This window comes from Clytia hemisphaerica, unplaced genomic scaffold (genome assembly GCF_902728285.1).
Source record: "Clytia hemisphaerica strain Z4C2 unplaced genomic scaffold, Clytia hemisphaerica genome assembly, whole genome shotgun sequence".
Classification (NCBI taxonomy): Eukaryota; Metazoa; Cnidaria; class Hydrozoa; order Leptothecata; family Clytiidae; genus Clytia; species Clytia hemisphaerica.
Window position 1 is genome coordinate 1,311,833 of NW_027103587.1, and position 113,147 is coordinate 1,424,979.

At 35.6% G+C, this 113,147-nt stretch overlaps 5 protein-coding genes across 5 annotated transcripts; 2 read left to right on the forward strand and 3 right to left on the reverse strand.

Moving 5' to 3' along the window:
• Window positions 1-17,988: 17,988 nt before the first annotated feature.
• Window positions 17,989-19,749, reverse strand: LOC136801477 (uncharacterized). The gene is made up of 2 exons (XM_067058121.1): window positions 19,574-19,749; window positions 17,989-18,685 (listed from the first exon to the last, which is right to left on the reverse strand). Exons 1-2 carry the CDS (start codon window positions 19,747-19,749, stop codon window positions 17,989-17,991), a joined length of 873 nt encoding a protein of 290 aa, XP_066914222.1.
• A 241-nt stretch (window positions 19,750-19,990) lies between these two features.
• LOC136801478 (uncharacterized) lies at window positions 19,991-21,614 on the reverse strand. Its single transcript, XM_067058124.1, has 2 exons — window positions 21,528-21,614; window positions 19,991-20,902 (listed from the first exon to the last, which is right to left on the reverse strand). The coding sequence occupies exons 1-2, from the start codon at window positions 21,612-21,614 to the stop codon at window positions 19,991-19,993; spliced, it is 999 nt and encodes a 332-aa protein (XP_066914225.1).
• A 2,503-nt stretch (window positions 21,615-24,117) lies between these two features.
• LOC136801394 (uncharacterized) lies at window positions 24,118-26,620 on the forward strand. The gene is made up of 3 exons (XM_067058033.1): window positions 24,118-24,427; window positions 24,684-24,834; window positions 25,893-26,620. Exons 1-3 carry the CDS (start codon window positions 24,278-24,280, stop codon window positions 26,402-26,404), a joined length of 813 nt encoding a protein of 270 aa, XP_066914134.1. The 5' UTR covers window positions 24,118-24,277; the 3' UTR covers window positions 26,405-26,620.
• A 3,091-nt stretch (window positions 26,621-29,711) lies between these two features.
• LOC136801446 (spatacsin-like) lies at window positions 29,712-90,307 on the reverse strand. The gene is made up of 45 exons (XM_067058086.1): window positions 89,973-90,307; window positions 84,829-85,013; window positions 83,901-84,146; window positions 83,622-83,672; window positions 82,856-83,400; window positions 81,486-81,636; window positions 81,110-81,298; window positions 80,095-80,417; window positions 79,264-79,329; window positions 78,751-78,864; window positions 78,291-78,362; window positions 77,720-77,841; window positions 76,583-76,631; window positions 75,040-75,157; window positions 74,241-74,661; window positions 73,935-74,023; window positions 69,381-69,547; window positions 68,999-69,151; window positions 68,356-68,425; window positions 67,760-67,916; window positions 67,463-67,680; window positions 66,750-66,855; window positions 65,668-65,827; window positions 60,844-61,029; window positions 60,185-60,419; window positions 59,251-59,408; window positions 58,825-58,912; window positions 56,057-56,083; window positions 54,806-54,921; window positions 53,515-53,803; window positions 52,677-52,891; window positions 51,842-51,979; window positions 45,791-45,964; window positions 40,283-40,498; window positions 39,831-39,947; window positions 38,737-39,036; window positions 37,601-37,738; window positions 37,089-37,146; window positions 35,805-35,981; window positions 35,314-35,570; window positions 34,152-34,323; window positions 33,012-33,088; window positions 32,065-32,214; window positions 30,888-31,045; window positions 29,712-30,165 (listed from the first exon to the last, which is right to left on the reverse strand). The coding sequence occupies exons 1-45, from the start codon at window positions 90,161-90,163 to the stop codon at window positions 29,994-29,996; spliced, it is 7,581 nt and encodes a 2,526-aa protein (XP_066914187.1). The 5' UTR covers window positions 90,164-90,307; the 3' UTR covers window positions 29,712-29,993.
• A 7,234-nt stretch (window positions 90,308-97,541) lies between these two features.
• On the forward strand, window positions 97,542-100,802 carry LOC136801448 (uncharacterized). Its single transcript, XM_067058087.1, has 3 exons — window positions 97,542-97,834; window positions 98,420-98,706; window positions 99,685-100,802. Exons 1-3 carry the CDS (start codon window positions 97,728-97,730, stop codon window positions 100,638-100,640), a joined length of 1,350 nt encoding a protein of 449 aa, XP_066914188.1. The 5' UTR covers window positions 97,542-97,727; the 3' UTR covers window positions 100,641-100,802.
• The last annotated feature ends 12,345 nt before the right edge of the window (window positions 100,803-113,147 follow it).

Here is a 113,147-nt window from a genome sequence, read left to right on the forward strand (position 1 = left end):
TTTCGAAAATTTTCCAACCCCCCCGGACCTTATTAGGACCCCCCCCCGTTTATTAATCTCTAAGAATATTTTCAGCTGTCAAAGTGAAGGCCCATTATTTTGCTCTAAATAGCCTGATTATAGCCTATTTTTACCTTATTTTTAGGTTTCAAAAGTACAATTTCCAACCCCCCCCCTGGCAATTAGGTCCCCCCCGTTTATTAAAATCTAGAAAATTTTCCAACCCCCCTGTTTTATTCAAACCCCCCCCCCACCCCCCCCCCATTTATTTGGAACCTAAGAGTACCTTTTGTTGTATAAATAAAACCCATCTGACAATTCAATAAAGATGAAACTTTTCTCTTGCACATTATTATTAGGAACAATAGTACATTATTTAATTATAATTCAGAGCTCTAGCATTAAAACAATGTGACACAATGAATAATTATCATAAGTGTGAATTAATTTTTTCTCATCATTGTTTTGATGCTGGAGTTTTTAATTATTCAACACATGACTAGCAAAACATAATATTCAATCATGATTTGCGAAATTTTATCCCTATACAGTATGCCAATCTATAGTTTAAATTTGCCTTGCAAAAATATAAAAATCAATCTAAGCTAAATTCTGATGTCCAAAAAATAATGAAATTAGGAGTTTTAAAAATAAAAATATTTCAGAACTTTTAGAACAATTTTTTTAGATCATAATATGGTTGTTTTTAAAGTAAAAAAAAATGAAGAAAAGTAGGGAATTTCTCCATATTTTAAGTAATTTTGTATGCAGTCTGATTTTCTGAAATATATAGAGCAGGAAAATTTTTCTGAAATCTGCAAATTTTTTTTCTGAAATCTGCAGATTTTTTTCCCAAAATTGTGGAAATTTTCTCCAAAATCCAAGATGCTTGACATCAATTTCATTTCAACAAAATGCGTTGAGTCTCACACTCAATGGGTGAGAGAGTGTTGGCACCTATGACTCTGAATTTACCAATATACTAAAGTCCCAGACTTATGTTATACCATGAGATCGGGTAACTTGCATCGGTGGAGGGATACTTGCATAGCCATCCAAATGCCTGACCAATCAAAGCAGCAAAATTTCAAAACCAATTTAACAGTGCAAGTGAACAATACAGCTCTGCTCGCAGCTCTACTCTACCATTTTAGAATCTTATATTTGTTACGCAAGTATTTTTGGTGAGTTACTCTCCACCAGAACTTCGGGTAAATAAAACAGCATGATTGGATAATAAAAAATCATGGGAACTCAGATGTTTCTCAATGGCTGCTGGTGTAATCTCAAATTCAATAATGATATATTAAACATAATTATGCATGACATCACTTATGACTAGCAGATTTACATTTCACAACCCACAAATTTTGAAAATCAGGTTTTCTTTTGATTTAACTTTGTTTTTTAATGACCAGCCAGGTCATTTGTTTGAGGGCTATGCATGTTAGCCTCCACTGATGCAAATTACCTGATCTCACGGTATGTTTTGTTAAAGGTAATATATATTTAACCACTTCATTTTAAAAGGATAAACAAACAGAATATAAAAATACCTTGATGGTAGTACAAAAACTATTGTCTAACGCTCAAGTTAAGTTTTTAATTTTGACGCCACTTTGAAATTTTTTACAAGATTCAATTTAAAGAAAAAAGTTGAAAATTTTCACAATCTTCAAAATATTATCCAAAATGAATCTAGCTTAAAATTTCAAAGTATCCATTTTTAGAGTGTATTCTTGAAGGAAACTGCCAGCCAGTCAGCAGCCAAAACAACCGCGTGTTATGGGTGGTTTCAAATTATGACCTTTGAACACTGTGACCTCCTACCCAAAATAGCACATGTAATGATAAACAAAGTCAAAATGCCGCAAATGCGCTAGAAATTGCTCGCAAAAAATTGGCAATAATAAAATTTTTGAGAAGGAAACGTCATCGACAGAAAAAGTCGTAAAAGTTTACCGACTCACCGACTCAATTCTACTCAATTTTCCAGAGTCGGTCGGCGACGTGAAACGAAAATATTTGCGATTGCCGCCCAAAGGAATTACCTATAGCTACCATTTTGCAACCATGGTGATCGCAATTTTGCGGAAATGGGAACCCTCATATCGAATAAAGCATCTTCATTCATTTTTTTTTCTTTAGTTCTGTAACAATTTTTCAGTTTCTTCTAGGTTCCCCATTGTATTAGAGTAATCTACTTTCTTTTTCTAAGGGGTTATCCTGCTGCGATGCAGCAAAAATAATATTCAATTCAATTCAATTCTCCTAAAAATTTCATTCTTCCCCATAAATGCAAAAATGATAAACAAAGAAACTTTCGTTTTCTAATTGTATTTTTAATCTGCCATGAAGTGTTATAAAATTCCTTATAGAATGACACGTTTTCCTAATAAGAGGTTTAAAAAATGATGTAGGAACAAGAAATTGTGAAAATCACTGTAATTACCGTAACTTGGTCTAATGTCGACATCCCTCCTCTAATTCAGACACCCTTTTTATCAGCTGAAAGTGATAGAAAGGTTTTAAACTGTTTTTCTTTGCTTAGTGGTCAGAGAGGAATAATCCTTTTTCAATCAGTGATTCAAGCATTTCCTGTCTCTAACTCTAAAGAAGGGTGTCGGAAATAGACGAGCGATGTCCATATGTGACTCCCCAAGCAATCTTAATAAGTACATGAAAAGCCAATCAGGCCAAATACTGCACTTTCTTTTACCGGTCCGTGACCGACTTTTTACCCGCTTAGGCTGTTCGGACCATATTAAAGGCCGATAAAAGTCCACTACAGAAAGCGGCTTATTAAAGCGGCCTTAGCGGTTTTATAAATCGGCCAAGTTACCGGTTTGCTGTTTTTGCTGGACTTTTATTCTGTTTTCATTTGCCAGCTTTATGTCTGACTGCAAAAAGTTTTTTTATTATCTGGTGTCTTTACTTTTTATTGATTGTTGAGAATGTCAAGAATATTGACGTTCAAATGTTTATCATAACATTCGAATCTCTTCAAAATGTTCGATTAAAGACAAAAAACATTCAAAATTTTAAAGAATGTTATTGTTGTGACTAGACTTTTTTTAAATCAAAACAAAAAGAAGGAAGAAGAAAAAAGTTTGAAGAGCAGTGATAGGATCTTTTTTGTTTATATCATGGTACGAACCCCCCCCCCCAGAGATTAGGGGGGACCTAATTTTTTTTTTACCATATTCTGGCTGGGGGTTGCCAAATATAATTTTTTAGGGGGTACCTATATTGCTGGGGGGACCTACAACTGCATGTGAAAGATCTGGGGGCTGGCTTTGTTTAAAATTGGGAGTAATCTTTTTCTGCTTTCAATCCACAGATTCATTGTTTTAGTCCAACTTTATTTTATCTGTTGATCCATCTTACCTTAGGTTATTCTACTGGGGGCTGAGAGGTTTTATGTCAGGGGGTACCTAATTTTTAGGGGGGGGGCTAAATTTTCTGGGGGGACCTAGAACCCCTCTGCATACCATGTATATACAGTGGGACTTTTAGAAAACCAGTTATTGTTAGCTGTAAAGTGAGATTAATTTACTATGATGAGTAAATAGACTTAGCACTTTCGTCAAAGACAAAGGAATTGGTTAGTTTTGGTTAGGGGGAAGAAGGCTGTAAACAAAGTGTATATAAAATAAAGAACTTGGTAAAACAGAAGAGGGTTAAACAGGCGGGTCAAACTAAAGTAGGGGTAACTTATAGTTTTGAAGGTCACACGAAATATCCAGAATATGAAGGAGGTCAAAGAGAGACAGGGGTGCGTTTCTGTTACAAGAGAAATCAAAATTGGAGGAGGTCATGAAGGTCAAATTGAGACAGGGGCATGTGCTTAGGGACCGTGTACAAATATTGTTCCACTTTTCAACGAATTTACACGATTTCTTTCGTTTCCCAAATGATTTTAATCATTTAAGAATCGTACCAATTTAAAGCAATGTCAGGCTGAAACGTTATGGAACGATTTTAAACGTTTTTCTTTGAACAAAAAGTGGTAAAACGATTTGAAAAGAAAGTCTTCAAGTTCAAACGATCTCCTAATCAATTAAACGAATTTGAAACTATCAAAACGAATTTGAAACTATCAAAACGAATTTGAAACTATCAAAACGAATTTCTTACCTCTAAAACGAATATCATACCTCTAAAACGAATATCTAAACTATTAAAAAAACGAATATCTAAACTAGTAAACGAATATCTAACCTATTAAACGAATATCTGAAATATTAAACGAATATCTAAACTATTAAACGATTACTAGCTAATAGTCAATGCTACGATGCGCCCGTTGCTAAAAGTATTATTCTGGAATAACATTACCGGATGTAGTACTCTATCTCATTGTTGGATACGTAAAATGCGACTTTTTTAGTCAAAGCACTCGTTATACATTTTTGGAAAGCTAAGGGGTAGGGGAATCAAAGTAGCATGGACTTTCACACCGACAATTAAGAGTCCACATAGTTTATATATATGGACCTATGCATAGTCTCTCCACTCTTGTACCTTTACTTGGCCTTGTATGGTACACGAACTGATTTTCGATGAATTTTAATCGAGCAAAAACGATTTCATTTTATTGAAACGTTTTGCCTTCGGATGGAACGTTTTTGTATTTAAAAGAACGATCTATATAAACCTAAAACGATTTTGAGAACACCAAAACGATTTTGAGAACACCAAAACGATTTTGAGTACACCAAAACGATTTTGAGAACACCAAAACGATTTTGAGAACACCAAAACGATTTTGAGAACACCAAAACGATTTAGAGAACACCAAAACGATTTTGAGTACACCAAAACGAAATCTGGATATTTAAGACGATTGTAAACAATTTTCAAGATTTAAAACGAATGAAAATGAATTCCTTTTCATAGTTTGTCAATCATCGTTTAGAAAACGATTTTTCTTCAAATTCTTGGCTACTAAATCGTTTCATACCTTTTCACTATACGATTTTTTCTCAAACGATTAAAACAATATTTGTACACGGTCCCTTAGTCAGAGAACTAGCAACTCCAGAAGAATTTTCAAATTTTACATTTTACATTTTTACCTATCCTATCTTGTAGAGCTTTGAAAAAGAAAGAAAATGAGGGGTCATAGGCCTCCAGAGGATAAGTGGTTGTAAAGATATTCAAATTTTAGTGTCAAAAATTTGACTAAAAATGTCAAAAAAAAGGTTGAGAAAATAGCTTGGAAAATTTCGAAAAATGTGACCCTCCAAACGATTTGGAGTACATTAAAAACGAGACCGGTATTGGTGCGGTCGTGCTCGTGCCGCTTTCCGACTGGTTAATTGTGCGTGTAAAAGTTTAAAAAAGCGGCCAGAAGACCGCACAGTACCGTATGGTCTGTGCGTACAAAACGCCGACTAAAGCGAACGACGGTGCGGTCCCCGCCGTTTGATTATATTTCTTTCAGTTGCCGTAAGAATTTCAGCCTCGAGTTCAAGCAAGCAAAACAACAACTTGTTCCTGGACACACAAAAAGAACTTGCGATGTTCGATCTTCGATGCTCACATGTGAATTCTTGAGTTCAATTTTGTTTATTTTGCCGAACGTTATAAAATCGGCGAACAGTCATGTAAAAAACCATTCCGTAAAATGTATGCTGTTTGTTATGATTTCTCGTTTGCCGGCAAACGTTTCGAACGGAAAAATGTCCGCACCATGACCGCACTGAATACCGCACTTATTCAAATGGTGCTCTTTAGTGACCGACACTACTATCAGGAAAAGCGTTCTATTTGGACATTTGGATGCAATTTTGTCGAAATGCGTTTCTAAAGCGTTCTTTGCGAACACTTAAGGAACGCTTTACAAGTCGATCAGATAAAAGCGTGCCTAAAGTGTTCGTAAAGAACGCTATCAGAATGCTTTAAAAAGAATATCTTCAAAAGCGTTCCTAAAGTGTTCGAAATGAACGCTTTTGGAATGCTTTAGAAAGGGGGGTTTTTAAAAGCGTTCCTAAAGTGTTCATATAGAATGCTCTCAGAATGCTTTAGAAATGAGATCTTCAAAAGCGTTCATAAAGTGTTCGAAATGAACGCTTTTGGAATGCTTTAGAAAGAAGGGTTTTTAAAAGCGTTCCTAAAGTGTTCATATAGAACGCTCTCAGTATGCTTTAGAAATGAGATCTTTGAAAGCGTTCCTAAAGTGTTCACAATGAACGCTTTCTGTATGCTTTAGAAAGGAGATCTTTATTAAAAGCAATTCTTAAGTGTCCATAAAGAATGTTTCCGAGGGGGTTTACAAATGTGCTATTAATAAAGTGTTCGTCAGGACGCGTTTTAAAGGTTTATTGCGAATGCTTTCTTTTTGAATGATTTAAAACCTTTGAGGAAATTCTCCAGAAAATTTTCACTTTATTATCCATGAGAATGTCTTCTATCGATCTCATTTCCTGGAGGGTACTGATGGGGACCTGTCATGGAGTTTGTTTAGTAGACCATTTGAATGTTTGTTGCTTGGTCAATTTTGGACCCTGTCAAGACGAAAAAGTCAAAAAAAATCCACCCGAATAGTGACAAAAATAACCAAAAGTCGACCCTTTCAAGTACGCATCTTGAGAATTAGTTAATTTTAGACCCTCTATATATCTTCAGAGCCTAAAAAGTCTCTGTCACCTCGGTCTCTGATTATCTAGCTTCCAATACTAGATGAGGTTTATCTGAAGAATCCTGCATTACTAAAAATAGACAAAAAGAACGACAAATTTCATAAAAAACAACAAATGTTGCCATCCACAACCCCGAGCGAAAGTGACTGTATCACCCCTAGCGATTCATTCCTCTTCGTTTATCACGGGAATTAACTGCATGTGGTTTAAAAGAACTACAAATTACACATGCGTGTTATACAATGCATAATTCTTTAGAGGAATAGTACTTCCATCTCTGATACCCCTCTTCTTTCCTCAACTTGCTCTGTTGCTCCCTCTGTTTCTTCCGTTTTTACAGCCTCTACCGTCTCTGTCAGTTATTATTATCAAGTTTCAAATCGGAAGACACTTTATAAGTATTTGGGATATATTTTTGAATGGTCATCTCACATTCTTTCAATGTTTCGAAATACGTTTCGTGATTTTCTGGCTACAGCCCGGCTACAGCAGAACTAATCGGATTTAATACAAACGACTTGTTTAACAAAATTAGAAGTAAACATCTTTAGTAAACAAAAAGAGAATTTCCAATGCACAATTTCACAAACCGTCTTTTTGCAAAGTTGAAATTACTCACGCATGAAAACTTTTTTTGTACGTATATGATCACCTACATACATTGTTGTTTATTTAACCCACTGCGGATGGTGGATAGTACAATAACAAAAAAATTACGCGATTCTTCGACCTCGTGAAACTTTGCACACCTCAAGTACTAAATTTCAGTCCTTCATTTTCAAAAATGCTATAAAACTGAAAGTCAGTGAAAGATAATGATGAAGCACATTTCTAGAGCGTGGGAAGTTTCCATTACGTATATAAACATTGAAATGTCTACTTTTTCTTTTGAATGTTGCAAAAAAGGAGAAAAAATGTTGCTCAGTGATGGCGGCCTATTTGATCTTTATAAATGGCACTGCATTATCTTCTCTTTCTTTGCAAAGAGCAAAACTGGGGGAGGGGTGAGCGTAATGAAGTACGCTACAAAGTGAATTTTCATAAATATTGACCTTGACATGGGCTAATGTGTCAAATTCAAATAAAAAATGATAATTAAACATCATCTGTTCTCATTATAGTCATTTCTCCCCAACATTTTGCTAAATAGAGAAACTTTCGATTTGAAACATCTCAATCTCCAAGAGGAGAGGAGTTTGAGCCAATAAAAGTAATTTTCCACTAAAAGGCCAATTACGGAGACATGTATAAAAAGGAAAAAATTATTTCTTTATTTATAAGTAGATAAGTATTGGACTCGCGGTGATGGCGATCTTAATACCTTAAGGGGATTAATTTTTGCGGGGATTATATTTCGCGAATTTCGCGAGTTTTTCCGAAATTCGCGAAAATTAATCCTCGCGAAAATTTTAAAAACCTTTGGATTCGCGAAATTCGCAAAATATAATCCTCCCGAAAAATTTAACATCATAATTTTTGCCTGAATCCTTAGGAAAATGAAAGAAATTTGGTCAAAAAGGGGCTGATTCGCGAAATTTTATCCTCGCGAAAATTTTCATTTTCTGCGCTCGCGAAAATAAGTCCCGCGAAAATTAAATTATTTCGCGAAAAAATTGTCTCGCGAAAATAAGTTCCCGCGAAAATTAATCCCCTTAAGTTATTAAAGTCAACGATTATTTATTATGAAACTCTTAGGGCCTTTTTGATTATCTTTCCAAGATTCGAACTCTCATTTTTGGACCTACCATGGAGAGGTCCTTTAAATTAACTGATGCTCGTTCGTTCGTTCGTTCGTCCATTTGTCCGTTTGTTCGTTCGTCTGTTAACAGCTTTTCTCTGGATTGGCTCATTAGTTTTTTCTGATTCTCAACTTCAATTGAGGTTTAGAAACATTAGTCAAAGTGACGAAGAAAGCGAGTTGATCTCGGAGTTGATAAACAGAGGTTCAGAGACGTTCGTTAAAGTTACGAAAAAAGCAAGTTGATAAACTGAGGTTAAGAGACGTTCGTTAAAGTTACGAAGAAAGCGAGTGGATAAACTGAGGTTTAAAGACGTTATTTAAAGTTACGAAGAAAGTGAGTGGATAAAGAGAGGTTTAGAAACGTTCGTTAAAGTTACGAAAAAAAGCGAGTTGATAAACTGAGGTTTAAAGACATTATTTAAAGTTACGAAGAAAGTGAGTGGATAAAGAGAGGTTTAGAAACGTTCGTTAAAGTTACGAAAAAAAGCGAGTTGATAAACTGAGGTTTAGAGACGTTCGTTAAAGTTACGAAGAAAGCGAGTGGATAAACTGATAGAAACGTTCATTAAAGTTACGAAGAAAGCGAGTGGATAAACTGAGATTTAGAGATGTTAAAAGTTGAATTTACGAAAAAAGCCAGTTGATAAACTAAGGTTTAAGAGACGTTCATTAAAGTTACGAAGAAAAAAATTGTTGCCGGGTGGCGACAAAAATAACTTTCACCCGGCTGGATTTTTAGGGTCGACCTTAGTAAGTAATATGATATGTTGGAAAGCATCCACTGAGAGGGCCCTTTTTAAAATATCTACATTTGTTGCTCACTAATTCGACGTTCTACTACTCGATAAATTCCATTATTTGATGGAAATCCAATACACCCCTGTGTCACAGACCCGATAGAAAAGTTGAAAAAAGGTCTGTGAGACAGGCCATTCCCCTTGAAAATTGAATTAGAGAGCATCAATTGTTTTACTTCTGCAACTTATAAGCTTGTGAAAATTGGCAATTTACAGTAAAAGCGCACCATGATGGTGATATTCTTAGCATATTCTTTAATAAGAAAAAGCGTGTATTTGTTTCAAAGTTATCTGCAAAACTTTAAAGTCATCAATCATCTATATTGAACTGATGCGTTGATATGCTATGATGATATTCCTATTATCAGTACAAGTTTTAGTTTTACTAAAGTTAAAAAAATCATATGCAGTCATGAGAAAAGGAGACAATGATATTTATAATATACGTAAAGTAAAAGCAACAAACTAAAAAGTATTTTTAATTCCTAAGATACGCTGTGTAAAACTTTGAAGTTTTCATTTTCGTGTTTTTAAGCATTAACAAATTGGTAAAATAATATTCTAAATGCTGTAGTGATGATATCTACAAACACTTAACGAACGCTTTTTTAAAGATCTCATTTCCTACGTTTTCGGAAGGCGTTCTATAGGAACACTTTATGAACACCTTTAAAAACCCCCTTTCTAGAACCATTCGGAAAACGTTCCATATGAACACTTTAGGAACGCTTTCAAAGATCTCCTTTCTAAAGCATGCAGAAAGCGTTCTATATGAACACTTTAGGAACGCTTTTAAAAACCCTTCTTTCTAAAGCATTCCAAAAGCGTTCATTTCGAACACTTTATGAACGCTTTTGAAGATCTCATTTCGAAAGCATTCTGAGAGCATTCTATATGAACACTTTAGGAACGCTTTTAAAAACCCCCCTTTCTAAAGCATTCCAAAAGCGTTCATTTCGAACACTTTAGGAACGCTTTTGAAGATATTCTTTTTAAAGCATTCTGATAGCGTTCTTTACAAACACTTTAGGCACGCTTTTATCTGATCGACTTGTAAAGCGTTCCTTAAGTGTTCGCAAAGAACGCTTTAGAAACGCATTTCGACAAAATTGCATCCAAATGTCCAAATAGAACGCTTTTCCTGATAGTAGTGCGATTGAGTGCCTTTGAATGGATTTTTAGAAAATATTTTTGGATGATTTCTGGCCGATACAAAGCTATCATCATTTTACCGCACGGTAAATCGTTTCGCCGCTTTTTTGCCGCACATTTTATCGATCTGTCCGCACCAAGACCGGTCTTATTTTTAATGTACTCCAAATTGCTTGGGGGGTCACAAATGTGTAAAAAAAGAAAAAAAAAGAAATTTTCCAGTCATGCTTCTTCAATTTTGCATATCTCTTTTTCTAGTGTAGCTAGAACCCTGAAATTTGGAGGGAGAATTCTTTGATGGTGTTAGAATATTATTATACAAAATAAAAATATTTGTAAAATATTTAGTATATTTATCAAAATAACGAAAGATATATCTAAAAAAGAAGACATTGCATGTTTTATTTTTGTTTTGAAGAAAATTCGCTTGAATTGAACAAAAGGTGGTAGGACACATGTCAAACAAAGTGGTTTTTAAGGGGCCTCTGGAAATGGAGGAACAAAAACTTATGAATAAATAAGTTTTTCTGAAAGGAGAAACCCCAAATAAAAAGAAAATCCATTTTGACAGAAATAAAAACTTTTTTTTGGGACATTCCCATGCAAAAGAAGCAAAAAAGTGAAAAAAACTACATGAAAATGAAAGAACTAAACTTAGCAAATGTGATTTTTGAATTCCTCACCCTTTTTCTGATAAACATACAAAGTTTCAGCCTTCAAATACATTTTCCTCCGTTTCCAGAAACATTTGTTCATCGATAGTTGCACATTTCTTTTCTCCCGTCGGCAAACAATTTTCAAAATGTTGCAAAACGTTCGGCATTTTACTAATTTGTCCACAGTGTTATATACCGCTGGAAAGCTAAGATCACGGGCTTTCATTTAGTAAAAACTGGAACGCTTTAGCATACATAGAAAAAAGTTCGAAGGGTTCAAAGTTCACGGAAAAATGAAACATTTGGTTTGACGTCAATGAAAGTTGCATGACTTCTGGAGTCGCTAAGAGAGGAGACGCAATAATTATAGAAGAGGTCAAACTGGGGCAGGGGTGTCTTTTTTTACGAGGAAAATACAATTAGAGGAGGTCGTATTGGGGTAGGGAGTCTTTTCGTTAAAACGAAAGAGTAAAAACAAAATAAATTGAGCACAAAATGAAGACCAGCTTCGAACTAATCGAACTAATCGAATGATTAAAGTTCGATTAAAAAAATTAATCGAACTCTAAGATTTTGAAAGATATTGTGAGTGTTCGATTAAGTTTGATCAATGGGTTTCGGTTCGATCAGTTCGATAAACCAATTTTGTTCGACAAGTTTGTGCTGCTCCGCCACTGTATATTAGCTTTTTTTCAAATCCAAATTCGGAATGTATTTAAATCGGGAAATCAGCCTAGAACAATGTTAAATTTTGTTTCCGCGCAAATTCGTCTCGATAACCTCATAACTATGGAACTTATCCTTAGAGGCAATCGAGCAAGAACAATAGAAAAAATCTTTATTTGGCTCTGTAGAAAAATTGCAAAATAGAAACTCGCTTAAATTCACAATACTGATTTTTTACCCCAAAACGAAACTTTTCTATTTTGTAAATCTTTCTTCCATTTCCCCATACGTAAAATATAGAGTACTTTCGTTTTCCCCCCAAACTTGCGAGGGAATGTTAAGACCGGGTGTTGTCCTCACAGATTTTCCTAGCGTAATTTATTTGTATGATATCATAATACTATTGTTCCCTTCTCAGATTATTACTGACGGCACTTCAATCGCTTACGGGATTGGACAATGGTTGACAATAGATCGTGACGTATACAACAATTCGATGATGCGCGACGAATGAAAGTTTATTTCGGGTGGCTTGATAACACTCGTAATTTCTTTAAGTAAATATCGCAAAAAATATTGCTGCTGTTATTTTTTCGAAAACCCGCGAAGCTTCTCATTGGTCAAGCGCTGAAATTCTATTGTCATGTCACGTGACCTAGGTAGGATTTCCTACCTAACCTCGGCACACTTTTCAGCCAAAGCACGACATCTAGCCCTTTGGGCTTTATAAATCTATGTTTATAATCTGTGATTTGAATTATTGGGGTCAGGTACTAAATTCTCTGTATTTTTCTAGCAATCGACCGATTGAAATTCGATTGTCGAATTTTGGATAACAAAATATCCCCTGGAAATTAGGGGCCAACACCCCTGGAAAGTGAAGTTTTATGAAAAAGGGCCTGGGGAAAATGACTATGATGTCAGTTTTTTGAGGAGAGAACCCCCTGGAAACCTTTAATAACCCCCTGGAAAATCTGAAAAAGGAACAAAAAGCCCTTGGAAAATCAAGGCTCAGACCCCCTGGAAAAGTTTGTCAATACCCCTGCCTGCATGATGGTTTAAAAATGGAATTAGCCCAATATTACCCAGAATTTTGACGTTCGATTGAGATACGACCCACGGCATGGCCCGAACATGTTCGGGCCTCTTGATTAATACTTTTTAAAAATGGCTCGCGCAGTTTCGGACCATGTTCGGGCCAGATTTTCGAAAACTTGCTACGATCGCGCGTGTAATTTCAGGACCCAATATTTATATTTTAAATTCCTTATTTTAGCAAACAAATTTAAAAAATCTTCATCTTTATTCAAATATATATTGTTCAAATATAAAAGTTAATCATCTATTTTTCCAATTAAGTTAGGAAAATTATTAAAAAGAATGATTTGAATCTTACATAATATGGTCTTCTTTTTATTCTTTATCCTGTTCCCTTTTCTCGTGGTCTTCTCCTATTCGAAGCAGAATTTTTCTGGATCGTTTTTTGTACTGTTTTTATACAACTTTGTGAATCAAACTGGTATTTGGAACTTTGAATTTGTCTAATGAAAATATTTAACAATGGATGATGATAAACCAGGAAAGGTAAATAAAATCCGTATCAATTGTAAATACATGGCCCGAACATGGTCCGAACAAAATGTTCGGGCCGATTCAATAATACTTTTTTGTGGCCCGAGCATAGTTAGGGTGCGCACTCGTCGGGATTTTTTGCGTGGAAAAAGTCGAAAATCAAAATTAGAACATTCCATCCATCATAACTTATCCTTAACAACTCCAAACTTGTTCATTCTTTTTTTATTAATACTCAGAATTTATCAGAGAAAACAAAGAAAAAAACCCCATCCCATTACCTACCTTCAATAAAAAGATATACCATTTATTAGACATCAAGGTGAAAAAATGGCGACTCGGAATTCGTAGCACCACCGTCTACCTTGACCACCATTTTTCAAATGGCTATCGCTAATGAGCTGGATTAGTTATAGACTCGCGGTTTTTTTTATAAAACGCGGGAAAGATCGTACTTTAGTTTGTCACGTGGTAGCCTTTTCGATAATCTACGGGCCGTCTTTAAATCGAGAAAAAGAAGAAATTTCGATTTCGATTTTTCGGCACTTTCCTGAAATTTTTATCAGGGCTACCATATATGGTTGGAAAGCTAAGGGTTTCAGCTTTTCATTGGTAAAATTTGTTTTTAGCTATCATTTCCAGCTCATTAGCGATAGGCTAAAGTTTTACAGTCATCGGGCCGATTTTCAGACCGCGCCAGCAAAACTCCTCACGCCCCGCCACACAGAAGACTAGATTTCATCCGCCATTTTTGGCGCGATTTTGGTGCTTCCGAAAATTATTTCTTGCTGGCGTGGTGTAAGGAGGCGATTCTTTGAAAAGGTGGTTTTTTTGTGGTTTGAAAATGGAATAACTTTGGAACTACTTAACCAATTTTAACAAATGACCCCTCATTTTTCTCACAAAGGTAAGGACTTTCAAATAAAATTAGTTTGGTTTTCAAAATTTGAGGGGAAAATTTTGGCCTGACCACCCTAGCATAGTCCGAACAGGCCCGAACATGTTCGGGCCATGCCGTGGGTCGTATTAAGATTCAATTGCGTTCGACAATCGAATTTCAATCGGTCGATTGCGTTCGATTTGGTTTGACTGGTTCAATCGTCGATTCTGTTCGATTGAGATCGTCTGGATAAAGATAGCTAGCTACACAAAAAGTTGGTCACAGACATTTTGAAAAGAAAAGTGAAATGTTTTTGGACTAATAAACTGAAAAAATTCGTTCATTCTCTATCTTTCGAACTCTAACAGTTCATAGTTCAAAACCTATATAGTATAATAGATTTGCCATATATTAATGTAATAGATCCAAGTACAAGTAGACCAAGCCGAGGACCAAGCGCAAGCGCCAGACCAGCAAAAAAAATGTTGTTGAAAAAGTTGCCGCCATTTTAGTATATCGCCTATGCTTTTCTTCGAAAATAAGCATAGTCGACATTCACTATAATATGATGTAATTATTGCTGATCTTCAGCCAATCAGTGTTAGTAGATTTTGCGCCAATGAAACCAGACGCATCATAAATCTCCGAGCCGATCCTGATTACTACACGCTCTCAAGATACAGGTTTTTCTTAACCTCCAAGCAAGCTTTTCGTGCTTCACAATTGAAATATTTTACGTGTTGTCTCAATGACTTTCTTTAGAGAACTGTCATAAACAAAATTAACAAAAGCACTAAATAGGCCTCGATTAGTCTCGATGACCCAAAACAATATAATACAATAAAAATATCACACTCCCACGCACGAGGGGAGGTCACGTTCGTCGATGAATTTGATTTTCACTTCTTGATTGTTCTTGTCATCACTTACTCGTGAGTGATGATACTCAAACGGAAATAGTTTATTGATAGGTCTTCGGAGAATTCCGTTACCGTATTTGTTTACAACGACGAGTTCGGCTCCGCGAACTTTACCATCTCTTCCTCGTAACAATTTACTCACTCTACCTTTCCTCCAATCATTACGTTTAACATTTTCCTCATTGATTAAAACAATATCATTCTCGTTGATCATTTCGCTTGAGTTCTTTCGGCAATTTCTTTGTGTGTTCTCTCAACTCAAGTAAGTATCTGTTTCCCGTTTTCAAAATGTTCAATTGCTTGCTTCGTGTTTTCTGACAACTCAAAACTGTACTGTTGTCGTTTGTCGTATTTGTGTTACGTCCGAGACGTTTACCGTATAATAAAGATTCGGGGTGAGTTCTTTCTGTCAATTCTCATAGATGAAGGTTAAAGGACGGTTGTTGATTGGTTCGTTCAATTTCAATCAATAACGAAAGGAATTCATCGTACTTCAGCGTTTTTTGTTCAAAGCTTTATTCAAACACGTTTTCACGGATTTCACAATCTCTCTGTAACCCATTAAACCAAGGTGCTTCTCGAGGCTAAACTTCATCGAATTTGACAATTTGTAACAAAGTTTTGTACGTTTTCTGCAGTGACGTTGAACTTTGTCGAAAAATTTTCTTCTGGGATTCTCGCGAATACTTCTTCATGCCGACTCCTCCTGTATCTTTAGCAATGTCTAAATATACATCCGACTGGCTTGACTGTATCAGTGAAATCCATACCTTGAACTTTTTCGTTTTGTCGATACTTATACACCAAATATGGACCGCAATAATCGATTCCATTTCTGGAAAGCGGCACAACTTGAGTCTAACGGGTAAATCGGAAGATTCTGGATAACGATAAGCTTTACACCATGTTTCTTGCAATCGTAATTTGTAGTAAAATACGGACGCGTTGACGCAATCTTGGAATTTGAAATTGGGATCGTAGTTCGTTCAAAGTTTCACGTTATGGCCATTAGCATTACCTTGTGTGGGCTGCTTGATCAACAAATCACAAGTGGACTGTTCGTAGGTAACCTATTGGATCTTTTGCGTCAAAGGGAATTGGAGCATTGTTCAATCTTCCTTCCATCTGTACACTCCCTCCAAGGAAAAGATTTTTCTTCATTTCGTTTGGAATACCTCTTGGCATCCAATAACCNAACGATATCATTCTCGTTGATCATTTCGCTTGAGTTCTTTCGTGCAAGTTTCTTGTGTGTTTCTCTCAACTCGAGTAAGAATTCTGTTTTTTCCAACGTTTCCAAAAGTGTTCAATTGCTTGCTTCGTGTTTTCTGACAACTCAAAACTGTCACTGTTGTCGTTTGTTGTATTTGTGTTACGTCCGAGACGTTTTACCGTATAATAAATGATTCGGGGTGAGAGGTTTCTTCTGGTCAATTCGTCATAGATGAAGGTTAAAAGGACGGTTGTTGATTGTTCGTTCAATTTCAATCAATAACGAAAGGAATTCATCGTACTTCAGCGTTTTGTTGTTCAAAGCTTTATTCAAACACGTTTTCACGGATTTCACAAGTCTCTCTGTAAACCCATTAAACCAAGGTGCTTTCTCGAGGCTAAACTTCCATCGAATTTGACAATTTGTAACAAAGTTTTGTACGTTTTCTGCAGTGAACGTTGAACCTTTGTCTGAAAAGATTTCTTCTGGGATTCCTCTGCGATTCATAAATCTCCTTAATACTTCAATGCACGACTCTCCACTGTAGTCTGTAGCAATGTCTAAATATACAGCCCGACTGGCTTGACATGTGATCAATGAAATCCATACCTTGAACTTTTCATTCGTTTTGTCGAATACATTATACACCAAATATGACCGCAATAATCGATTCCAATGTTCTGGAAAGCGGCACCAACTTGTAGTCTAGACTTTGGTAAATCGTAAGATTCTGGATAACGATAAGCTTTACCACCATGTTTCTTGCAAATCGTACATTTGTAGATAAAATGACGGACGCGTTGACGCAATCTTGGAATTTGAAATTGGGATCGTAGTTCGTTCAAAGTTTCACGTTGGCCATTATGCATTACCTTGTCGTGGGCTTGCTTGATCAACAAATCAACAAGTGGACTGTTCGTAGGTAACCATATTGGATGCTTTACGTCAAAGGGAATTGGAGCATTGTTCAATCTTCCCTTCCATCTGTACACTTCCCCTCCAAGGAAAAGATTTTTCTTCATTTCGTCTGGAATACCTCTTTGGGCATCCAATAACCATTTCTTCTTGGCTGATAGCAAATCATCAGCATTCAAAATATTCTGTTTGTTTATTTGTTTCTTATTTATTTGTTTTGTTGTTTTTATTTTTCCAACAACGTATGTTCTCCACAAATTTGAAGACATACCCAGTAACACGTAACAATTGTTCAAAAGACCGAAATCTTTGAACGTCAATAATTTCACCAAGGTTGGACTGAGCTTCAGGTATAGTTATCCACTCAGTCCCATCACTAATATTGAATGAAAGGGTATCCTTCTCCTCAGGTATATTTAGAAGATTAGGACCCTTGTTGACACCATCACTAAAAGGTTTGAGGTTTGTTCCCGTCTTCTCAGGTATAGTTAGAGGACCAGGGACCTCAGAAAATTTGTCACCGACTTTCAAACGAGGCCACTGAGATTCAGGCATAATTAGAAACTCAGGACCATAAAACCATAATTTACAACCATCTAGACGTGCTGGCTTAGACCCCCGGGACGCAATGTCCGAAGGATTTTGCTTTGTAGCAACTAATTTCAGTTCAATCGAGAGAGATTCAAAATTTCGTCTAATCTCATCAGAAATATTCTTAATATATCTGTCTTGTTTTCTCGAAGTTTCAATGTTCTTGACCCAACAGTAAGCAACACTACTGTCAGTCCATACAGTAAATTTTTCAAATTCAAAGTTCATTTCTAAGTGTCTCTTAACAAACATTCATGAGACGTGATACAATAAGTATAGCTACCAACTCCATTCTGGGTGTCGTCAACTTCTGGTCATCAGGTTCGGTTTTTGATTTCGTCTTGATTGGATTCACGTGTGACTTTGATGTGACGAGGCTTGTCTTGATATCACCATCCTTTGATACGATTCGTGTGTAGATACAGCAACCATGTGCGTCGTCAGAAGCATCTGAGAAGCCATGTAACTGAATTTCCTTGACATTTTGTTTAACACTCGAATAAGCTCTTTCGACTCTGATCTCTTGTGTATACTCAAAGTCTTTCACCAAATTTTGCCATTCACAAAGCAGATCACCGTCGATGGGCGTGTCCCAATCAATTTTACTTAGACACAATTTCTGAAAATACAATTTCAACGTTAACACGATAGGGTTAATCAGTCCTAACGGATCATAAATGGACGCCAATGCTCTCAACACATTGCGTTTCGTCGGTTTCAAACTCGATAAGCTTTTGAGTTGGAAACAAAGTTCGTCAGATTCTTTGTCCCATGTAACACCAAGGACTTTCGTTTTACCCATCACAGTAGGGTTTTCGGTTTCTCCGTATTTCGATTGGAGTTTGGATTCAAGTTCCTTCGAGTTGGATTGGAATTTTCTCAGGTTAAACGATGCTTTCGATAAATGCTCTTTCGTTTTCTCGACAAACTCTTCACGGCTAGTTCGAAACGCAGGTCACAGGTCACAGGTCAACAGGTCACAGGTCACAGGTCACAGGTCACAGGTTGACTCTAATCAATGTCATTGCAGAGGAAAATGTTTGGAAAACACAAAGAATTATCAAAAACATAATTCTCAAGCAATTTCATCCATATAAAACCATTTCAAACATCAAAATTTAACCATGTGCTTTTATCGATCTTTCGCAGTTTGCGCCGTGTATAACGCAGACCAGAAAATTTAAAACCCTATATTATACGTATAACAGGTATATTACATATTGTAATGTTTGTAATGTTATATAATAAAACTCATCGCTCTAAAACTACCTTCTCAGAGAAATCACGAGCTTCTGATTGGTGTAATTTTATATCCAGCCATATTGTTATCATCACATTCGGTATGCTAAATATTTTTGGTGTTTTTCTCTTGTAAGACATGATATTTTGTGATTCTGTCAACATTTTTGTCAAAAATTGTCATTAAGTCATTAAAATAACAATTGAATGATTAATTAGTTTCATCCTTCTAAAACCACTCTCTTAGGGACCTCACAAGCTTCTGATTGGTGCCGTTTTATATCCATTCACACCATCCACATCACATTTTGTATAATAAATATTTTTCGTGCTTTTGTCTTGTTAGGCATCATATTTTATGATTTTGTCATTATTTTTGTAAGTAAGTGTCACTAGGTTGTTATTTTATTCAATTGTCATTTTATGATATCTAAATAACATGTATTACTTTTTTGTAATTTAATGCGTTATGTATTGATGTTATGTTATGTATATGTTATGATCTTATTATCTTTTTTCCGGTCAGCACTTTGTTGACCTGTGACCTGTGACCTGTTGACCTGTGACCTGTGACCTGCGTTTCGAACTAGCCGAACTCTTCAGCTTCAGCAACAGTTCGTTTGCTTGTTGTCAAATCATCCACATGTAGCGATTTGATAAGGTTGTTCTCGAACTCTGCGTCGTTTGCTGTTCTGATATGATGTTGTAGGGTGGCATTCAAAACGAAGGGCGATGCGTTTATCCCAAACAAAACTCTGCACATCCGGTACTCAACAATTTCGTTTGCTTCAAAGTTTTTAAAATCAATTTTGTCTGAATTTTTGAACCATAAAAATCTAGTAAGGTCTCTCTGTTCGTTGTTTAGTTTAATGTGTAGAAAAGCCTTTTCAATATCACCGACAATGGCGACTTTGTCTGTTCGAAAACGTAACAAAATTTCAAAGAGATCTGTATTCAATGGAGGACCCGCCTCTAAACATTCATTTAAAGAAAATAACTCATTGTTATTTGCTTTGCTTTGCACTCGCGTCATAAACAATGCGTACCTTTGTTGTTGATTTTTCTGGTTTGATAACAGCGTGGTGCGGAATGTAATGTGTTTTTCCAACCTCTTGATCATTTGGCGCTTTTTCGATAACACCTTTTGTTAACTGTTCATTGAAAATCTTTTGATAATCTTTCAATAATTGTTGATTGTTTTCGAAGCTTCTTGATAAACATTGAAGTCTTTTTCTACACAGTTCATAATTATCTCCTAGCAACCAATTCTCCTCTTTGACTGGATATGTTGCTTCATACATTTTCTCTTTCTCGTTAAATTTTAATGAGTTCTCACACTCCTTCACAAATTCACGTTTTTCGGTATCAAAGTTTTCACATTTTATTCCAAGACTCTCCAAGTCCCAGAACTTATCAACGGTTTCAGATAATCGATCATTTTCACTAATGACGGCTTTCAAAACATGTGAGAAAAAAATTCCGGACGAAATCTTTTCTTTTAAATCAGCAGGACCACTCAAAACGTATCCCAACGACGAACTCAAAGCAATGGGCTGGCCAGACTTGCCAGTAACAGCACCTTCAGTGTGTATAAAATCCCAATAAAAGTTAGAGCCAATCAAAATATCAATATCGATGGCTTTTTCATGATTTGGATCTGCCAGTTTTAAACCTTTCAAATGTTCAAAAAGTTTTTGACATTCGACTGTGTTCTGTCTCGAAACGGGTTGACTGATTTCGGATACGTAGGCTTGCACAGGAACCTGTCCTTTCGAAGTTTTCACGTTAAATTCGACCAAGGGTAAGGTTTTGACGGTTTTGTTGTTTCCGAACGATTGGATACAAAGTTTCTTTTTTCCAATTTGCTTTAGATTCAGCTTTCGTCGACCAATGTGGGTGTAACATAACTCAACTGACTACCAGGGTCAAAGAAAATTCTACTTTCGGACGAACGATTTTTCTCGACATTTTCGATTTTGGCTTTGGCTGTTTGTAGCAAAACGGTACACGAACTGCTTGCTAAATTCGACTGAGTATCTTCTGGCGTATCTTCCTCTTTCTTGAAGGTTTTACAAATACTGCTATGATGATTTTTTCGACAATGATAACAACTGCGCATCGATCTACAACTTTTACTATCATGTCCTATTTTCAAGCACTTGAAACATCGTTTCTGTTTGATGAGAAAATCCTTTCGACTTTCTGGTTTCGATTTTGAACTTCATCCAAAATCTTGTAGTCATGGTTTTGCGCGCTGGATGGAATCTAGATTGGCCAGCACAGCGTCGATATATGATTTCGACCTGCACTTTTCACGGTAGAATGTGTTAGTAGAATGGTTAAAAGACCCCCAGGCGTGGGGCGTGATAGGTACTTTTTTCTAGCGTGATAACGTGATTTGGAAATTTTTATTCGTGATTGCGTGATCAGAAGTCAAAACGTGATCATGATTTAATTTTGAACGATTTTTGAGCTGTGTGATGCGTGATTTGGACTTTTTCAAAGGGATGCGTGACAATCCATTTTTTTGCTATGTTTTACCTGGTCGCGATTAGAGTTACTGCTGGGCAGCCTCGTTAAATCCGTGTCAGGAGGGGCAATATAATCTTCAAATTTTAGCCTTAGCATTAGGGTAGGCTAGGCCACAAGTTTCAATCTCGTACCCACGGAAAACCTTGTACCTTTAAATCAAATCAGCAATCACTAATTATATGCAAAGTTTTATCTGTATTTTTTATTAATTCCTTGTTATTTATTCACTAACCTCATTCCCTTTGCATTATCAGCTGCTAGTCGTTTCCATATCCTGATCGCGCTAGATAAGTCAATCAGTAACGTAAATAAAGCCTGGAAACACATGGGACAAGGTTGCTTATCCCCGTCTTTTTTTCAGAATTACTTTAGGCGTACACTACAAACTTTCGCGAGCAGAAACTTTTGCGAGGACGAAAAATCGCGAAATTTACGACATTTAATTTCGCGAATTTAACGGAAAAATATTTTATAACGGATAAGTGCTTCTTAGATTGGCTTGAAACATTTGTCCTTTGACTTATTATAGTCTTTTAGCAGGCTAAAAAATGCCATAAAAGTTACATTTTATTCAAAGTTTGAAGTTTTATAGATTTTCTATTATTTGAAGAATTTTTCGTGAGCATAAACTTTCGCGATTGCCCTTCCTATAATTTCTAAAGACGAAAGTTTCTGCTCGTGAAATTTTGTGCGCCTAAAGTATACACTCCCTTCTCACAGACCCGGTAGGATTTTTTCAGCCAGTGGGGATAGAATTAACGGACTGAAACTCGATAGGGGTTAATATTCCCAAAACAACAAATTATCATAGAATAAGTGAAACTTCCCTTTGGCGGGGGTCAAGTAACCATATTCCTATGAATCATTCAGAAACTCAACATCTAGTCTCCAGTTTAAATCACTTGCAACTTTCAAAAACATTGAGTTTTGAGGTAGGACCAAAATCGATATCAACCGATTTGAAACCGAAATTTACGGATTTTACGCTAATTCAATGTAGAAATGTTCCGAAAATTTAGTCCGTACTTTTTAGAAAAATTGCAACAACTTCACCAGAATCCTGTAGCGATGAAAGTAAAAGTATAAAGGTAAGAAAGTGGTGTACACATGAAGATGTTTTTTCAATTTTTTTTTAAATTCTGTACTTGACAATATAGGTTTGTCTTATGAAAATATAAGAGGGACTTAGCAAATGGCGCTTTTTTCTTTACCAGCAGCCCAAGTTAACAATCAGAGATCTATACAGGAATATGATTTATATAAGCAACCACAGACTTACATTTGGCTAACCCTAGCTTGATATTTTCCATCAACTTTTCCCGAATTCGATCTTTATTCTGATGTGATGTTTAAAATCCAAGTGAAAAAATTAAAAAAATTAACTTTAATTAAATTTCTTCTGTGCAAAGCCTGACAGTATATCTAGTAAAGACGCTATTAAAAGCAAAAATAATCTTTTCTTTAAGTTTAAAGGTGGGATTTAAGGGGTAGGTCACTTTTTTCATGGCTGGGGATATTTCAATTATTTTGTTTTGAAGTCAAAAAATTCAGTGGGGATGAATATCTGATGAATAAAATAGCACAATATTTTGCAGTGAGGATTGGTTTATTTTACTATTCTCTGTCGGGGCAAAAATTAGAGAATGATTTTCCACCGGCACGATATTTTTGTCAATTTTTCCAGTAGGTCTGTGAGAAGAGGGTGTAATTATATACGAGGTTGACTTAATTTTAAAACCCAAACAAACACTGTTCCGTGTAATGACCTTTTTCCCTCGTCGAAAAAAAAGAGAGGTCTTAATATAACAAAAACTATATGAGGGATGAGCGCAGCCAAGTTAAAAACATTAAAGGTTTTTTCAGATTCTATAACATCACTCGATTTCTTAGGAAAATGGACGGAAATACTCAAAAAATGCCAAAATAAGAACATGTTAAGAACATTTCAGGCTCAGAACTCAAAAAGTTAAGAACATCCGAAGGCTTGAAAATTTTTTGGATGTTCTTATAAAAAAACGTACATTTCATTTGAGGATTAAGTGAGTAATTAAGTGAGACCGTAGGAGGAAAATAATTTCCTGGAGATCCACTCAAAAATGTCCAGATGGCGGTATAAACACTTTTGAAAACTTGTTTAGGCTTTATTGGATTGAGACAGAAATGGCTGTGATTATTTAGAAAATATTCTTTTAAAAATCACGAAAGGAATTTAAAGTTTAATCTAAAGTACAAATCTTTTTTTATAAGAACCATAGATTTATTGAACAAAGCCTTGACAGTTCTTAACTTTTCTCAGCAGAAAAAAGGGCACGTTTAAAATTTTGGTTTCATCTTTATATCTTTTAACATCTAATTCTAGGAAATCCACCTAACGATCAGTTTGTTTGGAGAAAAAAAAATACTCAACCGCTTGCTAAAGCTAAGCTAAGAATCAAGTCTCATTTTCCTATGAAAAATGGCTCCTGTGGTTGTATTATAATGATAATTTGACTTTTTGATAATTTTTTGTCTGAGTTAGCTTAGAAAATGCTGGTTATTTCTTTTACGAGGTCATCTTCTACTTTGGAGAGTGGATATTTTTTTCAAGTGGAAAGGTTTAGAATAGTAATCTTTAAGATGAAAGTGCTAATTTTCATGCTGATTATTTTAAACCATTGCGAATCTGTACAAGGCAAATGGTATGAAGCCATAAAGAATCCAAATGTAACATCAGAAAATGAATTACCGCCAAAACCTCTCTCAGCTAGATCACCAACAGAATGTGCTTTAAAATGTCGAATCAAATGTATGGAAAACTATTTTGTGGGGAACGAAAAGCAATGTTATTGTTGAATCGAACTGAAATGCCAAATATTGATGGTGGTGTTTCATACCAAGAAATTTTGAAAGCACAATACGATGAAGATAAGGTGATATATATACATAGGCCAATTTTGTATTCAGTATGCTTCGTAATCAAGAATTATTCAGCTAGTCTATAAAGTGTCCCGTTATGAAAATATTTTGAAAGAAATGGGTGGTCCCCTGTGATATGAAAGTAGCGGAAAAAAGTAAGGTTATAGTCTTTGCTCTCTATTATACAAAAATATATTTTTCCTATAAATTATTATAATAAGCTCGCAAAAATTTGATGTGCATAGAAAGTATTTTATATCAATTTCACAGAGTTGCTATGAATGTATTTCTTGCAAAACCTTCAAAAATTGCAAAGACGTTCAAGAGAGATGTCCAAAATGTGCAGACCATTCCGATTTCTACTTGCTGGAGTTCAATGGTAATTCCCATCAAGGTTTCTGTGAAATGAAATCGGACGGGGGTAAGTACATACAATGGTAATGAGTGTGTGTCCCCCTGGCCCGTGGGAGAGGCGATAGGTGAAACGCTGAGTTTAAAAAAATGGACCCTACTTGTGACTCGATTTTTTGTAAATTTTGCCAAAATGTTGCGAAAAAAGTGACCCTGAATGGAATTTTCTCAAAATTTTCCACTTTTTTTCGGCACATTCCCGTTCTTCTTTTTGCCTAAGTACCCCCCGGGCTTTCAGAAAATAGCAAAATGTTGATCGTAAGAGTACCTTAAAGGAAGAAATTTTGGCGGGAATTTAATTTGGCGTTTGCTGAAAAATTTATCCTTAAAATGGCGTAAAAACAGCAAAAAAATGCAAAAACACCTTAAACGAGATCATATTTTCAAAAAGTTTAATTTGGCGGGAATTTAATTTGGCGGATGGCGGAAAAAAGAAATTTTGGCGGGAACTTAATTTGGCGAATTCTGGCCAAATCTGCCAAATCCGCCAAATTTTCTTTCCGCCAGAATTTCTTCCTTTAAGGTAGCATATGTGTAATAATGAACGATGTTGCCCAAGATCGAAAATTATGAAATTGTTTATCCTTTTCTACTTCTCGTAACTTCAAATGGGAAAACTAATGGTATCAACAACGTTCTGAAGGATTTTGATCATTAAATTATTCTAAAGGTAGAATATTTTTTTCTAAATTTCTCCGAAACCTAATCATCTCCCATGGAGAAAGACGTAATTTCTGAAAATACATTAAGTCTAAAAATTTCTAAAATTGAAAATATTTTTCTCTTTTGCATGTTGGTAATTTTAAATCATATAGCATTTCTGGCGGTTTTCTCAAAGAGTTAATTCTCAATCTAATTTGTGCATTGTTTTAGAAACAACGCCTGTATACGATAAAGAGGTGCAAACAGGGTTCCCAGCAGATCTACGTACATGTCTATGGCGACCTAGGAGTATCATTGTAAAAATAAGAAAAATTGATACGAAAATTTGTAAATGAATTTGCAATTTACTAATGATAATAATGGGCCAGCGTACATCTTCATTACTTTAAACTATTTAAAATTCAGGAGGATGGTTAGTTGTTGGAAACATAACAGTTGATGATGAAAACTCATTTCAATCGCTTTACAATGACCATATTCGTTCCCCGGCAACCATCAAACAGCTGCATAAGGCCTCATCCGGAAACCTTTTGCTCGCACCGGAACTATTACGGAACCTTCTTAGTGTTGGCAGATACCGTGAGATACGGGCACGTTGTTTCAAATCATGGCATCAAAGAACTCTGGATATAGTCATCTATGGGGAGGACGCAATCAACAAGTTTGCCGCCAAAACATCCATGAATGAAGGATTGATGTGCCCCCATGTTCGGTTTCTTCAGGATGATAATTCATGGATGCAATCTTTGAATTGTAATGATTACAAAATGTACAACCGACCAAATTATTGGGATCATTTCATTTTTGTCGCCTCGGAATCACATGTCCATGTACATAATTCCGAAATGGAATGTGATGATAATGATACCGACCAAGGCTTCACAAAAGAAGGGTATTGGCTTTTCTATGTACGTTGAAAAATTGAAATAACTCGTCTACCATTAACGGCACTTTGGAAATAAGAACCAAATTAATTTTAACTGCATCTGTTTTTCATATCTCCTAGGAGACATAGGGAAGAGTATCAACACACACACAAATACTTAGCAACCGAGGGGTATTGGTTTTTCTATGTATGTCGAGAAGTAAAGTAACTCGTCTACAATAAACTGCACTCAAAACTTTAACTTCTTAAAATTTTAAAATTTTAAATGATGTGTTTATCCATAGAATTTATAAAGTTTATCAGAGATCCTGTAAAACTATCCACAAATTCTCACAAAAGTTGTTGGTTCTTAATGGCACTTTGAAAAGTAACATCCATTTTTTGAGTTCAACAGCCCCTGGATGTTTGGCTTAAAACACCCCTGTCTCAGGGCCCCAGTAGAACTTTTTCCCTCAGTGGGGATGAAAATTTCTATCAAAATGCCAATGGGGATAGAAAATCTATTGTTTCCAGCTCGAAAATTCCAGTGGGGATGGTTTTGGAGTGTAATTTTTTACATTCAGTTTTCAATGGGGATAAAATCATAGAGCAATTTCGCAGTGGGGTTGAAATTGTAGGATATTTTTTCCGCCGGGGACGATTTTTTGGCCGTTTTTTTCCACCGGGGTGGGGGTGGGGGGGGGTCCACCGGGTCTGTGACACAGGGGTGTCTTAAAAAATAAAGACCCCCCTGGATATCCTGGATAACCAAATGGATAAGAGGGTTGAGGGTATCTGTGCATTTTGTCGGGTACCCTGTGGATATTCTCTCTCTCTTAAAAAAAGCCTACCCCTTTGATATCCAGATAGCATTGAACCCCCTGGGTGTCCAATACCCTCGACAGGGGGACACTAACTTTTTCTGGAAAAACCCATTGAGCATTATATAGGTTATGGCCAAAAATTTGGTTCTCTCAACCTTCTTATTATATTCTTCTACTTACATAAAGATTATGAAATGCATTAGAAAATTCTATGTCTAAAATGAATAATTTTTATCAAAAATATATTATCATAGATGTACAATTAATTATTCTGGGCTGTTGAGATTGTCATTTAGTGTTCAATCTACTGAAAGTGAATTCACAAACAAACTTAAACTTTTGAATCACAAAAACGATCCCATTCCTTTTCTAATAAAACAAGAACATTTAAGAATAATTTGAAGCTCAAAATCTCCCCAAAAAAAGCGCAGCCGATCCTAGACAAAAATCTAATGGTTGTTATAAGAAAATAGTAAATACCTATCTGTTGTTTAGAGAAGACCTTTTTACGTAAATTTTGAAATATTGAACTCAAATATCTCATTAATGGGTCAATTTCATCGTAAAGTCTCTATAATCACTAGCATGCCTCAAAAGCCCAAGTGGCTGCCAGTGACGTGAGATTGTATCATCCTCATCGTTATACAGTATATGGCCCCCAAAATGGAGACGGCCCCCAAAACGGGGGTTTTCATTAAAATGAAGATTCTGACTTGTATTAATCAGAATTAAACGATTTTTGTTTATTTTGGAAGAATGATGGTTATACTTAAAAATGAGCATGTTTTTGCTGGTTTGAGACAAATTCAAAATAACATATTTGCGTCTAAAGGAAATATTTTAACACCAAAATTAGATAAAAATTGCATATAACTCACTCTAGCTCCTTGGATATTGAAAATAAGTTATAAAAACGGGGTATAGGAAACTTTCTACACCTAATGCCGTTCAGAAAATGCAAATACATCTATGACTTTAGGGGCTGGGTAAAAAAGATATAGCATCTTGAAGGTCAACCAATATTTTGGAGCCCTAGAATCAGCATTGACAAAACCGAAAATTCTAAATATGAGAAAAAGCAAAAAAACTTGGAATTCTATTCCTATCACCCTGAGTTAATAGTTTATAACAAAAAATTAACATTATATATAAAATTTTTCGCTGAATCAGCAAAATCGGCAAATTCTGTCATTTTTTTTCAAAATATAGGAGAAAAATATTTTTAAAAGCTTAATATTTTCAGTTTCAGTTAAGCTTTTTTTCTAAAATTTTCACCAGCTTATTCCATACATGAATGGAATTATTTTCAAAAGAGATTTGTTTTCAAAAACTTGATTAAAACGTTGTTAAATCAAAATTGTCATTTTGAAAATTTCTAAATTTTCAGTTTGGACTTTGCAATATCAAAAATCTTGAAATATTTTATAAAAATCATAAATTTTACATCCATCGGGTCTTAAATTTAAGGGAAAACACAAATATGTTCATAGTTTTTCCCCCTATTACCAGTGGGCTTAATAATTTGATTTTAACTACACCTCCGTTTTGGGGGCCCCAAACCTGCATTTTGACAACCAAGTGTATAATGTAAAAATTTTATCAAATAGATTTATGCCCAAAACCCTCCAAATCATATTTCAAAACTATGGTCAAAATTTTGTATTCATATCTTAAAGATATCTCGAGAAATCGCTAAAATTTCAAACCTCCGTTTTGGGGGCCATTAGAAAAAAGCTACCTATCTTTAAGCGATTGAAAAATATTGTTGAAATTGAAAATTTTGAAAAAGAACTTCCAGGAAATAAAGTAGAGATGTTAAAGGTTTTCATGCAGCAAAGATTTTTGTAAAATCTCTTTTCCTCTAGATTTGAGAGAAATTTCAAATTTGATCGCCGTTTTGGGGGCCACATACTGTATAGAATGTTTAAATTTCTAAAAGTCATTGAAAATAGCACATCACTAAACAAACGTCATTATTATTACTTTTAACATTTGACCGAAATTCAATCCCACAAACCTTTTCATCTTGATTCGTAATGCGTGCAAGTTATTATATTTGTATTGTCAATAAATCTAATTGACTTTCAATAGCAATTAATGCAAAGGATGGTGGGATTAAAACTCGGAAAAACAGTAATTTTGATGTCTATGGCTGCGTTTAGACCAACTGCCATTTGTAATTTGGCATTTGCTCATGAGGGATTCGATTTTAATAGCTTTTCCATTGTATTTTCTGTCATGGCATTTAAGGAATCGTCTTTTTAGAGTCATTACTGAAAAGGTGATTCCCTCAAGTTCAACTTTGACAGATCAAACAATGAAAAGAATGGAATTTCTCAAAAACTGCAGTCATTAAGACTGAAACTTTTTGCCGTAGGGCTAGGCTATGGCAAATCTTGCAAATTTTACAATCTATAGAAAGAACTGAATAAAAAACGTGCAAATACTTTAAAAAATCAAAAATGTCATTTTTTCTCTTTGTTTTGGTTCCTTTGTTTGATTTGAAATGCCAGAAAAGGGGATTCCTTTGCTCAAAATGGCATTTCAAATGCCGACGAAAAGCCAACACGCTGGCATCATTAGGCATTTGACAAACCGAACAATTGCGCGGAACGATAGAATTCAAAAGAATACTGCAAGCAATTACAAATGCCAGGCTGGTCTAAACGCAGCCTATTTTTAGAATCACTGCGGCATGCTATTGATCATTAGTCTTTAATTTAGTTAAATTGGTCTTAATCATTTTTTATATCACCAGCAATATCGAACAATTGTAAAATTTGGTAAAACCTACTGCAGATGTGTTAAACTCTTGATTCAAAATGTATTATCTCGAAGATAAACTCCAGATGACCCTTCTAGTAGTTTATTTTCAACATCAGTGAAATTAAGTTCTCGTGCGATTTTCAATTTGGAACGCACATCTCGTAATCTGGTCAGTAGTTTCTTCATATTGTTCGGAGATTGGTTCGCCCGGTCTGATCTGAATCTAAAGAAAAAGAAAAGATATGAAATCTTCAGCCATATGATTTTGAGTGAAATGTTTAAGCTCTTCCAAGCAAGATAGATAGTATCTAGCACGTTTTTTGTTTTCACTAGGCACTACAATCAAGGTCATGATATTTGGGGAAAAAAGGGAAATTCCCCAGGAAGTTTTAAACTCTGAGTTTTAATACTGGACTTAACACTTAGGACCTTAGGATCTAAAGATCCAAAAGTTCAAAAATAGTCCAATAAGGCTCAGAATAGGCCCATATGTGTTTGCGTGAAAGCCATGCGGGTCACGGGTTTCGGATGGGAAATAATTGGCTTCTTTACCCATCAAAGAGCTTCATCTCTAGTAATTGTTACTGACTTACCTTAAGGGAAGAAATTTTGGCGGAAAAAAACTTTGGCGAATTTGGCGAATTGTCTGGAAATTTCGCCAAATTCGCCAAAATTTCTTTTCGCCAAATTTAAATTTATAGGTCATTCGCCAAAATAAATTCTCGCCAAATTAAATTTTCTTTCAATTTAGTCTCTATTTTTCCTAAAAACGCTTCAGCCAAAATATTGAACAAAATTGGTCGTTCGCCAAAATTATTCTCGCCAAATTTAGAATCTTTATTGCATCAAAATTGGCAAATGGGCCCATTCGCCAAAATTTCTTCTCTTAAGGTAATTGGTATAGAGTCTTACAATGACAACCTAGATGACAGGAAATAAGTTCACCTTAAAGCAACATTGCCAATAATTGTAGAATTCAATTGAAAAAAAGATTGAAATTGATCCAAATAATTGAAATTCCCTTTTATCACCACCATTCGATAGATAGGTTCGCTCCATATAGCTGGATCACGAAAGTCGTAACAATCCGCTACGACAAGTGCCTGAACGAAAAATCAAATATCGCGGTTTAGCTGGATGAATTATTTGATTATTGGGCGAAAATAAAAAATGTTGTGTTTCCGGAAACCAGCCGGGTGAAAAAAAAAATTCTGACCCGTCCACAGACTATGGGTTCATCTACATGGTTCATCATAAAAAATTCAAGTTGACAGTCCAAGCTATTAAACGTCGTTTGGTTAGATATTCCTGCCTGTAAATCAATTTTTGTTCGTTAGTAGTTGATACATTAGTATTCAGGGCTTACTTCATACTGTTTGTACATAAAAATATTTGAAGTTCTATTTCAATGATCTTAAGTTATCAAAAAGTAGCAAAAAAGATTTTTTTCCGGCCGGCTGCATGAGAGCTTTTTTCCTTCACCCGCATCCCGGAAACACTACATTTTTTTCTATTTTCGCCTATAATGCTGAAATAATAATTCATTATAGTTCGAGTTGAACCATAACAAATCTATGGCAAAGTTAGCAAGCTCGTATATAAACTCGAGGTCTCTGGTTATTAATGTGGAAATATTTTTGGGGTAAAGGCACTTTTGTATCATTGGCATAAATCCTAAAAAAATTGAAAAAGTTGTGGTAGGATAAAATTTCAAGCAATTATTTGAATCATTGAATTTCCTTGCAAGGTTAGCTTTGATAGGTGGGGGTATCTGATTGGGGGGGGGGGGGGTGCCACCCGACTTTCGACCATTGGACCCTTACCCTTAGAAAACGAAGGAATGAATGTGAATTTTACAACCCTTATCGAGACAAATTTGACCAATTTTGACCAAATTTTGATCTTTCCGGGGATAAAAAGTTGAAATTTCCTATTTCTCCGACCCTTAGTGCGACTGAGATTTGATTTTCTGATTTTCCCTACCCTTAGCGGGACTTTGGAAATCCATTTAGCGGGACTTTGGAAATCCAAAAAGGTACCCTTAAGGGCGGCACATACCTTACCCTCCATTTGCCTAGTAAGTACTCCCCACCCCAGGATCTGATTTATGCTAAAACAGTACCTCAACGAAATCTTGATGTGTATTTAAAAATTCTTGTGTTTGAAGTTTGGTTAGCCCTAAAACTTGCACACCAGAAGGGAGAAGTTGGATTTGCAGCTTTGCTAGATGAGCCAGTCTTGTACAGCTCTGCTCAAGATAAAGACATTCCTCCTGAAAACGGAAATCGATTATTTTGTTATAACTCGTGAGAACTTTCAAATCATGGTCCCCGTCATCGGGGCAGGGGCGGCCATGACCCCCTCACTTTTTTTTTGCCGAGAAAGCCTATTCTGAAAACTTTCAGTTACTTTTCAATAAATTATTTTCAAAAAGACTCGAAATGCGTCCTAAAATAGCTCCGTTACCCTACGCCAATTTACTCCAATATTTGGCCCCCTCACTTCAGTCCTCAAGCCAGCGGCCCTGCCAATATACTCTTTTTTTTATAGGCATACGGGGAAATCGGGTCGAAGCTCAATATGCTTAGCAAAATTTTATTTTCAGCCTCAGATTATGCTTAGTGATATGCTTACGAAAATTTTTTTCAAAACATAAGAAGTATTTTACTGTAGTAGAAGATGAAAATTATAATTAAGAGATGAGAAACCAGCATGAATAACAGATTTTTAATAACCTGTTTTCAAATACAAGTATTTGCGCCTATATCAGGCTCGCACTATGCAAAGCATTCAATTGTTCTTAAACAAATGAGCTATGTTTAGCATAGAAAAAAAAAACATGTAAGAACTTTGCCCTGTCCATTTTCTACCTTCCAAAAACAAATAAAATCTAACTGACGGTTTTATGTTGTGCAAAGGCAAAGTAAAAAGAGTGATGGGTGCCATATTGATCCGGGCCGCTTGAGTCGCGCCATCCCAGTCCACCCGAAAGCCTTAAGTGGACCCTAGGCCACTTGAGCACAAACATTTTCACTTTCTGATGCACAATATCATTATTATAGTACTTACTTTGGAATAATTTTCAGCAGCATATGAAAAAGTTTTTCGTATTTCTTCCAGTGTGTTAGACACCTCTTTTGATGCACCTTAAAAAAGACAATAATAACTCATGACTGAAGAATAATGGGCTCTTCCAGAAAAAGTTGTATATAGGGGTTGATGAGGATATTATTTAACGTCCAATTTTAAAGGGACATAAAAGTACTGACGAAATTTGAAAACAAACCGTATGCAGCGGGAGCGGGACAAAATCAAAACAAATATAGCTGATTTTGATTGTTTCAATTGTTTTATAAGTTTGTTTTGGGCACATGATTTTAATCATTTTCTTTAATGACACGTAGTTTGCGTACTACTTTAATGTTCCTTTAAGATCTATATAATTTGTGTAAAACTGGTTTAGTATTGAATCTTGACTCGTTCTTTCAAACTATAGCTTAAACCTCTACTACTGGATACAACTTGAACATGTTCAACATTTTTATTGAAACACACAATGCGACCCCCTGGATATTTACAAGAGTCACCACACCTATTGAGTAACCCCCTGGATATTTACAAGAGTCACCACACCTATTGAGTAACCCCCTGGATATGCAGCCTTTGTTATGCCTATATACCCCCCAGATGTTCCAAACCTTAAAACCCCATACTTTTTTTCTGGAGAAGCCTAATATACCCATCAAAGTTCCACAAACTAGAGTAACCTCGAAGTTCAAATACCTAATGGAGATGTCTTATAGAATCTCAAGAGACAAAATAATTAGGAATTTGACTATCACCACACAAATTCTGAATATTCAAAATATTTTATTAAAGTCTTTCTCAATATAATTTGCAGCACAGACAAAAAAGGCTGTAACTTTTGATAGAATTATTGAAGAAGTTAATTTTCTTCTTCTTCATTTTCTGATCTTTTTTGAGTTTTTTTCTTTATGATAAAATGCCACTCCTGTTTGTCTTTTCAACGAGTACAAAACCGCTATCTAATTGGAATTTTATTAAAAGTTATTTATAGCCTTTTTTGTCTCGGCTGCAAATTATATCGAGACAGACTTTAGTATCATTTCCACAAAAATGAAGGTTTTTTTTTTGTCAAAACAGAGGACATTTCTAACTTAGCACTCAAGTTATTACGTGAACGCTCACCTGATTTTAAATCATGTTTGATTCTTTCAATTTCTTTACGACCTTGTTTTTCTAGATGTTCGGCCGCTTCGCGATACATTCCGAAACCAACGGAGATCATGTTCAGGTTTTCTACATCTTCTGGATGATAACGTTTCATGAAGTCTAACAAAGCCATTTTCAATTGGTTCTCCTATTAAGAAGAGAAAATGACTCTTTTATAACAAGCCGGAACGATGATTGAACCTACCTGATGAATGAAGTTAGAGCAAGTAGGGAAGTATAATATTGGAAAACATTCGAGTTATAGAGAGGCAGAATAGCCTAAGAATGTCATCAAGCCACCGGAAGAATTGTTCGAGTTTATGGAAATAATCGGATAATGGAAAAGATCGTGAAAAAAGAACGATCAGTTTTATTGACAATTGAATAATGCTTGATGGTGGGAATTGCTATTATCAATAATGTCTTTGCGTGAAGAAAAAAAACACAAAGAAATATTAGGAAAAAGTTCAATGAAAATCTGCAGAAGCGGCGATTTCCGGCATAATTCCGCCCTTTTCGGCCGGAAAAATTTTTTCTCAAAAATCCGAATCGGCCAGATTTTGGGCATTGCTAAAATCAGCATCTTTGTGCAAAAAATCGGCAATTGACAATGGAATCATGCTTGATGGTAGAGAATCCACGAAAATAATTTTTCAGTTGCTATCGCTAATGGTGGCAACGAAGAGTCTAAACCATTCACTTTTCATGATTCCATTTTATAATGTTGTTTTTTTTCAATTGACAATAAAAATGATACGATCGAAGAAAAAAAATTTGAAAGGATTTTCCATTCGCATTCCTTAGCTATTCGAGAAAGTTATCCCCGTGAAAAGAAATTATTTTTTTTAAATCGCACAAGTTTTTTCCCGTAAATTTTGATCAAAAAGTTCAAAAATCTGCCAAACTAACGTTCGCGAAACTTGAAAGTTTTATTTTTACGTTTCATATCAGACACATTTTCCAGATCAGAACAGTGTCTCTCTATTGTTATATTGTGCTTTTTTCCTCTTTCTGACCAATATTGCACCACATCTGTGCCAATTCAATGTGGAAAAACTTGTAAATTAAAATTGATGAGTAAGCAAACGATATCACTCTTATTTAAAAACAAAACCTTTAAATCAGGTAATCCGCTCACCTTGACGTCACCTTTCCCTTTACGACAGAGAACTTCAAAATGGTGTTGATTGTACAGCGTTTCGATAACGTAGAACATTTCACGGAAACGACCAATCCCCGTCAACAATCTCACCATCAGACTGTATTGATTTCGTTTGGCTAGCCTCTTGGTACAATGTTGTGTGGTGCGAAGAACACCGGCTATTCCCTCCATATCACACGTAATGGTGAAACAGTAATGGGCGTACACGAGAAGTTCTACTTGGTATGAGAGCTCTAAAGAGAATAGGATGGTAAATACCAAAATGGAAATACATTTTGCATAAAAAAATCCTTATGTTGAAAATAAGTTAAAAATCCATACCGGTGGAGGGAAACCCATTGAAAAAAAACATAAATGAAACTCCTTGGAAAAGTGCAAAAAAAATCTTTGGAGTCCATAAATTGCTTCTTTGGGACCCCCCCCCCCTTCAAAGCTATATTATCTGACTTAGGAACATTTTTCCGTACTTCCAATCTTTGAGGTGGAGGTGACTTCATTAGAGATGTTGACTGCTTCCTCTAGCAGCATTGTTCCTAGCAACGAGGTATTTTCTGCAAGCTGTACCAAGGATAAAATATCTTCGTTGGTAGGGACGCGACTTTCCTCAACTGTTACTAAGGTGACAGCTTCCAAAATAAGCTCCTCTGTTTAAAAAAAGTTAGAGAATTCAATATAAAGAGTAACAATTTTACCTTAAAAGTTCTTCTTTATAAGAAAATTTTTATAAAAACACGAGGCTGAAAATTAGTCAAAACCTAAGAACGAATTAAGAATAACCATGCCTGAGCCTAAATTTACTGGTTCTTATAAAAAAAGCGTGGATTTAAAATATTTTCAAAAGCTGTTTTAAACCTTAAACGGAGACGTGTGTTTTGACGGGTATTCGGAGAAAAAGATGTTTCTAAGTTTAATAGCCAACGGGGCGCAATCACGCAAACCACTGAGTTCTGCTTTTGAAAGCATAGGAATGCCAAGCAGCCACTAATATCATAACAGATCATCTTTTCTGCGCATACTACGTTCTCATCGGAGAGAGGGATATGGCGAATGTGACGATCTGTACGCCAACCTGGGCAGATCTTCATACGGAGCAATGGCCTTTAGAGTGAATGCGTGCCATGCGCGAAGGATCAGAATCTGCTTGGAGATTAAGCAGCCACCTAACGTTCTTCGAACGTTCATCTAACGTTATATGAACTTTATGAACATTACATGCAGGGGGGGGGTCGGTAGTAAAATCTCAGACATAATGACGTTTACTACGGTGGTGGTGTGACGAAAAATCGAAAAAAACTTTTACTACCCAGGGTAGTTAATCAAAAATGGGTGGTATCTTTGTGTTAAATGTTGAAAAAATTGTACTACCTGGGTAGTTAAAACTGGCAAAATTAGCAAATTTTAGCTATTTTTGTAATTCTTTTAATTTTTTGGATGACTTTTCTGAAAAAATCTGAAAATTTTTATAACTTGGAAAAATTTTCTGTTGGAAATTTGTTTGCTGCAAACAAAAAATTCTCGAGATTTTTTGTCAATATAAAAAAGACTTTAATTCTAAGGGCAAAACATGAATTTTTTGCACAAAGTGAAAAATATGTCACAGAAATAATCATTTTTTAGCTTTTTTTGTAAAATCAGTCCGAAAAGCAAAATAGGTGGTCTCCATGACAAATTGTCCCAAAAACTTTTACTACCATTTTACTACCGACCCCCCCCCCTGTTAGATGGACGTTATTATAACGTTCTTTGTTTACCTTCGCCACATATAATGCGCGTCCACGAAATAACAGTATCCGCAATAAAAGTAGAAACCTAAAACAAAAATTTAAATCAGTTGGTCAATTTGCCGAATGAAATGTAGAATGGGACAATCTAGTTCGATCCATTTGAATTTTTCCCTTGTTGTAGATATAGAGTCTCCAACAAAAACCCAATGAAATTTTGAGTTAATCCATATGAATAAAAGGAGTTTCCGCATAAGGAAAGAGGCCGAATAGGTTATTTCAATAATAGTATGTACCCCTTATGTTGAGGAGGAGTGACATACAGGGTGGTCGGGAAAATAGTCCAGAGTGGTCTGGTTTTTCAAGTGCGAAAATTCAGGGCGGTCAGTAAATAGAGGTCGACAATATAGGGTGATCCAAAAAAGGACAAAAATCCAGGGGGGTCGACCTCCTCGACAAAGGGGGTGCAAATCTTTTCTGGAATAGCCCAATTCCAGTCGAATTTTTTAGGTACAAAATAAACACAAAACCAAAGAAATGACCTCATCAATAGAGAGATCGAATGCTTTGATGAATTGTTTGGCTAGTTGTCTTCGTTGATCGAAAGGTGATTCGAAAACGCTTTTCAAAACATTCATTCGGTCGTCTGATACGATCTCTTCGTAACTTCGTGATAATATCTGAAAACATGATATAAAAAGACTTTATTGTGGAGCAATAGTCTACTCTCGGGTAATTAATAGCCGTCCCCCCCCCCGCTAATTAATTTTTCGAAAATTTTCCACCCAGGATATTCTTATTCCAACCCCCCCGCTTATTAATTTTTTGGGAAAATGTTTTTGATAGTTCTCTTTTTTGTCCTAATTTAGCTGTATTAGCCTCCTTTTCAAAAATTTTTCACCAAGGACATTTTTATTCCAACCCCCCCGCTTATTAAGTTTTGAGATTTTTTCCAACCCCCCCCCCGGCTATTAGGTACCCGAGAGTAATTCACAGAATTAGAAGTTTTCTAAGCGTGTCCAGATTTAGAGCTTGTCCGCCATCTTGTTTTCAATTCTGGTCGTCAACAATACGATTCGATTATTTTGAAATGCGAAGGTTCGAAAATCTCAGATAAATTGAGAAACAGCATGGCGGAGTAGTCGACTCCAAAACTGGACTCACTTCCACGGGAAAGCTGTTAGGAGTTAGCCTATATCTAATGTGTAAAAAATATGACCAGCTGGCATACAACGTTGTTTCGACGTTAATCTAACGTTAAATGGACGTCCTGAACGTTAGATAAACGTTGAAACAACGTTGTGTGCCAGCTGGGTGATATCTGTGGTCTGAACCCTACTGTCTTATTATAATACCACTACCATTTTAATTTTTAAACCAGACTGACTTTTATGTCTTTGAAGTGTTTGAAGAGAAGAGAGAAGAGAAGCTGACCCTCCGATATCATCGGACCGGGCCCTATTCTGGGATAGTTTCCTACCCCTAGATAGGGAAATCAAAGCGCTTACCAGACATTGTACTCTGTGCTCGCGACACATCAGAGCCGTGCTGTACCGGTGATGATACTCGAACAGTACGAATTGTTTGAAATAGTTTAAAATAATATTTGAGATTTATTACATTAGAAATTCGCACTGTATAATCAATGAAATTTTTCAAATCACCAATACACACTCACATTTGCTATTTTGAAACATATCAAAACCTGCTGACAACATCTTTTCCCATGTGTCACACGAAGCGTTAATTTTTCCAACGCGTTCTGAACTTCTTCAATAAACACAAAATCAACCATAACATCGGAAGCACCCGAAGTCCGTATATGTTTTGTCAAACTTTCTGGTCTGGAGAAACTACCGCTTCTTTCTAAGATGCCGGACACCGAAATGTGACGGCTTGTAGTACCAGCTAGTATTGATTTGATAGTGTCACTACATCGTTCGACGGCAATTTGACCTTGTGCGAGTTGGATAGCAGTCTAAAAATACACAATTATATTAATTGTCGCAAATGAAAATCATCTGCTAACAATTTTGTTTGTTTAAAGGGGGTTGGGTTCGAATAAACTAGTCTGGGTGCATTTAGCCGAAAACCAAAAAAAGAAAACAAAAGAAGCAAACACATTGATTCATTTAAAAGTCTACCTTAAACAGAAGATCAAAGCCAACGGTCTTTTTCCTATGTTTTCTTCGTTCGCTAAACCGAGGGTTCAGCCAATGGACAGCACCGTTTGATTTTTTTGCTTTGTTAAACCATTATTCTAGCCATGCGCTACACCTTGTTTACGCTGGTTCTCGAAATGCATAAAATAATTGCGAACCTCGTCTTCAATTATTGTTTCCAAATTAATGCAACGTCGTCAGACATAAATGTTTGAAAGCGTTTTCAGATTTATATCAAAATTGAAAATGGTCTTTTGAGAAAAACATATTTCAAGTGTAAATGTCATTTGAAATAATTATTTCATCTGAAAACAAGGCCTGAAATGCTGTCGATTTATCTCGACAAGAGTGCATAGACGAAAGTCAAGTTTCTGGACAAATGTCAATGTTTTCGAATACGTACAATGGGCAATTCCAGAAAAAATTGAATATGGGGAGAGGTGGAGGATATATTTATTTACATTTATAATCACCCCAAATCAGAGCAAGGCTGCCCCTAAAGCAAGGCAAATTTTGCAGATTTTTTACAACCCCCGGACAAAATATCCAATATATCCTCCACGCATCATGTACAAAAATTTTCTAGAAGAGTCCAATGTGGTATTCTTACCAATACAATTTCAAGATCAGTTGTGGTCTTTTGAAAATAATTTGTCACTTTTCGTGCTTCCGTTATATGAAGGTCATCCAAAAGATTGCCAACCAGCCAATCGAAAGCCTTCTCTTCCTACAAAACGAAGATTGTTAGATATCCATGACGTAATCTTGTATACGGAAACGAACGAACGAACGAACGAACGAACGAACGAACGAACGAACGAACGAACGAACGAACGAACGAACGAATTATTAAATATTATGATTTTCCTTAAAATTTACCTTTTAAACGAACGAACGAACGAACGTTCCTTTGTTGAGGAATAATTTAATTTTGAACACCTCTTACGTTGGTGGGTATAAAAGAAGTACATTTCATATGATTCGCAAAACACGTTCGCGAAAGTTGATTCTCGAGAAATGGAAAAGTATACTGTCAAATGGGTATCAAAAAAGAAAAATTACTTTGACATCTTTCAACACAAATTCACCGCTATTCTCCAAAGATTCTTTTTCGTTCACAAACAATCGATCCATTTCTTCATTTTGAACGAGTTCGGTTACCGGTAGATTCTTTACATAACTGACGTCACTACATTTGCGATCAATGTTACCTTGGAAACTAAATATGGTGTCTGACTTCCATTCATCCAATATGATCGTTGGTAAAGGTTGTCCAGTCTGAAGAGAATGATAAAAAATTAAAATTTGATGAAATGATATACAGTGGGGTTTCCATAATCCAAACCTCTACAACTCAAATTATCCTTAACTCGAATGATAATTCTGGTCCCTTCAATTTCCTTAACTCGAACGAATTTGGGTGCGTGTTCGATTTATAGAGACTCCGCTATAATATATTTTCTATCCGGTTCTTTAGAAAATTAAGCCATGATTAAGATTCAAACATGCTATGTGCAAAAGCATTTAATTCAAAGAGTTTTGAAACCGAATACCCCTAAAATAATCATCGGTGCGTAAAGTACCCTAACATTTATGGATCTTAAACTTTTGAACAATAAAATTTCAATCTCCAAGCATTACAATCAGACAACTTTCCATCCACATTTTTCCCAAATGAGACTTTAAGTAGTATTCCTCCGAGAGTCAAACTCAAATATTTAATTGATAGTGATATGTTATGACTTTTTAAGATGTGAGAAAGATGCAAAAACATTCTATGTATAAGAAATTGAATATTGACATCGGAAATTTTCAAACTTCAAGCTCAAAAAGCCATCGTGCCACAACGTGCCACCAAAAGATTTTCATATCACAGTGGAGCTACGAGGCTCACGTCTAATATACTTCAATCTCAGCTCTTCTCAGAGAAACTTTGGACAGATATCCTTGACTGAAAATATCGTGTTGTTATAAGCATTTTTTTTGATTTTACTTAGATGTTTTTTGTGATGTTTTTCTCACACAAGATTTCATAAATGCATCCGCTAGGTATTAATTATAGCATTTATTTTCAAACTTTTGGCTAGAAAAAGTACAAATAGTAAAAGACTAGACGGTTCCCGTCGTCGCAAACGCCGGTTAACGGTTTTGCTTGCACATCAAAAGCCTTTAAAATACTATAATGTGGGTTAATTCCTGACATTGTTTCGGCTTAAAATGCCGATTACAATAATAAAAATTATACTTCTAAACTTTCTACATTAGTCAAAAATTTGTGTCTGTAAGCCTCGATGATATGTCTTTTTAAGATAACGGAAGTTTGTGTTCAATGAAATGCCATAGTGACCCTGTCAAAATTATCGAGGGTAACCGTCGTTGCAGACGCCCAAAGGTGTCTGAGGTGGTGAGAGGGTTGCTTCTAGGAAAGAAAAAGCCTTAGTTGTGAAGGAGAGGCTCGCGCTTTGCGATTGAGCACTGAAGGTTTACCCGTTTGTTGGCTTCACATGCGGACAGCTTAAGACCGGCGCATATGCAATGCAACCAACATTGAAACCTTTTTAAATAATGTTAGACGAAGTTTAATCATCAAACAACAATGTTGGATTTTGTTGCGTGTGTTGATATAAAATAATTCGAAATCGTGTAACAAAAATGCCACACCTTTTTATTTGAAACTATGTGACGTCGCAGTACTTTTTCATAAAATTGACGTCAGAACTTTTTTCGTTTACAAATAGCAGTGTAGAGTCTTCTCTAATCCGAGTTTTCTACGCTTGTCAAACTTAGCGCGAGCCTTTTTGTATCGAAGGTGGATAGGTTTTCCAGCCGTGGCGTTCAAATTTTAGAAACCTTAACATATGTTACTGGGCTAGCGTTAAAGACATTTTTCATAAACTCATTTAGTATAGTACTAGCCGTCACCCGGCGTCGCACCCGCCGAGTAGAGTGTTGTTTAACACATCAAAAGCCCTTTGGATAGTAAAGTAAAGGGGAAACTTTTGACTGATTTAATCCCAAATAACAAAAATTGTCACTCAAGAAAAAGAAGACCAATCAAAACTCGAAAAATCGTAAATTTAATGTTTTGTGACGTCATTTGGGTCCTAAATGACGTCATTGAAAGGGTAATAAATGTTTTGCTTGACTGAAATCAATTTGTCATTTACCGAAAAGATTCTCTCGATGATTTCCGATACAATATGAGGGGTCAACCATTGCTTAAATCCTTCTCAAACTTTAGATATTCTATTTTTTATTAGGTTCTGATGACGTCATCGGGCCAAAGATGCCCGATTATATTTATTTTCGAAAGTCTCTTTATACCCACTCTTACCTTTCCTAACTTATTCTCTATTAAATTCCCGATCCAATGAGGGGTCATACATCTCTTAACTCCTTTCCAATCTCGAGATATCGCCTTGTTGAGTTTCTTAGCTATCTTCCGTAAAAGCCCGGGCTATAAAATATACGGTCTATCACGTTGCTATGTGAACGGATTTAAAGAAAAATGGCGGATTCCCGATATAAACAAAACACAAGGAACAAAAATTAGAAAAAGTTTATTTTCCCAATTTTTCCCTCCCGATTAAAACCATTTTACTTTTTATATAGACATATAATGATTAATAACCGAATACTTTAAAAGGAAGAAGCTAAGCTCGAAGGCCAAAATCATTTAGACAGAAAACATGAATTTAGGGAGGGCAAAAAACTGGTACGGTAAAAAATGAAAATATCAGCCGCTCAATATTAAAGGAACCCAAAGAAATTGAAGATAGGATAATGTCAATATTTTTATAATGAGGTTTAGTGTTAATTGAAGAGGTGCTATTGATAAATTTAATGTGTATAAATCTGAATGAAATTAGATATGATGGTGTCAATAACTATAACCTTTTCCTATTTACAACATAATAAAAATGATGGAAAATAAAGTGAAAGTGTATTTTTAATTTTGCTTATCATTGTTCTAGAGTTCTTGGTTAAACAACAACATTGTGATAAGGAAAAAGTCTAATATATAGTCATTGTCAATGATATTCAACCATACGTTTCAAAATGATAATGTACACTATTGTACGTACCAAATATTCATTGTTGCTGCTCTTCTTGCGCAGCACAGCCCGCAACCAAAGTAAAGTATCAAAGAGAAACGTATAAGGCGGCAATCACAAATATCTTCATTTTGCGTCCTCGTTGGGTCTAAAATGTGAGTCGGTCGGTCGGTCTAAAATGTGAGTCGGTCGGTCGGTCTAAAACGTGAGTCAGTCGGTCGGTCTAAAAAGTGAGTCGGTCGGTCGGTCTAAAAAGTGAGTCGGTCGGTCGGTCTAAAACGTGAGTCGGTCAGTCGGTCTAAAAAAGTGAGTCGGTTGGTCGGTCTAAAACGTGAGTCGGTCGGTCGGTCTACAAAGTGAGGCGGTCGGTCGGTCTACAAAGTGAGGCGGTCGGTCGGTCTACAAAGTGAGGCGGTCGGTCGGTCTACAAAGTGAGGCGGTCGCTCTACAAAGTGAAGCAGCGGTTGGTCTGTCTACAAAGTGAAGCGGTCGGTCGGTCTACAAAGTTAGGCGGTCGGTCGGTCTACAAAGTGAGGCGGTCGGTCGTCTAAAAAGTGAGTCGGTCTACAAAGTGAGGCGGTCGGTCGGTCGGTCTACAAAGTGAGGCGGTCGGTCGGTCTCCAAAGTGAGGCGGTCGGTCGATCTAAAAAAAAGTGAGTCGGTCGGTCGGTCGGTCCCGCCGTGGAAATGAACATATTTGTGATTGCCGCCTACAAAGACTACCAAATTACTTGGATGTATTACCATGCAGCAAAAAATATGCCATCTCAATTGTTTCCATTGGTCGGTCTTTGGTCTTTGTTCATTTTGTTAAGATGGTTGGTTGCAATAAGCCCCATAATAATTTCTGAAGAACAACTGTACAAATCCATAACAAAATGTTCTCTATTCAAGAAACAGGATAACATGACCATTAGACCATTCCCTATCCATGTACAAACGATGGCACCAGTGACCAGAGCAGAGAGACCAGATCAATCAATCAATATTAAAAAACCAAAGAGCTTCTTGCTTCTATCTGGTTTTATTTACTTTTACTAAAATTACCAGTAAAGTAGAATTTCGAAAACGGAGATACGCTTCCGAACCGGGCGACGTTTCCCGATCGGCAAGGAACCGTAGGCATGTTTTCCGGTGACGTGTCTCAAAAGAAACGTACTCCGCCTCGAAAAAAGAACACTCTACTGTTTTCCCGCTCGGAGCTCGATTTAAAAAGAAACTTGGGAAAAAAATCCATAATGGCCCCCCCACGGCTCACTCACATTAGACTTTTAGTATATAGAAGATAAGGACATTTTTAGACAATAGTGTATTAGTGTATTTTGAAAAATTAATCAGAGTCCTTCGAGCCGCTATGACAGTTGTCCTTTGCGGACAAGACTAGAGCATTGATTGTTTTCTAAAAAAATGGAAAGACAATAATACTTCGCTCTCCACCGTTTCATTCGATGTTTATCCAATGTCTCTATGATAAATCCATGGTCCAACACAAACCAGGAGTTACCGGTTCGAATCTCCTATCCTTCTAATGTTTCGTTCACTTTTAAGCAAGACAAGTTGGTGGACAAAGCAAAAACAATAAAGGACTGTCAGAAAGCCTGTTATATTGCAGCCAATTCGATTGACTTCAAAATTTGCCATACTCACCAACTTTGCCAAATCCACAATTTCAATGTCAAAAGATCATAGCTTCATGGCAAATTTGTACATCGCTACGCTGACATTATGATTTCCGTTTTGTGATGCTGTTTTTAAATCAAAAATTTTCATCTTTTGCTTTGAATATCTTGGCTTGATGAATTTTCTCGGACTTGCTTTTATCCTTTATTGGTCTAAATTATCAGTTGGTTATGGATTTTGTGATGCTTCGTCAGCAGTTTTCTGTTGGCGTTTGTAGAGCGCGAAGTGTTTATACGCCCGGGCGGTTTTTTTAACCAATCAGATTGCCGATCGGCATTGTTTTGCTTTTCATTGGAAGGTCTTCAATTCAAAATCTTTGGTAAAAGTGGCAAAATTGGAGCGAAAAAACTGTATGGAGCAGTGTGGGGGTAACTTCCAAAAATGCCAAGAATGCCAGATTCACCACATCTTTTTTATTTGGCATTTATGGCACTCGAATTTTGCCATATTGCCAAATTGTTGTCAATCGAATGCAAAATAATTGGCAATTAGGGCAAAAATGGCATATTTTGAAGTCAATCGAATTGGCTGTTGGGCTATTCCATTAAAAATTCATACAAAGACCTTTTCAAGTCAAAAAAAGCTTCTTGAAAATGTGTGGATAACCCCTGGAAAATGGCAAAACTTGTAAAGAAACCTTTGGAAAAATTATTTTCATATCTTAAAGCAAAGAGGCACCTGGAATTTTTTAGAAAAACTTTTTAACCTCTGGGAAAATGAAGCCTCCATCAAACACCTGGAAATTCTTCTCAGATTCCCCCTGGAAATGTTCGTCCACCCCCCTGTATATGGATATAGAATAGGATGACCCATTAATGGACTAAGGGTTCATCACCTGCTGTATTTGCTTGACTCCTTTGATTTTGTACAACCAGATAGTTCTTTCCAATTGGGAAACTTTATGTACATCGACATTTTGACAACATTTCAACCATCTGATAGATAGCTTGAGAAGTTGAACACGCTCTTCAAATGATAACATCTCATGTGTTGATGGTAGCGATTGCTCCTGAAAAAAATCACAATGAAAAAGTTGAATATACTGTCTAAGATGAATTCATTCTAATATAATTTATAATATTTATTAATATTATTATAATTTTTACAATATAATTTATCTACCTTATCGGCCCTTTTTACACCGGCCCTAATTTAACGCCGGCAAAGAAATACGGCCATCTAAAGTTTGAAATTCTGTCAGATAGAGTACGATTGACGTCAAATTTTGTTCAAACCGTACGGAGTCTGACAGAATTTTGAACTTTAAGTGGCCGTATTTCTTTGTGTGTTCAAGTAAGAGACTTGTTGTAGTATACTTTTTTTCTCAAAATTTCATGCTCTTTCCGATGGTCCCATTCATTTCTTTCGGATTTGACTTTTTAAAACCGTCAATTTTTGACTCATTTTTTTCCCTTACAGTTTTGCCTGTAAACGTCAGTTTTTAGTCTTAAAAACTTTAGCCGGGCCTAATTCGCGGGCCCCCTCTCAAAGAGTCTTAAAAACCTTCCTACTTTCGAACTAACTACACGCGGTTGCGTCGCATAAAAGATGTCACGGATCCTAAGGATTGGCCCCTCTACTATGACCCTTACAAAGACCAACCTTTTTTCTTTATCAATCTTTTTATTCTTGTTAAACTTTCATATGGATAAGATCTAAATTTCGAGTTTTCTTCTTACAGGGTCAAATTTAAGAAGATAGAAACAAGTTTTATTAAAAATTGTTTCGTGATTTATTCACTCTGATTTTGTGTCTCTCTATTTATAATTGATCAATCAAGTTACCATGGAAGCGCAATTATAAAATAAGTATAATATAAAAAGGAGTTTTTGCTCCTCACCGAAATTAGTTCTTGCCAAAACAAGTTCCTTTAATGTAGGTTTATTACGTAAAATTTACTCAATCAAGTTCGAATTACGTGTATTCTTCATGTCCAGAAACAGACTTTCATCGAATCAAACCTGAATACATAGACGATTCCCAGCCGGTACACAACGTCAAAACAACGTCCATTTGACACTCATAACGTCCATAAAACGTTACTTGAACGTTGAAACAACGTTGTGTGCCTGCTGGGTTTAAATCTGGAGTGTGAGATTTCATTTTCGGTCATAATTTTTCCTCGGTATTGAAAAAGGCACTCAATTATTTTTTTCATAAAATATTTTGCCTGAATGATGTAGTAGAGGGTGTTTATCTTCTCCTCGTAGAGTGCTTGATAAGTAAATAGAGCGTTACTATAATTGGTTCTTCCAAAAAATGTCCGTACATGGGAGGTTGAGGATATATTGTCCGGGGGTTAGCGAAAATCATCAAATTTGCTTTGTCCGGGGGGTAAATTTGCTCACTCCGGGGGTAGTTTGGGTTGTCCGTGGGGGTCAACCGATGCTTGTCTGGAGGTAAAACCCGTTGTCCGGGGGGCCAAAAGTCAATTTGTCCGGGGGGTAAATCACTGAAAATCGTTGTATCCTCCATCCCCCATATTCATTTTTTTTCTGGAAAAGCCCGCAATAAAGAGTTGACACAATATCTATGTTTCAAACTCAGCGAGTTTCATGGTGCTCAGGCACCAATCATCTGGTGATTGGTGCCTGCCTGAATGATGTATACGCTCGATGAACGAAATATAGTTTTATATAACATCTTTTATTGAATTCATGTTGTCGCTTTAAATAATCACTGCTTTTTTGCTTTATTTGACAAAATTATCAGTATTGGCTATCAAATTTGGTTTAAAAAGTCCGACAATATTCCGTCACAATTTCATTTACTTAGGTAAAAGGATAGATTGGCACGCCAGTAGGGCTGGGACGGTATCACGCGGGAAAAGTGAACGTAGGAGTTAGGTATAAAGCATAGGAAGAAAGTTTTTTTTTTTTTAACCTTTCTTTTTCATGGTTTACATAATATGGTAATCATAGGGATAACCCAGGTAGCTAAATATTTATTGACATTCAAACATAAGACCTCTTAAATTTCTAGCACTCAAGGCAAAAGGTTCTTTATTAAAAATATATGGTTGTAGGACTACTAGAGACTACTCCACAACACAATGTCGTACATATTGGAACTATATACTACAAACTTTTGGGAATATCTACTTGGTTATTATCCCTTTCTTTTTTTTAATAATACTGTGTATCTTGATAGAATTACACAATTTTGAGTAGAAATAAAGTTATAGCAAAGCATCACTGATAAATTACTCCAAATAAAATTTTCTTTGAAATCTTGGGATATTAAGTCTTTTCGCAACATTTAAAAATGATTAAATTGTTTCATGCTTGTTTTACACAATTCTAGTGGTTTTTTTTTTATTATGGTGATACGTGACATGTTTTCGACAACCCATTTGTTCGACGACTCACTTGTTCAAAAAATTCGTCAAATTGTAAAACAAGTGGGTTGTCGAACAAATGGGTGCCAAAATGATAGACAACCCAGTTGATCGATATTCCACTTGTTCGAAAATCTATTTAGTTGTTCGACAAACCAGTTGTTTGACAAAAGAGAGTCGTGTTGAACAAGGCAGTTGAACAAATGGATGTCGAACTAATAACTGTCAAACAACTGGTATGTCGAACAACTAAGTGATCACTTGTTCGACAGTGCATCAGTTCAACTGATTTGACAAGATTTGTCAAAAAATGTACCGTCAATTCTGGCGAATTGGGCGATGGAAAGCGGTAGAAAGGGATAAAAAGCGCCAAGAAAGCGACAACATTTGTTTCCACCAAAAGTTAGAAAAAAACTTTTTCCCTCACTTTTTATCACTTTCTATCGCTTCTTATTGCCCAGTGGGAACCAAGCTTAAGAAACCTTGAGGCTGCTTGGTAAAACTAGTTTCTTTAAAAAAACGTGTATTTACATTTTGGTTGATAACAAACCATGTGAATAAGGTTTTCTAGAATAAATAATACACGCTTTTTTTTTTATAAGAATGGTGTAAATCCATTTCATCATAGATATTCTTAACTTTTTTGGGAAAATCATCCTAAAATATTCTTACAGAATTCTTATTACTTGGGGGTAATTGGCAATTTATAATTTAGAATGCTCTAAAAATGACATTCTTTGCTTGAATAGCAAAATTCCATGATGGTGATATTCTTAGCATTATTCTTAATTTTTTGGCCATTTTCATCATGGACATTCTTATAAAGTGTATTCTTATAAAAAAAAAAACGTGTATACGTTTTTTTATAAAAACAAGCAATATAAGAACATAAGGCTTCGTTGGCATATTAGAACATTTTAAGGCTTTGGGAACTCTAAAACACCTAATTTCTTAGAAAAACGGACAAAAATACTCACAAAATGGTGAAAATAAGAAAATGTTTATAAGAACATTTTAAGGCTTAAATCTCAAAAAGTTAAAAACATCCTAAGACTTCAAAAATTTAGGATGTCCTTATAAAAAAAACGTGTACCCGACTCTTGAAATCTCTTTGACGTCCATATTGAATCTTGCTCCATACCTTTCATTGTTTTCAGTTTGATTTTTTTTGATATGATTATGATTATTCTCTCAGCTGAATAAAAACAGACTTTCTTCGAATCAAAATCTGAATAGACGATTTAAATGTGGACTCCAATATTGAATGAGATAAAATTATTGTTCCTGTTTTTCAGATCTTGGATTTGATTTATTAAGAGGATTTGGGTCATCCAAACGCTTTTTGCTATCACATTTCGTTTTATTGAAAATTGACGAAGTATATACATACACATATGGGAAATGAATGATGTTTTTCTTGTCTTTGTTGATGTTTCATTCGACTTTATTAATTGAAGCCGCTGGTCAAAAACAGAGGACTTATTGTTTGAAAACAAGAAATGTGACCATGATTCTTGACTTCAGCTCAATCGGAGTGTCTAGAAACTTTTGGAACAATGTTGAAAACTATGACCCGACAAACCTATACCAGCTCGCCTCACAGTTACTGCGAATACCATGTACAGAGGTTTGGATGTATTCACATCTCAGAAAAAGATCGATTCAACTAAAAGAAAATAACCTTATGTTATATTTGGAAAATGAAGTGGCTGCGTTGACGATGATCGAGATTAGTGATTTTCTTGTATTTATATCAAGACTCCCTTCAGGCAATGGGGCTATCAAACAAACTATCGTATATCTGCACTACCAATTACTCATTATCAACAGTTATTATGCGAGGAAAGATGACGAGAAAAAGAAAGCAAATGCATTAGAAGAACTGCAAAATGAAAAACATTATAATATTTTAATACATTGTAATGGAGGTCGTGCTCCTAATAGTATATCTGAAGGCTATTTTTGCTCACTTTTAAAAGCCTTTGTACCGAAACAACAATTTTTATTTGCAAGGCTACCAATAACAAATAAGCACCTAATGAAAGTCGTGCTAGATTTGGTGAAAAATGTTAACTATAAAAAGATCGAATTTTTCGGTCGTCTTAAACATTTATGTTTGAATGATTATACCACATTAAATGTAATTTTGACTCTGGGAGGTGCAGGTATTGACCTTTACACGACAGTTATAAACTCACTGCAATGGTGTTTCAATGCTGGTTTGGATTTGGACGGGTTAGTCACCACTTGGACAGAATTGTATGGCGACTATGAGGTAATATCCATTTTAAAAGCAGGTGTTCAGCGAACTAACACTTCACAAAGCGTCAGACTTTTGGTCACTGATTATAAGACAAAAGGTTCGCCTGTTTTGAAAGAAAAAAGAAATATCATGGTTTGGAAAGATGATTTGTATGATCCTTTGTTTTTTCGAATGTTGGTCGATCAAATGAATGTTGCTGTATGTGGTGAAAATTGATTCATGTAAAACTTTTTGTCATTTATTCGCTGGTTAAATTCGCCTGTTTTGAAAGTGAAAACACTTTGGCTTGGAAAGGAGATTTACATTATCCCTTGTTTTTTCGAATGTCGGTCAAGGGGCATTTTGCAGTATTTTTCATTTAATCCAACTATAAATCAGGTTTGATTAGTATTTGTCAATTTAGAAACTTATTGAGTGGCAAATTTCACTTTCGGTCTAAATTTTTCCTCGGTATTGAAAAGGGCACTCAATTATTTTTTTCATAAAATATTTTGCCTGAATGATGTATACTCTGTTTTTTATAACATCTTTTACTAAATTCATGTTGTCACTTTAAATAATCAATGCTTTATTTGACAAAATTATCAGTTGGCTATGGTTTTTAACTACTAAGCACGTTTCTAGAGTCCTCGTTTTAATGAATTGTGCTTCATGTTTCGACAGATAAAACAAAAATTAGGTCTAGTGGTCTAGTCTATATATTAATAGCCGTACTCTGTATGTCACTTTGTTTGTTTGTCTGTCTGTCCGTGTGTTACTTTCGTTTTCGCAATGTTTTTGTTGATAGAGCCTGGTTTAGACTTCGTTCGGCCTTTGTTTTGAAATTAAACACCCATCTACATTTAAGCAATGGGCTCTTCCAGAAAAAATCCGTTCATGGGGGTGGAGGATGAATTGTCCAGGGGTATTGAAAAAATACCAAACAATTGCAATGTCCAGGGGTAATTTTTTGTGTCCACGGGGTTGATTTAATGTTTGTCCAGGGGTATAACCCATGTCCATGGTGTTAAAAATCAAAATGTCCAGGGGTAATTCATGAAAAAAATAATATCCTCCACCCCCCATGAACGGATTTTTTCTGGAAGAGCCCAATTTTAATTTCTGCCTTGACTTGCTCGCTCGCTCTTTTTTTCTCTTTTCTTTTATGTCTTTTCGAATGTAATTGACAATCATATTTAATAACTAATGACATTCGAATTCTTTTCAAAACAAAACAAAATAATTTTAAAGAAAATTGAAAAAAGAGCAAATCTAAATCAAAACATAAAAAACATAAAAATTTTTACCTCGAAAAATTGAGCAGAAAGTTCAGGAAGACAATCCATTTCTGTGAACGTGCGATGTGCATATCTCCAAAAATTACAACGCGATTCCAAATCTACCCAGCATTCCTTGTTGCGTAGTAATTTCAGTTCGTGCCGAAGCTAAAAGGTGAAATTATTATATTTTGGAGTAGAAAGATAGAAAAGAATATAGTGAAAAGCGAAAGTACGAGATAGTTGGTTGGTCGACACAAAGATTCGTCTTTTGCGATAAAAGTCGCCGAATGAGTTCTTGGCATAATTCAATAAAAGATTATTTTGGGATTGTTTATTTTGAAGGAAATCTTCAATTCTATTTTATTTTCAACATTTTTAGTTGACTTTATGGGCTTAACATTTCATTTGGTTGCATTCAAGCTTTAATAAATCTCTCATGAATTTAGTATAGAATCCATCTTGTGGCTGTTTTTTCACATTTGGGCACCGACAAAGAACCTTCAGGAAGCGATATTTTGATGAAATGAGTTCATGGAAAAAACGTTCAGAATTGAAATGTAAAGAACCAAACAGTCCATTTTTCCTCTTTTTGGAGCTGAATTAGGTGGATTAATTTTCACGTGGATTAATTTTTGCGAGACGAGAATTTAAAGAATTCGCGTGGAATTTGCGAATCAAGGGTCTCCAAAATTTTCCGTGAAAATATGAAAATTCTCGAAAAACGCAAAAAAAATAAATCCGCTTAAGGTAATTCGGACAAAAATGTAATCAAACTGATATTATCCCGTAACAATTATTGTATTATCATATAACACCCATATTACTGTATTAGACGAATTATAGACGGTTAAATGAAACAAACCTTCTGCAAAGTGATGTTACTTTCCGGTAGACTGTGAAGTTTTGCAAATGAGTATGATTCATCAAATGCACCACTATCCAGCAAGCGTTCATACAAAGCATAGACTTCTTGATCAAAAGACTCAATGTTGGTCGTACACAACCGTTGAACGGAAAACTGGACACCGGTTGGGTACAAAATGTCGGCCGTTTGTTTACACAATTGAAAGTTGGGCACTGAGAAAATGACAAAAATTAAAAAAATTTATTGTCAAAGAATCTTTTCAGGTATTTGGCTTGAGTAAATTCTTATGAATTCTTAAAACAAACGGGTTGGTGATATGTCTTTGATTAAAGGCCTCCCACTGCCCAAAGAATTCACCGAATGAGGTACAATCCTTTTCGGGAAGGTCGAAAAAATCGACAAAAATCCGCACAAAACTATAAAGTTGTCGAAAGTTCATGCAATCTAAATGTGGACGCGAAATAATCTAAAAGAAAAACTCCAAGCAAACATGGGAAGTCGTTACATTGGAGTGGGATTTTTCCCGAATTTGCTTTGAGAAAAGCAAGTTTATGTATCGGAGGATATCGAGGGTGAGGGTAAGTGTCGTAAGTCGGCGCAAAAACAAAGTCGATAGTTGATGTGCGGTTCTATATCACCTTCGCTTACCTAAACAGATGACGACATTGGTGTTTTTACCGTTGTCGAGCAAGGTGGACCGCAATATTTGAGACATTTCAACGTTGCTTTATATCGACTTACCTCCAAAACATAAACTTGCTAATTTCATTAAGGCCGACAAATTTGGTGTTTGTAAAAAAACATCCTTCTTCGAGCATGAACAAATCAAACTCACCTTGTCTTTCAAACATGAAACCGAACTTGGAATCAGCCAAATAATGTAGTAATTTGTATGAATGCAAAGTGGACGGACTTTTCTCAAGGAGTAACGTAATGCAAGAGAATGCAAAATTTTCACAATAGTATGAGTCATGGTTTGTGGAGAAAGTTTTGGAGACATTGTTTCTGTTTCTGTAAGCCTTGTATTCGGTCTGAAAGTCAGCCAGCAATGATAGCGTATGTTTTTCCTCTCGATTAAACATATATGCTTCAAAAAATTGAACCAAATAAAGAAGCGGGTCTGTCTAGAAAGAGTGAAAAATAAGCAATTTTGGACATTTTCTACAGACACCACCACCCTTGCAGTTATTCCATAGTGTAGTAACTGATTTTACCCTCAAAATTGGTGTATACTACCCCCAAAAATGCCAAATTTGGCAATTTGTTCACTGAATTCCTCATTTTTGATACCATTTTACTGGGTACGTCTTATTAACGACCGTTCAAGAGTTAAATATCTCAATCATTTTCCAAGTTTGTTAAAATATCTTTCATGCCTTGATTGAAGAAAAAATGTTTTGAATTTTTTTGCTTCCGGAATTTTTAAAAACCTAAAATTTTAAGTGAAAAATTGAAAAATTTGCTCACTTAGTACACCATATCCTACCAAAATCGACAATTTTGGGCTTAGGCACCACCCATGTTGCAGTTTATAGTCCACTGGTGGAGTAACTGTTTTCCCAAATTTTGGTTTATATACCACCACGGTAGTAATTGTCATAGTGCTTATATAATAACTGCATGACCCCCCCCTGCTTTTCTACCTTAGTTGCGCGGGCATTTTTTTGTCCGCTTTATCCCACTATAACCGTCCCAATCCTTTTTTGACGCATTTTTCTATAGTCTAAAGGTGCGAAAAAGGACTGGGTAAGGACTCTAGTCTGAGGAAAACACAAACTCTGCTTTAAAAATCTTTATCGATTTCTGTTTTGATAAGTTCTAAAACCTTAAAACACCAATCTCATAAAAGCTACCCTTGTGTTTTTTTTCAAACTTATTTTGAACAATCTTTGGTAAATTTTAATTAACCAGGGATACAGAATCTGTTGGACGCACTTCTTAATTCAAAAGAAATGCTCTATCCATGATATGTACCATTGCAATATCATCCACGGACCCAACAGCTGATTGGTTAAAAGTGACGTATTGATTGATTTTATATCACTTACAACCATTCAGCTGTTGGGTCCGTGATTTAATGTCAGAAGATATTGCAATGGTGCATATTATGAATAATGTTTTCATACCTTTCTGAAAATGATAAAACCATGACAAATGAGCTTTGCGTATTTGACACCTTCAGTCAACAAACATTTCACAATTGTCAAAAGATCTTCATTTGACCAGCGATGATTCCGAAGCACTGGCAGTAGAGAAAATATAGTAGGATAGTAAGTGACTTTAAAAGCATTACAATTCTCTAATGCAGGAAACACCACACCACATTTCCCATTATTCTATGAACTGTTTGGCATTACTTCATTTCTTCCAAAATCTATAGACGGCTTTCGGGATACGTTATTTGTTTACTCACGTGACTTACCGCCCGATTTTTTGGAGGCAGAAAGACCATAACATTAGCTGGAGACAAAAACATTTTTTGTTTTGATGAAGTCTCTGGTAGGTTTTTTGAAAATAAATTTTAGTATGTTTTCTCAGAGGTATATAGGCTTACCTTTCATGAATTTCGAAGAGATATGACTTGTAGTTTTCAAAAATTTGATTGACATTCACTCACCTCCATATAAATCGTAAGTCTTTTTGCCTCCAATAATCAAGCGCAATCGCCCGCCCACATCAGTCCGCCCACATCAGTCCACCCGTATAAAATCAAAAAATTGAAACCCGCTTATAAAACATTGTCCACATGAAGCAACTCCAAAAAATGAAACCGTAAGAAAGTATATTCATCTGGTGGGTGTCGGCGAAGTTATGAGTGAGGGAGTCTATCCCCTTTTCTAGTTGCGTTTGACCTGGGAGGTGGAATGAACCCTTGGATTGTAAAGCGAATGCTCTACCGACTGAGTTACCCGGCCCTAAAAAACCCCTTAAAAAACTTAATAAAAGAAGAATTAGAAACAGTGTTTGACAATTACTCCTGTGTGCTTAATTGTAGTGGGGTCATTTTTTTCAATTTTTGGAAAGAAATCACCCCCATATCACTTTATAATAACCCCCAATTTTATGACCTTTACGCTACAAAGTGCCAAAATTGGCCAAAAACCTTCACTTTCCTAGAGATTTTTAGCAAAATCAGGTCAATAGCACTTAATTATGAACACCTCCCCCCCCCCCCCAATATTGTTGATTTTTATCTGAAGTGCCCAACCCCCCTGCTCATTCCACCGTGAGTAAAGATTATTATTTTGCCGAGTCATCTTTTTTATTTTTCCCGTAGCAAAACGCATTTTTATCAATTTTATATCCAACCTTTGCCGAGATTACCTCCGACCCAGGAATGAATTATATTTATGGTGGGAGTCAAAAAATTAACTTACTCAAAATTGCGTCTTCATCTTTGATATCTATAAACGAAATATCTAAGGCTTCACTGATGCGTTTTCCAGGTGACTGCAATGTTATTTACATTGCGTTGCATTCACTCAGGAAATTAAACAGTGTTATAGCACATCAAATTTTTCTGCAATCTTCTTGCAAATGCAGCAAAAAACTTTTACGGACAGGGGGGGGGGGTACAGCCGCAGGGTACTAACCCATAGGGTACTAACCTGATTTTTAAGAAAAATTGTCTTAGGTACCACCACCCCCTTTTTAGTACCGGGTACTAACTTTTTTTTAAGGAAAAAGGGACCCCCACCCCCCCTTTTAGTACCGGGTACTTACTTTTTTTTAAGGAAAAAGGGACCCCCACCCCCTTTTTAGTACCGGGTACCGGCTTTAAAATTACCAAGGAAAATAGGAGACACCACCCTTAAAACTTGCCAAGCATGGTCCCAATCTTTCAAAAGCCAGCAAAAGCAGCTCTTTGTTGTTATTTTGTATATACCATGTTTTTAACTCAGATCCTCTTAAAAGTTCTTTAAATCAAACACAACTTTTAATTACAAAGGTAAAACAAGGGAATTCCTTGGCAAAAGTAAAATATTATATAGCTGTAATAACAGCAATAAAAGTATATATCTATCAGAAGAAGTAAAAATCAAGTTGATAAAAATGGAGAATAGTATGAAAGCTTGGATTGGATGGATTTCCTTACTTTTTTCTTCAATAGATTGGTAATTTATTCAAATTATTCAAAACTGTGTCAATCTTTTATGAAAGAAGTTGAAATAGAAAAAAGTTGCATTGTTGGCTCTGGTTGGCTTTGCTTAGTTGACCTGGCTCTGGTTGGCTTTGCTTAGTTGACCTGCCTCCGTCTTAATTGTCATAAACAGACAAACAAACAAACAAACAAACAAACAAATATAAACAGAAATAAATTATAGGGTATAAATAAACTGCAATAAACTAAAATAAACTAACCCCTCTAACAAAAACCAGGCTGTAGGAATCATCAGTTTGGATAAGAATTTTATTGTTTAAAAGACAGATTGTATCACTTTGGATGCAACAGCTTGTAATTCTTTTTCATCAGAAGGCAATGACAAACATATACCTCGTTCTAACTTGAGATATCAAAGACGAACTATCCTTCTCACTAATTAAAACAATACTAATTTTGAACAATAGCATTCTTTACATTAGCTATTTCAATATTTGTATAACCATGGAGGTATAAAGAAACAGGAGAAGTATGCTATTGTAACCATGCTCGCCCTACGATTAAAAAAATTACGAGGTAGGCATGCTCATAATCTCATATATCGTGCATTTTTAATGAGCTCTTTTGTTGATAGGTGAAATCTTATTGGCTAACTTAAGTGTTGGAAATAAGATGAGACGAGATTTATTGTTTCTGACATTGGTGTAAGAAAATATTTGGACTAAAAAAGGGCCTGTAAACTTTGCAATCCTTCATCAAATGACAAGATTTTTCGATCAACATTTTCTTCAAGGTGAACCCTATTGCTTAATACTTTCCTCCAAAATTCTCCAGCGACTTTTTGTCTACAAATTGGGTCTGAAATTGTGTGTGCTTATAAAGAACTTTTTATTTTCTGGCTAGAGAAAATATCTTTTCAAAACAAAATTTAATGGATGCCAATATTGAACGCAAACTTATTTCGTGGAGCTAAATTTTATTTTATTCTCGTATATTAGAAGGCTAGAAATCTTCGATGCTGAAAGTAAGAATGTTCAGAACAGACTTGAGTTCTACTAAAAAGTCGTATTTCGTCGGGCGAGCCTAGAATTTCTTTTGATTTATTACATAAAAGAAATCAAAAGACTTTAACGACCAATAAAATTCTCGTCTTAGAAAGTAGGGAAAGTACCCATGAATTTGAATAAAATAATTCTTTATTGATAGAAACTAGAAACATAACAGTTCTTTTTTCTGAAAACTATTGAAACTAACAACCTCCAAACTTCCCTACATACTTGATAAGCAGGGAAAGTACCTTCAATTGGAAGGGGAAACTTTTCAATACTGTCAGATACTGTAAGCCATAACAAGGAAATCTTTTCTCATCAAAATCCTGAAAGTTGAAGACAAAAAATTAAACAAATGTATCATATTCAGGGCCTGAGTACTTGAAGAAAAATTGAAATGATACCCACCCCACCCCTAAAATTGGTACCGGGTACTAACTTAAAATTGGAGATATACCCACCCCCACCCCAAAATTAGTACCGGGTACTAACTTTTTTGAATTTCCAAATTAGACACCACCACCCGGCTATGGGTTAGTACCCTGCGGCTGTATCCCCCCCTGTTACGGAAAAATATACAAGGGCCTGCAAAATTTACATTGTAGTCACCTGAAAAACTTATCAGTGCAGCCTTAGCTTAAGGGTTGCCTCGATTATTCTGATCTTCTAGTCGTAAATGTTCTCCGAACAAAACTTTAAAAACACAGAGTTCCTAATCTTTACGTATTATTCACGCTTTTTTTATAAAAACAAAGTATATAAGAACCTGGGGATTCGATGGCCAAATTATCAAGAACAAGTTAAGAACATTTTAAGGCTTTGTGGACTCTAAAAGATCCAATTTCTGAGGAAAATGGACAAAACTACTCAAAATATGGCGAAAGCACGAACATGCTAAGAACATCTTTAAAATTAAAACTCAAAAAGTTAAGAACGTTTCTAAGAAATTTTGGAGGTTCTTATAAAAAACCGTGCAACTGTCTAGACATCTTACCAAGTATACTGCTGCATATCTTGAATCTCATTTCTTCATTCACACTACACACATACCAAACGCAAAGACACTCCCAACAATCAGCTTCCTGCAAAGTAAAAATTAGCAAATTTAGTATTTTGTTATATACGGTAAAAGCTTGGTTCCCACTGGGAACCGATGGAAAGCGACAGAAAGTGAGTGAAAAAAATATTTTTTAACTTTTGGTGAAAATATTGTGTCGCTTTCTATCGCCCACTATCGCCCACTTTCGCCAGAGTGAAAAGATGAAAGAGTTTTCACATTTATCGCTTTCTATTGTCTAACATAAAAAAGTTCCGACAATTTGTGAACATAGACTTTCGAAAAAATTCACGTTTTCTTATAAGAATATCATTCTGTAAATAAATAACTTATATGTAAGGCAATTTTTTTTACAAAACTTACCTCATAACAAGCGGCCAATACAGTTAAGAGTGGATTAAAAACAGCCAGCGAATAAGCCAGTAATTTTCTCCATGGTGTATTGTTGTCATCACATTGTAGGAGCAAATCGACCAAATTGTTACTATTAGGAATTTCCGACATCTCTTGGAAATGTGTATCTGAAACCACAAAAGTAAATTTTGGTTCCAACTGTATTATTGTAAAGATCTGTTGATAGAAAAAAGCTTTAAGAGGGCAAAAGTGAATGTTCCAACTGTATTATTGTAATAAAGTTGTGTTGTTAGCGACTGTAGTGCAGTGGTAGAGCATCCGTCTACAGTGCGCAAGGTCGTGGGTTCAATCCTCGGCTGGGTCATACCAAAGACTATAAACTTAGTACAAAAATGGTACATGACGCCTTTAAGCTTGATATTCAGCAATTAAGAGAAGGATCAAGGGTACATGGAGCAATCCAGTGAGAAAGATTGGCGCCCTTTCCTAACTTCGAGTAGATAGCTATTGAAAGAAGAGCCTTCGGGTCGCCTCCGACTGCGGTCAAGACTTACTTACGTGTTGATAGAAAGTTATCAAGAGGGGATATTTTGCTTGGAAAAAAAGTGAAGTTTGCAATCGAAACCAATCAAATATCAGAGCTTTATTCCATAAAAGCTATTATAACAGGAGATAACACAAAGAAAACATTTAAAAGCAAATTCCCGATATTTTACTGCAAATTTTTATTGTTTATAGGAAAGAAAACCGACTGCCAAGATGCAAACAATCTAGTCTACACAATGGGCAGCTCCAGACTTACGACTTAAGTCTTATGAAGAGGAGCTTTAAGCTTGGAACAAAGAAAGATATGACATCTGCTAACGGGTCCGTGCTCATGCACGTTTTTGCACGGGGTCTGGGAGGTCTGCCATTCAGACTAAATATGACATAGCCTACATACCATCTAAAAGTTGTAAATCGTCACCATGCTGCAGCTTTTGACCATGTCCCTGGTTATTGCCATCTACTTGATCTTTCTTCGGCGTCGATGTCATGGGGAGCTGATTGGTTATTCTCGTCATGTTTTCATCTGATGGCGAGGTAGCCAACTCACGAGGATTTTCACTGACACTCCCTCTGGAGGAGGGTAAACCAGTGGTACCAAGTTTCGAGTAAAATTGAGCACGATAGTTCTTCTATACAAAAAAAAGCAATAAAAATGAAATGAAGTATAGTTTTAGCGTTCTCTAATTCAATTTTCAAGGGGTATTTAGATTTTCATCAAATAAGGGAGCTTATCGAATAGTGGATCGTCGTTTAGAAGTGTTTCTTGTTGACAATGACTTTCAATATTATCGAATAATGGAGCGTATCGTATAGTGAAAAACGCCGAATAAGAGAGTATCGACTGTAAATCATCTTACAGCTATTTTTGACGTACATTCAGACACAAAAATAGTTCTTCGGCCTTACAGTAGGTCCCGTCACAAAAAAATGAGAAAGGCGAACATAAACATTTTTCTATTGTCCCAAGACTTTCAGCAATTTAACGTATATTAAAGTCCAAATTTATAAAAAAATGTAAAGGTAGTAGTGAAAGCACTGCATAAGTTTTTTTACCTTAACGTGTTTCGATTTCTGTTCAACGAGGGTATTAGGGTTTTGTTGCGTTTCTTTCTTCACTTTTGAAGTTTTCCTTTTCTTTTCTGTTTTGCCGTCAGCAATTTCTCGAGATTTCTTGACAATAGCCAGAAGATGTTCTTTCAGTGAGTTGTTTGACATACACTCTTCCATAACTTCCAATATCTATGAAATATTGTCCGTAATGTTTCCGCTTTGCTTTTCCTTTTGTGAGTAAATCTTACAGCTCCAATTAACCTTCTAAAAGCTTCTAAAATTGAGATTTCTTAATGGGAAATAGTCAGTCACATAGCCATGCTCCGCCCGGAAAAACACTCCAACCTCTGTTTTTTTCGGTTTTCGACAGTTCAACCCTAGTAGATTCTCAAGTCATCGACCGATTTTTCAAAATTTTACCCCAAATTGCTCATTTTGGGCATTATTTTTTGGTCCTAAAGTGTACAATTTAGCCTAAAACGAAAGTGCTCGAAAATCGACGATCTTGGGCTTATTCGAAAGATAATTGAAAAACAAGTAAATTTGAGATATAAACTCGGGTCTGAAAATGTACCAGTCATGCTGCAGATGAGTTTTAATGATGACGTCAGACTAAAGTACAATTTAGCCTAAATCGAAAGTGCTCGAAATTAAACGATTTTGGGCTCATTCGAAAGATAATTAAAAAACAAGTAAATTTGAGATATAAACTTGGGTCTAAAAATGTCCCGGTCATGCTGCAAATGAGCCTTAATGATGACGTCATTTTAGGTTTATTTTCACAATTAATTCATATAAGTGTCAAAAAACTTGAATTAAACTGAGGTTTTTCTTATTTTTTTTTCGGAGGATAATTAATTAATTAATAACGCACGCCTGACAAAGTCACCTATTGAAAAGGTGTTTTATTTTCATTTTCTTCGTGCGCTGTTACATGTTTATTTATTTCGCTATCAATTGGCAGCTGTACCATTAGAAAATAAACGGAAAACTTTCTGCATGTTTTTATATCTTCTTACATGAAAAAAAAACTAGAAGAAGTTGTTATTTATTAGTTTATGTGTGGATTTAGTGATGATAAGATGGAAAGGAAAGAAGATAAGGAAAATCGAAGTGAAAAAGTTTTTCCGAAACCAGTTTTTAAGACGCGACCATCAATTTATTTAGGTAGAGTTACCTGTGCTATCTTCTTCGAAAGTTGTTTGAAGAGAAATGCGAAGCGCTGTAACTTTGAAACAGTAAGACATAAGACAAATTTCAGAACGTTTGCTGAAAATTGGACCAAATATGATCACGAATTTAACAAAGTGTTGTCATTGGTTGATTGGGATTCAGATAAAGAACTGATGGCACATAAATCATGCAAGGGTAAATTTTTAAAAGAATCTTTCATGACTTCGCAAAGGAAAGTCTCAAATCAGCCTCCAGATCAACCCGAAAACATCGACAGTGCAATCCCGAGCTCTTTAAACGTGATGCAAATGGAGGAGACAGCAAACGTTAGACGCAGCACACGCCAGTCCTGCTCGTATGCTTCAGTTAATGATAACAAGGAGAAGCTATGTATAATATGTAACGAAAATAAAAGAGGAGCAAAAGGAAAAGACCTTCCAGTCATAGAGATGACTTACAAGAAAGAGAACGAAGAGAGACATCTTACAGAACAAACATTGATCGAATTTTCAAAGCTGCATTTGGAATATAATAACGAAGATTATAAGCTTGCTTCTCAAAGAATATTACTAGCAAGTACTGTCAAAAGCTTATTTGAGGCCAATGTTGCTTATCACAAACATTGTTATAATAGCTTTAGGACTCCTTATTGGCGTGCGAAGTATAAAAAAGTGGAAGACTCTAAAAACTCTGAGAAAAGAGACTTAGTTGACTTCGAGGAAGAATTTTCCACACTTATTACACATCATATCATCAAGAGACAGGAAATTTACACGCTCGCTCAGTTGTCGTCTTACTTTTCAGAACTAACACAAAAACCTAAAGTTAGAAGTGTAGACTTAAAACGTAAATTGAAGGAGAAATTTGGAGATAGGCTAATGTTCTTACAAAGAGGAAAAGGTAACGAGTCGGAGTATGTTTTGGCGAAGAGCGATAGAATCGTGTCAGATTGTTTGGAGGCTATGTCTAACTCGACAGGCATTGAAGAATCAATCAGTGTCAAAAATATTGGTAGAATGATTGGCCGATCTATTGGTTCCGCGAACAAAGAAAAGGAAAAGCTTTGGCCCCCAACACCTCAAGATATTATCAACAGCGATCTTTCACCATCCTCTGACCTATTATATAACTTAATTGGTTGGATTGTCTACCCAGACGCTTCATATGGAAAGGATGGAATCGTAAAACTGCCACCTTCAAAAGTGCCGAAAGTTACAAAATTATGCACAGATATCGAATCTCTAACTCCAAACGCTACACCGTCATTAAATCAAGTACTTTTATCATTATCTGAGTACAGTAAAACAGGTTCCAGCAATGTAGTTACCGATTTATCACGCCTTGGTCACGGCATCACGTATACGGACGCGAAATTCATTGAAGACAAGTGGGCTGAGTGGGTCGACAAAAGCACCAAACTCGTTCCTCCAAATGTCAAAGCAAAGACCACTCCAACTTATGTATTCGATAATATTGACTTTGACAATAAAAACTTTCACGGAAAACAGACGCACAATACCAATAACATATTGATACAACCGGATGACTTTTATACCAAGCAAGCTGGAGTGGAAGTCGAGGCTGATTATAATTTTGAACGTAAGAACCACAGAGCCTATAAAGGAACAAAGATGGATTTCGATACACAAAAGTTTAGCAGAGCAAACAATTGCAAGAAATTCAAGTATGAAAAGGATAATGACAATACGGAACTTAATAATGTGAAAAGGAAGAGTAGCGAGTGGGCAGTTGCCAGATACGTAGCATCAAAACTTTATGTCGAAGAGGGATTGAGAGTGCCATCGTGGACTGGATTTTTCAAGCTACTTGAAGATGGATCAGATCTAGCAACAAAGGCATCTGTTGGATATTTGCCTCCGTTTACATCTCCACCGACGGAAATGGGGGTAATCAATGCCGCCATTGATAGGGCGTTGGCCATATTAGACGAGCTCAACTTGGAGAAAATGTTTTTAGAGGTATGTCAAATTTTAAGCTTCTTTTGTGATTTCAGACTCTATTTCTGGAACTTAACTTCAATATTGTTAACTTCAAACCGTTTACTTAGCTTAAAGTAATAATCATCTTAGAAATCACACTGAGCAATACAAGCTTTCTTCTTTGTTTTTACATAGGTGGATCAAGCTATTTACTCGAAAGTCCTTGATGTCATGTTTAAGATGGATTCTGATGGGTCTGATATCTTCACAAAATTGATACCACGAATGGGCGGTTTTCATGTAATCATGTGTATGTTGAAAACAATTTATTCACGCTTTAAAGATTCCGGACTTATAACTTGGCTTGTATACAGTGGATGTGGTGGTGAAGGAACCATTACAAATGCTTTGAAGGGTGGTGACGTTAAACACGCAATCCACTTACATAAACTCATGTACGAAGCCATCGTTCGGAGCAAAGTCGATCACTTGAAAGACAAGGGAGAGTTAAATCTGGACGAAAGTGGGATTGAGGGATTTTTTAAAGAATTTCTCAATGGAGATTCAGATGACAAAGATTTAGAGTTCATCATTGAATATATACGGACTAAGATTCCAGAGATTCCAAAATTGAGAGAAGGCATGGGAGGATACTTGGAGCTCTACCTAGAAATGGTTGACCTTCTTCTTAGTACGATTCACTGTCAACGTACATCAAACTGGGATGGCTACTTGCAATGCATCAAAGAGTTTCTACCCTACTGTTTCACCCACAATCGCCACAATTATGCCAGAAATCTCACGTATTGCTATGTACATATGAAAATGCTAAAGGAAGACCATCCTCAGCTTTATAACGAAATTTTGCTACACGGTTTTACCGTCTCACTTACTGGACAACCATTTACAAAAATCCCTTGTGATCAAGTCATTGAAATGACAGTCAATCGTGCATGCAAATCAACAGGCGGTCTATCCGGTAAGACAGAAAATGTTGGCGCCAGTGAAAGATGGATGAAGATTATTCATCTTTTGGCAGCGATGAGAGACAAACTCGACAACGTTACGCGCAGACGAAGCTTTTTCTCACATAATGACTACGGTCAAAAGAGATGGGAAATAGAAGAAACTGACATCCAAACAATGAAGCAAACGTTAAATGAGTGGGTGCCCAACTTATGGGAGAAATGTATTCTTTGCCACTTACTGTGATTTTTTAACAAGAAATTGTGTTGGAGCTTTTGACTGTTCATACACCAGAAATCTACAACGCCAGGACAAGATCTTTTTTTTTATTTACTTTCTACACTGTATCAAAACTTCTCACATCTAAAACAAACCGTGTCTACATGGCTACGATTGAAGGCATTATGACATCCCCAGGATGATACCACATCCTAGCAGGTTTAGAAGATTAAACATTACTGTATTACGGAAATTACTGTGCAAATTAATATTATCCCGTTATGGTCATAAATGATCGTATAACACCTGTATTACTGTATAACGCCGACTATAAATAACTCTAGTCAAACAATATTATAAAGATGCCGTATAAAAAGGGATTTTAGCAACCTCGTTCCCTGTGCATTATCAGCTTTTTAATGCTTACTAATAGCGCTAGATAATACCCTGACATCTTCTGGCGTCAATCAGTAACGTAATTAAAGCCTGGGATACACAGGAACGAGGTTGGGATTATAGTAGTTTTTACCTGTGTTGGTGGTATTTGATACAGTTGAATGAACAAGAATAAAGGAAGCCAATTATCCGTTTGACAACACGATTTGACGAAACACGTGGTCAAGGGCAGCTGATGAAGACGACAAAATTGAATGGCTATCTTCCAATGACATATAGCTTCGAACGAAAACCTGAATTTGAAAAAAATCAGTTTTAGTAATTTTTATCATCGGCACTGTTAAGGGATACTAAAGAACCTTGAATTCGTGATATTCATGACGTAATGTTTTATACGGAAACACCCGAAAAAAGACCGGTTGTTTGCCTGATTTCTAATTTAGACAATAAAACTAGTTGCTAACACCTCGGCTACAATCACCTCCATAATATTTGGTACAAAAGTTTAGAACAGTGAGTGATTTTTAAGTGCTATAAATTACGGTTTAAATATAGAGTTTTAGCTAATATGGGACTGAAAACTTATAACGAGCCCAGAATCTCAGGGTCGAAAAGCTCAAAAATATTCCAATATGGCTGAGAATATAGCCTGAAAGCAACTCAACCCCCCAAAATCGAAAAATCCAATGAAACAAAGTGGAAGTACTGAAACTACGATTCTCGCCCGCGCTTTAAACTCTGAAAACCTTAAAATCCCCAAAACTGTCAATATATTTCGGCGCTGATTGTAGTTTGGTAGTACGGTTGCACCGTATAAAACGTAACGTCATGGTTATCATGCATTAATTTGGTTTTTAACACGTTCTCGGCTACTAGTATACTTGCAGTAGAATGTTATATAATATCAGTGGTAATTCAAATGGAGATAAACATTTATTGAAAACATAAACTTTTGCTTTGCATTTTTATTGGTTAATTTTCGCGGGAGCTGATTTTCACGCTTTATGTTGTCTTCTAAGAAAATATTTTGGGCAAAACTAAGGTGTCAATCACTAGTTCAACAAAAAACAGACATATCATAACCTTGCACTGCGGAATTGTTTTTGCGAAAAATTATGACTTCAATCAATCAAACTTTCGAAAACTATTCAATGTTGTTCTCTTTAACCCATCGATATACGATGCATATAAACCAAAGCTTTTAAGAGAGTGTACCTGTCAATTTCCTTATTTTCGTGAATAGCAACTTCGATGCAGTCTTCCAAATGGCTGACAAGGGTAATGAGGTTCTCTCTTGATTTCTTTGCCAATAATAAATCAACTGAAAGAAAATTAATTCATCATTTCTAAAATGTTACAAGCTAAACGTAACTATAAAGTTTTTTAACATTTTACCTTGTTAATAAGCCAAGTATTTTTTTTTTGGAGGGGGGGGGTTGCACTTTCTTCGCTATGTAAAAATATTTTCATTCAACCTAGGCTAAATAAAAGAGGCCCAAGCTATCTTAAATCGCATTCTATTAAGAAAATGCTTTGATTGAATGTAGGTAAAATACAATATCAAATAAGTTTGTTTTCAATAAAAGTACATAAATGTACTCCATTAAAAGTGAAACAATCCAATGACAAAGAGTGGCGCCCTAAAACTACATTCCAGTAGCTAGCTATCGAAAGAGGAGCCTACTGATCGCCTCCGACTGCAGTCGCAGACTTTAGAGTCGATAGAGCCGATATTACGTGAATAGCCAAGTAATCTAGGACTTTTAGGCAGTCTTTTGATTGTTTTCACGGGGTCAACAACCAGCCGACTCGGCTCAGCTATCTAGACTTTTTACTAAATAACTCAAGTTTCATACTTCTACACTTATATACAAGAGGTGAAATTTAGGGGAAAATTGTCAAAAATTAGTTCTAAAGTTAGGACTTACTTAGCAACGTCTTAACGTCTTGTGCGTTTGTTTTCTTCTCGAAAGAAACTCTTTTGTTCCAATACTTTGAGATGAGAACAGCAGCTTTGACGTCCACCTTCAATAATTGATACGGGCCTTCTATCAACTCCATGAAAAGAATACAGGACGTTGAGATGATGGCTGAATCGTAATTTTCGATGGCTAGCCTGCATACTGATGATGTGACGGCGTCGATGCTAGAATTTAAAAATAGAAACGATTAAAAACAAAATTTTAATGAAAATGAATGTTATATCATTGAATTCTGTTAAATACCTCTCGCTTGTATGCGTGCGATTTTTCATGTAAACAAGGAAAGCATGCATTGGTCTTGCTTGCTGCAAATAATAATCATAGGACAGCTTGACGTCCACAGCGTAACGCTCCGAGAGGAATGGGTTCGAGAAATGTGGTAATTCAGATAAGGTGTTTTCTACGGAGAAAAGAAAATATGAAAAGGTTCAATAAAGTACAAAAGTAAATTAAAACTAAAAAAGACGAGTTAAAAAAAAAATCCCGTCAGAAATTCGGGAAATTTTAATTATTTAACCCTATTTCCGAAAAAATCTGACCGTTTTTTGCTGAATTCCGTTTTTCTAGACTAAAACAGCCCAATTTTCCGTCTACGACGATTGATCTAATTTCCTAAATTCGGTCCGAAAAATAAAAGATTCCAGTCCTACACCGATCTTAAAACCCTCCTTTCAAGGGAAATCTTCTCATTCCATTTTCACAAAAATAAAAAGGTATGGGGTGTTGAGATATTTTTCTCAACGGAAATAAGATTTTTAGGTATTTTTCTCAACGGATTATTGTGTTTTTGGCTAAACTTTTCTGTGACTCGGGTGAGTGATAAATCTAAGTAAACTCGCCATCTTCAATAGCCAGCGAATTATTAGATTGCCAACCAAACCAATGACGAATTTCCAGTTGAGTATTGTCCTATTGAAACAAGTGAAAAAGTAAGTCTTATCGAAACAAGTGAAAAAGTAAGTCATATACACTTTTTCGACCGTAATCGCGCGGTCAGGCACGTCCCACTTTTTACCACCCTAAACTCGATCCAATCCTTTTTTATACTTTTTTCTAGTGTCTTTCTAAAGGCGCAAAAAAAAGACTGGGACGGTTTTAGGGCAGTAAAACGGACAAAGAAATGCTCGCACTGCAATTGACGGCTACGGTCGAAAAGGTGTATTGAAACGAGTAAAAAAGTAAGTATCAATTAAACGAATTGGCAACTTGACTTAGTAAAACATTTCAAAACCCCAGGGGTAGAAGCACTAGAGGTAAATGACCTATTCATGACTTTTTAGGGTAGAGGGTTCACTAAAAGGGTTGAAAGCTGATCTACAATGAAGTTGTTTGGCCAAAATCCGGCTGTTTTTGCCCTAATTAAAAAAATCAAAAAAAGTTCTCTGCAACCACCGTATGAAAATTTTGAGACTCTAACTTTTCCCACACATATGGCTGATTTTTAGCACCCTCTAAAATTAAGGTAGTTTGTCGAAGAATTACCTGTAACAACCTGTACATAGTAACATCTTTATTTTCCAGATCATTTGAATACGAATATAAAGCATCATGGACTTTTGGATATGCCTTTAAAGCACTTTGTAGTAATGTCTTCTCGATAGCGAATGGACTATCATTTGTATTTTCAGGATGTATCTGAATTGAAAAGTAAAATTTCTATATTTTTATTGACAAAATTGAATCAAAACATATCGTGCGTAGTAAAGAAAATTGATGGTTTACATTATCGGCAACTCTTAGGATCCGTAGCATCTTTAGTGAGACGCAACCACAAACGCAATTATCAATATGTAATAACTTTTGTATTGGAAACCGAAAGAAATTGTCTTGAATAGATGATGAACATAAGAAACCATTTTTATACCTCGGTCATATTTTTATTGCAAACCAAAACGATTGCGAGTGCAACCAAAGCCTTGTTGTTTTGAACGATGGTATTTAGTCCCTCTTCAGTGGCGTCATCTACCTCTGAGGCCAACGTAAAATTCGCGTTGTCCATAAATGCTTTTTTGATTGATTTTTCTGTAAAATCTAGATCGATCGAGGGTCCAAGATTAATAAATGTCAGTGGGAATATCAATGTCAATGACTACCTAGACTATGTTATAGTCTAAGACGAATCACTATCTAAGAAAAAAGCCCAAAGCCGAAGAAAATTCGCAAACGGGTTTTTTTGCCGAAAAGAGTTAACAGTCGGTAGAGTTGCCAGTCTTAGACTATACGATTTTGGTACAAAATACAAAAACAGCCCAAATCGTACGAATTCGAGTTTCCGTATGCGAGGCCAACTGTGTTCGGTATTCGAAAAAATCAAAACAAAAAAAAAGAGGCGGGAGAGAAACTGAGATAAAAAAAGAGGGATTCCAAGAAATATTATAGTTCTCTTTGGAGACCCTCTTCCTTTTATTCCCTTTATATTTTCTTGGAACTACACTTTCTTTTCTTAGAAAACAATTTTTATAAACAGTAATTTTTTTAATAAGTTTGTAATTTCTTTGCAACAAGGATATCTATCTAAACTTTCATCTTATAAATTTCTTAAAAAACATCAAATCATGTAAGTTTGTTTGTTTTTTTTTGCCTGAGGATTATATCCTTATATTTACCCCTTTTATATATTAAATTCCATGTAAATAGCTATAGTATATTCTCCCCACCACCATTTGCCCAAAGACAAAGGATATGTATACAAATCATTGACAGTTTTATAAATACTTGCAATTTCGAATTTGTGACTTTCCTGTTTTGTTTGATAAAAAAATTTACAATAGTGGATGAAAAATCTTATGATAAATTTGCAGGGAAAAAGTAAAAAAGCTCCAGCTTGTAAAGCTTTGCAGTATGTTGATCTTGCTTTGATTTGAGCTTGAATTTCTTTCTACCCAAAAAGAGACGTTAAAAATGAGGATGAAATAGGAGAAAAGTTAAGAAATCCCCAGAAATTAGCTTAAAAAATGGAAAAGTACCAATTAGTAAAAACCTTGAGGCAGATTTAAATGACATTAAACTTCTTATTTACAAAAACTGATAAATAGTTAAATTCAATCATGATAAACAAATGATTCTAAACTGTCTTCCGACAATACTGTACACGTTTTTTTTTTATAAGGAACACGTTTATAATTATAAGGAACTCAAGGCTGAAAATGGTTCAAAAAATAAGGAATTGTTAAGGAACTGCTCAGGCTGAGAATAAGTGGATTTGAAAATAATGTACCTTATTGGGACTTATTTGACCAAATTTTGATCTTTCAAGGGGCAAAAAGTTCAAAATTTCCTATGTAGTAAGGAACTCGATAAGGAACTTTGAGACTGAAATTCTCTGTAAAAATAAGGAACTCCAGGCTCAGAGCAAAGTTAAGGTTCCTTATAAAAAAACAACGTGTATTACAGTCTCGACTAATTCCAGAAGGCTGATGTAAATTTTTCCAAGTCATTATCTCAAATTATATCAGGACGTCAAGTGAAATAAACGTTGGTGAAATATTCCAAGTCATAATCTCAAATTGTACCAGGACGTCAAGTGAAATATTCCAAGAAATACTCTCAAATTGTACCAGAACGTCAAGTGAAATATTCCAAGTTATAATCCCAAATTAAACCACGACGTGAAGTGAACTATTCCAAGTTATAATCTCAAATTGTACCAGGACGTCAAGTGAAATATTCCAAGTTATAATCCCAAATTAAACCAGGACGTGAAGTGAAATATTGCAAGTCATAATCTCAAATTGTACCAGAACGTCAAGTGAAATATTCCAAGTTATAATCTTAAATTAAACCGCAACGTGAAGTGAAATATTCCAAGAAATACTCTCAAATTGTACCAGAACGTCAAGTGAAATATTCCAAGTTATAATCCCAAATTAAACCACGACGTGAAGTGAACTATTCCAAGTTATAATCTCAAATTGTACCAGGACGTCAAGTGAAATATTCCAAGTCATAATCTCAAATTGTACCAGAACGTCAAGTGAAATATTCCAAGTTATAATCCCAAATTAAACCAGGACGTGAAGTGAAATATTGCAATTTATAATCTCAAATTATACCAGGACGTCGTGAAATATTGCAAGTCTTAAAATCTCAATAATAAACCAGGATGCTGTGCCAAATATTTCATTTCTGTATTGTGCTCTCTGCAAATTACTGCCATATTTTCCCATGCATCCAATTTCTGAATTTCTGATTCTTACCTAAAAAATTTAGAATAATAATCTGATAATTTTTACAGGTACGACTAGGTAACTGAACTTCTCGACAATTCAAATCAAAATGAGAAAATGTGAAAGTTTTCGAACAAGAAGTATGTTAAAAGCAGTCTTTTAAAGTCCACAATTGACAATAAGTACTTTGTTTGACATTTTTCAAAGTTGTCAAAGAACTGCTAACACAAGATGAAAATAACCTTTTAAGAGTGGAGATATGAGGGTATTCACATATCTAATGAAACACTGCCTGTGATTCATAGGATTCATAAGAAATATACAAACTGACTTACCTACTTAGTTTCTCTGTGTCTTTTTGCTGTATGTATATGTAGACTTGTTGAAAAACATTTTAAAACAACTTCTACAGAAGCATACTTGAGGAATAAGTACTCCCTGAAACTAAGTTATCTTGTAGTCTCAATAAAACAAATGAACCAAGAAGAAAAAATCCATAATGAGCTGGATTTTCACAGAAAAACCATAGATCCATCTTGTCCTTGTGTCTCTTCCCAGTGACCAGCGTGTTTTTAATCGTTTGAACCAAGCTCGGCCTTTAAACTTAGGCGGTTTTCACCACGGATCGACTAACCAGTCTCACTGGTTAGTCCAAGCAAGACCGCAAAATCTTTTTTATGCCAAAGAGTTATCGTCCGTTTCTCCGAAACTCTCCCGCCGATTTTTTTCCGTATACCGCCAACGCCATACCGCCATTTTTTCCCGCCTCTACTATCACTGTAACGGACGATAACATCGTCTATGACTACCAAATATTGGGCGCCATTCAACCATCTCGCAAAGCTTATAAATGTATATGATCAATTTTAGTGGCTTGGTTATACAATTGTTTTCAGCGCATTACTTTTTCCGTCTAGTAGAGCTTTGTGGGGTCAATTTTTTGGTGATAATATTTAAGAAAAGAATCCAAAAAGCAAAATCCTACTTTTGCCTTTCCACTTGACCAACGAATACTTCAATATTTACGAACTCGTAAATTTAAGATATGAGTTATAAATTTAAACAAGTGATACTTTTATGGACCTACCTAGTTATGCATTTAACACATATATAATTGATATCTACGTGAGCATGACCATTAAACAATCATTCAGAACACAAATAATGACGATCTATTAAAATTAGTCGTTTGTTTCTTATAAAAAAAACGTTTAAAAACCAAAATTTCATGCTCTTGAAATATTCTTTCATATTCAAGACATCTATCTCATCAAAAAATTGAGTAGTTTGGCTAAGAACATTGATGTATGCTTATCGATAGTGATTCTTATAGATAGACATGCGTTTTTTGAGCCAACAAAATTTTTTTGAAAAAATCTAGTTGAGCCATCTTTTATCTATGATGGTACCCTACTTTCATGCAAAAAATCAGAAAAAGTTAATGATTCAATTTTTCACAAAGTCCAAAAAAACCCGTTCTTTAGCCGTTTTTTGGCCCAAATTTGCCCCCAAATTTTTTTTTGAAAGTCAGGCTCCGTCACATTCGAGGGGTTATAGTTATGCATCTTTGTGCAAAAAATCATAAAGAATCAAAGAGGCAATCTCGAGAAAAGCTAATACCTAGGTAATTGATAATGTGCTTATAAATAAGTCGAATTTGGTCAGTTTTTCTATAAAAACACGCCAAGCAACCAAAATTCCATGTCTAAACACACACATTCTTCAAAAGTAAGCCCTCATGAGCAAAAATAACATCTATCTCATAAAAAAATTGAGTAATTTAACTAAGAACATTGATGTATGCTTATTAATAGTGATTCTTATAGATAAACATGCGTTTTTTGAGCCGAAAAATTTTTTTTTTTTTAAATCTGCTTGAGCCATCTTTTACCTATGATGGTACCCTACTTTCATGCAAAAAATCAGAAAAATTTAATGATTTTCACAAAGTCCAAAAAACCCGTTTTTTAGCCGTTTTTTGGCCCAAATTTGCACCAAAATTTTTTTTTTCGGAAATCAGGCTCCGTCACATTCGAGGGTTTATAGTTACATATCATTGTCCAAAAAATCAGAAAAAACTAACGAGCCAATCACGAGGAAAGCTAATAACGAACGGACGAACGAACGGACAAAGGTTAATTTATAGGACCTCCACCCCACCGGGGTAGGTCCAAAATATTCATCATCACAGTAGTAGAATTAACAAAATTTTCAAAAGTTTTGATGAAAAGAAATTATCAATATCAAAATACCTTTCGTTCTAACCAGATGGTGGAAGCTCAATAAAAATGGTATCCAACTTTTCATGCTCCCTTCTAACTTGATCTGCTCAACATCAAGGCTGTGAAAGAAAATGGAACAAGATCAAGAAAACTTTTTAATAATTCAAAAATAAATAAGAGAAACATTTTAAACAATAGAAAAAGAAGAAACTTCTGGGTTTTTTTTGTCAATAGGAATAGGAGCACTCTCAAATCTTTTCTCAGGAAGTTTATCATCCATCGGTTTTAGATACTCTTGAACGTTAAGAATTAATCTCGAAAACAAATCATACTCACTTGTAATGTACAACAAATTTCCACAGTAACAATGGCAAATCATTGTTTTCACAGAACTTCACAAAATATTGATTAAAACTTTTCAACAGTTCCTTTCTCTCTCCATCACTAAGTTGATGCTTATAAAAAACCATAGGATGTTGGTCAGCGAATAAACAGTCATTTTGACAGAGATATTTCATCAAAAGAGACAAATCAACCAGTAAGTGTTTTGGATAATAGCCACATCTGACTAAACTGTTAATAACAACTTCTCTGGTGTAAGTTGGCAATGTTTCCTCGTTTGACAGTAAATTTGCAGGAAAATCCGTCGATATGAACTGGTCACACTTCCCTGATAACAGATCTATCATTATGGATACATGGTTATGACGTAACAGATACTTCCATAGTTGGTCACCATCTTCTTTCTTAATGGAATCTAAAGAGAATATTCGCTAAACTCTATATATGGAATAGGGATCGATCACCTTGGCAACTGCAGTAAACAGTTAAAGCTAGCATGTGCCTCGATAAAGTTGACAATTAGATCAAGCAAATTTCCTAGTATTACTATACACGACTTTTCATCCTCTTCTTTGTCCTGCTTTTGGCTAACACAATTTGAACATGTCCAGAACAGCTGCTTTTACGGATACAATGCTCTCTTACAGTTTAGACTAAAAGTCCTATATCAAGATTAGGGATTAGGAGTGCGGGCCCGATTTTACTTTCGTTTTCAGTGGTGCCATATTCAATTTCAAGCCAACATTGAAATGTTCAAAGAACTTTTAAGCACAAGAAGAAAGACATTTCTTACCTAAAGCAGATGTGATGTAATGGCCTTCAACGATAATTTGTCGTTTTGTCTCCTGGTCCAGATTAGAGACATGCTCGAGTGAAAGTGATGAATAAGCTAGCGAGTTTTGAGTTTCATTCTAAAATTATAACAAAAAATCAAGATGGAAAAATCTAGGTCAGAGTATTTTGACATTTTTGGGTATTTTACTTAGTAGTTTGCAGAATTAAAAGTTCGGGCGAGAAAGACACTTTCAGGCTTGCTACTTTATCTAATCGAATAATTTGATTTGGGAGGGGTACACTGGCTTCTAGGCTATATTGTCAGCCTAGTCTTTTGGAAGTGTTAAGTTTCATGCTAAGACTCATAGTAAAAACTGTACTTTCCAACCCTAAGTTAACCCTTCGAGCATTTCTTTTTTTTTTGGCGGGGGGCGAAAATGAAATTTTTGATAACTTTTGAAACTTGACAATCTTCGCAAGTGTGCACCAAATATGAATTGGTTGAATTTGTTGAAAATTGATGATGTCATCATTCTTTGAAAATACCGAAAGTAGGACCCCCCACTCTAACTTTTTTTCACTTTAATTTTTATTGCTCAAATTTTGTGAGGCAATTCCACGTCCATTTTGTGCCAACTGTTATAGCATCGTGTATTTTACAAACCGGCCCTAAATTGCCCTAAATTGCCCTTTTTGCCTAAACAGCCCTAGGATACTGTATCTAGTGATTGGAAAATGACTTTTGAAAAGCGTTAGGTATTGATGATACAAGCTTGCAGCCAAAATTTCAGCAAAATCGGACGAGCGATTATGCTGAAAGTGAGCATTTTAGGTAAAACGGACCGGTCTGTAAAATCCAACCAATCACGTGACTAAGTTGAAATTTCGTACACTTTCTTAGATGGTCTGCAAAGTACCAAATATTAATGCGAACGGACTTTTTCTGTTACTAGCCTCTTTTATTTGACAAACCAGCCTTCAGGAACAAATTCCAGTCAAATCGAACAAGTCAATCAGTCAATACATGATTTTGGTCAAGTTTACATTCTAGTCTGTAAAATACCAATCAGACAGATTTACTGTCAGATAAGGAAACTCCGATCAAAGATTTTGCTTGGCCGGGATTGAGTATATAAAAGTCAGTGGTATACTCTTAGATTCCAAATAAACGGGCCCCCCCCCCGCTTGTTAATTTTTCGAAAATTTTCCAACCCCCCCCCCCCCCCGGACCTTATTAGGACCCCCCCCGTTTATTAATCTCTAAGAATATTTTCAGCTGTCAAAGAGAAGGCCCCTTATTTTGCTCTAAATAGCCTGATGTTAGCCTATTTTAACCTTATTTTTGGGTTTCAGAAGTACAATTTCCAACCCCCCCCCAGGCAATTAGGTCCCCCCGTTTATTAAAATCTAGAAAATTTTTCCACCCCCCCCCCCCCCCCCCACCCCCCCCCGTTTATTCGAACCCCCCCCCCCCGTTTATTTGGAACCTAAGAATATTCACGTTTGTTAGGCCTTGAATGTTAGAAGGCAATGATTTCAGTAAAAAAATAACGAATACTAACATCTTGATTTTCATTTTGATCTTGCTTCTCTTCCACATTCCATTTGAAACTGAGAAAGACACAAATAAACAATAATATAGTATAGTAAATTTAAATATTAACAAAACCTAACACAGTTGACATGCAAAATGTCGAAACAACGTCTATCTATCTAACGTCTACAACATCCACGTAACGTAAAATGAACGTTGAAAGAACGTTATATACCAGGGAATGAAGTTGGAAGTGACCTACACGCTTTTTTTTTTATAAGAATGGTGTTTTTTCATTTCATCATGGATATTCTTAACTTTTTGGCGAAAATCATCCAAAAATATTCTTACGGTATTCTTAGGTTAAGATCGAAATTGGCAATCTATAGGTTAAAATGCATTAAAAATGGCATTCTTAGGTTCAGTTGCTAAATTCCATGATGGTGATATTCTTACCATATTCTTAATTTTTTGGCCATTTTCATCATGGACATTCTTATAAAGTGTATTCTTATATAAAAAAAGCGTGTATTAAACTTCAACGTATCAAGTAGATAAGGGTTAGAGCCTACACTTGCAAACTAGAGCATATAGTCCCTTCTTTAAGATAATGAAAGTCTTAGATCGTTAATTTTCCCATTTAGAAGATGTCCCATTAAAGGCACAGATTTTTAAAGCCCGAAAGGCTAGATAGAGTAATTTGGCTGAAAAATCACATGACATTACAATAGAATTTCAACACTTGACCAATCAGAAGCTTCGCGGATTTTTGAAACAATAGCAACGATTTTTTCTTCCTGGAAAAGCTAAAGGCACTCCATATAGACCGATTCCGTGTGACATAATTTTCACCCACAATCAACCATTTTTTATTAGAAATGGTAAAAAAGAATATGTACAGGATGGTTTAATAACAACTTGATAACTCAAAGTCTTCCAATATTAACCGTTCGGGCCTGCATAAAGTTTTTGGTTTTGTGGGTGAAATTTATGTCAGTTAGGAACAGGCAGCTTGCTTGCCGTTTGCTTGAAGTCCTTAACTGGATTATGCCGAATCAGTCTATAGCCCTCCGGGTTTTACAGAAATCTGTGATATAGGGACGAAGAAACTTTACACTGGATAGCACTTTAAAAATCAAATTTAAATGAGAAGTTTTAAATTCACTTGTGGTTTTGTAAAACGACTGTGTAATCTTCAGAGACGTATATTGATTCCAATTCTTGAAGATATTCATAATCTTTCTGGTCGTCTTGTGTCAATAAATGTTCCTTCTTCAAGTACGGATACTGTGTGAAAATAAAATATGAAATATTACCAAACCAATATCTTTTCCTAAGGATTTTACTCCCATTTACTTGTTTGAGCGATAGGCTCTTGTAACCAGGACCACTACCTACACGAGAGGGAAGCTTGTTCCACTGGTCAATTTGCGATGGAAATTTTTATGAATAGTGATCAAAACTTACAGTTAATCATAATCTGCAAACTACACAGGGAGATCATAAAATTCGCTGGCAAGCAGATTGAATAAATTTATTTCCACTTTCAACTAAACGAAAAATTGCATGTTAAAAAAAGCTTCCTGCTGCTAATAAGAAAAATTTAAAATTTGGTCAATTCTGACTCCCTAAGTCACTGCTTTTAAAAAACGGGCAATCTTGTACAATGTACGAAAATGATCAAGGAGAATAATTAGAAATACTTTGACAAAAAAAGATTGCAAACGACTACTCACCAATTTGATTCGCAGTTCTCTCTCCAATGTTATCATATACAATTTCTTGATCTCTTTCTTTGGATTCAAACCCTAAAGAAATCCAAGAGAAATAAATTCAAAAATCAAAGAGTTCCAGAGATGGTAACGTTTCCCATGATTGCTTAAGAAGTTTCTTGTGTTATTGTACTGTATTGTATTTGTAAATCATGTTCCTCGAACATTTTGAAAATAAAACTAATCAAACTAATCAAAAATCTATTTGAAATCTCCATTGACGGCGGCCCTTATTACGCCAGCGACGAGTAAATAACGCCAATAAGAGCTGGTAAAAAAAGGGCCGATAAGGTAGTTCAAGTATTTTGGAGCATGTTTGAAAAGTTACAGAAAACAGGCAGTTCGCGTACAATCCTCTGGGTAAAAAAACTAAAAAATTAATATTAACTAAAAAGTTAAAAACAAAATCATGAAGTTTGCTTACTAGATTCAGTAAAACTGTTTCAGCTTTGTCAATTTGATTTTGCTTCAAACACTTAGTTGCCACCTCTACACCATAATCAAGGAGACTTTCAAATGATCCATTGCATACATTGCTCTATAAGAATAGATTGAGACACTTTAGGTTATTAAAGCCGGGCGTCAACTTGAAAAATAAGTTCGTCGCGAATTTTTTTGTCGCAAAAAATAAATCCAGAATGTCTGGAATCAAAAATCTATTGTTTCATTTTAGAAAGGTTGAAAATAATAAAGAATAGAAAAACAGAAAACGTGCTCATCCAGTTTATTATCTTTTCATCTGTCTGAAAAAAGACAATGCTATTTATTTTTTGTCAACAGGTATTTGCGACGAACTTATTTTTTGTTCAGTGGACACCCTGTTTTTAACAACGATAAATTATTACACAAGCGTAATTCTCAATTTGGGTGAGCTGGAAACATTAGATGAACTAACTAACTCATTAGGTTGAATGGTTGATAATGAGAAGAATATTACCTTTGTAAACAACGTCTTTTGAAGTGAGGAAATATTCCCACTCAATAGCATTTCTTCCAAGCTTTCCTGGAAAGGATGAAAAGTAAGAAAACGTCTCAGTAATAAGAATGGTTGCATCACACTAGAAAATGAGAAACGATGAGCCGTTGAGTATAAACTAACATGAATAAAATCGCCAAAACAACTTCAAGGATAAAGGCTTTCACTCTACAACCTAAAGTTATTTTTCAGCTTATCAATTATTTGTGTACATTGATTTCAAAGCTCCGAAGGGGCTAGATTTGAAACTCTTGGATGGGGAATGAAGCTACTTATTTTCCATCCAAAACGTGTGACGCGCGCCCCACGTGGTTTTCACACAAAGGCAAGATTGTAAGAAAAACCGATCGAAAAAATAAGCCGCTCAAAACAAAGAAAAGGGCTGGATTCAATCCGTACTTAAAAATGTTTAACAAAGTTTGATATTTAAGTCCTGAAAAGTTGATGAAAAGGCGCTACAGAGGTGGCAAGCACCCGTACCGTCATTCTTAATGTGGAGCAAATTTTAAGGCTTCAAATTTTAAGGTTTCACTTTTTATTGCTTGAGAAAGGTTGAACATTCTTCTCCAGCCTGTTCAGGGCTTTAAACACAAAGAAACTGCGGTACTAAGCCTGCTATTCATGATATGCACCATTGCAATGTCTTCAACGAACCCAACATCTTATTGGTTGTAAGTGACGTATTGACTGATCTTACGTCACTTATACAAACAATAGGCTGTTGAGTCCGTGATATAATGCCAGAAGACATTGCAATGGTGCATATCATTAATTTCGATCCTCTTTTCACACCTCTTGATCAAGTTTCTGTTTCTTTGGTATCCCATCAACCACATCTCCATCATTTGCCTTCCTACTGGTCTTAATGTTGAGATATTTGCGAATTATAATCAATTTCTCCGTAATGTATTTCATTGCATCTGGTATATTATGCAGAAAGTTGAACCCATATTCTCCAGGATCACTTGTGGTACTGTTCGACCTCAATATGGGTAGATCTTCTTTGGAATGGTAAGATTCCATTTCCAATGCAAAAATTCCATCTTGTATGAGATCGTTAAAGTATGATAAACAAAGCTTTAAAAGTGATTCAAAAAAATTCTGTTTGTGTTTTCCTGAAATTAAAGTGAAAAAAAAAATTATCAAGTAAATCAATCCTTTCATACATCTTGAGTAAAAGATTTAATGGTACAGAATCTGCTTCTTGGTTAATTTTGAAATTTATTCTTATTTTAAACGTTTCGACCTCAACAGAGTACCATCATCAAAAAAATTATATAATATATTCAAATCAGTAACGAAGAACTCTCCTTGAAAATGAGAAGTAATTATCAAACTTGCAAGCAAAACAAATTGGCTGGTTCAACTTTGAGGCCACTTTTATGACCTCATCCCCAGGTAAGCGGTTTTTTAGAAACATAAGAGCCACCATTAAATTTGACTGAGGTTTGGATGTTCTTAATTCCAAGCTTACAAGCTTAGAATCTTTAGGCCTTTTCATAATTTATTTTGAGTGCAGCAACTGCCTCGTTTTGAAAGCATTACCAAATTGATTATATCCCTTGAGTCTTCAAGTGATATTTTTTAAATAGAGCGAACTCCTCTTTGAATCAAATACCATGGTAATATTTTGAAAATAAGTGCTCGTGACACATTTTATGAAAAAGTCTATTCTTAATGAATAGTTTGGTTTATCTAAAGGCATGAAAGTAACTCAAAAACGCATCTTTTTAATTACTAAATTTCAAATCTGAGGTTTAGATTGTTCTCAATTTGTTCTTAAGTTCTGGAATGTATATAAACGAACCAGTTGAGCAGGATTTTAACGATTTCATCAACATTTCAATAGCAGATACCATTTCATCAGAATTTATATTTTCAGTGTACGATCTTTGTGAAGTAAAGGATTTTGAAGGACTTCCACCACTACTTCCTCCACCACCAGCGTTGAATGATGATGATAGTTCACCAACACTCCTCCAATATCGAGTGAATACTGAAAATAAACGAAAGCAGAGAAAGAACTATAATCATGAAAATAATGATCATCCAGCAGTTCAATTTTGCTAATAAATGTAATAATGCAATAAACTGTTCTCAAATAAAATCCACCCTCTAAAAGGTTCGTTTATTTGAAACAAATAGCTCTCTATATATACAGACAAAATCATCTTTTCTCATACCTTTTTCTCGACTTTTCAAAAAGAAGGCGACGGTTTCGAACTGTCTGTGTTGTAAACCAACTTCCAAAGTATGCAATGGGATGCTGAATTGGTCCCAATTGTTGGTTTTACAAATCACCTCTGCTTGGTCAATACCACTATACTGAATAATCTGAAAAAATAAACGAAGAAAGAATATAAAAATAAAACACTTCAAACAAAATTATGAAAAACATTGACAATATCCATGCTTTTTTTCTATAAGACGAGGACAATTTAATTTGTTGTTTTACGGGCCAAGCTACCCAAAAAAGGGTCAGTCGTTTGATCGGCGAAAAAATAGAAATAAAAGTAGAAAAATCTCCTAAAAAGACAGCAAAAACTACTACATCTTGATAAAACTTTAAAAATTTGGCAGTCTGTAAAGCAATGAAAATAAAAATGTACTACCAAAATCAATTTTATCTTTATTTCGATTTTTTTAAATTCCAGGGTCGGTCGGGCCCGTAAAACAACTAATCAAATTGGTCTCGTCTTAAAGAAGAATTTTATAAGAACAATCAGACTCGATGCCAGAAAAATACTGTGTCTGGAATGAACAAATTTTAGGTAAATGGAGGGAATAAAGCCTAAAATTCTTCAATATTGCCCTAAAAATAAGAACAGGATGGATAAGAAAAATATCCGAAAATATTAGTCTTAGGTATTATTGATATATAATATAAGTGCTGGAAAATTTAGAATAAACGTCAAGTGAAACTTGTGAAATTCAAGAAAAACCGTTTTTCCAGACTATAATCGGCTGTTACGGGTGATTCTTACATAGTTCCTGCAAAAAAAGATTATTTCATTTGAAAATCAAATCATGTTATCTTGGACATTGCTATCATTAACGATTTCAACTTAGTGCTAAAAATCAGAAACAACGAATGATGAACCTTGAGAAAATCAAAAAAAAAAATGTTTCTAGGATTTTTTATCCATGGGTATTTGGTTATTGCCATTTATCTTTTCCAAACTCTGACTAAAAACTAACGAGTCAATGCCGAAAAACGCTGGAGACAGACGAAAAGACGGACGGACATACAAAGTTTAATTTATAGAACCTCCAGATAGGTCAAAAAGGTGTACGCTCTTTAGTTTTGAAATCACAGACCCTTGCAACATCTTATATCACTACCAGTAATTTGACTGAGGTTCAGCTGTTTTTATTCTTTCCTAGCTAAATGTTATTAACGCGTCATTTGCCTTATTTTAGGGTTTTTTCTTTGTTTTTTTTAAATAGACCCAAACCATAAACATTACATTAGATTGTTTCCTATTGTTTCTTATTTTTAAACTAAACTTCTGCCAAAAATCTCTTTAGAAGAACAAAGTGTTTAAAATCTTACAGTATCAATTAGTTGTTCTTGGTTTGCATTAAAGGTTGGTATTGTTATTGAGTGGATGGAAATCAACAAAGTTGGGAAATGTGGATTATTGCTGTAACATAAACATGTTTCGGTGTCCAGATCAAGTGAATTGAAAGTATTATCCATAGTATTAAAGTAAACGAGGCATTGTTTGTTTTCCTGCTCTAATTCATGTCTGTTTTTAGGTTTTAGTATCATCATTATAGATGTGTTGGAAGCAACCAAGTTATCGCACGTAAGATCTCTCATCGATTCTTCAGCTGGTGTAGTTGAAACTTCAATAGAAGTATGTTTCATTTTTCGCCTTCTCTTTCCAATCTTTTTGCTGTCACTCATATGTCCAACCCTATAGCTCCATATATTTGGCCACTTTTTGTTGGAAGAATCTGGTGAGTTGCCTAGTAACAAACTTTTGTGAATATGGATGGAATGGATCTGCAAGGACTCATCGATTAATACCAGTTTGAATTGAGTTGAGTCAAAGGTGGCATCTAAGTGTTGCACATCATACAAAAGAAGTTTATCTGGAAAATCAAATGACAATAATGAAAACTATAACGGTTTTACTGCATCAAAAAATTATCATTCAAATTCAAGCAAAATAAATCGAGGGAAACAAATCAAAAATATTTTAACTTGGAGCCAGTTTGCTGTGCAAAAAAAACTCAAAAATCGTGCTACAGTTCAAAATTACCTTTATTACAATAATGATTATAATTGTTCAAATCATGTCATTAAATTTTACCTTGCAGATTCATCTGTAAAACAACTTCAAGAGTTTGTGCAGCAATAGCATCTTAAGTAAATTGAAATTTAGTTAAAGTTAAGAATAATAAGCTCTCAAATATATAATCATTCACTGCTTTCATTTTTGAAATTTAGACAAACTTAAACAAATCTTTTCATTATTGTCTTGCTCTATCCAAAATATCTATCACAATTATGACTATTTATGCTAAACCTTATTTTGTGTTAAAAAGGATATAATTTATTTCATTGCAAAAAAATTCAAACGAAAAGATACAGAGGACCAACTGCTCAGATATACAGAAAATGATATCTTCAACTCTCTTTGCATGGGTCACATCATTCGAACCAAGGACATCCTCCTTACAAACCTGCATCATCTCTTGTACAAAAGGTTCATTTGTTTTGGATATCATGATTTGTGCAATGTATTGCTTGTTAACAAGACATATCACTGAGTGAGTTTCCCCTTGACTGTCAACTGAAGCTGAGACTAGTGATAAATCACCAAGCTCTGGTATATCTAGAGTGGGTAGTAAAAAATACAATTGATACTGAGCCCCTCAGCCATGTCTGAAGACCAATGATTCTATAAATCTATAACAAGATAAGACCTGGTTATAACTATAGTGAACATTATGGACAAATGTACAAAAAATGAAAATGAAAAAATGATTGATTGATTACAATCTATCGGCGGGGGGGGGATTTGGCCATGATGCTAGTGATAGATCGTTTTTCAGCCAAAAAAATAAAATTTTTCAATGAAACCTTAAAATGTATTCTTATTAAATTCTATAAAGGCTTGAGCCAAAAATGCAAAAATGCTTGAGCCATCTTTTAACTATGATTGACTTTCGGGCTCCGCGAGTTTATGGTTACCTTTGGCCAAAAATCGAAAAACTAATGAGCCAATTCGAGAAAAGCTGGTAAAACTAAACTAACTAACTTAAAAAAATGGGTTAATTTATAGGACCTCCACCTCACCGGGGTAGCTCCAAAAATATTTATTAGCCAATTTTTCCCAACTTTTTAGCCCCCCTCACTTTTCATATTGGCCCATGAAAATCAATACTGATTGATGGTAATTCATCAGATATATCCAACACCTAAAATCATTGTCATCAAATAGAAAAAAATTGATTTTTGCAATTTTTACAGACATTTCAAGAAATCTTAAATTTAAATAAAATGTTAAAAGATACCTTTTGTTGCCAGTAAAAATGAAGAGCCAATCAAAGTGACAATGGAATAGTTCAAGGTGTCTTTTGAAATGTTCAATTCAAATACAGTGATGTTGAGTTCGTGATCAACAATGTATAAGAATTGACTTTGAGTCGGTGAATCCAAGACTCTATCACTGTGCAAAGATGAAGCTCCCCAAACAAAACTATAAAAATGAAAAAGAAGTCATATTGTTCATCTAAGAAAAAAATAAAATCAGATGGCTGGCAAAAATGTTTATTAAAAGCTTGTGAATCAGTTTTCTGCTCGCAAAACAATGATAAGTTAATATCTAGTACATGAAAAGTGTCTACTATCAGGCTATTGTGTGGAGTCATTACGTAATGTTTTCACCGTTTGTGTCAAAATGGTATCAGGCCTAGCAAAAATTCTATTGATATGACATTGCATCTACGCTGCACACATCCCCTCTTATATGTTCTGATATAAGGGATGCGCAACGTGTATATATAAAATTCCTGTCCGAGAGTTACCCCTGCTTTGTATTTTTGAGTTTTAGAAACTCGATTCCTTAGAGAGCATTGATGTTGACCGCTGATGTTACATAAATAATATATAAAATACATACTATTTTACTGATATGATAATAGTATAAAAGTGTTTGATATATATATATCAAAGCTATTTTGCAAGTTAAATCTGGTCTGTATAATTCAAAAATTGAGAAAGATTTTTAAGCAGATTGTGCGCTATATGAGCTTCAACCGCCAGAAATGGCAGAAATAAATATATTCTTTTTTTTTCACTAAAAAAGCTTTGGAAATTATTTTGATTGCTATAGATGCAGTTTACAGTTGGAGCAACAGGTTGATCACACTTGTGATATTTATTGCTCTGACTGGTATTTGTTGGGGGTACTCCTTTAGGTACAGTACTGTATTCCATGGATGGACTGCATGTTTTATAACTACCCAAATTAATTAGCTTGATTATTAAGTTTTATATGAGATCATTCTCAGATTTCTTTAAAATTGAATTTTAAAGATTTGAATGCCTTTGAAACTAGGGAGGTCAAAAGCCACGATCTTTTGCGTGCGCGAAAGGAAAAAAAGAGATTTCTTGTTATCCTCCCTTCATATCTTTACCATAATCCACTCAAAATGATCCATTCTTTTTTGAAATCAGGAGGAAATTTATCAGAGAACACAATTAAAAAGGAATGAAGTCGATTGCTCTTCTACAATTAAAGTTCTCACATTTCCTCTAACCTAGCTAGATTTTCAAAAATAAAGCTTGTTTTCCCCAATTTTAAAGACTTCACTGTCGATTGCAATTCTAAAAATGCAGGTTGAGAGATTTTCAACCTCACGCACCCAGACCGCATAGGTAACTCATCAGTTTTCTGTAAACTGGTACAAAGTGATTGGAAAGTTATCATCACATTTGGCTAATCTTTGGATATTTAACTTAAGTTATATGAAACTAATGTCCTGTGGAATTTGCTTTTTCTCAGACGGACACTACCCTGTCAACGCACCAAACTGTACGAACACCGCACACACACAAAGTTTGTTGTTGGATGAGGATACTTTTTCAGTGTAGCTGGAACCTCGATATTCCAGGATTAGAAAAAGCTATACCTGTTATCTTTTTTCTTTAAAGAATCAACAAGCCATCAACATCAATAAATTACACACATTTCCTCAGAAACTTTTAAAATTATCTGCCATTATGACATTCTTGAAGCTGTTCCGAAATTAACCAATCGGCTTATGTATCGGAATTCCTATGGGAGTTCTTTTCCGAGATTTGTAAAAAAGCTAGGTCGGCAAAAAAACTTTTCCCGGGGGTTTGAGGAATAAACAGAACTGCTAATCATTTCTTTTTTATTTAACCCATATATTTAAATTTGTGCTCAAAAATACTTGAATAAATAAGTTAATAATACTTAATATACTATTTGTATCTCTAAGAAAATAAACACTTACAGAATGACATAGTTTATCATTTGAAATACCCCCGTGTTTGGACCATTCTATCATGGGCGCAAATTAGGCCGGAAACTAAGTAGCTCCCTCAGTGCAAGATTGCCGCCTCATCTTTATTCGCCTGCGCAAGAACGCAAGCTAATCATTTTTTCTCGCGCGCTCAAGGGGAAAAGGTAATAGACCGGCAGCTGAGGTCACAAAAAAATTGGACAAGGTGCGAACAATCCCAAACCACTTTTAATTGAAAATATACAACCTGAATATCTAGAAACTATCAACCGGAGTTGTTGAAATTATTTACCGGACATGTCCGATAATATTTTAGGACCTGATGACGTCATGCGTGCCCATAGGCTAACTGAAAAAATTCTGAGAACCAACATAGACATATTATATACCGATCGAAGCGTTTTTTAACGTAGATTAAGAAAATGGTCAATAACCATATCTGAAAATTTTGCTATAAAAAGTTAGAATGCTTTTCCTTTATGTCCGTAACGCCAATTTTACCTGTCCGAGAAGAAAAAAATCAAAAATTCAAACTTATCAAAATTGAAATCTAAGACCTCCATTCGAAAGCTCTCAAAAATCGATATAGAAGACTTTTAAGTGGATATATATAATTTCTCAACCTAACTCGAGAAAATCGATCCTAAAGAAAGTGTAAATCTGACGTCATTAAAACTTCGGAAGCTTTTAACTTTTTATTATCAAATTTTCAGATAGTTACTGACCTTTTGCTTAATCTACGTCAAAACACGCGTCGATTGGTATATAATATGTCTATGCTTTTTTTCATAAAAATTTTCATTTTGCTTGTGACGGCATTAAATACGAAAATATTTTCGGACGCGTCCGGTAAAAATTTTCAAACTGTCCGTTTGATGATTTTGTGTTCAGAAAGGTCATATCTATTGAAAACAACTGTTTAAAGTTTGCTCGCAAACTTTGTAGCTACTGCACTTTTTTATGTGACCTCAGCTGCCTGACTAAAAGTGATCAATATTCTTCAAAGGAAAAACGTCAGAAACAAACCCAATAGTGAGGTCAGGTAGCACATAAAAACGTAAGAATACTTCAGATGGTGATTAAAGCATGAAATTTGGCACAGATGATCCTTAGAGGGTCTAAAGCTTAATTTTAAACAGTAACACCAAATTTTGCCACCTGGCCACCTGCCAGATGACGTCATCAGGTGGCTGGGCAAAAAAATATTTTTTTGAAAATATATTCAAAATCTGATGTTTACAGCGGAAAGAGCATGAAATGCTGATAAAAATTGAGGTATAAAACATGCCTTGAAAATCTTCCTATCAAAAGTTATGGAGGTTGAAAGTTTTTTGATGACGTCATCATAAGCCTTTCCAGGCAAAACTTAAAAACCTCGTAATTTTGGTACAAATTGACCAAATTTCATGTTTTATACATGAATTCATATCAAAATTCATTGCTTTTTCTGATTCCGATGTTGAAATACAGAATACTAAAACTTAGATTTTGAGCTTTACAAGGCAAATCAGCAACGCAGCGTTCTCCCTTCAGGAGCACAGTGTACAACCAACTAATTTTTTTAGGTATTTTAAGCCTTCCTATGTTGTTTAGACCCAAGCATCAGATGGAACTTCAAATTTTGACATGGATTCATGTATAAAACACTAAATTTGGTCAACTAGTTCCGTTATTACGGGATTTCAGGTTTTACCTGGAAAGGCTTATGATGACGTCATCACTAAACTTTAAACCTTCATAACTTTTGATAGGAAGATTTTGAAGGCATGTTTTATACCTCCATTTTCATCAGCATTTCATGCTCTTTCTGCTGATACCATCAGATTTTAAATATTTTCAAAAAAATAAATTTTTGCTAAGCCACCTGATGACGTCATCTGGCAGATGGCCAGGTGGCAAAATTTGGTGTTAATGTTTAAAATTAAGTTTTAAACCCTCTAAGGATCATCTGTGCCAAATTTCATGCTTTAATCACCATCTGAAGTATTTTTGTGCTAACAGACCTCACTACAAAGCAAAGACCAAAAGATGTATTTTGTTGTTGAGAATCGATCCTGTGAAGATGAAAAAGTTTCTGCTATGCGTTTTTTTTGGAACGCTGAAAAACTCTAATTTCTATCTTCCTTAAGGCAAAGAGGTTGCAAGATTTGGGTAAGCGAGGCAAAAATCGCTAAAAAGCTGGTGAAATTGTAATCCTCAAAAAATCGAAGTTCCAGCCTCACTGTTTTTAACACCGGACAATCTCAACACCGGACTTGAGTACGGTGCGTCTTTCGAGTGACTTGCTCCATGTGTCAGGACCCTCCCAGCACTCCGGAAACGCACGATGCAAAAACTACTGTCTTCACCAGAAGATTCCGGAGTACTTCCAGTGTTCGGGGCACGTTTTTCGCGCGCTTTTTTAAAAATTTCAATATTTTGACCAGCGATGCTTGCTAATATAGCTAATGTGACAAATTCTATTTCATTGGCTGAACCACATCCTCAAAGTATTTTAAAAGACAAAAGGTTTTCGGTGTGGCTGAGGGATATAGACCTTTTTTCAAAGAGGCCACCCTGTTGAATAATTATGTAGTCCAGCAGAAAAACAATGATAAAACCATGCATAATTATTACAATATGCATGATACAGTAATTATGCATGGCTCTATCATTGTTTTTATGGCTGGACTACATAATTATTCAACAGGACGTCCTTTTTGAAAAAAGGTCTATTTTTTGGCATCAGATAAAACACTGGACTGTCTCATCACTGATGCGTCGACAGGGTCGTAGATAGACAAACGATAGACCGGTCCATCCTGTTTTTCTATACTGTCAACTGCTCCAACTTAGGACTATTTGAAAAAACATGGGACGGCAATTTGGCAACAATTTCACCAAACCTCCAAAGTCATTTGATTTGAGTTTAAAAAATAATACACGATTTCTCTTTGGCACGCACCAATGATAGCAATACAATAAGCTTTTAAATTCCAGTCTGGAATTCATGCACAGTACGCCAAATAAATTTGGCGTGAAAATGTCCTCAATTGGGTGTAACCTTCTTGATCCTCAAAATATCTTTGCCATGGATTCCACACTGGTTTAAATTTAAATTTTAGCAAACAAATTTGTCCAAAGAAAAAAAATATACACTTTATGATTGAACTATTTAATGCTCTTACTTGTTTGTCTCAGTCGATAATACATCTTCTTTTGAACATCTGCAATGAGCAACAACAAGAATATTGTTCTCAACATTTAGTGCCAAAAATGATCCATCATTCGATGACCTGGCTTTTGCAACAGATGAGAACTTTTCCTCTTGATTCCAATACTTCAGAATTGGAGTCACTGTACTTGAAAGTGTAGCCATTGCTTCTAATATGTGCTTATGTTGATAAAATGCATTTTAAACAGTTAAAGTGCAAAAATGATTCGGGTAAAAACTCATGGACTAAAAGTAGTATTTGTTTGAAATCCTTCAAAATCAAAAGTGAAAGTGGTAGCCTGGTGATCTAAAGCGTAAACTTTATTTACCGTCTAGTTATTTTGTCACCGCAGGGAGTGCAGCCGCCTTTTGCACCTTCCCCCGCCCGCCGCCTCCTCCTCGAGCCTAGGCCGCCGATGAATGATTTTGAGAAGGTTTTCGAAATGACGAGGGTGTGCCACCCAATTTTTGAAATTCTCAAGTTTTAGGGTCTAAAATCGAGGAAAAAAACCGAAATTTTGTGAAGAGGGGATTCTTTCAAAGAAAAACAGCAAAGCTTTTTTATTGTATACTATACTATTATGGCGCTAGATAATACCCTACCATTGTCTGTTTTTCGAACGCTTTAGATTACGAATATTCTCTGGCATCTATCAGTAGTGTAACTAAAGCCTGGAATACATGAAGTTGCAGAGATAGCGAACAATATAAGCATACTCACTCTCAGTCAAGACCGTCTCAAATGAATCCAACATTCAATCCAACATTTCAAATTTATTGTTGGACGAAATGTTGGACGAGAAGTCACGTGGAAAAGTTGTATGAAAAGTCATTTGCGCAAAAACGTCAAACATTTTCATCCAACATGATTACGCAAATGCATCCAACATTGAAACCAACATAAAAGTGACATCAATCTCATAAAAAATGTTGGATGAAAAATTTGACGGCGATCAAACTTCATCCATCATGATTTCCAACAATTTTCTTAAAAAGTTGCAATTTTATGACTTGCTCAAATGAACCCAACATTTGATCCAACAATAATGTTGGATTAAATGTTGAATTCATTTGTGCTGGCCTTCAGACGTTGGTGGGACCTTGAAAGATATACTTTTCGGTAATTGACTGGGAGCCTTGCGGCGATGCAGTTATATTTTCAAAAATATGCAAGAAAAGACCACTATCGGATTTTTGTAAAATGTCTGTTTTAACAACTGCCAGCTCGGAACATTTTAAAACTTCAGAATAGCTTCAAAAGATTTATTACAGATTTCTGTAAAATATTTGCTTCTCTCGGGCTTTCATCTCGAAAAATGGCCATATGAGTTACGACTACTGTTTTCCGATACCTGGCAGGGTATTGTTTCGGGGTAAAATCTCATCTCTGGCCTTACTGACCATTATTGACTTGCTCATTTTCACCATCACTAGCGTAGGGTATATCTTACTCTTCATTAAACTAGCCGTATTGTATAAGGGTTGCGAAGCGATCCAGACTCAACCTCTATTCGCAAGTTGCTAGCAAAATAAGAGACACTCTAAAAATCCCTCTGATAAAGCCGCTTATAGAGACAGGGTCGTAAGAGCCTTAATGCCCCAAACACACCACATAATCCACGGCGGCACAACACCCCCGCCGCCCGCCCTCGCGCATCGCCCTTTTTTTCCTTCTAGTTATTCTAGTGGTGCCTTAATAAAATAACGATATTTGTCGAACGATCGAACATTTTTATTCGAATCACGAATCGTCTGTCGAGCGAAATCATCAAATCAAAACATAAAAATAAAACAAAAACAAAAATGTACAAAGATGGCTTGTTGGTTCTTGGGCAGTTTTGATTTATTTCTTGACAAATTCGACAAATTTGATTACCTCCGTACTTCTTTATCATAGAATATCCACTTGGTTTTGCAAGGTAAGTTTCATTCACTAAAAGAGCACTCCTCCCGCGCGACTTGTAAAAACCTCTCATTGATTTACCTTATTTGATACTTGCTGCTAAAAGTCAAGGGATGATGAAGATCCTTTCTGTCACCGTTCAAACTAATTTTTTTTTCATTTAACAGCAAAATAAACATTTAAAAACGAAGAACCACTGCTTAGATTGCTTAGATGCGCGTGCCGCCCGCGCATCAATTTGATCAACTTCAGATTCTAAGTCCGTGTTTCGGCTTCCGGTAATTTTGTTGCTGTTCACTGCTAGGGTACACCATTTTAAAACGGCATTTTTCGCAGTCCTAGCTACCAAACCGAGAAAGTTTTCGTGGCTTCAAGCCAAACCATTCAAGGTCATTTTGATAAAATCATCGGTTTGAAGATGTGATTTATAGCAAATTTTATGGCAAATTTTCGCTTGGGATAGAAGTTAAAGGTGCGTGCGTGCACAATATAGCAAAACTGCTTCGCTCATAAATTATTTTAGAAGAAACCCAGATTGATGATTGGAAGGCTTGGGGACACGAGAATGTTGCATTGCACCAATGCGAAAGAACTTCTCGTGTCCCCAAGCCTTAAGGATCATCCGAACATACAATAGCATTTATTAATAAAGTTTATCATATAAGCATTGTATACTATATATAGCGACTATATTGCAGTGCTAGAAGCATACGGTTATACCGGCTACGGTGCGCAAGGTTGTGGGTTCAACCAAAGTGGCAATTTCAGTGACAATTTTTATAATTTTATAAAATTACGTAATTTACGTTTGAAGGAAAACTTTTCTTGCAAGGTCAAATTAATTTCTAATTGGGCCCTAACTTTCCAAGAGTGCCAATGAGTTATTTTCCATGTCGTAAGACGTAAGACTGAATCATTTTAAGAAAGGGCTAAAAGATTTAAAGCTTGGCGCTTCAATGTAAGAAACAATACTTTTTAACCTTTGTCTGACCTCATCTCGAGTATGCACAGTCAGTTTGGTCTCCAATACTACGCAAACACGTCAATTTGCTTGAAGGAGTGCAAAGACGCGCAACAAGACTACAATCATGGTTAAAATATATTGAGAATTTCCGTTAATTTTAACGTTTTTTTCAAGATTTTAAGTTCCAGCGAGAATTTTGGAATATCTCTTTATTTTAATCGAATATTTCGATTTGGAAGGGATTGGCAGACTTCTAGGCTATATTCTGAACCTTATTGGACTATTTTTGAGCTTTTGGATCCTCAGTCTTAAGTCTAACGTTAAAACTCTACCCTTCGAACCTACTTTAGAGCACTTACAAATCGATTGTGGTTTCAAAACTTCCAGGTGAATTTCCCTTTTTTCTCAAATATTATGACCTTGATTGTAGTCCAAACGTGTCGCAACCTTTTGTATAGCGAAAGACTTAAAATGCTTGACCTACCAACACTGGAATTTCAAAGACAGTTCTCTGATATGGTGCAGGTCTACAAACACCTCCACTTTTATGATAAAGCAACATTACCAGACAAACTGACTAGTCGGATACGCCCAAACGGAAGACACACGCATGAACTCTCACCAAACTTCGCGAATGACGGCTTCGACGGAACACAAACCAAATTCTTTTATTACAGGTGTGTACCAGTCTGGAACAAGCTACTAAGTGATGTTGTTTCAGCAGATTTCATCAAGTCATTCAAAGAGAAACTTAGATGCATGGAAAACACATGGCTTGAAATACGATACAAGAAGAGTTTCAATAAGATCGGCTAGAGACCCACTGTGAGCCGAACTTGTAGATTTCTGTAATAATATAAATGAAACTACAAACTTCATTGCAGCTACAACTCTCCAAGGTATCCGATATCTGGATTAAAAAAAGAGGTCCACCAGATTCTCTTAGAGAGTTTTGGCCTTTAGAGTGTTCCAGCGTGGTGTATAATGAGAATCTGTTTTCAAAGCAAACTGCTTAAAGTTTAATTTATTTCCCGATAAACCTATAAAAACTAGCTCAATATAACCGATACCATGATGTTCTTACCTTCACCACCCGGGGGGGGGGGCAGCTGGGCAAAAGGACCGACGGGTATGTGCGGGTTCTATGGGTACCTTTTCCAATATGTTTAAGATGCACTGTAAGGGCCGGAAAAGCTAGAGATACACTGTAAGGGTAGAAATTTCAGAAAATTCTTGAAAAATCTAGATATTTTGACCAAAAATGCTAGAATTTTGACCATTTTTTGCACGAAAAGGATCGAAAATTTTGGGGAAAATGCACTTTAAGGGTATGATTTTCACTGATATTTGCTGCACTGTAAGGGTGCAATTTTAAAAGCCAATTTTCGGGTCGGACTGAAATTGTAGTGTATGTGGGACAAGGTTTTTCGGTGAGCAGGGGGGGGAGGGTTCCCATCGAGGCTGTAACACAAGGGTGTATTTTTGAACATTTGAGGTTTCATGCTCTTCTTTTCTTTTTACTTAGAGATCAATGCCTACTGCTGTTATATGTTCTTTTAACTTCTCAGACAGAGGGGGAGGTTCCCATCGAGGCTGTAACACAAGGGTGTATTTTTTGAACATTTGAGGTTTCACTATATGCTCTTTCTTCTTTTTATCTAGAGATCAATTCCTGTCCCTAAGTACCTTCATATGCTCTTTTTAATTCTCAGACAGATTCAGGTACACTAGTTTTGAACTTTGATGTTTCAATATGTTACACATTTCTTTATTGAGCCCAAACGAGTGAGTGGGTGTGTATTAAATCGTGATCTGAGTAAACACAAAGACAAAAGCTCCGTTTTTAGTCTCCCTCTTCCTGTTCTTAAGTACATTTTTCCCCTAATTATTCAAGTGGTACTTATACGTTTTTTAGAGAGACAAACACGCGATATTGAACACGAATATTTTAAAAACTTTTTAAAAAGTTCACAGTTCAGCCCTTTAGGATATGAGAATTTTAATGAAAGTTTGACTTTCAGAGGCCTGAATTTGAACAACCCTGTCTCGCAGCCCCGTTGGGGATCAAAATCCCAGTGGGGATAGAAATTCTAATAAAAATCCAATGGGGATGGTTTTGGAGTAAAAATTGTAAACATGGAATTTCGAATGAGGATGAAATGAAAATCAATTTCCCAGTGGGGCTGAAATTCTAAGGTATTTTCCCACCGGGAACGAAATTTTTACCAAATTTTCCAGTGGGGCTGGGGTCCCAGTGGGTCTGTGACACATGAGTGTATTTGACAATAAATACTGAGTCTCGTGAGTATTACTTTCTATTAAATCAACATATTCAACGTTATAATTGAAAAGAAAATCACTGAAAAATCAAACTTATATTAATATAAACTCTTGCGCTATTTGATTATGTGATGGGTTATTCCGTCGAAATTTCAACCCCGATTTAATCACCTCTTTTAAATGGCGTACAAGTTGTGGCGCTGCTAGATCTTTCAAAAAGCTTGCTAAGCATTCAAATTAAAGAATTTCTGGTGAAAATACAAATTCCCTAATTCTTTAAGAGTAGGGAGATGAACAAAGCGGTTGTAAATAAAATCTTCTTAAAAAACCCGCAAATTATGTGCCGGCTGATTGTTTTTAGAATGTTTGTAACTTTGGTGCGTTTAATTGTTGAGCAAAATTATAGGCTGTACACATCCCCTCTGATAAGTTTTGATATAGGTCAAATATGATATATATCAAAACTAATTTGGGGATGCATGCAGCCTAGCAAAATTTTGGAAAGATAGCCATAAGAAAGTTACTGGTCATATCCAGTCTAGCATGAGCAGCGTACCCTTCTCCTGGAATAGCTTTAAAATTTCCGAAGATCTTTGTCTACTACCAGTTACTCGACCCCACATATCCGAAATTTTTGTTTATTCAAAGCTTTCCCCTTTGATCTACTCAAAACTCAGTTAAAATTCCGGACGGATTCACGTTGTCCCGGTTGTCCCAGAACTTCAAATAATCGGGAGACTACTGTAATAAAAAAGATATATGTCGAAACCCAAAATTGAACATCAAGTCAAAAAAAAAGAAATGTTTTCTTTGTTACACATTTCACATTTCGGACCCTTAGAGAGGTTTTCCCTCAAAATCTTAAAAATATGATCCTATGGGAGATATTTTTCAAACATTTTATTTTAATTGGATCCCTTCAGAGAGTGTTTAACCTTTTGAAGTTTGAAATGTAGAGTCTTTTAGGGCGCGTTCACACTGGAAGGTTTCCTTAATTAAATCTATCAAAGTTAAACAAAGAGATTTATGATGGATGAATACACTGGTTTATTACAGTTCTTTGTAGGTTCACGAGATCTATTATAACACGGTAATTGATTTTGCTTAAGGCTTCTCATTGGTTGATTTTTTATTGAGAGTTTCGATTTCACCTGTGATTGGTTGATATCTATACATCACTTGAAATCCGCAAACATATTTGTTCTAATGGTTTTACTCATTAACTGCATTCATCTTACACATCAACAACACCGTTTGCACTATTTCTAATTTTTTCCTCAGTTCATTCGTTTTTGAAATCGTAAAACTTTTTGTTCACTGCACGCATTCTTTGTTTATGCTTCCTTAATAAAATCTTTTGTTTTAAGGGAAGCCTCTACCCTACCCTTAAGACAATAGATGTTCATGGTTAAATGCACGTTCTGTATTGTAGTCAACAAAAGATTCTCCTAACTACATTTTTATTAAGGAAGGTCTGTAGTGTGAACACGAGCTTAGTTTACATGTGTCTCTTGAGTCCTCTTTTGTTTAGTATTCCCTTTGTTTCGAGTATCTTTTGTATTCCCAAATTGCATTTTATATGTCATTTGTGATTCCTCTAGGGAAATTAAGATATGTTTATTAACTGTAATTTTGTACATAGAAAATCAGTTCAACATTGAGAGACGTGAGTGAGTGTCTTGTGTGTGTGAGAGGTTCGTTTTACTAAAGTTTAATTTACTATGCGTTGTCGTCTTATTTCGTTCATTTATGGTTTTGTAGCATCTTAGGTATGCTTAAGTTCAAGAATTGGTGTTTCCTTTTACATTTTCTGGTTTCCGTAAGCTAGGTTCTTTTTTTTCCCATGAAAGCTGAGATATTTCGACCAGTCAATTTATTCAAAACATATTCGTCCTCTGTTCACATAGGTACTTTGACTGCACTCACATAGCTGGGCACCCGTTTAGGCGATGTGCTCTTTCCTAGCTACTTCTTTCTAATCGGGTCCTTTACACGACCCTACCCGGACTATGAGGAATTTAAGAGTTTTAAAATGTTAGCTTTAAGTAAAAAGTCCAAAGCTTCATCTTTTGTTAGTTTCTTTTACATTTGCTGTACTCTTGGTGTAATTTTGCACCAAATTCTTGATAGCGTGCACATTGTTCAGCTGTAAGTGCACATTGCGTGTCAATTCCTTGTAAGAGTATTCAAAGTACTTTAAACGAAACGACATTTAAAAGCTTCCGAAAAAAGGAGTACTTAAATTTATCGTTTCACCGCAAAACAAATGCAATGTCTGGATAATACGCTCGTTACGCGGAAACCACAAGTTTTTTTCCTTCTTTTGCTCAAGCTGCTCAAGTTGTTATTTGTCCAAAAAAATGCCAAAAGGACTAAGTTCGACGAGTTTGGTTTTTGGACACCCCTTATAAGGCTAATATTATTTCAATATGCTCTTCGTCACCCTTGTTTTAATATGGGCGTGTGTCAAATTAAATGAGACAAATTTTTCGTATAAATAGAGGCTGAAAAATCTTTCAAATCATTCAACGCTTCTCTGAAGACAGCAACAACAAAAACAGCAACAACAACAACACAGGAAGATGAGCTCAACATTAGGAGTTGCAAAATGGCTACCAAGTGATCGTTCAAAGATTTTGAAATGGGCCAGAAAACGATTGGCCAATTATAAAGCAAAGAATCCAGAAAGGTAACAAACCAATATTATATTCTTTTTGGAATGAATTCTTTCGGCTGTTGTCATCTTGATTTAGACCTAATAATCTTGAAAGATTGTTCCAAACAAAACTTTTTTCCACTTGTTAAAACTTAGATAATTGGATTTGAAGTAACTATGCTTAGTACATCTAATGAGCACATCAAATCGATTTTTTAATATATTCGTATTACACGCATTTTTATAGGCTAAAAATCGGCCAAAACCTACGATAACCTAAATGGACTCTTCTAAAAAAAGAATATCGGGGTAGAAGATATTTATCCCCGGACCTGTGAATTTTGACCCCCGGACAACGGATCCTACCCCCGGACAAGCATCAGTTGAACTCCCCCTACCCCGAAATTCAAAATCACCCCTAATTAGAGCAAGTTTGCCCCTAAAGCAAGGCAAATTGTGCAGATATTTCACTACCCTCTTACAAAATATCCAATTTATCCTCCAACCCCCCCCCCATGTACAAAATTTTCTGGAAGAGCCCAATAACACTAACAAACTTTAAAAAGGCGACAAAATTTCCAATTTATTTTGAATAATTTACTTTTAATAATATCTTAGATATGCTGCATTCAAGAAATACTTCCCAGATGCTCAAACTGCTGACGAAGAGCTTCAAGAGTTTGTGCGAAATGCATCTTTAATCAAAGTTATAGTCGATAAAATGGCTTTCTCTGATTCCATTAAAGAATTGATTTATGCAATCGGTACCGAAGCAGATGTTGGGCAGTTGGTTATTGAAATGTTTCGACAGCAAGATCATCCAGAGGCACTCGGCCCAGCTGATATGATACTTCTTTTGAGTGACACCATCCGAACAACGCCTGATTATGTCGATAATGAATCAGGTACGAATAGCAATTTTTTTCAATAACAGTAAACATCTTTGCAGGATTTTTTCATTTTGTTTAATATAAATTTTTTTATTAACGGGGAGTTAGAAAACTACACTTAGATTTCTTTCCTCCTGACACTCTGGGACTTCTTACTGGTGCTTTGAGCTGTAATACACCCCTGTGTCACGGTTCCAACCCGAGTGGAAAATTTGGAAAAGAATTTGTCCCCGGTGGGAAAAATACCCTAGAATTTCAACCCACTGAGAGATTGACCTTGATTTTATCCCTATTCGAAATTGTTAAAAATTGGACTCCAAAACCATTCCCACTGAAATTTTTAACATTGGAACAATAGAATTTTTGTCACCATTGAGATTTCAATCCAAATCTTTATCCCCACTGTAAGAAAATTTCACCGTGGCTGTGAGACAGGGGTGTTGTAATTAATATGATTTAAAATCTCAACTGTAAAAATATCCTTTTCCAATGATAAAAGAAATATCCTTTTCCAATGATAAAAGAAAGAAGGCGTGCGTATTCGCACGAACACCACTTGCCTTGTATTCAAAAAATTACCATGGTTATTGTCCCTCGAAAAATGAAATAACTTTTTATAAATAGAAATTAGTTTTAATAAAACCCGGTGGGAGTTAATCATTATGGCAATAATTTCAAAACGAGGTAAAGTGATGCTCGTGACGTAATTGATGAAAAGGTCTATCAATGATATGATTTTCTCAAGTTGTGTGCTAGTGCAGCGCAGGAGTAAAAAAAGTTGTCATTTCCTTTGTTTAATAATTCTGTGTAAGCAAATGGTAGGAGATTTAAAACTTTAAATCATGTCCTTAAGACATTTTCAATCCATGCATATTAGCTCAACAATTTTCCTCTCGCCGGATCACAAGATAAGGGTATAAAAGACCGTGTACTGGCTTTAGTTTAATCCTATTAAATGATAATTACATTACACAATTTCATCCTCTTTTACAGACATTCAAATCCCATGTCCAGTTGGTGCCCTTTTGACATACGCCATGGTTACTCCTGCTGGATATGCCGCATTCTTGAAAAGACGTGTAAACGAGCTCTTCAGGAATATCTTGAATGATTACCAAAAGAACTGGTTGTTAACATCAAATTCTGTTGATAAACTTGCTGACGTTGAAAATGGTTGGTTTACACCACTCGCCCTATCAGAGATGCCTAATTTTGACGATGACTTTGTGTGTGATCCTAACGCCCCACATAAAGGCTTTAAATCATTTGATGATTTTTTCACACGAGACTTGAAAAAAGGTGCCAGACCAGTAGGTGGTGAAGATGACCCAAATGTTGTTGTAAATGCTTGTGAAAATGCACCATATGGAGTGACCTACGTCGTCCAGAAATATGATGCCTACTGGATCAAGTCTCAACCCTATTCCGTCGCATATATCTTGGACAACGACCCATTAATGGAGAAATTCATTGGTGGAACTATCTACCAAGGTTTCCTGAGCCCACACACCTATCATCAATTCCATGCTCCAGTATCTGGTAAAGTTGTCGTATCAAGACTGGTGTCTGGTACTTACTTCTCTCAACCATACTACACTGATAATTCTGCCAATTATATCGCAGCTCAGCCTTATCTTGCTCACGTCTCCACTCGTGGTGTGGTCATCATTGACACTGAAACTGCCCTTGGTCTTGTAGCCTTCGTGCCAATCGGTATGGTCGATGTATCGACCGTCGATTTAAAAATTCAGCCAAATCAATATATCAAGAAAGGAGAGAATATTGGTACATTCCATTTTGGTGGATCTTCACATGTTATCCTGTTTGAGAAAGGAAAGGAATTGGCTTTCGACCTTCAAGGAATCAAACCAGATCCACTTGGCAACTCGTTTTTGAAAGTCAACACAAAGCTTGCTACGTTTGTCCCACCAAAGCAAGGAAAAAAGTAAAGACATTTTTCAAAAATATATTTTTCATAATGTATATTTTTATATAGTTCAGTTGTTTAACCTTTTTTGACTGTTTTTTTTTCCTTTTTTATTCTATCATTCTTAGAATTCTTAAACGTAAATTTTTTTCTTAAAATAAATTAAATGAAATTTCGAATCTTATTCTAAAAGTGTTTCCAATTCTTTTCAAAGACCGCTATTCTCTGTTTTCTTTTAAATTACATTGTCTGAACATTAAAAATAATTTTGATGCCTCGCCCAGATTTTTCCTCGACAAATGGTCAAAATGTGTGATAAATTTGGATCTGCAACCAGAGGAATGTAAAGAGATGGAAAAACAGCTTTCCTGATTACTCAAAGTTCAATGATCAATTCTATTGAAAATTCTATTGTAAAAACGTTGATTAGGTCATTAAATGATAGTCTAGAAAAGACGGCTCGCCATACAAATCGGACAGTTTCTACATGATTTGACGATAAAAATGAAAATTTGTTTTTCCTTTCTTGCCGATTACTTGTTCAATTTTTAAGAATAAGGAGCAATATATTTTTAGCAATGTACAACAAAAGAAATTATTAACGCAATGCTATTAAATTGGTTCTTGTAAAACTGTCAGAAGTCTAGTAAAATAAAAATGAAGTTATAATTTTCTCGAGCTCTAGCTTTCCATATGATGTTGCGGTCATGATGCGGTTATATCAGTAGAATCGCTCGGAATTTCTGAGCAAGAAGATATAGGTACCTTTTCGTATTAGGAGAGGTGTACCCAAAATATAGGCCCTAAAAGTTTGCGCATAATCAGGCTTGAAACAAAAGAATTTTGTCACAACACGTTAATTATGCAGATTTTTTATAGCGACAACAAAAGAAACCTATTTACTCGACATAAACTCTCTTAAAGGCAAGAGGCCTGGTATATGACGAGCCGTTTTTCCATTGTTTTCAAGAAGCTGTTTTTCCATCTCTTTACATTCCTCTGCTGCAACTATTGATTCAAAAGAAATGTTAAAAATATATTTGAAATCAGAGGTTTAAAGTTTCAGAAAAATTTGCAATAGCATTTTTTGATCATGTATTTGCATTTTCAAATTTTCAAAAGATTCTTTAACACGTCCATCAATCTACTTATCTTTTCTAACGAGGTATTTTTTTTTCATTAAGAACAATGTTTAAAAAAGTTTGGACTGCCAATTTTCAATTTTGAATATAGGCTTTGAAGGCTTTAGTATATATGGGATTTTTATTTCAAATTATAATGGTCATTTGCATCTTCCATTAAACTATAATTGTCCAAGCTTGCAAAACTGGGAAAGGTATTCTATGGAACAGTGAAGGGGTACAATCTCTTTGTCTCTTTTTCCATTAAAAAGAGTTTATTAGAAACACCCCTCATAGCCCTGGTGGAGCTTTTTTCTTCTGTGGGGATAAAAACTCCTGTCGAAATCCCAATGGGGATAGAAATTCAGGGTTTTTTCCACCGGGGACGAAATTTTGGCAAAATTTCGAAGTGGGGCTGGGGTCCCAGCGAGTCTGTGACACAGGAGTGTATTCGAAAGTCAAATTAATAAGCTCCTGATGGAGAAAAACTGACTATACTGATATAGAGATTAATATTTCTAAATGAAATCATTTTATTGTGTTTTTAAAGAACTTTTAAAATTTTCAACAATCTGCAATCAAAGTCTAAGCTGGACAATAAACCAATATTTTCTCGGAAAACGGAACCCTGGAAAACGTAACTTCTGATTCTCTACAGTGACGTGATATGAAAAAATTCCGGGGATGGCCAAGGATTGGCGCAAAATATTTTGTTAAAAAACATTATTTTATCCAATACAAAATGCGAGCTTGTTAATAACAACCTCGTTCGCCCTGCGTATTATCAGCTTTTTGATGTTTACTGATAGCGCTAGATAATATTCTCTGACGTCTATAAGTAATTTCAATAAAGTCTTTGATACACGGGAACGAGGTTGCATTTTCGTAAAACTAGTGCCTTTTTCACGTTTCAATTAGAAGAGGGCTGCAAGCTAAGCTGGGCTTACGTATTAATTACAATTTTCCTGTTTGGCACCTCTAACCTGTTTGGCACCTTTTCAAATTAGTTTCTGGGGGGGGGTGTCCCCGCCGCGTACATGCCCCCGCCACCAGCTACAGCTCTGAAACCGCTGATATCAGATCATACATAATACATATACATTATTTCATTTCTCATTTATTACCCTAAATAGCTAGGTATATAATATGTACAGTTTAAAAAAGTGGAATAAAGAGCACAAAAAAAATATACATAGAAAATATCATGTTCAGGAGAGTAGGAACAGAGCATATGTAAACTGTCAGGTAGGGGATGGGGTAGAGTAGGGGGTATAAAGAAAGGGGTGAAGAGATAAAGAGTATGTAGAGTCATTGCATCGTCCAGCCGTCGTTATAGCGCGTCAAAAAGGGTTATTAATACCAACTTTTTTTCGATACCCACTTTTTTTGCAATACCAAATTTCAATATTGACCTTTTTTGGATACCAACTTTTTTAGCGCCGAAATTGTCGAGTTAGAAAACCTCGAGTTAACAATTTTCCAGTTAGGAGCTTTCGGGTTACTTGAATTAAAAGTGTTTCACTCAACTCTTACTCGAGTTTTTATCACAAAAAAGTTTTTTGAGCTGCATGACTCTTTCGGATCAAGTTGACATTGCAGGGCCCCGTAGGCGCCAAGCGTATCAGTGAGAGTGACTGATAAGTTTGGTGCCCAAAGGTAAATTTACTGACAAAAAATAAACCTGCTCATCCCCCCCCCATTTTCTTACTGATACGCTTCGCACCCAAAAAGCGTATCGATCAATTGAAGGGTCTAAGTTCTAACCCATTTTGGGTGTGAATTGTATCGGTGGAAGGGTGTGGTTCTAAGACGCTTTGGGTGTGTTTCGTATCAGTGAAGGGTCTAAGTTCTAACGCATTTTGTGTACGAAGCGTATCAGGGTGGAAGGTTGTGGTTCTAAGACGTTTTGGATGCGATTCGTATCAGTGAAAGGTCTAAGTTCTAACCCATTTTGGGTGCGAAACGTATCGGTGGAAGGGTGTGGTTCTAAAGACGTTTTGAATGCGATTCATTTCAGTGAAATGTCTAAGTTTCTAACCCATTTTGGGTGCGAAGTGTATCAGTGGAAGGGCGTTTCTAAGGCGTATTGGGTGCGATGCGTATCAGTGAAACTAATGTCATCCTGATCCACTCTCTCTAATGAGTTCTTCAAGGGATCAAATATTTTCTTTGAATTGAAATTGGAATTACAGAGAGTACAATCTTAAGTTATTCCAGGGGAACTAACACTAGTCTCGTTTGCAAGGTGACTAGTATATGTCCGAGCTAAAAATCTAAAATCTACCCTTAGAGAGAGAAAAAAATTGACGTTTTGGGACTCTAAGTGGGACAGTTTTGCAGAAATGTTTTACCCAAAAAATCTCCGCGTTCAACTCGAGCTTTTAACTTTTTCGATGAAAATATCCTAGGAAGCTGCAATCATATACAGGCATATATCTTTGAGAAAACCAATGAAAAATTACTGATAAAACATTGGATAAAGTCCCCCAAGGGCAATGTTCATTTTGTACGGCTTTCTCATCGTAATAACTAATAAATCGAGTTAATTAACTAGTTTTAACTCTCGAAAATCATATTAAAATGACTTAGAGTTGAGTGACGTCATAATTTGCCACCTAAAAAGAAAACGTTATAATTCCCATCCGGGTTATAATTTTAATACCTCATCAGCCCTTTTTACGCCAGCCCTCATTCCACCACATTCCTTATGCCAATTAGAGCCGTAAATAACGCCAAAACTTGTAAAAATCGCTATATAGGCTTCAAAACAGTAAGTATTAACTAAAATTTACATGAAAATGTCATCTTTCAGTATTAAACTGTTGAAAATTCCATTTAAAAAAAATCATTGAAATTTCGGATATAGAGTTAAAAAATTGACAGTTTTCATCCTTTAATCATGCCTAAAATCCTTTAAATTGAGAAAAAATTGTCAAAAATTAACGCCACTTCTTCTAGGTAAATAAAGATTTTGGCCCTTTTTACGCCGGCCCTTTTTACACCGGCCCTTTTTACACCAACCTTTATTACGCCGCGAGCCCAAAAATAACGCCAATAAGGGCTGCCTTAAAAAGGGCCGATAAGGACGTAACTCAAAAATTCCTGACTCGAAAATTGCGGTATCGAAAAAAGTTGATATTGAAAAAAAAAGTTGATATCGAAAAAAAAGTTGGTGAAACCCATTTGTGGCGCCCCAAACGCCCCTCTCAACGCCATAAACTTTTGAAATCACGCCCCATGTGACCTTCGCAGTTATTTCATTATTTTATGTACAGTCTGGTTGATGGACAGAGCGAAGGAAATCTTTCAATATGTTCGGCACAAAGCTTTGTGTACGTAGATGGTAGAAAATTTTGTAAACAGTAATGGCTGACTGACAGACGGAGATCCAGCTAAAGACTTGAGTTCCAAACCAGTTAGCAGAGTATGACCACTGACTTTTATATATAAAGCTCAAAAGCTCAGTGAGTATGACAAGGTTGTACTCGAGAATATTTCCATGTTTTTTGTGTGTTGTACCTGGGAAGAAGGGCTATGAATTCAAAGAATTTTGCATGCACCTCTGGGCACCTGCTGGTGCTGGTCCTGGGCCAGACTCCAGAGGCCAAATTGATTGTTTGGTTCGTGTCCTAGAAGCTTTGAAAAATGGGTCGGTTGGTCGGACGGTAGTTAAAATTGGAACTCTTTTTCATTTTCCCACCAAGAACCTCAACTTTTGAAATTCCTCAAGCAATCGCGCAATCCTGGGGAATGTAAAGAAATAGCCTAAATCCCGGATCCACAAAGGCACGCGTCACGGTTGCAAGGTAACCTTTTAGTTGGAGATTAAGGCATTTGCGGCGTGTGCTTAAAGGATTACCAACTGTGACTTTCTGCTTTTAGGTGCTTAATATTTGTTTTTGTAAGTAAGTACGAGTGTTACTCAGTATAGATAGGGTGGTCAGGCCAAAATTTTCCCCTCAAATTTTGAAAACCAAACTAATTTTATTTGAAAGTCCTTACCTTTGTGAGAAAAATGAGGGGTCATTTGTTAAAATTGGTTAAGTAGTTCCAAAGTTATTCCATTTTCAAACCACAAAAAAACCACCTTTTCAAAGAATCGCCTCCTTACACCACGCCAGCAAGAAATAATTTTCGGAAGCACCAAAATCGCGCCAAAAATGGCGGATGAAATCTAGTCTTCCGTGTGGCGGGGCGTGAGGAGTTTTGCTGGCGCGGTCTGAAAATCGGCCCGATGACTGTTAAACTTTAGCCTATCGCTAATGAGCTGGAAATGATAGCTAAAAACAAATTTTACCAATGAAAAGCTGAAACCCTTAGCTTTCCAACCATATATGGTAGCCCTGATAAAAATTTCAGGAAAGTGCCGAAAAATCAAGATTTCTTCTTTTTTCTCGATTTAAAGACGGCCCGTAGATTATCGAAAAGGCTACCACGTGACAAACTAAAGTACTATCTTTCCCGCGTTTTATAAAAAAAACCGCGAGTCTATAACTAATCCAGCTCATTAGCGATAGGCATTTGAAAAATGGTGGTCAAGGTAGACGATGGTGCCACGAATTCCGAGTCGCCATTTTTTCACCTTGATGTCTAATAAATGGTATATCTTTTTATTGAAGGTAGGTAATGGGATGGGGTTTTTTTCTTTGTTTTCTCTGATAAATTCTGAGTATTTAAAAAAAAAGAATGAACAAGTTTGGAGTTGTTAAGGATAAGTTATGATGGATGGAATGTTCTAATTTTGATTTTCGACTTTTTCCACGCAAAAAGTCCCGACGAGTGCGCACCCTAGTATAGACCTAACCAGACCTAACTCTTCACACAAAAATTACGGGAAACGCATGTTTGGACTTTGTACCCTATGCTGCACTCAAGCACTTAAGCCAAAGTCCCGCAAAGGCGGGACAAAAATCAGTTTTTTGAAGTTTGCAAAAAAACGCCACATAGAAGATCTTTCAAATTCAGTATGTGAATAGAGCAGTAAAAAATACAACTTTTCTATTTTTCCTTTTTTTTGCAAAAGTTCTAGGAAAGAAAATAAAGGGATAAATGATAATTGAATACTATCCATTGATGATCCGCGGCACTATCGTAAAGCTAGAATCGCTTCGCGTACTCTTCGCTTGAGAAAATGATTGACAGATTGAAGTTTTTCATCCCCGCGGTGCGCGCCGCGCGCCGCGCGGGAGTTCGGGCGCTCTGCACGTGCGTTTGCGTAGGGTAAAATGGTGAAATGCGAAAATCGAATTTGGCAAAAAAATTTTGAAAAATGACCCTACAAGATTTGACTATATCTTTTTATTCCATGAAGAGATTACTTTCAAATAAAAAATGTATTAACAATGAATGGGTAAGCTTTCTAGAAATCCAAACATAAATTGCATAGCTTTTACCAAAAAATAGCACTTTAGGATCAGAAACAGTCAAAAACCAGCTTTTTCCAACTTTCTTTGAGTTACAGGAATTAATTCCTTGTTTGTTTAGGCCTAGTTTGTTTTGATCTGAAATTTTCAGTAGGGGTGGCCAACATGGTTCCCTTGCTCATATCAGGGGGGCCCGAGACGGGGGTAAGAGAATTAAAGTTTCTAAGTAAAATCTTAATTATCACCCAAAAAAGTGCCTATTTTATGTCCATATCTTTTAAATAGATTGTCCCAGCCTTATCCCTCTTTCAATAAAGCTTCCTATACCTTTTGTCCTTCAGAAAAACCAAAAATATTGGCCTTAATTGCTTGCTTTCAGTTCCTGTAGCCAATAGTGTGACCCCCTGTATTTCTATTTGTGACCCCTGTATTTCGCGCGGGTTTTTTAATAGAGATGTCACATGACTCAAATCCCGCATTCTTATTGGACTAGAGAAAGCGAAAGTGAAATCGCGCGATCTGATTGGATGAAAAAAGACCGCGGGAGCTGGAAACGAATGGAATTCTCTAGAATTCTCATTCCAAAACAAAATGGCGGCGAGAAAAGCACGTCTTTTGCTTTGGACGAAAGGTTGTAAATTCTGGTTGATTTTAAGGTTTTATCTTATCTTATCTCATTTACTTTAATTAGTAAAGGCTTCTTCAATGTTTGGGCAAGGTAAGTCTGTAAAAGTTATTTGTTTTTCGGTGGAAAAAAGTGTTTAAAAAAGCATTTTTTGTGCTCAAGGTTTATTTTTCTTCGCAAATTTTTGTCTTCAATCTTAATAAATAGATGAACAAGTATTTGACTGATGCTTATGATTTTTTCATAGAACATAGTAAAACTATTCAGGAACTTGGACCTTTTTACAGAATTTCAAAAAATCTGTTAGTTCTGGAGATATATTGAAAATTTAGACATGGGTAGTTTGCATTCGTGTTTCGCGTTCCCAAACCAAACGCACGTGACTGCTCAATCATCGGACCGCGCTAAAAATGGTAGACTGAGCTTTGATAGATAATTTCGATGGAAGTTGTTGGAATGTTTACAAGGCTCTTGACAGAAAACCTCTTTTTTGACGTAATTTCGCTCTTTCTTAAAAGTGAATTTTGACTTTAAAAGCTCATAAGTAGGGAACTTGTGGGTCAAATTTAAAAAGTAATAGCTCAAACTTTAAGTTAGAATATCTGCTTTCTACATATTAAAATTTCAAGAACTTTGAGACATTTGTTCGGCCTCGAGACGCCGAAAACTGTCCGAACTTTTTCGTGGGTCACCCGGTAGATATACAGGGGGTCACACTACTGGCTACAGGAACTGAAAGCAAGCAATTATGGCCAACATTTTTGGTTTTTCTGAATGACAAAAGGTATAGGAAGCTTTACTGAAAGAGGGATAAGGCTGGGACAATCTATTTAAAAGATATGGACATAAAATAGGCACTTTTTTGGGTGATAATTAAGATTTTACTTAGAAACTTTAATTCTCTTACCCCCGTCTCGGGCCCCCCTGATATGAGCAAGGGAACCATGTTGGCCACCCCTACTGAAAATTTCAGATCAAAACATTATTTTTACAGATCCGGTGTCAACTTTAGAAGACGCATGTCGATATTAGATGATTCTACGGTATCTGACAAAACATGGGACGGCAATTCGGCCACCATTTCACCGAACCTCCAAAGTCATTTGATTTGAGTTCTAAGGAACGGTGTATTTGAAAATACACAATTTCTCTTTCGATTTTACAGTAAGTGAAAATACAGACCAGATATGCAACACTCCCATGTTGCATACACTCGTCTCAAGTTGGAGCAGTTGACGGTATCGATTCTATCGCTGATTGAATAGTTCACTCAACTCCAAATCATGGCATTTTTATCGACCATTTTCGATTTGTTCAATCGTTTCGATTACTGTTCGATTACTTTCAATCACTTTCAATCATGTTGAATACCTTCGATTGTGTCGGATGTTTCCTGTAGCAAAGCAACGGAATCTGAAACCAAGTTTATATCTCGTCCAATAAAATATGAGACTGAGTTTATTTCGTCCAATTAAAACATGTGGTTTACGCGTGAAACCACTTTCACTTTCTCTCCGATCAATCACGATGCCCGATATGGGATATTTAAGGAAACCCAGGGCAAGCACACTCAAAATGGCAGGGAAGTACTGAAAGTGATTCTAATAAGGCTTCTTTTTGTGGTTTGGTTTTAGGTCAATGTATTTATGGTTTTTTCAAGGTATCTATGTAATCAACTGGTTATCGAAGAAATCAATGGTTATTGAAGTTATCGAAAGTAATCAATAACAATCAAAGTACTCAAATGGTTATCAAGCCTTCGAAGGGTTGTTAAGAAAGTGATCGAAAACTCACAATTCTTTTGAAATTTTGGTACTCGAAATTCGATTGTTAATCGATAAATGGTCGTTCGATTACTTCGATCATTATTGATTAATTCGATAATCGAATTTATCGATTAGTACCGTCTGGGTTAAATATTATAAGTGGGTTTTTCACTTCTTTAATTAGTAGAGGCTTTTACAATGAGAGAAAACCTCAAGAAATGAACCAGAATTCACAACCTTTATCATCCAAAGCAAAAAGGCATGTTTTCTCTCACTGTCATCTTGTTTTGGAAAATGAGAAATACTTTCCCTTCCAGGAGTCATAGTTCACGTGGTATAATTCACATCCAATCAGTTCAGATCACGCTCATATTTGTTGCGCAAGTTTTTTTGGTAAGTTACTCGCCCACAGAATGGCGGGTAAATTTTTAGAGTTAAAAATGCTTTTTCGATGGCTGCCGTGGACGTGCAATCTCAAATTTGGTTGATATTAAACTTATATATATATAATTATGCATGACATCACTTTTGTGATTAGGAGATATACATTTTACCGTCAACTGCTCTAACTTGGGACGATTGGTCGAAACATGGAACTTGATATCTGGCGCCTGTATTTTTACTTACTTTTAAATCTCTTTAACAACAAATTTGTTTTGATAACTCCACCAAGTTTATCAATCATACTTCTTTGTTCCTCTAAGAGTGCACGACGCTCGGTGTGTTCCACTACAGATTTTTTTCATACTTCGATTTAAAAGCCTACCCAGTGCGAAAGAGAAATCGTGTATTTTTTAAGGGCCGTTGTAAAACATGGACTAGCTCCATGGTGTATTCCAATGGAGTACCTAATGGAGTACCCCCAAAAATACCTGTCAGAGCGATGAATATCACAAAGTATTTTTTTTTGAAAAAATGGCTACCATTTCTGGCAGTAAAGCTCATGTAGTGCACGCTCTCTGCTAAAAAATCTTTGTTGATTCTACAATTAAACAGACCAGATTTAGCTTGCAGAATAGCTCTGATTGATATATCAAACACTTTTATAATATTACATATAATATCAGTGTAATTGTATATATATTATTATATTATGTTATATTATTTATGTAACACCAGCAGGGCACTTGAGCTTTCTTAAGCAATATTTTTCTTTTGTCCTTTTGTCAACAGATTGACATTTTTAAAGAAAATGTTGTGACAATCATAGAATACATAGCCTATCAAAACATTTCCAAAACGAATTTTTATCATACTCAATATGATGCAGGTAGTATGACTGGATATGTAATGGCAGTTAGGACAATCTGTGAGAGAGGTTACAGAGGGGTTTTAAAGCATTAATTATTCATTGTCATTTTATTGACAAGATACATTTCAATTAACAAAATAATAAGAATCACAATAAATAGAGTCTGCCAACTTATTTCTTTGATATAAGAATTTCATACTCAATGTGATGCAGATGGCATAAAAGGATAAAAAAAAAGAGACCATTCAGAAAGCAACATTCTTGAGCTACAGAGTGTTTTTAGAGTGCAAAATTATACAGGCCTTTATTTTCCTCTCACGGCAATCTAAAATCTGGTCTGCAATCTTTTTAGAGTACTCAAATAGGTACTCCACTGAAGTACTCAATGGAGCTAATCCATGTTTTACAACGACCCCATCTATAGTGAAGACGTGTTATTGCACAAATCTTTAGAAAACAATATGAAGACGTGCTAGTGCACAAATTTTTAGAAATAGCTCAGCGCACACACAGTTTTCTCAGAAACACACTTTTTTAGACAAATGACATTCCATAGTGAAGTTTATGATGAAAGAAAAATAAGTTCAGAAAAAAATCACCAAACATAGAATCTAGCCCCCAGGTCCATCTGAAAAAATTTAGGTGACCCCTAACATGGTTAGTCCCCCCTACCCACTGGCTAAAATCAGGTACCAATTGCTGCTCGACCTTTTAGCCCCCCTCAGGCCAGGGCGGGGGATTCCAGCCATGTAAATTTCGCAAAAATGGCCTTCTTTATTTAATTTTGCGACTATATAAATTGTAACTAAAAACGAGATGTGTGTTTTTTAATCGAAAAAAGGTAGACAAAGTTATTCAAAAGCTTTCAAAAAACTTCAAAGAAAGTACTAGGAGGTTTTACTAGAGTTTATAATTAAAATGAAAAGTTGAACTCGTAATATGTTTTCTAGAAAGTCTACAGTAAATGAAAAAGAATCGTATGAACTTTTATTTTCGCGATTGTAACATTCCAAATAATTTTCCAGGTGAGGGTTTGCTTCTCTCTTCTCATCTCTCTCGTTGATTGGATTATGTCCTGTCTCAGTGGTGCAAGCGGTTAGGCGTTTGGTTTGAAAATCAAGGTTGCTTGCGTTTGATAGTTTGAACCAGGGTAGAAGACCTATTTCACTGGTACGAGCAAATTTCATAGAAGACAGTTAGAAACACCTTTAAAAAGTCAGAAAATCAGAAGAAGATAGGAAAGTAGAAAATAGGGGGAAAATAAGAGGCAATGCATCCTGGATGATGATATTGTGTGCCAACCTATTTAGACCTACTAAATAACCGAGGTTCTACTAATAGTATTTAAAATGTATACTATTAGCTTATTTTGGAAACAAACTTGTTAAAACATGTTTGCCTTTGCCAAAGACGTTTCAGATTCCCACTGAAAATAAAACGCAATAAAAACATTTTGTTACCAAAGGCATAAATTAAAACATTTACGTTTTTCCCAAGAGCAATCAAGGATAACAAACTTTTTATCTTTGTTTGGAACGTGTTATTTTATCAAAACAATCAGTAATTATGAAAAAAAATACTTCTATAATCTGATTATATACAATAAAACGAGCCGCAATGAGAGTTGTTTGCAATCAAGTGTTTGTTTAAGTGTAGTGAAAACTTGTTGAAGCACAAAGGTTATACATCACGGTAGACATTAGCTAGTTTCCAGGGGGCAGAATCTCCTAAATAAAATTTTACAACATTGACTACATGGGAAATATTGTAAACAGGAAAAGATCTGCTCTAAATTGATATTGAGCAATAAAGTGAGCTTTTGTTTGTCGTCAAATTTTAAATTCTGAAGGCCTAACTTTTTAAAGACTTCCTTTAAAAGAATCATGAACTATAAAACCTTAGCGTTTATTTTTTAATGTTTTTGATTTAAAAAAATCCTTAGCTTTACAATGATGCTCTAAAATGGTATGCTTGGAAAAACAGAGTGTAGTTCTGTGTATTGGGAAAACAGAAGAAATTGAGAAGGTCAATATGAATAATAATGACTTGCTCCATCAGATGTCAATCAAAATATGAGTATTAAAAATATTACACAATATTCTTGTTAATCTTCTAATAGTAATAAATCTGATCTGATCTGATTTACCTACATGATGAAATCGATTTTTATGACTACCAAATTTACAGTCTCATTTAACCCATCTATTAGAGTATAAAAACCCTCTTACTTTAGAAATAAATTTTTCAACTTGTGAAAGGTATATTAAGAAGTTGACATGGATCTACGTTTTACATCTTACAGTATAAAACTAACTTTTTTTTTGTTTTTTTGTTTTTTGACTTATTAGTACCAGAGAAAGGAGTGTTTTTGAAATCCAAATTAATGATGATAGTAGATGATT

Coding starts and splice junctions, on each gene's coding strand:
- LOC136801477 (XM_067058121.1), bottom strand. CDS start 19,749: ATGTGCAGAGTTTTGTTTGGGATAAACGCATCGCCCTTCGTTTTGAAT. Junction 18,686..19,573: donor GAAGCTGAAGAGTTCGGCTA/GTTCGAAACGCA, acceptor GTTTCGAACTAG/CCGTGAAGAGTTTGTCGAGA.
- LOC136801478 (XM_067058124.1), bottom strand. CDS start 21,614: ATGCTAAGGCTAAAATTTGAAGATTATATTGCCCCTCCTGACACGGAT. Junction 20,903..21,527: donor GTAACTCTAATCGCGACCAG/GTAAAACATAGC, acceptor TGACCCTGGTAG/TCAGTTGAGTTATGTTACAC.
- LOC136801394 (XM_067058033.1), top strand. CDS start 24,278: ATGTGCTTTAAAATGTCGAATCAAATGTATGGAAAACTATTTTGTGGG. Junction 24,428..24,683: donor CACAATACGATGAAGATAAG/GTGATATATATA, acceptor TCAATTTCACAG/AGTTGCTATGAATGTATTTC. Junction 24,835..25,892: donor TGAAATGAAATCGGACGGGG/GTAAGTACATAC, acceptor TTTAAAATTCAG/GAGGATGGTTAGTTGTTGGA.
- LOC136801446 (XM_067058086.1), bottom strand. CDS start 90,163: ATGGCTACACTTTCAAGTACAGTGACTCCAATTCTGAAGTATTGGAAT. Junction 59,409..60,184: donor CGATTTACAACTTTTAGATG/GTATGTAGGCTA, acceptor TTGTGGTTTCAG/ATACACATTTCCAAGAGATG. Junction 34,324..35,313: donor AAGGGAAAGGTGACGTCAAG/GTGAGCGGATTA, acceptor TCTTCTTAATAG/GAGAACCAATTGAAAATGGC.
- LOC136801448 (XM_067058087.1), top strand. CDS start 97,728: ATGAGCTCAACATTAGGAGTTGCAAAATGGCTACCAAGTGATCGTTCA. Junction 97,835..98,419: donor AAAGCAAAGAATCCAGAAAG/GTAACAAACCAA, acceptor ATAATATCTTAG/ATATGCTGCATTCAAGAAAT. Junction 98,707..99,684: donor TTATGTCGATAATGAATCAG/GTACGAATAGCA, acceptor CCTCTTTTACAG/ACATTCAAATCCCATGTCCA.